The following is a 121,896-nucleotide window of genomic DNA, read 5'->3' as shown; positions in this document are numbered from 1 at the left end:
AAGTAAATTTGTTTCAGCCTTTAACTATGTTAAGCGGTTTTTTTTTGTTTTTTTTTATTTTGTTGGTAGAGGTCAACATGACTTGCTTTACCTTTCAGTTAACATGGGCTATACTTTTAACTTGTAGAAGTTTACAAGTTTTGTTACATATATTTGTTTGTTTATAATCTTTATGTTATTATTTTTGTAGAGGTCAACATGGTTTGCTCTACACTTTAATTTTATATCATATTAGGTTAATAACTATTGTGAGTTTAAATAACATTGGTTTCGTTTTCAATAAATGCTAAATTTTTGTACGCTTATAAAAAATTGGCATGCTAAAGGTGTATATTTTATTCCATTTTTGGTTTATTTCAATGAGGTCAACATGGTTTGCTCAATTTTTCTTGTTGCTAATTTTAGTTCTAGAGTTCCTTTAAGCAAGGAATTGTATATTTAAAAGGAATGTCTAAATATACAATTCCTTGCTTTAAGTTGAATAGAGTCCTCAGATGAGGATCCCTCTGGGGATTTGTAGCACTTTTTCAACCCCACCTTTACTTATTAAAGTCATTTATTCACTACTATTATAATTGTTAACATGTCAGTTGCATTTTAAATTAATTTCTGAATAAATGACATTTTACTCAACTTGTGTTTTATTTTCAGCAAACATAGCTCAGACTCTGTAGTTGTTATCTCTGTGTAGGAACATTAGCTGACAAAACTTATTAAATTTGTATTGGGAAAAAAATATTTCTATATTTGAAGATCGAAAAACATCCATTTTTTAAATGCTGAAATCTTTTCTTGTGTTCGTCACTCAAAAGTACAGCTTGTCATGTGTGTGGTTTCATGCACAAATAGAAGCCTGTCATATATACTTGTACATGATTTATAGTCGGTTCATCAGAGTTATGCTTTACACAAACTGAAACTCAGTGCTGTGTTTATTATTAACTGAAGGTGATACTTCCAATTAATAATGTAACACTCTATTGAAAACTTCCTTTTATTTTCAGAGAGAGCGTTGTCGGCATAAGTGCATGTATTCACTAATATGGGATAATAAATGCATGAATTAATTTTGCATTTGCCTTCCAAAAGCAACACATTTCCTTTTGTTATGATAAATATAATAGAATCGATGGAAGCTAGAAATAGCATGTACTTGCGTGATTTATTCATGTCAAATATGTGATTTAAGAAGCATGTTTAATTTAAAGTTATCTTTAATAGTAATTTTTTAGGAAATATATGCCCTAAGATAATACATTCCCATGGTATCAGTTTTCAATTATTCGTCTGAATGAATTTGCTTTTAACGTAATACACGTTATGTAATAGATGTTTGGTTTGCCCTGTAATGAAACAGAGATAGTTTGGAATGAAATTAGTCGAATTACTCAACCGAAATTACTATCCTGGGGAAAATAAATGTTTCCATTCAAAAGGAAGCATCATTAACTGTAAATGTCACGTCCATAATGCATGCAAATTGATATCAAATTTGTAACTACTACATTTACATGACGATATAAATATAAAATATAAGTTTTGTTCTCGAGCATCACTGAAGAGACAATAATTGTCAAATATGTGCATCTTGTACTTAAAAAGAGTTTTGCGGCTTACAATTGATATTTCAAAATATGAGCGAAGTCTTGAAAATTATAGTATGATATCGATGTCAGTTGATATGACGCGTTTTATTTGGATGCGTTTTACCCGGTTCACTCGAAACAAAGTTTTGTCTATTGCAAGAACTAAAAATGGTGCAAGATACTTGAAAGGGAACAAATCAGCAATATCTTTCCTACAAAAGCTGTATCCTGAGTTGTTATAGCACATCTTATTCTTATAGAGCAACAAAACAGGAAAGCAGTTATAGTTATGGTTATAGACGATAAACATTTCAAGCCAAATCCAGTAAGAAATCAAACATCATCATCAAGTAGCCATGAAAAAAAGTCAACAGACCAAACAAAAGAGCACAGGTAAATTCTTCCACCAGCAGATCATGGAAATAGTGCAGGATGTCCGAAGAACAGATTGGGTTTTCAGACTAAACCACATTGCTATGTTGTCTTCATATTGTACATCTTATTTCACCAATGTTAGCTCTTCTCTATCATGCTATGTATTATTTGTGTATCTTTTTGCATGTCAATCTCTGTTCCTTTGATTTTATTGATTTTAGAGAATAAAGTATATGTATTATTACTATAGTTTATGTTATAAAAATAAGGAGATATGGTATGATTGCCAATGAGAGACTATCCACCAAAGTTCAAATGAAGTGGATGTAAGCAATTATAGGCAACCGTACGGCCTTCAACAATGAGAAAAACCCATAGCGTATAGTCGGTTATAAAAGGCCCTGGCATGAAAAATATGAAACAATTCAATTGAGAAAACAAACGGCCTAATTTATAACAAAACAATTTACGAAAAACAAATATGGCAGACATGAACCAACGACAACCACTGAACTACAGACTATTAACTTGGGACAGGCACAAAAAGAATGTGGCGGGGTTCAACATGTTTGTGAGCGCTCCCCCCCCCCCCCCCCCCCCCCCCCCACCACCACCACCCCTAACCTGGGACGGTGGTGTTACAACACAACATAAGAACTAACTATACAATATAGTTGATTAAGGAAAAAGACTTAATCATCAGATCGATACAAAGCCGAAAAACATCTAACAAAATCACAGACCGGACGTCGCAGGGTATTTATACATCCCTAACAAAAAAGACACAAATTACAGAATTGAGAGTTGACATTGACAGCTAGTTCAAAGTCAATAACAACTAATAAAATAAATCATGTATCTAAGACTAATATATCAATCAGTACACATCCAACATCTAATGGATTTAGTGTAAAGACGTCATGAAAGTCAGAGAAAAACATGACCTTGTGCAATGCCAAAATATAGGGATCGACAGATTAAAACATTATTCAAAGATCTAATTACAGTGTTGAATTCGTAACCTTTTAGAATAAGTTTATTTAAAGGATTGATAAGTTTACCCGGATCGTATATAAATTTCCTTATATACTAACATTTATGTTTTTTTTTATTAGAGGTCAATTAAGGTAAGGCTTGTGAACATTAATCAGTAAATACAGAGACAACTTTTTTTATTTAAATGTGGTCAAGATACCGATTTTTTTTAAGTAACGCCAATATATAATCACTGAACGATTAAGAAAAAAAGCAAGAAATCCTAAATAACGGTGTAAAATATAAAGCCGACTACCTGTATTTTCGGAGCTAGTGTTTGCGACAAAAGTATAAAACATACTACTATTTAATTCAGGGGCGCCAACACTTGTTAAAGTCATATGATACTTTGGAGTTAATAAAAAAAAAGTTGAAAATGTTTTATTTAGTACTTCAATGGTTAAGTAGTACTTTAAAAACCGTGTACATAGACTTTCTTATAAAAGAAAATCCTTGAATTGAATAATTGTCTTCCCGTACTATAATTGGCACACTGCTTTTCCGTATGCAGTAACCTTAAACATGACACATTTCTTTAGAACTGCTGCAATAGCACAGCTTAAATGCGAGGGAAAAACCGTGATGAAAGAAAACTTAAATAAACGTGGAAAGAAGACAGTTTTAATCGATTCTGAATTTAAAAAAAAATAAAACACCAAATCATTTAACAACTGTTATGACAAAGTTTAATTAACAAATGGGTACGCATGGAAAACATAAAAAACAAATATATATTGCTCTATCGTCTCACTTATTTTCCACGTGTTCCATGATTTTATGTAGAGTCTTTATTAATAAGTAACGATCGGTAAACATCGGCATCAAAACTCGAAAGTTAATTTGCAGGTATAACTTTCAATCAACACTCACAGGAGTAAATATTTGTTGTCGATTATACTGTATTGATTCGTAATAAATGTAAAAACGTGCGCAGAGGACTAAATAAAATAGTTTAATGAATATGCATGAATTGGTTCAATAATTTCTAAAACTGTTAATTACCAGAAACTCGTTTTATATGACTTAAAAATTGTACAATGTAGTTAGGTCATACAGTGGCAACATATCTCTGTGTAACAGTTTATATTTGAGTTGCATTTATTTTGTATAGATTGGAGGCACACAATTACAAACTAATATTTTTGGCAACATTAATAATCTGGGAAAAAATCACATGTTCGTGCTATCGACTGCCATTTTTCAGTTATTTGTACAATTCCACATTTCAAAAAATAGGATCGGTACTTTTATAAATTCTACCTGATGGGATTTATCCAACCGACATTCGAATATGTAGTTCTACACGTTTTTGTTTTAGGATAAACTGATAAAGATGTCTTGTGTTTATGTGTTTGTTTGTGTTAGCTTGCTTGTTTATTGAAGTTTACCCACATATCTACAATTATATAAAAAGTTATATTAACAAATGGATCGTTAATGCCGATTTTGAGAAATTTTTGTTAGTTTTCTTTTATATAAAAGTAAGGTATAATTGCCAATGACACAACTACATGTATCCATCTAAGATTAAAGGATATTAACATGTCAATACGGTGATATTCCATATGAAATCGTTTCATCACGATCAAAATACCTTTTTTTTTTAGAGTTAACTATTTTTCAAAGGCATTCACAATGTCGGGTCACTGCAAGGTTTAATTACATGTACAAAACTATGCAATTGTACCTATCAAATAACAGAATGGCCTACTATAAGTTGTCAAATATATTTTCAAAACTTTTATTACAAAAATACTCATATAAAAATATAACACAATTTTTTTAATTCGTTTGACAATCTGCATAGACAATTAAAAATTATAATGACATCATTCTAAATGCAAAGCACCTTCACAAGAGACACATTTAGGTAAATGTAAGCAATTGTGATAACGTATGCCAGTGGATATATATCAAATATCCTTTTTTAACAATTCGTATTACCTTAGACAACAACATTTTAAAAATCGAAAATTTTCTACAAATTAAGTCAGGCTATTCACATTGTAATATACAATAGTATGAAAGGTACTATAATTTATAGTTGATCTTTTTGAATGGGGAGATATAAGTGTTTTCGGTTGAGGTTGAGAGGGTTCGGCCCCTGTGATTTTTTCAATAGTTTAAAAAGAAGACTATAAACTGTACACATACTACTTTCATGATATTTTTTACATGGGCTTGTTAGACTCTAAGCATGATTTATATTGTGTTCTGTGAGTAAAGCTTGAATAAGCAAAAAAAACGAAACCTATTACAAAATGGTTTCAAGCGGATTTTATTAGGAGTTTACTACCTAAACCTATGATATTACTTGCAGCAAGATAAGATTTTTCTCTCTTGTTATAATATGACACAGCGTTCAAAATAGTCAAAAAGATCGTTGGACTTCATTGGTCTAATTAAGTTGAAAAGACCCAAAGATGTTTGTTTCATTTATTATAACGAAAAAATTAAAAAAGAGAGAAAAAAATCTTATCCTCCAAAACTCTGAATTCAATTACAATTAAAATTTAATAGTTTATAAAGACATTTTGACACATACTTGTTAATGTAATACATGTTTATACACAATACATTTAATGTAATACATGGTACATGTTTATGATAAATATATACATGCATATGTGATTCAACCATGTTCCACCGATTCTTTAACATAATTTATATATATATATTCCACTTTCACTGTCAAAGTCAATGTAATGCTTTCATGGAACTAAATGTCTCTTCAATAAAAAAGAAAATTAATTAGGCAATTGCTATTTTTGAAAAAAAATAACAGACTTAATTTAATGCATCGAACTAACTTCAATATTAAACATACTATCATTTCTCTCAAATACATGTGCGGGTGTTTTGTATTTTATACATTCGGTCAAATTGCTAAGAGAATGGGTTGCATTAAACTGACTAATGTATTGTTTTTATCTTTCTTACTTCATAAAACTCTAAGTTCTTAGTTTGATATCTGTATGCACATCATAAAATAATCATATATCAAATTTCACATTTGAAAACAGACTAATGACACGAAGAATTCCTTGACATTTATTTGTATTGCATAAGGTTTATAATTTGCATGCCTTAAAGGGATTGCAAACACAAATTCTTTAATTGCGACATACCACTGTCTGATATCTATTTGTTATTTTTATCATACATACCAATTAAAATGCATACTGTCTTCAGTCGAACACTGATCTAATTTAATGTTTCAGTTAACAATGAATCTGCAAAAGTGAACAAAATTTATGTAATAAAGACAATGCACTAAAGAAATTGGACCTTTGATAGAACTTTAACACTTCAAAAAGTACATTCTGAAAGTGAAGTCTGATAGCAATATGTCATTGTTGGCAATTGGGTAAATGAACCAATAACTTTACTGTTTTGTCGTCTGTAGTTAGTACTTCGGTACTGACATGATTTATAACAACCTTTCTTAAGTTGTCCGTTTATCATTTTAGAAATTATAAAAAATTCCATCAGGCAAAGTTGACCTAAGATCAATTATTTTTAGGTTCTGTTGGGTCATATATTTTCAACTATTTTGGTTTTTATACATCCTTGGCTTTCAAATATTCGTCTTTGAGCGTCCCTGGTGAAAGTAAATTTAAGAAAAGAGCTTCGGACGAAAGAAATTTATAAATTGATGGCGTTTTTTTTTATAGCTATATGGATAAGGGCCTTTCCTAAAACTTTTGTTTTGTACATTGTTATATGCAATTGTGTTATTCCACTATGATATAAAAAGAAAATGGGAGGACTGAGTACACCCCAAAATATAAATCCAAAGACAAAAACAATGAAACAAGCAATCACCACAAAGAGGGACGAAAGATACCAGAGGGACAGTCAAACGCATAGATAGAAAACAAACTGACAACGCAATGGCAAAAAATAAAAGGACATACAGACAAATAATAGTACAGATGACACAACATAGAAAACTAAGTAGTTACGACATAAGGAACATATCCGATATCATCTGTGAAACGGTTATTCCATAACGGTCAACCAACTCGTGATGGCGTCCGTAAAATTTACGAAGGGATGATTTCAACTTCACCATTTGGAACTCTTGGTTTAATAGCTTCCTTGTGAGCAGCAGTCCTCTATCAAAGAAATTCAAGCCCGGGTATATCGTATCAATTGGGAGATATATACTCCGTATGCAGGCGCTGCTGGAATGTTGATACATAGAAATGGAAAGTTCACAATTGGGAATCTGAAATCATCTCTTTTGTCGTAAAGTTTTGTTTTCAACCGACCCTCATTGTCAAATTTCTAGATGTAAGTCAAGATATGAGGCAGACTTAACTGTCTCTGTAGTATCCTTTATCTCTAGTTTGATGGGATAGAACACCAGTGTCGACCAATAAATATTAACGCTTACGGTCAAAACAGGAACCTCGTCATTTATTGTATATATGAATATTAATAAAAAAAAGAGGCGAAGGATAACAAAGGGCATTCAAACTCATAAAGTCGAAAATAAACTGACAACGCCATGGTTGTGAGTTGTGTGTAGTTAGGATGATTAACGTATGATACTTTTCTTTTGTTGACGGTGATATGTTGCGCTTCAGAAATCATTATTGGTTCTATTTTGTTAGATGGTTGTGGTTGCAATGACATATTACCTAAATCTATGTATTCATTTGTATTTGGAACGATTTTTTATGGTAATATACAAAGTTCTAGTTAAAAAACAAAACTATTAGGAAAATATAGTGCCAGAATCGAGCCTTTAATGCAGTCCTAACCTATATATAGTTCATTTCCATGAAAAAATAATTAACCAGCAAGTCGAGAAGCAGAAGATACAAAATTGACAATTTTAAATCATGAAGCGAAGAAAAAGTGTCAATATCATGCAAAAGAGAAAAACGACCAAAAGACAAACAACAGTCTTGAACAGGAAGATAAGCAGATCCTGCCCAACTATTGGCACTCATAGTGTTACTTATGACAAGTACAAATGCGGTGATATGTCTCATTCGGTGAGAAAAAGAGGACAGGATTGGGGATACGAAAAAAATCTTATAACGTTAACTAAATCATAATAGCGTTCGAAAAAAAAACGAAGTGATGACTTAAATTGTACAACTAGAAACCCTTGATTCAATAGCTTCCTTGTAAGCAGCAACCCTTGTTAGCCGTATATATCCTACTTGATGAGCTACATGTACAAAGATGGATATAAAATGTAAATGACATAAGTTATTATAAGTACTTTAATTGAGCTTGAATATTTCAAGAGAAAAATGTTAACCGTCATTTGGTCTCTGGTGGATAGTTGTCTCATTGACAAATATACCACCTCTACTTGTTTTGCTGATTTTCTGAAAGCATGATGTTCATATCAACACCATTCATCTCTGATTATTATCTGGTAAAGTGCCACACATTCTTGAACGGTATCAGATAAAGTGGCTATCAAAGCCTTTGCATCTGCTTTGACTGTTGCGTTATTTAATTATATGCTTCATATATGATGTAAAGTCATCTTTGAAAGAAGAGTCTTCTTATGACAGCATACTAACTAAACGATAAATAACCATTATCTAATTTTTCAACAAACTTAGAAAAACACATGGATAATACATTTCCAAGTGCAATAAAAGATCTAAATGTAATTTGCTTAGGGTTTCAACATTGATCTTTGTATCTTCTTCCGTTAATTGTGAATTTTCGGATCAACACAAAGTTTAAAGATCACATTTCATGTCGAAGTACAAAATAAAGTTGCAATGTATCGTCAAGGTATAAGAGGAGAAAATATTTCAACACCGTCGAATAAATAATCAACAATGGACTCTTGTAGTGAAAAGTCTTTTTGCCAGTTTTTGACATTTTACCTATTATGTCTGTTTGTTTTGCTCGCGTATTGTTATCGGTGTAGTGGAGTTTTGTGCGACTGTCGAGCGGGTGGGGGGTTTGGCAGACGGTGGGGCCGGGTTTGGTCCGCCGTTTTCTGCATGGGGGATGCCTGTACCAAGTCAGGAATATTACAGTAGTTTTCTATTCGTTTGATGTGTTTGAGTTTTTGATTTTGCCATTTTATAAAAGACTTTCCGTTTTGAATTTCTCTTAGAGTTCGGTATTTTTGTTATTTAACCTTTTTTGTACATCCCGTTATTCAGACGCATTAAATCAATTTTTATTTGTTAAGTAAATACTTGTATCGTATTCCAAGATAATTATTTCCACTTAAGAGACTGTTATCCAACGATTTATTTTATCAGTCTTTTACAAGTTATATAATGGTCAATAATGAATAGTTTTAGATAAAGTTTGACAATGTAAAATCCATTGTCAATTATATTTCGCTCATAATATTAGATATTATGTTTAATCCAGTAAACACGATCACAGGAAATAAAGGTTATTAATAAATATATAAATGGTTCAAACATTAACCATCGGTAAATCTGCAAACAAAATATTTTTTTAAATCTCGTAATGCCTCTAAAGAGGAAATTCTACTTTATTGTGGAATCAATAAAGTTTCTGAGAGATTGATTAATGATGTGTAAAGTATCTGATATAATAGATGCTGTGCTTTGTAATCAAGACAAATATAATGAACCTACAGATAAAGGAATAAAAAACTACCTATACTAGTGATACATATATAAGCGTCTATCATATAAAAGCTATATCAAGGCTCACACTCTCAATGAATTTTATTTATTTGACCGACCAATCTGCGGGTCAATATGCAATGTTATTATAAAAAACCTTGACAGACTTCTATGTATGCCTTTTTCCACATTTTCCTGATAAATGAATGAAAAGAGTTGCAGGTCATACGTCAATAAGACAGCAACCCAACAACAAAAATAAAGACATATAAAGGGCAACAACTAGTCCTCAACAATATAAGATATCTTTGTTGCACCAAAATAAACCATCTCGTAATTCGTTAAGTAAATACTAATATTCAAAGACAAATCTCCCTCCACTTAAAATATTTTTATCCAAGGGTTTCTTTCATAAGTTCTTTACAATTTTTGACAGGATAGTTTTAGACAAAGTTTTACCATGTTAGATATATTGTCAATCATACATGGCCCATAATATCGAATATAATGTTTAATCCAGTAAACAAGATCAAAGGAAATTAAGGTTATTAATATATACATGAAATGGCTCAGTTACATTAAGCATCGAAAAATGTACAAACAATATTTTTTAAAACTTGTAATGCCTTTTAAGAAAAAGTTCTGCTTTATTGTGGAATCAATAACGTTTCTTAGAAATTAAATAATGAGGTGTAAAGGTATCTGACGTAATAGATGCTGTGCTTTGTAATCAGTACAAATATAATAAACTACAGAAATAGGAATAAAACTACCTATACTAGTGATATATATTAGCGTGTATCTTAAAAACGCTATATTAAGGCTTACACTCTCAATGAATTTTATTTATGTGGCTAACTAATCTGCGCGTCCATGTGCAATGTTATTATAAAACACCATGATAAACTTTCTATGTATGCCTTTTTCCACATCTTACTGATAAATGAGGGAAAAAAATATTGGTAATGCGTCAATTAGACATCAACCCAACAACAACAACAACAAAAAAGATATAAAGGGCAACAATTAGTCAACAAAAGAATGGTGTCTTTGTTGTACCAAAAAAAACACATCTCGTAATTATTTTAGTAAATACTAATATTGCAAGACAAATCTCCCTCCACTTAAAAGACTTTTATCCAAGGGTTTCCTTTATAAGTTCTTAACAAGTTATAGATGGATAGTTTTAGACAAAGGTTTTCTATGTAAATTCTATTGTCAATCATACTTGTCCCATAATATCGAATATTATATTTAATCCAGTAAACAAGATCAAAGGAAATTAGGGTTATTAATAAATACATAAATGTTTCAGTTACATTAACCGTCGATTAATGTACAAACAATATTTTTTAAAACTTGTAAAGCCTTTTAAGAAAATGTTCTGCTTATTGTGGGATCAATAATTTTTCTTAGAAATTGATTAAAGAGGTGTAAAGGTACCTGACGTAAAAGATGTTGTGCTTTGTAATCAAGACAAATATAATAAAACTGCAAATACAGGGTGAAAACTACATATAGTAGTAAAATATAGGCGTCTATCTTGGTAAGGCTCTATAAGGGTTCACAATCTCAATGTATTTTATTTCCTTTACTGGTCAATCTGCGTATCAATCGTTAACAATATGACAAACTTTCTTTTTAAGTTTTTTTCACATCTTCCTGATAATGAATAAAAGAGGATGGGGATTATACATCAATAAGACAGCAACTTAAAAACAAAAATAAAGACATATATAGGGCAACACATACTTTTCCGACAAAAGAAACCATCGTCATTTGTCAAGTAAATACTTATATTGGAAGACAATCTTCTTTATAAAATTGAGAATGGAAACGGGGAATGTGTCAAAAACATACTGTTATCCACAAAAGTCTTTTACAAGTGATTAAATGAATGGTTAAAGACAAAGTTTAACATGTCAAATCTATCTTCAATCATATTTGGCCCATAATATCGAATATTATGGTTAATCCAGTGAATACGATCAAAGGAAATTTAGGTTATTAATAAATACATAAATAGTTCCGCTACATTAACAATCGGTAATTTTACAAAACAAATAATTTGTATATGTTGTAATGCTTTTCAAAAAAGACTTTTGCTTTATTGTGGAATCAATAAAGTTTCTTGGTAATTGATTAATGATGTGTAGAGGCATCTGACGTAATAGATGCTGTGTTTTGTAGTCAAGACAAATATAACAAACCGACAGATACAGGGAGAAAGCTACCTACTATATAAGTAATATATATAGGATTTTGTCTTGTTAATGCTCTATTAAGGTCCACCGTGTCAATGTATCTTATTTATGGGACTCACTAATCTCCACGTCCAATGGGAATTTTATAATAAAAGACCATGAGATACTTTCCGTGTGTGTGGTGTTTTTATTTATATTTGTGAAATTTGAATAAATAAAATATGGTTTATACATCAGTTAGAGAGCAATCCATCATAAAAGACATATAAGATCAACATATAGTCTTCAACAATAGACATGTGTCTATATAATAAATGTCAAACACTGATTCGTCTCGAGTCTACAAAAGCAGTGGTTTAGTAAAAAGAAACATTCAAATATCTGCTATCAACACTAAATTATTCAATGAACAAATGCATTAAGTTATGACATGACTGATAAGAAAAACAACTGACTGAGGACCAGCTAGCTCATGTACTATCAATCAGGCTCTTTCAAGAAACAAAGAAAGTATACCTTATATACTTTGGGCGTCACTTATGAGTTTATACACTACAAGAATATATATGAATTCTACTGTAGTTTTATAAATCTTCTCAATACACCTGAATATTTATTCTAAACTAGAAGGAGACATAACCATGAAAAAAACCGAGAAGACACGAACAGCTAGTGCATAAAACAGAAATCAACAAATCCCTCGGTAAAGTTTATCTCAGCTGAATTAGGTCCCATATTTAATAATATAACTTTTCTACGTACTTATATATCCAGTTGTCCACGTATACAACGGAATTCTTGTAAAAAGAATCCCTGTGCATTTATTTGCAATTATGAAAAAGTACATTGTTTTCACTTTGGATATGTCGTGCCGTTATACAATCTCAACCAGAGTATTGCTCAATTGCTCTCTTCAACAATTTACACACCAAACCGTAAAACACTGAATAATTATGGTTATCTCAAAACTTAATTATTATCTTTTATCATGGTATTCAATTTAAGGAGAATTATAACTAAATGTGATGTTTGTTATCTTTCGAAAAATAACTGTCTTAGCACATATGTCCTTCAAGATGGTCTTCCTTTTATATTCAATATGATTATGTTATGTATAAATCGTGTACGTGATGCAAAAGACCACGAACAGCTAGTTTTAGAAGTTGGAAATCAAAATCCTAATATATGAATAAAAACTGGTAATTAGTCTTTATTTGTTTTAGAAGCCATCAGAATTTGTTTCTGAGACTCGATTACTTAAGAGAAACATAATATGTTACCTTATAAAATATTATTGTGCAAAGCACCATGCCACCAAAAACGTGAAAAGATAAGGCATAAAAGCTATTTCTATTCTCCTAGAGGCATTTCCTGTATTCCGTGAAGAAGGTCGCTTATTGTCTTTGACTGAATTAACAGAACCATCTGCCATTGTTCCTGAAATGGAAAAAATACATTTTGGGTTGGAAAAAAAACAGTTCATGCAAACTAAGTAGACTGAAACAATATCCATCAACTATTAAGTACATTTAACCATAAAATTGTAAATGCAGGACGAAAGAAAGAATTGTTTAATATTTGAATTGCAAATTGAATGCACACATTTGATGTCTCGCCGTGCGGTATTCTTTTTTATTAATGCATTGATATTTAGTCTATCTGAGCAATAAAACCTAATATATTAAAGTTAATAAAGAATTGCCAACTTCTTTAACCCCGTGTTCATCAGAACTGACATTATGGTAAAGTTTCCCTTTCTGGTTGCCTGATATCACGCCTGGTTCTAATAAGGGTTAATTTTTCATAAAGATTGATATTTTGTGTTTTTATTCGTATATGACTTTTTTCGTTTATATATATGTCATTTGAATGTTTATCCATTTCGTCATTTGTTTGTATATATGTGAATTTGTATGTAAATGTGTCGCTTGCATGTATGTGTATGTCATTTAAAATTGAGAATGGAAATGGGGAACGTGTCAAAGAGACAGCAACCCGACCAAAGAGCAGAAAACAGCCCAAGGCCACCAACGGGTCTTCAACAATGTATGTTTATATGTGTCCTGTGTATGTATTAATGTGTAGTTTGTATGTACAAATGTATCGTTTGATGTTTATACGTATCTGTGTATATATACAAACGTATGTATCGTTGATTTTGATTTCTTTTGTATGTGTACTGTCCACTATCCACTGCAGTTCCTTTCCTTTTTACACAGTCAATTCAATATCCTACCTACCAGTATTATACCTAACACACTCTTATTATTTGGTGTGCAAATAATTGCTTCTGTAAAAAATGAGGTAAGTCAACATACCGCGGCGTCAGAATAAGTTCCGATATTTAAGATCAATGTCACATTATCGGGCATTCGTCTTTTACATGTCTGTTAATACCAACGGAAATGAGGATTTATTTTAATCACGGTGTTACATTTACAATGTACAATAAGCAAAATCGAAGATTAGAAATTTTATTCTTTCCCCACTTTATGTTACTAACATAAATGTGAAACACGATTGATATGCATTAGTCAAAAGGGACTGATAAGAAATTCAATGAAATAAAATCCTTGATGAAAAAAACATTTCGATAAAAATAAGTAGATAACATTTTCAAAATAGGAAATCAGTTTGTGCAATTTATTTCTTTTGTGAAATCCAATACAAAAATCACTGTGAATATCCGATAGTCATTAGTTATTCTTACTGATATCGACTTTTACCAAAACGATACGATTTATAACACAGTCGTTCTATACAATAGTCCTCTTGGTGATTCCCCAACAGTACTTTGTCACGGAAAGTAACCATTGTGTGTACCTGGTTAAAGTGGTAACACATTACAACTTAAGTACCAACAGTGGAAGAATTATTCGGATTTAGACCTAAAGAATATTATATTTGCTTCAAACAAAGCACAAAAACTTCCAATGACGACATAAAGACCAACACAAAATTCAAAACATTTTTTTTAATATAAATGTTTATTTTCTAGAATGTTATAGGACTTCTGTCTTTTGTATATACATCAATATCACTCTGTGCCAACTTAGAAACAGTTGTAGGCAAGTTCTGTATTGTCTTTAGTTTCCGTCTGTCATTATCGGTGTTCGTTTAATGTTATTAGCTTAAATAACACCGTTTGTTTTCTCGGTTACTTTTACATTTTATTATCCGGGACCCTTAGCTAGTTCATTGTTGTAGGCTGTATTGTGACCTGTAATAGTTTACCTCCCTGTCCTTGTGACGTTTTGTGGATTGTTATCTAAGTAGAAATCATACAACAACTAACATTATTTCAACTTACGTCTACTTTCGCGTCTATTTACGACTGAATATATTGTTAATACTAGCATAACTCAGAAATCTCGTTAGAATTTTATTTTTCATTATCTCTGCTTGCATAGAAAGGAACATTGTATAATTAGCCGATCTCTTTGTATATTATTTTCGCTTATTTCACCATATGTCTAAAGATTGAAAATTCGTGGACTAGACTAGACTATTATTATATTAGTATGATGACCCCTTAATCCCTTTTCTGATTGGAATGAATCATGTGTTGGGTTGCCTTTTCTTAAAACACATTACTGTTGTATCACTGATGTGGTGATTTATATTAATATAATAGTTTCATCATACCTTCTCTTATTCTCTTGCATTGAATAATAATAGTTTAAACATTTAACGGGTATATATACTACACCAGATGTGCATTATGACAAAATATGTCTTTTTTACTGAAAAAAATTTGGCAGAGAATCAGAGCTGTGTATTAGGGAGATACATATCTTAATTTCAATGACTTTCCTTTTTTCACTGCAAATGTCGATAAAAAAACAACATTTTGTTTGTTTCCATGCGTGTACTAATAAAATTATAACTGGTTCTAAAGATAACCTACCTCGTTTTGTTTGATTAGAATCGGCTGAAAAATAAAGTGGAACATTAAATCAGTATTTTCGGTAACACAATGAAATTATTATTATAATAATTTCTGTTATTAATTCACACATGTTGATAATATAACTTGAATCAAAATTAGAGGACATAAAATGTCGTGGCCGAAGAATAAAAAAAAAACATACAAAATATTCCAAAACACTAGCAAGAAAGGTTACAATTGTGCAACATAAGTCTGACTAATATAGAATTAAATTGGTAATAATTAAGCTGGTATTATATAAAGGCGACAGTACTTTTCCGAATTTCAAAACCCGTAAATTGATTTAGGTGGGACAGACAAAACTAAGAGAATCGCATTCACTCCAAAGGCGAGACTTGGTGCGTCAACAGGGAAAGCGTCTCTTGTCATGCATTCATCATCCGTCATGCAAATCTACACTCAGTCAAAATTCATAATAGCGAATAGGAGACAATCAGTAAAATTACAGACTTTACTGTATTTAAAGATCTCAGACCGTGAAAACATGCTGCTAGGGAGTTTAGACACTGACAAATCGTATCGGTCAACCTTCTCTTTATGGTGACTGTAAAACCTATTAAGTGTCGATTTCAGTCGTTCTTCTTCATAACTCTGTTGGAGTAGTTTTTTTGTGTACGGTTTACACGCCTGTTTACGAAGTCCGTATAGTGTGACCATACTTAATATATCAACTGAGAAATGTTAACGCAATATGACAGAGCAGAGGAAATGGTACTGCTGAGAAATAGGAAGTTGACATTTGAAAAGTTGAAATCATTACAATTGGCATAGATTCTAGCTGGTCCATATGTGGCAATATCGAAAAAAAGATCAAGATATGAAGCAGACCTTCTAGTTTCGATAGTATCCTTAATATCAAGTTCGCTGTGACATAAGAGATGCAATCACTCATTGAAATGGGGTTATTGGGTGAAAGAACAACATCAATATATCTGAAGGTGACAGGAACAGGAAACAGGCAATATGTTTTTTTTTTCTTTCTTTTTGTCTTTGAAAGGTTCTGCGTGAATTCTGCTTCATATGAGTACAAAACAAGTCGACCAGTAGACGCGTACAATTAAAACCCATAAGACTATCGACTGTCTGTTGAAATATCAATCCACCAAACTCACTAAATGGGTTATCCATCAAAAAGTCCAGCATTTTGATGATATCATCGTTGGTGTATGTTTTGTTGGAATCAATGTGATTCACTAATCTATATTGTATTTCGATTTTTGAACAGGTATTGGTTTAATTATTTTATTTTTCAAATTGTGATTAATATGCTTACATGAAATGTTTAAAACGATATGTGGTCCTTGTTCAATCTGTTTTGTCCCCAATGCCTACTTGTTACAACGATCTTGGTGTATATTTTACATTCTGACTGATTAATGATTAAGAATATTGCTCAAATTGGCATTTTTTGTCAACAAATAAGATTTTAGAAAAGAGTGTTTCGTCTTCACAAGATTGCCGCGAATCCAAACAGGCCAAATCAAAAATGAAGTTTGAGTGTTCTGATGAAGTAAAATCCAAGAAAGTTCTTCCAACGAACGAAATTTATAAAGTGCTATCATCATTTATTCTAATATTAACTTACCAATTATCACTGATAAGTTATGCTTCGCCACTTTAAGAATGTCATTGTAAAATGTTGTTTGGCAAACGTATGTTCCACTATCCTCCGTGTCACTTTTTGTTATACGTAGTTCGCTATATAAAGTATTGACGTCAGATCTAGGATATGTTATTATCCTCACATTATGGTTCAATTCGTTATATAAACGCTTGCCACCAATATACCATTTTATATCTGTCGGTGACCTGGAATTCCCTGAAGCATTACACGTAAGTCTTATAGGATGGCCTTTCTCCACTAAGTGTGGACCATCAATATTTACGTCTGAAATAAGAAAAAAAAATGTCTACATATGTCCAATCTGTTCCCTCAATATAGAACTAGCTGTGTGATTACGGATGAAACCAAGTTTTCAGTCACTGTGCTATGAACTGGTAATGTAGAATAGAGGCGGAAGATACCAGAAGGATAGTCAAACTCATAAGTCGAAAACGAACTGACAATGACATGGCAAAAAACGAAAAACGACCACAAGACAAACAACAGTCTAGAAAACACTACATGGAAAACTAAAGACTGGCCAACACCAACCCTACCAAAATCCGGGGTGCTTTGGAAGGGTTAGCAGATCCTGCTCACATGTGACTGTCGCCGTCTGTATTACTCTTATAAAATACACAGATAAGCTATATCAAGTGGTTAGGCATCACATATTATCAGATTGGTAACTGACGCTTGTCTAACCCTTAAACATCACCAAATTTGTATACCATCGGTCACGTAGATTTTCTTGCCCTGTTTCTTGAATTTTATTTAAGATGTACACGTATCTAATGTATAAACAAGAAAACGTAGAGATAAAATTTCTAATCACTAACAACAGTATCCACCCAAAAACAAACGCATGTTAGACAATTTATGTGTTTTTTCGTAGCTGAAATTATGACAACTAATACTACATGTTTAAGATTAATAGGAACTGAGATTATGACAATCGATAATAAGATGTAATGGAACTAAGATTATGACAACTGATAATAAGATGTAATGGAACTGAGATTATGACAACTGATAATAAGATGTAATAGAACTGAGATTATGACAACTGATAATAAGATGTAATGGAACTAAGATTACGACAACTGATAAGAAGATGTCAGGAACTGAGATTATAACAAATGATAATAAGATGTTAAAGAACTGAGATTATGACAACTTATTATAAGACGTAATGAAACTGAGATTATGACAACTGATAATTAGATGGATTGGAACTGAGATTTTGACAACTGATAATACGATGTAATGGAATTGAGATTATGACAACTGATAATAAGATGTAATGGAACCGAGATTATGACAACTAATTATAAGATGTAATGGAACTGAGATTATAACAACTGATAACAAGATGTAATGGAACTGAGATTATGCCAATTGATAATAAGATGTAATGGGACTAATTAATGCTTAGATTTTTTAAGGATCATAGAAATCTCAATCACTACAATTCATTGTTTATAGTGAAATGACAACTGAAAAACATTAGCATCTTTAATATCGTCAATGGACTTTCGTTGGTACATGTACAGTCATATACACTTTAATAAAATTTGGACGTAAATGTGTATGTAAAGCTGTAAAGCGTTACTGGTCAATGTATTTCCAAATTTATCGTTGTTTTCCTATCTGTATGTCATATGCATTCCAAATGTAAGCATTAAAGACAACAGGTCACTAACATTTACTGAATAAACTATGTCACATAATTGAAGTCCCTAGTCTGACGCATTTGTACTTTTGTATATCAGAGTTTTTTGTGCTCTTAAATTTTATAATCAAATTATTCATTCATACTTTTTTATTAATGAAAATTATTAACGTATTGGTCAAGGAAAACTGCAAAATGTGCATACATTTACATTAAATGCAATAACAAATATTATCAAATATCAACAAACACACCTCATGAAGTACAAGTCATATCAGGAAAATAAATTTGACCGATGTGGATCCTGTTCCTTCACTTTCGGTTTAATCAAGTGGATGTTGAGAAAAGTAATGAACTAATACACATAATTACACCTTATATAAGAATACCGGATTTTGACTGGTTGTTAGCCAGTGTATTTTTCGCATATTCTAACATTTTTTCCTCATTTCAAACGAATTTGCCTGTTTTTTCACCACTGCTGGTGAATTTGCCTCAAATTCCCCTCTCTGCCGTGGTATTTGCCATTTTGGATATTCCTTTTTTACCCTCGCGAGCCTGTTCCCGCCAAAATTATTCGGAACCTTTCTCACTTTATCACGACAAAATGGTTAAGCACTATTGATTGAGTTAAACCGAAAACTGCCTGAAATATACATAGAAAGAGGGGAAAAACATGAACGGTTTAATGATGGAATAACAATGACGTTACACATTTAGATACCATGACGTTACAAAAAGACAGCACTAACGCATACAAGTACATGTATAATGTCCGCGGTACAACGATTTCCCTTTACATGTACAGACAGTTTCAATCAAAATCTATTCGGTGTAATTAAACAGATATATCATGTTATGGAGGGGTATTTGCGAAAAATACCAGTCTTGGGACAAAATTTCCTTCGCCTAGCGGCTTGGGAAATTTCACCGTCCCTTGACTGGTATTTTTCGCAAATACCCCTCCATAACATGATATATCTGTTCAATATTCCTTCATATTTTTACTCAATCCTAAATTTATACAAGAAAATTGAACCGTATTTTAATCACACGAAAATAAATACTCTAATAATCTATGATAACTTGTAATTTTTCATAGTATATTTTTATGCTATCATTTGATATTTGATCTTTGTGAATGTTAGGTATAATTATATCATAATTTTAGCACTTGATAAATTAACTTACGCTTACTGTCATGACCTGGTTCATCTGTAAAAAGAACAATTATCTAAATTATTATTTTCCGCTGTCATCACTATTGATTACGTTTAAATCACACAAAAATTTAACCATATTTCATATCTTTTACAGTCTAAAGAATAATTAAATACTTTAACTTCAAACAGTTATGACAAATGTGTTCGTTGTTTTGCTCGGCAAGCATGACAATTATTTCGAAAGATGTTCTTCCTGACATTTTGCACGCACAGCTTCCTGTAACGCATACCCAATAGCGCTTTGATTTTCATAATGAAACTGTGTACCATGTATAATTGAGATAAGAAATAAGATCAGTCATTCAACTTTGTTTTGCATCAACAACAATTTTGTGTGTTTTCTTTTTAAGGAGATAATTTTATCCGTTTATGGCCTGATATAATTGACTATTCTTGCCAAAATATACCTCTTATATAACTTTATTTATACATGCTGATGGTTCTTTTCAATGATAGATCATGCCATTGTTGTACACTGTTTGCTGTATAAGTGCCATCTTATGAAATATCTTTATGTATATGGAAATCAATTATTTGAAGTGAATGTCAGCTTGTATTTTCTTTACTTAGATGTCATACAGTAATAATATAGATATTCTATTTTTTGTAGCCACACTCTTAAAAGTGGGGTCTTTATTTAGTTCATCTGTTCGTCCAACAAAAATTTTCAACACACTTTTTGAATATTATGACTTTATATTTGGTCAGCAGCTGAACAGTGATTAGTTATAATGTTTGTGCGCTTTTCGGATCTGGCAGGATCATGACGCTTACGTCTTTTTTTCTGACTTTGAATTACGAGTGGGATATGCTGAGCACGACAACGCGTGCATTCTTCTTTGTACTTTATTTTAACGCTTCGTAGTCCTTATACTGTAATATAAATGCTGGTACACATTTGGAGAAATTCAAACTTTGCAATATGCATAGCAGCTTTTCATAGTTTACTTCTTTTTAAAATATTGTAAGTGACATTAGATGATAGACTCGGTCAAAAGTACTATAAATCTTATAGTGATAAATTAAAGCTATCTTTACAAATTGCAATAAATGCTACTAATGAACTCTTGTATTATATTTCCTTACACGATTGATATCGAAGAACAACTCGGTAAAAATAATGGACAAAAAGACCAAAGCAATTGTGAATCCATCCAAAGCAAACGATTGTTTTAATGAACTTAACGTAAATGTGACGTAACGTTGGTCTATTATTCCGTTTAGAATTGTCTAAATACTTACTTATTACATTCAGGTCAACATATCTGACAATGTCGTCTTTTGTGCTTATTTGGCATTCATAACGACCGGAATGTTGTGGTTCCACGTGATCTATTATTAGATTCCATTCATCTCGGAATGGAATGTGTTTAACACTAAATTTTGGGTCACTCACAAAAGCAAATTCTCCTACTGTTAACACGTGTGGCTCGTCAATTCTCTTCCATACCACCTAAATGAAAAATGAAAGTGAATTATTGATAATTCAAGGAATAAATCGAAGGATAGTTTCAAGTAATAAAAAAGTTTTTAAAAAATGGACTACTCAAACTATCCGTGGCACACTATTGAAATGTATACAAAAATCTAAGCCGTCTTCATGTTTTTAAGGGCGGATACAACTTTACTTTCTTTTTTCAAGTGTCATTGTCAGTGCCATTTAATAGTCTTCATTCTTGTTGCTTGTCCTAGGTCTCCAGAGCTAAAACTTATTCTATTGGTTTTAAGATACCTGACTCATATTTAAATGTCTGTCTTATACACTCTAAATAAACAGCACATGGACTTAATAAAAGCTAAATATTGTTTAGAGATTTATCTTAACCTTCAAGCCTCAAAAATAAGTGGTAAGAATCTTCTAGCAAAAACAGGCGTAAAATGCTGTTTCTTTGGATTATAGACGATGAATGACATTTAGATTTAAGGATATACGGTAATGTCACCGACTATCAACAAAGAACATATGTGTCAAGGTGAATACTAAAACACGTATTTTGGTCTAATCTCGTCATTTTCCTAGTTTGCATTTGCATATATACAACTGGAACCAATGAGAAATCTAACTTATATTTAAACAGATATCAAATTTATTTGGCAATTAATCTAAAAAAGGCCATGGATAAACATTACTTTTCCATTAATTTTATTCCAATCTTAAACAAAAATCTAATTAGACACACTACACTTTATTTACAATGCTTGCAAGTTTATTGCATCAAGCTGATAAGTAAAACACAATCAAGACCTCTATTCGCATTTATATTTCGGGTATTGGAGAACATCGAGAGTTCTGAAAGTTACTCGTAATTGAGAGATCGTTGTCTGTTTCATAACGTGTCATATTGTAAGTGAAGGATACCGCTAAATTGTCAACAATTTATATAATTATATCGAATTTATATTGCGTAATATTAACGGCTATGATTTAGATAAACGCAGACATTTTGAAGTGGCGATTGGGCGTGAAAATAGTTTAAAATGCATATCTTTTGTGACGATCAGTTTAACAGGTGTATTTAATGATACTATAGAAATAATTCAGTTATAAAATTCAAAACATAATTGTCAACCATTTAATTTTGATAAATAAAAACAAAAAACAAACATAAATGTATCTCACAAGCCATGACTCATTATGGCATCTCTACGCAAAGTGTCAGGCTGTCGGATAAGAATCTCGTAAATGATGGCTTATTTGGATTTCAGAAGATACAATCAAGTTTTCAAACTGAATACTAGTTGATAGTCGATGATGTTTGAATGGAACTATATCATAAAATGTTATCTCCCTTCAAAGTGAGACGGGCTTTATATAGACTAGGTTACTGAATGAACAGTCTACGAGTTTAAAGATGTATTTTTACAGCACAATGACTTGAGTGTGTAGGTAAAAGCAAAATAGTTGGTAAGCTTGCTTGATAGCTGAACAATGAAATCATTATTAGTTAAGATATCACCTTTCTATGGGCGGAGTCAACTATTATAGTTCAGTAAAGAACGAATCAAAAGTAAGGACAGTGCATTAACATTGTAAAACCAGTTGAGAAATATGTTTTCAATCTAAATTTAAAATATAGTGTCAATTATAGGCTAATTCTCAAGCATGTTGTAGGTGTGTTTGATTTGTGAATTTCATTTTAACAATCCAACAACGCAGGAGAAATCAACACCAAATAGATCAAGAAATAAACAACAAACATTTAAAAAAGAGAAGATACCAAAAGAACAATCCAAACCGTAAGTTGAAGAAAATATACACGTCAAGGTCAACAGAAAGAAAATATACACGTCAAGGTCAACAGAAAGAAAAGACGAACATAAAACTAACTTGAACCAACCAACTCAAGCACCTATCATTATTTAAGATATAACAGAAGACAACCACTAACGAGGTTTCTTAATAGGTACTGACACATGAATATAGGGCGGGGCTAACTAAGTTTCGGCAGATCTTAACCCTTTTGATCTCGATTAATGTAATGGCAAATGGCACATAAAAGAACATACAATGATAGCAATAAAGGAAAGCACTTCACTCTGTATGAAAGACAACAAAAACAAAAATACACAAATAAACGATCACCTGTTAATCATATTTTACCAAACACACAAATAACTATCTTTTTATGTTTGGTAGATGTACATTATTTACAATTAAAGGTGATTTCTTGACTATTTGATCTTATATATTAATCAAGCTATAAATCAAAATAGTTCATTCCCTAGACATATCATAATACAAATTCCTGTCTATGGTAATTCTCTGATATGGTGGTAGGTTGGAATGAATATAAAATATCAGGAATATGAAAGTATGGTGCATTTCAGTGCGCACACTTAAAACACAGTACCATTTTCATACAGTTGCCACCGCCAAATCAAAAATTAACGATGACAACTATTCAAATACAGTACTGTTATTCCTTTTATCATGAAAATTATACTCATAAATGTTTAAAATAACACATCTGAAATATTCCAGGAAGACATGTGTAATTGCACAGTGTCGTTGCCAATGACTCGGTCATCAACCGTGTAATTGACAACATCTAATCAAATATGGCGTAACATTGCATCAGTATATTTGTTGAATGACTTGTGTATATTCGAGACAAAAAGTTTGAAAAGTCATAATAAAACAGTTGGTAGATTGAAACCAAAAGGGTCTTAACCGAACATCAAAATCGTATAGCGAAAATTCGACTCATCGAGTTATAACCTTTAGATGTAGCGCAATTACAAATTTATTATTGTAATTACATGTTATTTATAATTGTTTCAAATATGCTTTGGAGGATATGCCTAAATGTTCCTTAAAAGGGTCTTCACGAATACAGATTTGAAACAAAAACAAGGCGTGTTTATATTCCAGAATAATATCTTGTTTTACATGCATATTCGGGACGAGAACATTCAAGAAATTTCTATCTAATAAGACATTCACCGAACTACGACACAGTGTTATGTTCTACACATTTTTCACTTGTTCAGAATGGTGGTACGCTCAGCGCGTAGAAACACCAAATACCTAATATACGCCCAACATCATGACAGTGGTTACAAAGCAACTTGTCGAAATCAATTTTATTTTGAATCAGTAGTTCACAGCTTCAACAATAAAGTACATTGCCTTTTGATGTTGATATAACTGTGTCCTAGAACTATTACAATGTCATTATATAAATTACATTGTTTCAACTACAATCGCACGCCAATCTTTATCATAAAGGACAGTTGATTGGATAAAAGTGATAGATTGCCACGCCTACAAAAAACTGAGGTTCTTTGAACTGACTTCAGTTAGCTGTCAATTTCGGGGAAAATATTCAAAACGGATATATTTAGACATTTAGTTGGGAACTAGTATTCGATAACGATAAAAAAAAAGTTTACATAGTTATTATTGATATCTCTAATTGTTTCAGTAATAAAGGTGTTGAGTAACGTTGAACATGAAATTGAAGATTAAGTTTGGGACGTCGTGTATATCCCCCCTTTTTAGTCATTCCCCTAAAGAAATACAAAAAATCTGCAAGTTTTGTGATTTTTTAAGAATTGCAAATATTTAACAAATTCAAATTCTCATACAGAATGATTTTTTTTCTTTTTTTTTTTTCTCAACATTGTCTGCTAAAGAGAGCGAGAGGGGGTAGGAGGGGTGTAATCCCGAATTTCCTGAAAAATAAAGGCTGAATACCGAAACCCCCCACCACCACTAAAAAGCATTCTTTCCCGAAACCCGAAAAATTAATCATTGATTCCCGAGTCCTAATAAATGTAAATCCCGAATTCCCGTAACTCGAATAATAACAGCGCCCCCTTACGGTCGTTGTTTTCATGTAGTGATCGAAGTGATTAAAATATAACGACTGGATTATTCGGGTTAAAATTTCCGGCAAAGTAAAGGCCCAACCCGACGTCCCGAAAAAATCTGTTCTAGAGTTCAGTTTATTTAAATTTTCACAAATTAAAATCAAACAAAAATGTGTAAATTCGTCTTCCGACACGTAAATTAATATAGGTTACTAGCTCGTCTGTATTTTGATAGAAAATAGCCAATGAAATGCATAAAAATCTTATGTCATGGGTCACGCACGGACTGTCTTACTTAATAGGGATTAGTATGCGGCACATCAAAGATAAGATTTATTTTTAACCAGACATTTACCCATTGTACATTAGAATGTACCACTGAACTTAAATTCACTTGAATAAATTGACCTCTTAATTTTATCTTATCGATTTTAAAGCCTGTCAGACAGCTGGCTTAAATCTGGGAACAGTATATCAATATAAATGTTCCTGCTTAAATCCACGGAAGAGATTTTGATGAAATTTGAAATACCAACAACTCGTTAATAATGTTCACGGGAACTAAGATTTTGCATGTACGCAGTAGTGATTAGATCATCAATGAAGTATTTTAAAAATTAGACGCCAAGGTCGAACTAGGTCTAGCTCATAATGAAGAAAAAAGCAAGAAGGGTTCCTCATGTACCCGAAGTTTTGTTTGTGGACATGTGTTGCTGGTGGATAAGGTCGCACCGACTTAAAGCAATGTATAGGGTCTACAGAGAAATGACGATTTAAGGGTTCGAGGTATGTACTATTTGAATAAATATATTATCTCTGTGGAATATTTGCTGTCATTTCAACTTTATTCAAACTCAATTATGTATATTTCATTGTTTTATAATTATTTTTTTTCACTTCCCGTTATGAAATTAATTATTCTTCTCGGTCAAGAAATTTAGAACCAATAATTTTTTTTTAAAAACGTGGCAAACTATTGTAAAAAAAAACATATACTTTGCATGGTTCTGTTGCTTTTGGGGGGTAAGTTTCATGCCGCAAGGCAATAGTAGCTCGCAACACATTCTATATATCAACGATTTATTTCCGGTGTCGTCATATTTCAATGATTTGGAAGAGCTCTGAAAGAGAAGAGAAAAAATATCCATCTACCGAGTGCAGAAAACTTACACCAAATTTAATCAAATATGCAAATTGATAGATTCAATTTTTGGTTCCTTTCAATATTCAAATCATTTCGCCTTATTTTAGTATTTTCATTGTGTTAGAGATAAATTTAATAATACATTTTGTAAGAAATTAGAATTCATTTTTTAGGGCGAAGAAAGATATCGTTTTTCCTTTATTGCACAAACCACCTCTGGACTGGAGAGATTGACCTGTTAGTTACTGCTGGAAAAGAGTCAATGTTTATGAATTGACATGTCCAACACTCGGCTAATTTCATCTTTTGTAAAAAATCATAATTCGCTGTTGTCCGATAATTCAACCTTACAGTGATACAGTGATTTACATTTCAGTTGCTTGCCATGCAACTATTTTCAGCAAAATTAATACACAGAGAGGAAGCATATCCTGTATTTCGGAACAGAAAAGGAGCTTAGAATATTTCCTGAAAAAGTGACAATTGTTAAAGCCTGTGAAATACATGTGTGCATCAAATCAATTTTATTATTAAAATAGAAAATTGTGCACTCAGAATTGTGCATAGAAAATAGTGATGTTATTGTTTAAAGACAAATTTTCTAATGGTTTGAAATCGGAAAGCGGCATTGGCGATAACTTGATATACAATTTTAGATTTTGTATTTTCTTTAAGAGCATTTTAATGTATATTTTTTGTGATATCAACAATAAATTTATGTAGAAAATACACAAATGAAACAATTAGGCAAATGTTATAATTCTGTTTAAAAATTGATTTGTATTGCAAATTCACGGTTTCACCATGACAAAAATAGTTTCGAAAAGGCGGAATCTTCAAAAGTCTACTGCATGATACTAAGAACACTGAACTGGGAATATATCATGACTATGAAGGTACACACCTCTTTATCATGCATAGGCAAATGAAAATAATTAAGGCTTTTGTTTTCTCGTTTGGAATGCTTTACATTTTGTTATGCTTGTGCCTTTTATGGCTTGCTATGCGGTTATGGGTTTTGCTTATTGGCGAAGGCCGTACGACGACCTATCTACGTCATTTGCTCCCTGGTGGAAAGTTGTCTCATTGGCAATAATACCACATCTCCTTATTTTATATTGTACATATACCAAATCAAAAAATGATTGTTTAAAATTCGATAAGCTATCTGGAAAGCTTTTATCTTGAATACAACAAACAGTTAAATAAAATGATAAGACCATGTGTAGCTAATTATTTGAAATCGAACCCTTTCCCTCCAGGGATTGTAAAAAAAATGTCTTGCAATTGGATGTTGATGTGTTTCTCTCTTCCAATATTTCTTTAAAATCAAACAATTTTTGCGAAAAAAAAACTTAATTCCTATATCCCAACATCTGTTTGACCAATGCGAGTCAAACATATTTTTGTGCGTTATAAATTACACCACAGACTTTTTTTATTCAAAGAATAAGTTCGAAAGTACATATTATTACCAATTCACCATGATAAAGAAGGTTTATAATGTAATGTCTTTCGGATTGATATTAATTAAATTTAGTTAACGGCGCAAATTTTTTTACCAAAACATGTAAAATTTGCAGTATTGTATCAAAATATACCTTTATCAGCGACAGATAATAATTTAGATTGGGAAACAATATTTAATAACATGATAAAGACTGTTTAATAATCAGTTTCCAGTAGGATTTTGCAACTATTAGATATTGACCTTGCAAGTTAAACAAATGCAGTGGAAATTGGCCGTTTCTTTTTGCATCGAAGAACATCCGGCAAAAACACTTGTTTTTATCTATAATATTTTTGTTCATAAAAGACATCGTGAGTTTTTAGTAAAGATTGACATTTAAGACTAGTGTGTGGAATGAAATGCCTCTTTTACAAATGCATATTCACGCACGTAGCGAAAATGTATAAATTTTAATCGAAGAGAGACTCTTTTTTACTGACTTTTGTGCAAAAGAGAACTTTCCTACACAATATTTTCAAGCAAGTACAATGTTAATTATAAAAATTATCTTGCATGCATACAACTGCTCTGTTTTCATATTTAATTGAAAACAATGGATCTCGTAAAAATTGCGACTCCAGAATATCTTTCACGGTTGATTATCAGAGCTAGTTGATACGTATTTGAAACATCGGTACTAAATGTATTGGGATTGAATTTTCTTTCTTGTGTACCGAATTGTTTTCCCTGTTTTGGAAGAGAGACGCATTTTAAAAATAATAAAATGTTTGACTAAATGTCTTGAAAAACGCATTGCTTGGTTTGAAATGGAATGGAAAAAGTAGTTTGTTTCTACTCAAAATTATTTTTAATTTAATAGATTTATATTTCAAAATGTATTCATTTTAGTTGTCCCGAGATGACTTTCAATAGACGGTTGTCAATCAATTTAAGAAGGCGGGGAAAACGGCCATTGGTATCCAATGAATGGTCCAATGTACAAAGTGTTGAAAAGTAGTGATGCTCAAACACTTCGAATGGCATTGTTTTAAATGAATGACAGTGTTGTATAAACTACTACATAATCACGATTGTGTAAATTAAAATCCTAATTCAAAATATAGTTGAAATTGACAAGTTGCTTTGCAACCACGGTCATGATGATGGGTGTGTATTATCTTTGGTCTAACGACAAGTGAAAAAAATATTTTACATACATGTACCTTTATCACGGTGGAAGGACAAAGGCGCCAGTCATTAAATTGTTTTACCCAGTATGTGTAAATCGAATATATCAATTGGTTTTATTATGAAATTGCAGGTTACGAATTTAACGTTTAGAATACAAAAATAGCGCTGAATCAATGAATACCAGACAAACGTGTGATGAAATAAGATATAATCATAGTCAATGAAATAACCGTTTTCAGGATGATCTCTTGTATATCTGAAAGAAGAATTTTCCCCTGAGAAAAAGCCAGAATATAAGTAATCAATAAGTTACTGACTAATATCTAAATTTTAAGTACATGTAAGTTAAGTATTGCTTTTTCATAAAAAAAAAAACATTTCCGAAATCCTGTATTTGACTCCATTATTATAAAGTAAGACAGTGTACTAAGTCTTTGCTTCATAGGAGAGCAATGGTTATGTAACAGTCATTTTCTATTCATTGTAATGTAACATTTGGTTCTAGTAAATTTCTTTATTATTTGACGTCTGTATATTTATAACCAAATTCGGCTGTACATTGAAGTAGTAAACAATTTGTTATCTACTCATGAACTTTGCTCTTTACTGCACTAAACGGAAAGGGTAAACAACTATCAAGTTTCAGAGTCAAATTCGAGCTTTTCAATATTACTAAAAAGATCTGTAAGTTCTATACTTACACTGCTTGAACCCAGATTACTAACAGAACATGGCAGAGTCGCTGTTTCGCCTCGGTAAAATGTTACATTCACGGGAGTTTTATTGAATACCGGTTTTAATGTCGCCATTGATGTGACACTCCACACTGAAAAAGAGAACAATTATGTAAATGTGATGCTTCACTGAAATTACTCTGTATGTCTGTACTGAAAGATATGGAGTGACCAACAGCATGAACACTCGAAAAAGAGTCGGGAATAATAAATATATGAATGAGACAAAATTCAAAAAAATATTACAACATCAAGGTTATGCACTTGCATTTTGTCCATTTACAGAAATGCATGTATCAAAATCAAAATGAAATTTATATTTGCGTACATCTTGTGTGTTTATATCAACTTCATTATCGTTTCTTAATATAAACTGTTTTATCTGCATGTATGCTAATTTTAAAATTGTAACAAAATTCTTGTGGTTCATTTACAAATGTAATAAGTTTTCGGTGTCAGATGTATGGAATTAGTAAGCTTGGGGGAAAAATAGCAGAGCACGTTCTATATGTTGTAATATTTGATAAAACAAATCAGCGTTAAATCCAGACGATCATCGATGATTTATTCATGATCTTAATTTATTAAGACCTAAGTTGTGATCTATATCTGTACATAAAATAATTAGAAATTGCGTAAAACTAAATTGATAAATCTCCTCCATACATAATTTAATATGAATGTTTTCCCCATATATTTGCTTAATTGAAAAAGAAGATAGTCAGTTCAAAAATAAGTTTTATAAATCTATTTGAGTTTCCTTTTCAGACGCATTGGTTGCCTTCTAAGAAACCATTTGATTAGCCTTTTTATTCAACTGTTATCGTAAAAATTTTCTTAGACCCAATTGATAATCTAAATGTTCAGAGAGTTAATTTGACTTAACTGTTTTCTGCAATTAATGCAATAAAATTTAATAACAGCAACGATTAATTCATATTAGCTTAGGTCCAACAAGTCGGGCGCATTCAGAAAAAACTCGGTTCCAACTATAAATCAATTAAAAGAAGCATGTCCCGCATTAGGAGAGTACCAGGGAAACGGATTAGAAAGATGAGTATGATCATTGAAAAGTGATAATAATTAAACAGTTTCAACCTGATTTCAAAATATACGTATCTACATGTAACACAGTCTAATAAAGTATTCATTTCATGATTTAGTTAAATATCGGTCTACGGTCAAGCAATTACCAATTTCCAGCAATTACAGACACGTTTACCGCAAACATATATAACCCTAATGTTTTAATAGGCAAAGTTAATCTTGGATCAGTACACATAAATGTACTGAATCTACTCACAAAAAACAACAACAAACACAGAAAAAAAAGAATAAACATGATGTTAGAAGTTACATTAACACCAGTTAATCTTCCGTTTTGGCTGACAGTCGTTATTTGACTGAAGTTAATATAATAAATCTTTCAGTACCTGTGATTGTACGGTTCCAATCACTGACGACTACTTTCTACAAGAAATATGTATTATCAATTAACCAAAACAAAGACTACCACCAACCTATATTACCTGGTTATTTGACTTGGCACAAGTTGTGAAAAAAAGAATGGAAAATGACTTCTGTGAGATTAATCAGTAATCATAGTACATGTTTACACACCATTTTGACACAATGTTGTTTGTCTCGTGCAATAAGGTATTATTTGTTAAGACTATCGGTAGCGTAGAGGAACATTTCTGGCATATCTTTGGTTTTTAGATTGATTATAGTACAAGATAAATTGTCAATGTATACATGGAGGGATTTCAGACAGCATTGCAAACTGGCGTTTCCAATTCCTGAGTGACAAAAAATTAATGTTGTATAACTTCTGAATAGACAACACATTAGTTAAACAATGATTACTTAAACTATTATTGCTGTTACAATTACAATGATTTGTTGCGGTGACCACACTACTGATCACACAATTGAAACAAGATTTTCTTGGAAAATGTACATGAAAAAACTTTTACAATTGTTATACATACTTGTTCTTTTAACTTTAACATCAATTCGAATGAACTTAAACTTTGCATTGCAAAGCAGGCATATTTCAATTCTCGATACACTCAGTCATGCATTCTTTTACCTAACCGGTCTCGTTACAATTTGGTACAATTGCTTGATGTCTGCTTGAAGTATAATAGACACAAGGATAGAGTATACTAGTAAACTTTTTATTCTAAAACGGCGATTGTCATCTTGACATGTTAAGTTAAGTTTAGATTTAAAGTAAGTTTTTGAGTTCTATGTACCTGGAGTTACATAAAGTACCGTTTACACTTGTTTGCTTGCAGTCAATCAAGTCATGTTAAGTTCGGTGCCAGACAATTCAGTATGTATTGTTATGCATTTATTTGATCAATACATTGTAACAGCTACTGAAATCGAAATCTAAATTGACTGGCAGACGAATTGTTTGAATATTACTTGATTTGCTGCATTGAATGTGTCTGAAGATAGACAGAATGATTGAATATCGCCAATTAACTTATAGATTTGTGTTAAAAAACTTAAAAGAGCAGTTCATATCAAAATAGTCGTTTTAGTTTAACGTCCTTAAGTGGGTGAAGATATTCAAGTATACCCTTTTTAGTTAGTATTCCATGAAACCATCGAAGTACACAACGGTGCGTGGCTGTTACAAAAATGGATGTGTGTCTTGGTAAACCCTTTTAATGGTTGCCACTTGGAAACTGGTAGGTTTCTTGATAATTAAGTGGAGGCCTTAAGACATATGTAAGAAGAAACTAAACACGTGGTTAAACTTGTTTATGGGTCTTTTCAAAATCTGTCCATATTCTTGTACGACTGACCTTTGAGGAAAAGACGGCTTTGTCATCATTTGAATTTTGATGTCCTGTATAGTGCAACGTAAGTTCTGCTACTTGCAGAAGACAAATAAAGGAATAGGTCCGTTGATTTTCTTGGAATTCGTGCTCAAAGCTCTAAAATGACCCCAAACTGCATGACCCAACGCCAAAAATACCAAATATCGTATCAAAATAGACATCTTTACAATTACACAACTCTTACAATTTTCTGTTTTTAGATAGAAAATACAATGTAGATTGATATTATAAAGCCTTTAAATAGTAGTTGGTTTTGGTTTCAGATTTATCTTAATGTTTTATAGTGTACTTGATATTTTGTCAACTACAAACGAAAACAATTTTTGTTTGCTATAATATAACTTCTGACACTCCTTTTGTATCTAGAAAGTGCCTCAGCTATAACTCTACATATCATTATAATAATGGAAGCATAAAAAGATAACTCTGTAAATGGTATCAACATTTTTTGGCATTTAAGTAAGTAGAGGTAGCCCCGTTTTTTTTAACTTGTCCATTTGGTAACGGGATTTTTTTATCACGATAACAATGGAACATCACGTCCATATCTATATCATTATAATCAATGTTCTGTGTTTTATAGAAAAAAGCACAGTGTTTGTGATGTCGAAGTATCAGTGGTATTAAAAAATGCCCCAAAGTGTGAATACGTCCACTACATAACGGTCAACTACATAACAATTGACCTAATTTTGTTATGTAGTGGACATTTTTGTTATGTAGTTGACAGTATCGTTATGTAGGTGACAAAAAGCAAAAGTCAAAATCATACGTTGAACACTGTAATAACTGAAGTAATTAGAAAGAAAGTAAATTGATCATATAATATTTAAGGAAGAGGTCATCATTTATTACTACCAAACATTGAGATATCAACATAATTGCTATCGTTATGTAGTTGACAAATTCCGTAATTTCTGTTATCTCATTTTGCGTTTCAAAAGATTTTCCCACTTTCATTAAGACTGCATATTTCAGATTTTGATCATATAAATTACTCAGAGTTCATTAGAATATTTAAAACTGAATTTAACTGGTGGAAATATTTCCTCAATTTCTATCTAAAATATGGACGGATTTTGAAAACGACCCTTATATCGATATACTTGTTTACATTATTTTATATGTGTCCCAGGAGAAGCCAAGGTTGGAGTCAAGATTCCGGATGAAGCCGCTGATAGTGTTTCTGTGTTAATATTTAAATTGGCTGTTATTTTTACAATACGCTGACGAACTAGCTATCTTTTACTCAGATAATAAAACATAGTTTAATTTTTGGATCTGTCACGAAATATTTTCTCAACTCGTAACACTGTTGTGGTTAAAACTTTTTATCTATTTATTTGAACTTTTATACCATATCGGGAGACTTCGTCTTAGCTATTTCAATATTTGTTTCTTGTAATTGCTATATCAAGACGAAAGTCTGCGAACTGTGAGAAGAATTTGATTACCAATCGTTACAAACACGCTGATAAACAGATTTACAAGTATGCAAATTTGTTTCTCATTCTAAAATAATTGAAATATTAAATTTATATTTATTGAAAAACCTTTCAAATACTTTTGGCTTTATCATGCATTATCTCGGTTTAGTTTATCTTGATTCGTCGTAATGGAAATAAAATGATAGCAATTGTAATAACGAGTTTTGACATGAAACAAACTGAAAAAAAAATAGTTAGCACAGTCAAGACAAACACAGTATACCCTAGGTCGTTCAAATTATTCAAATTTAATATTCCAAATTGCATTTACAAAAAGCTGAAAATTAAGTTAATGTATCGCTATTTTTAATTTCTGTTTAGCTTGATAACTTTTTTCCTTGACTTAATTATTTTCAAAGATAAAAAAGATGCGAAAGCTACCAAAGGGACATTCAAACTAAACAAATGAATGTAAGATCGAACAAAGTATTAAAACATCATGTTCCTACATTTCAACTTTTATTCTTAATTGTGTAATGTCTATATTGGAGACGACATGTTCAAATCGGCATATTATAATATTTCAACTACTTTGTGTATAGTTTCGAGTAATTCCAAAAATTATTTGATGAAGTGTGCATCACCGATGTCATAAGAAGTACTTTTTTCTGACACATTTTAAAATTATACGATGATTTTTTCTTTTACTAGGACGTTTTTTACCTAGAAGACCACTTTCCACAATAAAAGATAAAGATAATCGGAAGATCTGTTGTATGTAGCTCAATATCAGGACTAACAACATTTAGTATTATTTCATTTTCTATTTTTGAACAGTAGTCCTTAAACTTATTTAATTTTTTGTTCTCCATATTTTTCTGTTATCATGGATCACAGAACTGAGTTTTATTTTGGTGCATTTTGGTGCATACATTGTACATGTATATATAGATAGTAATGGTCTGGATTTATTTTTTAATTAGCACCATAGTGAAAGTGTACTATATTTGCTAAACACATGCCACTTCTGTGACAACAAATGAATCATGAAACGTAACGAGGTAAAACTAGCGAAGTTCTAAAAAAAAAGATGGTGCTTTTGAATCCTTTTTTCATTACGCAACAGAGAGACAACTTTCCTCAAGTTTATAATACACTTTGCATTCGGCATATTTTTGTCATTTTGTCAGTTGGTTCGGTATCTTTTATCACTGCTTATTTAGACGTTTAGTTATGATCAATTTTGTGCACTCGTTTTTTGGTAGGAATCGCCCGTCTATGGTATCTTAGAGCATAGCTACAGTGTATCTAGCTGTTTCATAATAATGTGAATCATATGTCTCACTGAACCTTTACCGTAAGTGTTTTAGTAAGAATAGAAAAATGATATAAAAGTCCAACTATATTTCATGGAACTACATCCACAATTACACTTGTTTTAAGAAAAGGGACGTCGTTTTAATCAGTTTTCCGAGCATCAGAGTTCATTTCGTATTTTTAACTAAACGAATGAGGAAAGAATATTAAAACTTCAATAACGTTATAATTGGTCGAATTAAAAGTAACAAATGTACTAAAATAAATATCAAAAATCGGAAATCCCAAATCACTTCTAAAAAGTTGCATGAAAAACAGTTTTAAAATATAGAAACTTGAAAATAACAAAAATCTCTAGACGTATATCATAAACATTTAACATTTTACTAATATGGAGAAAAAACTGAAGTTTATTCACACTTAGGCAGAACAAAGGACGATGTCTCCAGATTGAGTTCTTGAATATCCTATCCCATATGACACAGAAGACACTTACGAATGATTGATATTAGATTCTTTTACGTTCATATATTATAGCACACCCTCAACGTGTGTCTTTAAAGTATCTATCCCATATCATGGGTCATATACAGGACTTTGATATCTATTTCTACAAGTCCTGTCTTTTTCAATCATTGTATATCCGTCCTTATTAATGACATGCAGGAACTACAGTCTGTTAGCTCTGAGAAGGGATTACTTTGTAGTATACACCGATTCCTAATCACGGAAATCAGATGAATGTTCGATGAATTTGGATGACAATTAATCTGTAAAAGTGACACAAAATGTTAAGTTATAAATGGAGTGAAATAGGCTTGCTCTTTTATTATGCCGGAAACAGACGCAGATAACATACCCAATTTGCGTACTCATTATTTTACACTCGATTTTATCTCAGCAGTTGCAAAGCAAAAATCAAAATTTCACCAAAATGTTGAAGGGAAAAGTAACTTAACATCAAACTCAAATAACAAAAACAAACTTAAAAATATATTTAATTTAAAGACATGTACATTTGTACTTAAAATTGGATTATGTGGTCTGTTGTGCAATCCAATATTTTTGGGTGACTCCTGATATCCTCTTTATGTATTATCAAAATTATCTGTTAAACTCAACAATCCATATTTTATCTCTACCAGTAAAATGACCAAACATAGATGAACGTTAAAAAAATCATATCAATACAAGATCTAGATGTTCTGATATGCATGTAATATTTGCACTTGACGTTAAACATTGTTATATCCATGATAGTTATGATCTCTCAACATAAATCAGTTACATTACAGGCGACAACAGGTACAACTAAAACAGCACTACAAGTAAACCCCGCTTCGAGGAAGGTGATTAACTGGTTAACGTCTGTCCGTTCGTCCTTGTTTTCGTTCGTCCGTTCGTAACATGAAATTTTCGTCGCATTTTTCTCAAGAACAACAAATCCGAGCCTGAACATGGCATAAAGCTTCAAGTATCATTGGTGAGCAATATAGTTTACAGTTCATATTGTTTTATCTAAATATTCAAAAGACAACATAATATTTATATTCTTTTGCATGATAAACAGTTAAAAGCTAAGTTTGTAATACGGAGTATAGTTTATAAAGTTGAGTTAATATGTGTATTTTGCATCAAACATTATGAAAATATGAGCTACTTAAAAATGGATACTGCTATATCCTTTTGGTATATTCCGCTTCTCTTTCTTTATCATAGCAGGAGACGAAATTACGATACTTTTATAAGGGAGCTACCATTTGATTTTTATGGGGGGGGGGGGGGGGGGGGGGGGTCTAGGATGAAATTTGAAAAAAATAGACAGGACAGGAGTTTTGAGTAAAAAAAAAGCCAGGATGAGACACTTCCAAAAATAAAAAGTCAGTACGACAATTTAGGTAAAAAAAAGTCAGGATAAACTTTAAAAAAAAAAAGGCAGGACCGAATAGAGTGAAAAATAAAAAGGCAGGACAGAGATTACAACTAAAAAAAATGCAGGACAAAATTTTTCATCCTAGCCCCCCCCCCTAAAAATCAAATGGTAGCTCCCTAACCTTGTGTCATACGGTTTCATACATTGTATACAGTATTTTACATCATTAAACTTACAAGGTGCGCAAACCCATGCTTCAAAGTAGGACATAAGCATTAACGTTGTCAACACCCATTTGTTCCTCAAAACAGAAGTTTCTTTCGACAAAAAAAACATACTTTAATAATTGTTCATCTTGCAAAAGTAATTTTATCCGATGACCTATATTCCGTCAGGTACAAATACTTTTAGAAGAAATAATTTGGAAATTCTCTTCCTCGTTCTGGTATAATATCAGAAGTATTTAAATACAACTATAGACTGGTAATGACATATAAGATATAAATTTAAGCACATACAGTAATAGTAATAAGCCCGAGAGATCGATCCAAACAGACAAAGAGAGTTCTAAACAGCAAACTTATGAAGTAAAGTTATCACATGTTGGCAAAAAGGAGACGAATCGAAAGTCCAACAAAAATTCAACCTTTATCTATCCGGCGGTCATCTTCTATTTTTCACATTTTACCATACCAGTACTTTAACTCTTTTTAAAATAAAGAAATGTGATATGATTGCCAATGAGGCACTATCAGGGTACACATGTATACATGTAAAAAGGGGATAAAAGAAATAATCAGAATCTGAGAACGATTGCGAGATTAAAAATAATGAATGATTGATTAATTGGCAATGGTTTAAAGCTTCGTCAGCACGTATGGGTTCGTCCTGAATGTGCATTTCATATTAACAGATAAACATAAAGCATTCATCAGTCAGTTATCAATGAATGAATCAGTCGATATTTGGGTAGGTGGGATAAATTCTAAGAATAACTTTAAACGTACAGAGACCTTCAAACATGTCTATGCATCACACAATTACACAAGAGGTGCACACAACTGTTTAACAGTTGTCTCAAGTAATTTAAAATGAAACTTGTAATCTCAATCTACTAGCAATACATTTTTGACAAATCATCTTCGAAAATTTACAGTATACATGGCCTTTTCCAATTCTGAAAATTCGTTTAAGTAGAGAACGCATACCAAAATAATCTGTTGCAAAATTAAAAGAGTCAATATATTGCCTTTCTTTTGATTTAGGTATCTTAATTAGTGTCTGTCTATTAGCGACAGCGACAAATGTCTCACGAATGGTGTGATATTAAAATGCTAAACTTGTTTAATAAAAGAAACAAGCATTCGAAACACATTTGGTTATTATGGCATTATTGGTTGTTATTAAATTACTATTGTTAGGAAATGTGATGTACAATGCACTAAAAAGAATACGGAAGAAAAGATGCTGTACTAAAATTTTCACGTCTTGAGACAGAGATAAAATTTAAAGAAGAAAAATATGCAGAATGTCCAAGCTGAATGTTGCCGAATATGATTAACTCTTATATCTTAGCGAAGAACTATGAATTATATGTTATACTCAATACTAGTCCAGATTATAAATTAGTATAGAAATATACTCGTATGTCCCCATATATAATTTCACGTATCGTTCCGGGTTTACGAGGTTTTTCCCACAATGAAATGGCGGGTCACGTATATGTCAATCGGACACCATTTCCCGCTCACACTATCAATTTTCCATGTTCAGTGTAATTTGGTGTGTATTTTTAAAAGTTCTCATCATAATGAACTAATTTACTAACTAAAGTTTCACGCTAAGGTGACTACAAACTAATGGTAAACTTTCGTAAACCATAACTTTAACTCAGAACAGGACGGACATAGATACAAACGGACGCTCAGATCGAAAAAACATAATCCCCTACCATCGTAAACTGGGCACAAAATAATCACATTTATTAAATCACATAAAACATATCGTCTATAAACAATCGCTGAAGACCGTATTGGTGACCTCTAAATAGTTTTGTGTCGTCAGGTTGATGTCTTCTTGACACATAATTTGCTACATATTGATGTCAAAATAAGTATTTATATATCTGTTTATCCTGTCGACTTACACATGAAAAATTCGAAATAGACAGACTTTATAATAAAATGCATATTTTGTAATGTCTTAAAAAGAGGCGGAAGCTATATACCAAGGGACATTACAAACTCATTGTCGCAGAGAAACTGACAATGCCTTGGCGAAAAACGAAAAACCAAGAATAGACAAATAAGTCCACAAAACAATACATTTAGTTTGAGCTTTATAAAAAGCTGTGGACTGCTTCGCTCTATCCTAATGTAAGGTAATATGTGTGCATGTGGTTGTTGATTTAGTATTGGAAATGTGGTATTTTTTTATATTGATTGATATAAAATGGATGTCTTAGACTTGGAATATCAATTTTTGTATATATATTAAGATGAACTTTTCTGAAATTTCAAACTGGCTGTTCAGTGTTTAGTTGTCAATGTGTTTTTGTGGAGTGTGGTTTTCTAGTTCTTCAGCTGGTCATTAACTTGCGATTTTGATTGCTAGTTCTGTATAGTTGATTAAGAGTAACATGATTTCGAGTGATGAAGACAATAACAATCAAAACCAAGGAGTAAGCAAAGACTTGTACAACCAAAAGATATTTACAACAGTTAAAATAAATAAGAAACAGCAATAAATATTTAGTTTCAGTGAAAATGATGTTGTTCTACTTTAAGAGTGTGCGTTATACACCCATGCTTTTAAATTTTTGTCACTTTACTTGTTGAAAATTAAAACACTTACAAATAGACACAACTAAGGAGGTGTGCCTAGATTGGCAGAAGTTATAAAATACAGATAATGCATTTTTTTTTGTAAACATTGTATAGGAACATTGTTTAGCAAAACAAATTGTGCATATTGCAGCTTAACAAAGCAAATAAACACGTATTAATGATTGATATTTCAATACTGAATTTCACTGTGCAATATATGCATAATAAACCGAACTTTAATTAATGACAGCTGATCGGAACTGAAATACACATAGTTAATTTTCCGGCATTAGATGTCTTATCTTTATTTGTACTGTATTCCTGTCACGTAATGCTGTCATTTTAACGGTCTTTTTTAACATTGCCATATAAGCGGGAGGTTTGGCTAGCCATAAAACTAGGTTCGACCCACCATTTTTTCTTAAAATGTCCTGTACCAGTTCAGGAATATGGCAGTTGTTATCAAAAAGTTCGTTTCTATGTATGTTGCAATGGCGTTTGTTTTTGTTGCACTTCAGTGTTTCTGTTGTTTCGTCGTTTTCCTCTTAAATTTGATGTGTTTCCCTCGGTTTTAGTTTGTAACCAGGATTTGTTTTCTCCCAATCGATTTATGACTTTTGAACAGCGGTATACTACTGTTGCCTTTATTTATCCTGAGACGAGAAAAGTCTGTAATTCTTTATCTCATTTAAGCCAATAGCTTTTGCTGTATCTCAGCCGCATCATAAAGCAACCAAGTAATTATTTCAAGATGGCGTGTATTTCGACTGAAACTAATAGCTCCGCATTGTGATGCAAAGCAAAAATAAAAAAAAAAACAAATTGATTAATAATAACCCCGTCAAGAAGCGGGACATGATCTTATGTGCTCCGGAAGGGTTATCAGATAAACACGAAATGTTATCAAAATAAGTATAAATGTGTCCTCCAACTGACCGAACCGATTTGAATTTGTGAAACTTAAGTTTCGCATAAAAATTATATACGATGTGAATAAACTCATCACAGATACCAGGATTAAAATTGTGTACGCCAGACGCGTGTTTTGTCTACAAAAGACTCCATGTCACTCGAATCAAACAAGTTAAAAATGCCAAATAAAGTACGAAGTTGAAGAGCAACGAGGACACTAGCTGCGGAACCATAGCTCATAGGTCCTTATGATATTTTTCCACAATTTGTAGACCATCCGCTACGGTTCCGCAGCTACGAGCACCCAAACTCCGAAAGGTTGTACAAAAATAAATCTTAAGGAAAAATTAATCTATAATTCCTGGGGTAGAAAATCCTTACAATTTCGATAAAAATCAGTTTAGTAAACAGTTAATTTATAATTATGACCATACCAATGATAATTTATGTCAATACGTGTAATGAAGCACTGACTACTGGGCTGGTTATACCCTTTGGGTGAATTTTTCTAGCTACTAAATTGTTCTCATGGGATCCCATTAACATATTCTTTAATTTTGAAACTACTTGTCTCAGATCTATATAAATTCAAAATCTTCAATGACTATCTTAGCATATTTATTAATATGGTAGACAAACAAAAAATTTAAACAAATTCACTTAATTATTATACAATATAATTTGATGCGAGTTATATAGATTAATATCAATACAAAAAAAATCATTTTTTTCAGCATATGAATGATAAGCGACATACAACATTTGTTTATTTCCCTCTAGACCTAACGTCCGATATGCGGTCAATTTCATGTTACATGCCAGTTTTTATTTCATCTAGATACCAATAAGATTTAAAGATTAGCCTTTAAACAGAATAATATGCGACAGCTAAAATCCAATTACTATTCCAGCATCTTCTTCGTGTTAAGAAGACGGCGTAATCTTTGTCAAATAAATTCTATTGATATTGAACGGTGCATGTTATCAGGTTTAGAGCTTCACTATTTTGTAAATCTGCATGACAATGATGGCTTAGTTGGTAACATCCGGGCCATTTTGAACTCTGTCTGATAGTTGTCTGATTGGCAATCATACCACTCTCCTAATTTATTAATAAACATGTAAATCCATTGTACATTCGGTTGCTGTTATGAAGTATTATCCTCTAGTTTCACAAAATGTTAAATATTATACCTTATAAAGAAACATGCATGAAGGCATTAAAAGTAGTCAAAGCCAGTTTGTACCTAAGAATACAAAAAATGGCAATTCACCATAATTTTGTTACATCTTACGGTAAAATTGTGAAAAATGGCACAAATTCATTTTTTTTATTCATGGCATTCCAAACCATTATCCAAAATTCTACCGTAAGTCAAGCTTTTCGATGTATCAATAAATTTATTTTAGATCTTGAAAATACACAATTGTTGATACACAATTTTGTAAAAACTTGTGAAATTTACATTTGACTTCAAATTGTCTTGAATCAGCAATGTCTAACATCATGATCTTACGGATGTCAGTACAATTGTTAAAAAAAATCGTTGAAGTATATCTTACTACATGTATATTCAAATTCCAGTTGGTTTAATTTAACAAACAAAGTGAAAGGAAACTGTATATCTGGTTCAATACTTTTTCGGCGTTTTAAAATAGTGCAGAACAGCAGTGTGCAATATTTTCTCATCATCATTCCAATTTAAAGTTCTAAGATATCCGTATCCGACTGTTTCTGCTGACATGACAGAATCTAAAGCAGATGGTATCGATATAATATCCGAATCAAATTAAATACAATTTTAGAGGTCTACTTTAACACTGAAATTGTCAACAGTTGGAAAATCAATCCCGTTATCTTTTAATGGATCGATGTCACAGTACTGTTACATGTATGTACCGTCTTTTATTTTAATGTTTGTGGTCATTACAAAATGTTAGTGGTCATTCTGTTGGAAACTGCAGTATGCAGGTTTTTAATTGTGTATTTTAGTTTTAAGAGACAGGCAAAAGGAAAGGTTTGTACACACGTTAAACTGGTTTAAACCCAACACTTTTTTGCCTGTACCAAGTCAGACGATCTGGACCATATAGTGTTCGTTGTTGTTTGTCTTTGTTTTATGTTTATTCATTTGGAGGGGTTGGTTATTGGTTGTTGATGTGGTTTGTTAAACTGTTCAATATTTCTTTTTAAATGGTTATTCCAGTTATCACAAATTACATTGTACCTAAGGGAAGAAGGTTTCTATAAGGATATGTTATACTGAATGAAATAATACAATGAATAAGCTTAGTATTTGATATGAAAAAAACACAAGATGTTGGATATACATGTACGTCGATGTGGCAGCATTCTACCGACATAGATAATAAAAAAGCAATGTGATTAATGACTTATAAACTTTTTTTATAACAATATTATTGTTACCAAAGACCTTATAAATATTTCCAGAAAATTACAGATGTTTATTTTAACGTAAGTGTGGCTGTATTTTATTTTTTGAATATTCAAAGTTAAGTTTGATTGTTTGTTGAACGTCTAGTCGTACTAACTTATTCATACTCGTGGAATAAATTTTAAAATGAAAACTGAAATAAATTCAAAAGTCAAGTAAGAAGGTTATTCAAAATGTATTAAATAGTATTGAGCTCGGGAAATTTGGAATTGAACGTTAGTAGCTCTGTTTGATGAAGAGTTCAAAAAGTCGTAAAATTACAGCAATTAAACACCAGTGATTATTCAGTCGATAATACAATTAAACATTCTTTCTGGATAATGCACATTACATCTACTGTACTAAATAAATGCAGAAATGGAGTTTCCCTTGTCACAAGTATCAATATACAGATGGATAAAGTACAATATACCTCTCATTTCTGGCTTTGATCTGACAATTAGTTTCTTATTGCAAAAAGGAAACACACATTCAATTGTGATATACAGGTACTTATCATTATTTATATGATAATGATCACCCACATTTTAACCCTGTTACCCACTTTGGCAAAGAACTTGAACATTATTTGTTTGTTTAAAGGTAAGTTGATACCCTCCAAGAAAACATTATTATTACGGAATTATTGTAAAAGTGCACGTGTTAAGTCACACACAGGTTTTTTGAAGCTTCGGTCAATATTAAACACCCCATACATTTTGATAAATCCTACCACTGAATGCTTTTTCCATCATTAAATGAAGGGTTGTATTGTCTTTGTTTCATTATTTATATAACAATTTTGAGGTGTGGTATAATTGTCAATGAGACAACTACCCACAAATGACATGAATGGTAGCAACTAGAGGTCAAAGTACGGTCTTCAACAATGAGCAAAACCCAACGGAAGCTTTAAAAGGCCCCGACATATGTTATTACTTTTGTTATACATGTAAAATAAATAAATATAAGAGTCTACAGATAACAATCAACCAACATTTCCGTATCGGATCGTATGACGACGATTCAGCACAAATAATCAAAACGATTAAAGTCTTAAGATTTATGCAACGATACTGATAACAGATAAAAAAAATAAGACCAATATGAAATTTAAATGAAATCGTATAGACAGATATTTCGGCACAACAAATGGCCTTCATCAGTGTCAGTCTCTTTTCTAACTGTGATAAAACAATGAGTTCTTTGGGCGTTAAAAGAGCTTATTCGCTCATACATGTAAACATGTGTTTTGTTCTATAATCTCGCACTTTATCCAATACAAAAACATAATATCAAGCAGGCGTGAATGCGTATGATTACATTCCCATAGTTATAATTAGATTTGAACGGTATTTTTGACATTCCAATACTGGCCCAACAACCATTGTTCGATATTCATAAATATAGTCCCCAGTTCTTGTAAATTTTACCTAAGACACCTTTTCACTCAATCTCCTCATCAATGTTCCATGTACAAACAGAAGCAGCTTATTACAATAATAATTTATGAAACATACGGCTGTAGTTGGCTGAATTTGTCTCGGGTCGGGAAAATTGATTAGTTTCATGTGTATAGATAATTTACGGAACATATGACACAACTGTCAGAAATAATAACAAAAATTTCTTAAATGGAATTTTATAAATCCATAGAGATTTCACTGTTCTATTAATGGCCATTTGCTTTAGTTAGTATATAATTCAATTTTGGTCTCCGATGTATCATTTTCTTTCATAGAAATTTTGACAGTTTGGCAGAAATGGAATAAATAATTAGAATATCTGACTGCACTTTCGTAATAATCCAATTTCAATTTTATCAGCTGTGAATAAATGAATTTTATTTTTTTTTGCAATTAATTGTCTTTAGATTTTACAATCGTTTTCGAAAATTGTTTTGTTGAAGGCAAATAATTGTATGTTTACCTCTAAGGAAAGATAAAATGTGGAAATAAATATGTAATCAGTTCTGAACATCAATTTCAATCCCTCCGCGTTCTGATTATATCTATTTGATTCAATCAAGGCAATTCTATGATAGCACTTGCATCATGTCATAGAACACGACATTTCCGCCAGGGTAGTTAAAGTGTCTGTGTACTGCTGCGATCGAAATGCAACCCTTAGCTAGAAAAAAGTAAATAAGGGAAGCGTATAAAACATTAACTTTCTTCCAAAGGTTTAGTCTAAACCAAGTTTTTAACATTTACAACCATAATTTAAAAGAGTTGAAAAATGAGAATGCATACATTAAGCAAAACATTTCATATATTACAACAAATGTAGAAGTTTAAATAATGACGATGAAGCATAAAAACACTTTGAATGCTAGCTAAAGGACACAGAGTTGCTGTTGTATTTCCTCTGGTAGTTAGAGAAGTGATACAAAAAGCAGGTCTCCTTCTCATTTATTTTTAAAAATATGAATATAACATCATACATTTGTATATCGGTTTTTTCGCATCAATCGTAAGTTTACTGTTAAAATACGAGTTTTCCACGAGCAAAATAACATTTTAATTACTTGTAATAGGAATTAAACTAGAAGAAATTTTATGAACTAGAGAGATCAAAAACAGTAATTACAGTAATTTAAAAAACCCAAGTATCTCTATGCTGACGACAAACGGAAATACTATTAACTATGTATACCCAAGCACTCTATGGATCAATATGGACGTTAAAAATTACACTTTGAGTAGGAGTAAAATGTTAAAAATCATGAAACACAATGAAAAGGTTAAACATTTATAACAATTTAAAGTAAGTATGAGCTGGATGAAAAGTTTATTACGTACTAACTGATATGCATATTGTTTATTAACTACAAAACTTGATAGTTCATTCGGTATAATTATCATTCAGTATTCATACTACAGCATTATACCAAAATTTCGCTTCCTTTATTCTGTTCCGAAAGAAAGAAAAGCAATTTTCATAATTTTGATTTTAGAGCTAATCAATATCGAATTTATTGGCTGGGTTTGCCCAAGCAACATAAATCATTCGTGCTTTCTCCTTTCATTGTCAATAAAAATCATGTTAATTTGTGTGTGAGCTGTTGTCTATCGACATTGACTAAAAGATCTAACACATCCGTTCTATTCTTCTTTCCTGTTTTTAATCCGTATGATAATATTATTGCAAAGTTTGGGACAAATTTGATAAAAAGGAAATATACTATTCATTTTAAATGACAAGCCTTAGTAAATGTGAACGAATCAATGATTTACTCGTCTAAGCCATGTCTTGAAATGAAAGCCCATATGTATATAACATTGCAAAAGGCAAGTTATAAATTTATTTAATATACATGTAGACACTCACAAAACACGACCAAATGTTAAAACAAAATCCAAAAAGAATTTATAAATTCCAATTAAGTAACAAAATGTATATTGTATGTAAAACGACACTTAGCTTGACTTATATTCGTAACATGAAACATAAATTATCAAAAGTTTGAAGGGAGATTACTCTACGAATGACATGCAAGTGAAATATTCTATGCAACAAAATTCAAGACATACAAAGTCCATCAAATTAATGATTTGCGAATTCTATATAAAAAAAAACACGTAATTTTAAATAAATGTCATTATGTAATGTTTGCCCCGTATACTGATATGTATTTAAAATATGTGTTCGTAGTTGCTATTTTGTTATTGAAATAGCTGAATGTAGGCCTATAGCACGCAATTGACTTTTTGAAAAATTGTTTATAAAATACGCCCACCTATTTGACATTTCAATGGTATGAACAAAGTTCAACAACAATGAACCAATAAATAAACGCACTATTTTTTTTTATATATTTTGACGAAAACATTACATCGTGCTTCAAAATTTCGCAATACTACTTAAATTATCATTTGGTAATACGAATATTGAAAATAAACTTGATGACCCAAATTTATGTGCCTAAATATCCGATTTCTTCATATATTCTAGCGTATATACAATGTATCATTTTGAAATGCATGTTGAACGAGTTCGAAACTTTTTAAAATAGTTATTGAAAAATGGTGCAATTGATCGATCTGTATTATAGATAAACTTAAATTGTGTTAAAATTGGAGTCCATTAACCAATATTTGTACATGTACAAATCGAATTAAGACTCGATATCAAGAAAAGACATGATCCAATCTTTTTCTATTGCACCATATTGACATTCGTAACACTTTATTTTTCATCAATCATAATATTGTTAATCAAGTTTTCTAGCTACTCAGCCTGTGGAAAATTGATGGTACTGGTAGTAAATGAATTTATTTTAAAAGGAAGCATCATGTCGAGAACAGCCTCCTAGTACCTAATCGTAATGGATGACGTATCAAAGTGAATAAAAGGCTAGTCATTGATCAGAATTACCGTAGTAAGTGTTTATAGCATTTATTGCTCTTAAGGTAATCAACAGTAAGATTTCAATCCTATTTTCCAAGAAACATTACTGCTTAAGTGGTGTTTTGGCTTTGTCCATTTCAACCCAAGAACAACAATTTATATAGAAGTGTTTTTTTTTCTTGCTAAATCGTATAATTTTAAGGTTTGTTTGACTTGATATATGTCATATTAAAATTTAAAATACATTCAAATGAAAACACAATGTGAATGTGAGATTAACTTTATTATTTGAAAAGAAACGCATCCGATACTGTCTAGGTTGAACTACATTTTAGAGAGAGAGCAGAAGTACAAAATCATATAGGTTAGTAGTGGTTATCTATGGCAAATACCTATACAGGAGTCGGTCAAATTAGTCATCTCACAATGATTGATTAATTGATTGCTTAATGCGTAACGTCTATTGGCAAATATTTCATGCATATTCAGGACGAGACAAAAAAATTAACAATAAATACAAAGGATAGATTCTGCAAGGTAGGTCGATCGGAATGAAGGTCGGGAAATTAAGACTGCAACTGGAAAATAAGGGTATATTAGATAGGGACAGAAATTTGACTTCGAAACGGTCACCTACGGACCCCTCATAGAGGTTTTGCAAGACATTTTCACGTATAGAAAGCGTAGCACTCACTTTACACAGGGCATCGGATTTAACGTCCCTATTTTGATAGGATTGCCTTCCAAATAACCAAAATTATTCTTATTTAATCGAATATTTTCACTTAAAGTTGATAAGTTGATCTATTTCGTACGTTTACTTGCACATAGAAATCGATATAGATTGGAGGTTGATAGAGAACACAATCGTACGACAAAAGAGATTACCTCAACTTCCTATTATGAACTTTCCATTTTAAATTGCAACATTTGAGCAACAGCTGCATATGGGGTATATATCTCTCAATATTGATACGATAATCAAGGAGCTTGTGTAATCCTTGATAAACAACTTCCGCTTACCAGAAACCTACTTAACCATTGGTAATGGTAAAGCGTAAGTTGTCGCTTCAAAACTTTTACGGACGCCATGATGACTTTGGTGAACGTTACGGGATACCAATGCCATAGATGACCACAGGAATTTCATTTTTAGCATTAACCCTATCCCGTTCTCATTTTGTCATTCAATATTTTGTCACCGAATAAAACTTAATCGCCAAATCGACTTAATCGCCAAATACAACTTAATCGCCGAATACAACTTAATCGCCAAATACAACTTAATCGACGAATACAACTTAATCGTCAAATATAACTTAATCGTCAAATACAACTTAATCGCCGAATACAACTTAATCGCCGAATACAACTTAATCGCCAAATACAACTTAATCGCCAAATCATTTTTCATAAAAGTTTTGACTCATAATGTGTTTCGGATGATATATATATATATATATAATCTTTGCACCTTTGTTTGCGGATTACCATTTTTGCCGCAAGTTTATTGTTTTCTGTTTGGTATTAAATTTATAATTAAGATCCATTTATTACACCTTGTAATCCGTTTATTTGGCAATCGCCAATGGCAGTGAGCAGGATTAAAGAACATTTGTTATTCGACCTGTTAGTCAAACGCGTTTTGTTAAAATAAACTTTTTCAATTTTTTGGTCTTTTGGAAAATGTTGTTTGTGCTGTATTTAGACCCCTCTAACAAGTAATTTGATTTGCATGCACACGTATAAAAAATGCGGTTTTTATCCAACGCAATCATATAGGTTTGAACGTTGTTTTCAATTAGACTTGTTTATATTTTTTCGTTTGGGCCTGTATTATATTTGCCTTCAGATTTATATGATCCGTTCATCCTATTTTGACTCCTCAAAATTCAAGAGTCTATCCTAAATTGAGGTAAATTATGTGGCCTTCCAATAACCGTTTCGATTCCTAACATCACTGAAGAGACATTAATTGTCGAAATCCGGATATGGTGTACAAATTTTTGCACCTCATGTTTGTGGTATACCATCTTTTCCACAAGTTTATTGTTTTCTGTTTGGTATTAAATTAATATTAAGATCCATTTCATCAATCTGTTCTTGCTTAACTTTGAGTTTTAGACATATAATGTCTCTTCAGTGATGTTAAGAATCGGTATTTGGAAGTCCATATAATTTACCTCAATTTAGGATAGACTCTTGAATTTTAAAGAGTCAAAATAGGATGAACGGATCATATAAACCCAAAGGAAAATATAATACAAGCCCAAACGAAAAAATATATAAAAGTCTAAATTGAAAACAACGTTCAAACCTATGATTGCGTTGGATAAAAACCGCAATTCTTATACGTGTGCATGTAAAACAAAACTCTTGGTGGAGGGGTCTAAATACAACACAAATAACAATTTCCAAAAGACCAAAAAAAGTGAAAAAGTCTATTTTAACAAAACGCATTTGACTAACAGGTCGAACAACTGATGTTCTTAATCCCTGCTGACTGCCATTGGTGATTGCAAATAAATTGATCACCAGATCTAACGAAATGGATTTTAATATTAATTTAATACCAAACAGAAAACAATAAACTTGTTGAAAAGATGGTATACCAAAAACATGAGGTGCAAAAATTTGTACACCATATCCGGATTTCGACAATTAATGTCTCTTCAGTGATGTTAGGAATTGAAACGGTATTTGGAAGGCCATATAATTTACCTCAATTTAGGATAGACTCTTGAATTTTAAAGAGTCGAAATAGGATGAACGGATCATATAAACCCAAAGGAAAATACAATACAAGCCCAAACGAAAAAATATATAAAAGTCTTAATTGAAAACAACGTTCAAACCTATGATTGCGTTGGATAAAAATCGCAATGTTTATACGTGTGCATGTAAAACACATTTCTTGGTAGAGGGGTCTAAATACAGCACAAATAACAATTTCCAAAAGACCAAAAAATAGTGAAAAAGTCTGTTTTAACTATATATATATATAAGTATAACAAAAAAAAACTCCAAGGTAGATTCAGAAAAGGGAAGTAATTAAAAACTGACAAAATCAAGCGTATTCAACCAACGGAACGAGTAAAAAAAAGAGTCATATTCTTAACTTGGTACAGGCATTTTCCGAAAAAAATTGTTGGTTAAACCTAGGCCTGGTTTTGAAAGAGTTTGAAAGGTTTTGTAAAGGTATTCTTTCTCAAAATACATAAATGAAATATGTTTGGCGCAACAGTTACTGTTATTTCTGAAATCTATCGATCAATCCCGAAAACAAAAACGTGAAGTTATATGACAGATTCCCATGTACTATATCTATTTTACTGACCAAACTATAGCTTTGAGACTTCATGGTGATGTCAATCCAAAAAATGATTTCTTGTAGACAGAAAAACGGTATTTTTACTTTAATTTGCACTAAATATCTGAGAAAAAATTGTTTACGGTGCTATATAGTGCTGTTTAATGTTTAATGTATAGCTATGTTTTGGATGTCTGAAATACTGATATATTGTATTAAGGTTTGTTTTATGTGAATTTTATTGTGTTTTCAACTTTGTTTTGTTTAAAATGTGAAGTCAGGTATCAAATATGTGGGTATCTTTGTCTACCTAAGTTTTGTTAATTTACATTATATTCCCTGTCAATGTTGAATTCATTGAAAACTTGTCTTGAGTATGATTAAGAGCTTGTTCTACCGCATGTGGAGGTGCGCTTTAAACGAATGTATATGCTAAAATGAAAATGGCTACTTCTTGTGAACTTGAATTGTTTGTTTACTGTACCATTCACGGGAACACCACATATTATGAATGAATGAAAAGCGAAATGCGACAATAAATTTAGATCAAGATATTTCACACATATTACTCACTTTACTTTCACAACATTAGACCAGAAACTACAACATGTTTAGTTATTTAGTTATTTATTTTATGTATGTTTATTGGTATATTAAAGAAAAACATGCCATAATAGTACTAAATGGTGAAATAGCTTAGAAATGTTCGTGTTAATGTATGAAGTAGCGCAATAGTAAATGATGCTAACATTTTTATATCCTGTAGTATTCGCATAAAAATACCGAACACAGTCAATAAAAGTGATGCTTAATCAGGTTTACAATTCATCTGTCAAAGAAAAACAAGTTTAATTTTAATGCCATAATTACTCTTATGTGTGGTTAATCTCTGTGATGTGTGAAGATAATTACCAGACTATGTGAAGTGGATAATATATAAATTACTTACCACAGCAAAATAAAAGATGAATCAATAAGGCATCATGGAACGACCTCCAAATTATCCAAAGTCCAACGTCATTAAATCTAAACTTCATGCTTTCCAGGATTGCTGAGAGATCTTTTTAATATTAATCTTCAGGCACAATGTAATTTTCATTTCACATAAATTCCAGAAGAAATGAAAAATTCACAACACCAGTAAAATACTATTTGTATATCATGAGACGTGACCTTACTTCAGCACTGCTCTGAATGGACGCATTCTTATGTCACAAAAAGTAATACCTTCACATATCATCTGTGCTAATTAGATCTTTTCTTATGTAAATAATTAGAAACACATTTATAACTATTGAAAACGGTTGTTATATATATTTACAATCTTATAGAATAAACAGACCATTTTTTTCAACACTGTTAAAGCCTCTACTGTTACTGTTTATAGCATTTTTCTTGAGCTTTTTCAAACTTGACAGCAATACAAACGCTCTGATTATTTTGACAAAATTACTACCAATACTTGATAGGCAATCGAAACTCCAGACTTAATTTTCTTCTTTGTCTACTTTTCACTTTTATGTTGGCGTTTACAATATTAATAAGCACATAAATCGCTTCTTCTCCTCCTAGAGCAGAAAAATCATCAAATATATCACTTTCTACTTTATTCTGTTTTTGATTTACCTTTCCTGTAGAAAAAAATCTGACATTTACTGCGGGCGAATATATTTCAAATTCTTCCAGAATCTAAAATAACATCAATATGGTTGTTTGTTTAACAAATAGAGACAATCCATTAAATGGTCAACAGACAATCTAATCTAATTGCGTTATTGTCAGTACTCCAAAGTTTGTCTGGAAACACGTCCTGACTCCAAATCCTTTATGAAGATGCGAAGAATATTAAATGAAGCTTTCTATAATGAACTTCATACAGCGAGTTGGTGTAACTTGTTTAAAGTTATGAGTAAGTCTGAAAAAGTAATAAAAAGACCTGTTAAGTGAGTCCTGAGGTTTACAATTGATTAATCCATAGACAAGTACCTATCATATCGGAATAAAGATAAAAGCCTCAATCAATAACAATTCCATTGGAGTATATCTATGAAATGTTGACACTGGGAATCCTTAATTGGCTTTTTATGATATATTTAGCAAGGGTGAATAAACATCAATTGAAAATAACATCAAATAGGACATACATAAATATTCCCATATTTGCCGATTTTTTTTTTCTAATAATTATAAAGATTATTATAATGAAGCTGTATTATATATACTTTCCCAAAAGTTCTAAAAATCTGCTATATGAAGACTATATATCAAATCCATCTTCATCATTCTTAATGTCTACATTCGCATAGAACATGGAAGTATTTATAGATGAATTCATACAAGCATTTGAATTTTAAATAATGGACATAGTTGTAACATGTCACGAAGAAAGATCGATTTCAAGTTTTCAGTGATTTGCCTTTGTTAAAATGAAATCTCCCGGTCATACGTCTTTATCATAATTTGTAATTCTTTTTGCCAAAGTAAATCTTGTATGGGAAGTACAGAACCAATGAAACCAGACAAAACGAACATCGATTTTGATTGAAATAATATATTGCCGCCAAATTTCTTCAACAATTGTGTAACGCGTAGTTACTTACAATTCAAACAGATCTATAGTTACTGCATGTACTTCATACGAAATATATATTATGTTATAATGCATATATGGCATTTCCATCATATTATATCTATATAGGGATAGACATAAAAGAAGAAGACGTCATTTTATACCAGTCAGTTTGTACTGATGAAGAATACCTCTTATCAGAGAAATCTACCGATAATTTTCAATTTTAACTAACTTTTGTTTGTGTTGTATTACACTTTTTAGACTATATCTTATAGAGAATAGCATATCTTTATTCAATATAACATCAGTGTCAACCCGAAACACCAATATAATCGCAAGAGCTCTGATTGAGGAATAATATTCGATGAGAATTTTAAAATTAAAATACGGTGTGTGATATTGAAAAAAGCCAATAATCTTTTGTAAGATATAGTTACAGTATATTATATTACTGACTTTTAATGAGGTAAATATGTGGTTTTATCGACTTTTGACACAAAACTTATATTCACTGAGGCCGACGGCCGAAATGAATATCATTTTTTTTAAAGTCAATTAAATCACATATTTATCGAAATATAATTCGTATAGAAAAACTAAATAATACCAATATGGAATAAACTTGATTATATACCTCACGTAGATGTTTTTTTTGGGGGTGACATGATGACGCAATACAATTCGGAGTTTGATAATGCCTTTGCAACTGATATCGGTATCATCACGGCTGGCCGATACAGCACGTTGTCATTGATTGTACTACACATATAATTTTCTTGTACACATGTATTTACTTCTAAGTATATAATAAATATACTTATTTGTACTGTGTCGTTTTTCATAGCGATGCGAAGCAAACTTTTGTTTTAAATTCTGTCAGTGGGATTTGAACTCATGTCTCTGTACTAGTGACATCATAAAAAATTTTCGAACTTTATTTGGCTTTTTTACCTTTTTTGTTTCGAGCGCCACTGATGAGTCCTTTGTAGACGAAACGCTCAAAATTTAGGCCTGGTACCTATATTGAGTTTATTTGTATATCCACCTGCACGTTACCCAGCATTACAGTCAATCGACCAACAAGGCGATATTTTTTGTTGTTGAGTTGTCTTCACCTAGGGTTGTAACACATTTTATCTTACCTCCTGTATATTTCTAGGACTATGATTGGTGAAAAGCAACCGCGTGGAGACCGTGTATATTTCATATGGGGTTAGTAGGCGTGGTTTATTTAATACACGGTTAGTAGTGGTGTTACGTCCCTCTGTAAAAACAACACGGTGTTGAGGACAAATCTGAAAGGTTTCAACAGACGAAGAAATTGATGATGAACGATTGAAATAAATGCAGAAAACACATTAAAAGCTAAAAGTTGTTATTATTGGCATTTTTTTTTGTATAGATCAATGGAAGTAGGTTCTTAATATTGAAGACTTGATCACTTTGATAGGCCACTAGTCTAAATGATAGTCGGTAAAAGAAATTCGTCATACAGTGTTAGCGACCTAATACGATATATATGGGGTCAGTAAATTCCATATGGGTTCGAGCTTCGCTTCGTTCCTACCCCATAGGGAATTTACTGACCCCATATATAGCGTAGTAGGTCACTAGCACACTATGTAACTAATAATACATGTATGATGTAGGTAGCATGTAGATTAAATATCTTGCAGACCAGATGTTGTTGTTAGTCACAAACAATAAATAAAATTGAGAATGGAAATGGGGAATGTGTCAAAGAGACAACAACTCGACCATAGAGCAGACATTAGCCGAAGACATACATAAAATGTGTTCTATTTTTTTACGTCTTAAAGTAACATATCTTCTATTAGCGCCACAAAATGAATATGTCTGAAATTTGGCCAAACAATGTAAGAGCATTAAATACGGTCTCAAACTTTTATCCTTCCTTCAGTCGGATTAGAAACAATGCCTATGTGATATTGTTACAACTACACCTGCACAGTGTGCAGTTGATGCGAACAAGATTTCAGAATGTATAATTTCAATACGAAAAAATACCGATACATATTTGTCAATCTATACAATGTACGAGTTCGTTTCTTTTTCGTAAGTATCTCACTATATAGACATGTACATATCCTTTGCTTCAGCCTAACAATGTTATAACTGCCTTTTGCACATAGAAATGTATATCGCTCTCGAAACAGGAACTGAAATCAAACAACGGCATCACTTCCTGATATAAATGACAGTTTTCAATATTGAAAACCAATTTCGGTAAAGACTAGATACAGCATTTGAAGCATTATCATTTACGTGGTAACCACTTGTTTCTAGTAGGCACTTCGTTCTGGTCACCATTTCCTACAACCCGAATATTATGCCTTCTTTCAATAAGAGAAAAGTGTTGCATTTATAATTGAAAGACGTTGCCTTCGTATTGGTCAGGTAGGGATAATTTTGATTAACGCTTATTGTTAAAATTCGCTTATGCCTAGCAACCGAATTTTTTGTCTGAATTGTGATACAGCAAAACGAGGAGTTACATTACGTTATAGTTGACAATTGCATTTCAGTTTTACTTTTATGCGAATCAGACACGTTGTTCATCATCATGATGAATTAAAAAAATATCTAAGAGCAATATTAAAGTGATATCATTGGGAAATTAGGATCAATTACATGCTCTTTAAATATGACGGAATGGAAATTCAAGAGATAAAGTAGAACACATACGACGTGTTTCAGAAGACCGATGATAACACGTATTGCATCTTTCAACACAAAAAGTTGCATTACATGTACAGCACATCATGTCCACCAGATTGAAATATTAATAATAGATTCCAAAAACCTTTTCCTTGATCAGAGCATGGAAATTATAAGCAACGTACTAGATAGTACGAAGATAAAGGTAAATAAATAATGCCATGTGTTGTTTCGTAGACATCTCTTTCACGTCACATGAATGCATATAATAAGATGTACAATGTTGTTAAGTTGTCTACATGCAGTTGTTCGTGTATGTTTTTTCTTTTAATCTAGTTATAACATTAAACGGAATAATTTTCCTGCATTAGCTGCGCATTTCGAAAATTAATGTATTTTCTGTAATGCTCGATGCAAAAATGTTTGACAATCCAAAACCTAAGAACTTATTCTATCTTTATTATACACATGTATCATATGGAAAAATGCAGAACACAAATATTCTTGTTATTTCCGGCTTTTATCCAGTACATACATATCAGAATATACACAGACCATAATAACTAGACATTACAGACGTATCTGTTTAATCTCGACATCACATTAGACTATTTCAAATGCAACAGAACAAAAGCGTATGTCGCAAAATCTCAGATCGAGGGTATCAGAATCCCAAATACTATTAAAATCTAATATTACCTTTCATTCTCAATCAAAAAGTTTTAAATGGTTGATCGATTATTGCTAGCTTAACGCCCAGTGGCAATTATTTTACGCATATTTAGAACCCCAAACGCATAACAATTAAAACAATAGATAGGTTCTGCGTGAAGGACGACGGGGATGGAGGGCGGGAAATTTGGACTGCCCAGCAAAACAATGTTAACTATGCCGGATAGGAGCAGACATTTTGCCTTGAAGCAAGCCCTCTACAAACCCCTCAAAGAACTGTTGCAATAATTCTCTTTATCTTGAAGGGTGTGACACTCTCTCTTTAAACGAGAGTTTAAGTCTTCAATTTGACCGGATGTAGTTTTAAGACAACTCGTTACATCAAGGTATCACTCTTTTTATAAATATGTTTTTATCATCCTCAATCAAAAAGTTTTAAATGGTTGATTGATTATTGCTAGCTTAACGCCCAGTGGCAATTATTTTACGCATATTTAGAACCCCAAACGCATAACAATTAAAACAATAGATAGGTTCTGCGTGAAGGACGACGGGGATGGAGGGCGGGACATTTGGACTGCCCAGCAAAACAATGTTAACTATGCCGGATAGGAGCAGACATTTTGCCTTGAAGCAAGCCCTCTACAAACCCCTCAAAGAACTTTTGCAATAATTCTCTTTATCTTGAAGGGTGTGACACTCTCTCTTTAAACGAGAGTTTAAGTCTTCAATTTGACCGGATGTAGTTTTAAGACAACTCGTTACATCAAGGTATCACTCTTTTTATAAATATGTTTTTATCATATAGATAAAAAAAAAGTCATAATTATGGTAAATAATGCCATATCTTAAATAACTGTTCGTGAACTGTGTTATATTTCGAACCGAACATATTGAAGTGGTTGTTTCACAGACACCACTATATCAAAGATAACTGTTGTCTGTTGGTACTAGTTCTATCTAGACACTTAAGGTTTTATGACCTCAAACGTTTATTTTATTGTCTGTTCAAACATATTGTCACAAGCGTACTTGTTGATGGTTATTAAAAACACGTTTTATGCGTACATAAATCATTTTTTTCAAACTCATCATGAATGGTTGCCAAGAAATGATCATGGTTTGATGTCTACTAATTGTTCTGTATTATGATGGCAGTTATAATTCGAAGTTAAAAGATTGTAAGTAAGACTTTATGCAAAGAGAATCTAGCTGTAATAGCTATAATCATATAAGTAATCAGGACTACATTGTCTGATATGTTGTCAGCTTTAAAGTTTGGACGACAGGGATGCAAGAAACAAAATCAGTCATATAGTCAACTTGCCCAAGCATACAAAACTAAAATAAATAATTTCAAAATAGGTTACTCGTATATAGCTGAAATAGCCAAAAAGCAGCTCTGAATATTGTTTATTCCCCATTGTACAGTTTTAATTATGATAACAAGTTTGTGACACATTATATATGTAATCTTTTCAAATTACATTCGCGCGGTAACCGATACCGGTAATTTGTTCAAGGAGCTATGGAAAGTGTTATATTGCAAAGTCTTTTTATATACAAAATATAGCATTATGTCCAAGGATCAAAACATTAAATATTTAAATCTTTAGAGTAAATTTAATCCCCATTTTCATTCTGTACGTTGTAAAATATCAATCTATTGAAGAAGCTTTAAATTAATTAATCAATTCGTGGCTCATTACAGATTGTGTTTTACAGCCAATGTCGTAGAAAATGATCCATTAACTAACAAGTCGAAGTATTAGGAGAAGATAAAGTATTGATAAGTCATCTAATGCAATAAAATCACTCCTGTCATTCTTCTATTTATTGACATGGTTCTTAGCATAGAAACATCCATACACCTTAATATTGAATTTCTTTGTCATTTGCAATGCTCGTTATCGTATAATACATTGTTTAGTGTTTTCTGTGTGATCTGTAATATAATGCTGTTTGATAGATGGATGAGGTAATATAGATGTAATAGATGGTAACCAGGATTGGGTCGTTTAAAATGAAATGGGATGCAATCGAAATTAAATCAAAATCTAAGAATGACTAAATAAAGAAGGCGTTAAGTGTCGCTTTCCCTTTAAAACAGTATAGCTATGTTTCTTCATATCTATTTTGTGCACAAAAGAGAACATTTGTTTTTCAATCAGATGTAACAAGCATATACTAGTCAGCAATGTCGTTTCGTGTGTATGTTGTAGTAGCTCACGCAATTAAAGTGAAATTTTTCTTTAGATGTAATTCTTTTTCCTCCGATTTTGCCTTCAATCCTGCTCGAAATCCTACTTCCACCTCCCCGTGGTGAGCAGGGGTAATAGGTTATATTTGGCGAACGGAAGAGGTATTCCACCATCATTCTTAACTTTTTTTCGCTCAAATGTCCTATGTTTATTTTTATATTTTTGCTCAAATATCCTAAAATTTCGGCGCTCAAACTTCCCTTTTTTATCGCTTTTCCGATTGGTGTTCTAAGTTCCAAATATCTATTTAACATGGCTCCTTGTCTTTTGAAGTGTATTGTCGTCCGCATACCTGCCGTAATTTCGAATGGAATAAGTATAATTTTCCCAGGGCTGATGTCTTTCGTATCATATATGTATTTTCAGTTTCAATGTTCTTGCTTCTAAATACAGTAAATTTCTTTGAGGCTTTAATCAATGGCTTGCACATGTATCAATAACTTTCAAGCAGACAACGTACCACGCATGTCTGAACTTAAGATGAAATAGAGTGGAAAAGTTCACCTGAGACATTACACAAAAATCATTCTAATATACATTGGGGATGGCTTATGCATATATATTTTTTTTTAAAACCACAAGATTAAAAATTCCATACCTGGATTTCGGCTAAGTCAATGATTCCTTTTCCGGTCAATGCCGGTTAATGCATTAAATCCATGTTCAAAGATTTGAATACAGAAATAAAAGTATTCATAAATAGTACTTCTCAAATAAACATATCATAAACTCAATTATTAGAGTGATAAATAATCTGCATCGCATCGCATTATATCTTAAGCTATATTCTGATCATTAATATTGTGACACAATTTTTACTTTGTTCACCCCCTCCCCCCATTATTTTGGAACTTGTAGTTATTTGGTACATGTAATAATGTAAACCTGAGACCCTTATTAATTTTACTATGATATGTAGTACTTAAAACCCAGTTGACTAAAAGATATAACACACTAACCCTGATAGAGAAACAAAAATGATGTTGTGCAATGTCTACTAGTAAAAGACAAATTATGTAGATTGATGCATATTTGTACAAAGATTGAAACCCAATTGAATGCCTGTTGGTCTGATATAACAACAGAACGATTATGTTTTTGTTGATGGAGTATCTATCAAACTTCGTGCATTTTAATAAATTTCTATAAATTGAAAATAACATTTCACAAGTTGGTTGCGTTCGTATATTTACTTTAGAATACGTGAATAATCGAGGAGCTTTATGCCCAATTGGCACTAGCTGAGGAACCATAGCTCATAGGTCCTTTTGACATTTTTTGACAAGTTGTGGTCCGCAAATTGTCAAAACAAATATCATAAGGACCTAAGAGCGACGGTTCCGTAACTAAATAGGAACCTAAAGATGTACATATCATCTTAGATTCACTTTTACTTAAGGAGTTGGAACCTTAGTTTTTATGTCATGTCAATACCAAAGCGATGAATACTAAGTTGATGAGAACCCTCGGGGACTAGCAGTCTATCAGCAGCGGTATCGACCCAATACTAGAAAATGAAAATAAAATTTCTAAATGTGGTGTCCATATTGTCATGACAACACCTTTAATTTGATCTAAGTTGTCTATTATAATTACATATTATCAGGTCGTAGGTCAAATTGCCATTGCTAAATAAAACGAATATTTTTTTTTCTAATATGTCAAAGGTGTACATGTACATGTAATATTTGGACTTAAACGAAAGATGTTAATGCTAGTGTGTTTGGAAAGCAATGCTATGGCTTTAATTGAGCGTAACATTTTCATACTTTCATATAAACGAACAAAATATTTATTGAATATATGGAAATGTTACGCTCAATTAAAGCCACAGCATTGCTTTCCAAACACTAGCATTAGCATCTTTCATTAACGTCCAAATATTACATGTACATAAACCACAATTTATATTTTATAAAACAATATATATAAATAAGTCTAAATCGAAAAAACGTTCAAACCTATGATTGCGTTGGATAAAAACTGCTATTTTTATACGTGTGCATGCAAAACAAATTTCTTGGTAGAGGGGTCTAAATACAGCACAAACAACATTTTCCAAAAGACCAAAAAGTGAAAAAGTATATTTTAACAAAACGCATTTGACTAGCAGGTCGAACAACGGATGTTCTTAAACCCTGCTGACGGCCATGGCGATTGCCAAATAAACGGATCACAGTTGTAACAAAATGGATCTTAATTTTAATATAATACCAAATAGAAAAAAAAAAAAAAAAAAAAACTTGCGAAAAAGATGGTATACCGCAAACATGAGGTGCAAAAATTTGTACACCATATCCAGATTTCGACAATTAATGTCTCTTCAGTGATGTTAGGAATCGAAACGGTATTTGGAAGGCCATATAATTTACCTCAATTTGGGATTGACTCTTGAATTTTGAAGAGTCGAAATAGGATGAACGGATCATATAAACCCGAAGGCAAATATAATACAAGCCCAAACGAAAAAATATAAATAAGTCTAAATTGAAAACAACGTTCAAACCTATGATTGCGTTGGATAAAAACCGCAATTTTTATACGTGTGCATGCAAAACAAATTTCTTGGTAGAGGGGTCTAAATACAGCACAAACAACATTTTCCAAAAGACCAAAAAGTGAAAAAGTATATTTTAACAAAACGCATTTGACTAGCAGGTCGAACAACGGATGTTCTTAAACCCTGCTGACGGCCATGGCGATTGCCAAATAAACGGATCACAGTTGTAACAAAATGGATCTTAATTTTAATATAATACCAAATAGAAAAAAAAAAAAAAAAAAACTTGCGAAAAAGATGGTATACCGCAAACATGAGGTGCAAAAATTTGTACACCATATCCGGATTTCGACAATTAATGTCTCTTCAGTGATGTTAGGAATCGAAACGGTATTTGGAAGGCCATATAATTTACCTCAATTTGGGATTGACTCTTGAATTTTGAAGAGTCGAAATTGGATGAACGGATCATATAAACCCGAATGCAAATATAATACAAGCCCAAACGAAAAAATATAAATAAGTCTAAATTGAAAACAACGTTCAAACCTATGATTGCGTTGGATAAAAACCGCAATTTTTATACGTGTGCATGCAAAACAAATTTCTTGGTAGAGGGGTCTAAATACAGCACAAACAACATTTTCCAAAAGACCAAAAAGTGAAAAAGTATATTTTAACAAAACGCATTTGACTAGCAGGTCGAACAACGGATGTTCTTAAACCCTGCTGACGGCCATGGCGATTGCCAAATAAACGGATCACAGTTGTAACAAAATGGATCTTAATTTTAATATAATACCAAATAGAAAAAAAAAATTTGCGAAAAAGATGGTATACCGCAAACATGAAGTGCAAAAATTTGTACACCATATCCGGATTTCGACAATTAATGTCTCTTCAGTGATGTTAGGAATCGAAACGGTATTTGAAAGGCCATATAATTTACCTCAATTTGGGATTGACTCTTGAATTTTGAAGAGTCGAAATAGGATGAACGGATCATATAAACCAGAAGGCAAATATAATACAAGCCCAAACGAAAAAATATAAATAAGTCTAAATTGAAAACAACGTTCAAACCTATGATTGCGTTGGATAAAAACCGCAATTTTTATACGTGTGCATGCAAAACAAATTTCTTGGTAGAGGGGTCTAAATACAGCACAAACAACATTTTCCAAAAGACCAAAAAGTGAAAAAGTATATTTTAACAAAACGCATTTGACTAGCAGGTCGAACAACGGATGTTCTTAAACCCTGCTGACGGCCATGGCGATTGCCAAATAAACGGATCACAGTTGTAACAAAATGGATCTTAATTTTAATATAATACCAAATAGAAAAAAAAAAAAAAAAACTTGCGAAAAAGATGGTATACCGCAAACATGAGGTGCAAAAATTTGTACACCATATCCGGATTTCGACAATTAATGTCTCTTCAGTGATGTTAGGAATCGAAACGGTATTTGGAAGGCCATATAATTTACCTCAATTTGGGATTGACTCTTGAATTTTGAAGAGTCGAAATAGGATGAACGGATCATATAAACCCGAAGGCAAATATAATACAAGCCCAAACGAAAAAATATAAATAAGTCTAAATTGAAAACAACGTTCAAACCTATGATTGCGTTGGATAAAAACCGCAATTTTTATACGTGTGCATGCAAAACAAATTTCTTGGTAGAGAGGTCTAAATACAGCACAAACAACATTTTCCAAAAGACCAAAAAGTGAAAAAGTATATTTTAACAAAACGCATTTGACTAGCAGGTCGAACAACGGATGTTCTTAAACCCTGCTGACGGCCATGGCGATTGCCAAATAAACGGATCACAGTTGTAACAAAATGGATCTTAATTTTAATATAATACCAAATAGAAAAAAAAAAAAAAAAATTGCGAAAAAGATGGTATACCGCAAACATGAGGTGCAAAAATTTGTACACCATATCCGGATTTCGACAATTAATGTCTCTTCAGTGATGTTAGGAATCGAAACGGTATTTGGAAGGCCATATAATTTACCTCAATTTGGGATTGACTCTTGAATTTTGAAGAGTCGAAATAGGATGAACGGATTATATAAACCCGAAGGCAAATATAATACAAGCCCAAACGAAAAAATATAAATAAGTCTAAATTGAAAACAACGTTCAAACCTATGATTGCGTTGGATAAAAACCGCAATTTTTATACGTGTGCATGCAAAACAAATTTCATGGTAGAGGGGTCTAAATACAGCACAAACAACATTTTCCAAAAGACCAAAAAGTGAAAAAGTATATTTTAACAAAACGCATTTGACTAGTAGGTCGAACAACGGATGTTCTTAAACCCTGCTGACGGCCATATATACACGTACATGAAGGTTAAAGGTTCTGCAAGGCGACATGCGCAGGAACTACTAACCAAAGAATATGTGCGCATATCTCTCAACTTGTGAATTAAAATTATGAAGAGCCGTATGCTAAATGGATTACATGTAGGTAATAATTATACTAAAAACACAGGATTCCACCAGAAACAAAAACCCAAGTAAGAGCATATTGTGCCCAAAAACATTTTCTCGTATTCTTGTTTTATCAGGACAGGGTAATTGGTCTGGACCTGGTTGGCGGACATCGATGATAGTAAAGTGTGCTTGCAGCTTCTGAAAACCTTACAATGATTTAACATTGAGATAGGATCACTGACCTTGTTTGTAGGATCGATGCTAATTGGCTAGGGATACAGTGTGTATTGTCTATGACATAGTACATTATCGTTCCTATGAGGTGCAATTTATTGGTTAATTAGCGGAGAACTTTATCAGACCCACTGCAATGCATAATAAATACATAAATATGACAAGTTACTTTGTTATTTTGATGTCTTGATTCATAACATCTGTGTACGATGTTTCTTCATTACATCCGATTTTATTACAACTTGTTTGTAACTATGATGTCAATGTAAGAATGTGATAACAATTTATTGGCAGTATTACGGAAGAAAAGCAAATCCATTCTTTCCAATGTTTTGGGGAATTCCTATTAAAACATATTTTCTATTTATACACAAATTGAACTTCGTAATAATAAAAACAAAAAAAGCGAGCTATAATTAAGACCTCCTAAACTAAAACAGTTTGAAAGCAGCCTGTTTTGAAATTCACGACGACAAACAGAAGAAAATGAATAATATAAATATATGTCTTTTGTTGTTTTTTTTGTATCGTTTTGTTGCTGTCTGATTGACGTATATCCCACATGTCATTTGGTCATATGTGATTTTTTATTCCAATTGCCTTGTATGTTGGTTGGAAAGACAATTGTTCCGTATACAAAATAATCTTTATTTTTGGTACAAATGTATGTCTTCTGATCTGAAGAGCCTAATATTCGTCAAATATTATTGAAACTAATAGATGATTTTTATCACTGTATATGTTAAATTCTGTAGGAATTTAACAAGTTATGCAATCAGTTAATAGACCACACAACGAGGTAAGTTGATATTTTAGCTTCAAAAAATATCTACAAAAAAAAAAAAAAAAAAAAGACAAGAAAAACGATCACCCACCAATGAGCAATGTCCAATACCGCAAAGTAAGCTATCGAAAGCCCTCGTTAAAAATACAGAACAACTCAAAAGAGGTTAATAAACATGGCCTGATTTAAGTCAATAAAACTACACAAATAGAAAACAAGAATGCAACGAGATGACAGTAACCACTTGTCGTCTGCAGGCTTGTTATAAGGACCAGGTAGTAAGTCAAAATGCTATGTTGCCAAGAGCTATACATTATAACTTTCTAAATTTACAGTTATAAGTTAGTTGATTAAAAACCATATATAGTAAATTTATAGTTAAGATCCATTTTGTTACATCTGGTGATCCGTTTATTTGGCAATCGTCAATCGCAGTCAGCAGGGTTTAAGAACATCCGTTGTTCGACCTGCTAGTCAAATGCGTTTTGTTAAAATATACTTTTTCACTTTTTCACTTTTTTGGTCTTTTGGAAAATGTTGTTTGTGCTGTATTTAGACGCCTCTACCAAGAAATTTGTTTTGCATGCACACGTATAAAAATTGCGGTTTTTATCCAACGCAATCATAGGTTTGAACGTTGTTTTCAATTTAGACTTGTATATATATATATATGTCAAATATCTGTGGTATGATACTAGTTTTGTGTGTGAAATATATTGATTTATGGGAATATTATTCCGTTAATTTATGCAAACAACAGTGTTTTAGTTTTGTCAATTTTATGCAGTTCTATAGAAAAATTTTATGATCAGGCAAATACAAAATGAAAATGAAGACTTTCTTTTCACGGAACATTAAGGAAGCAAGGTGTACCGTCACTTAAACGATGACAAGGAACTTAGATTTCTTTTTTTTATACATTTAAAAATTAAAGAATCTTTGTGAACACGCTCACATACCTCCACGCCTCGACATTGTCGGTAGGCAAAAAAATTAAATCTCACCAGATTCCTAAGTTCAAAGACTCATAACTCCTTCAAAAGTCAATCAAAAAACATTTCTTTTGAAAATAAGCAATTACATTTTATGTCCTCATTAACTACAAGGTTTCAAATACAGATACAAAATGAAAATGCAGACTTTCTTTTCACGGAACATTAGGGAAGCAAGGTGTACCGTCACTTAAACGATGACTAGAAACGTAGAGTTTTATTTTTTTTATACATTTAAAAATTCGAGAACCTTTGAGAACACGCTCACATACCCCCACGCTTCGACATTGTCGGTAGGCAAAACAAAATAAATCTCACCAGGGGCCTGTTTATCGAAACTGTCCTAAGATCGGTCCTAACAATTTCTTAGGACAGAAATAAGGATAAAGTTAGGACCGACTTACGACATGTCTCAGCATGCACATCGAAGCTATCTTAGGGTTATCTTAGCTAGGATATCCTAACCGCTGTCCTAAGTATTGGCGTTAGAGAAAATAACAAATTAAAAATGAAAAAATGAAAACATTGTATCAAATTTAACCAATAACTATAATTTAGAAAAAAAGATAAATAATTAGAAAATAATTATTAGTTTTAAATTAAAGTTGATAAATACTTTTTATATTATAATTGTACATTTAAACTCATAAAACAAAACATAAGACAAAAAAATAACTACGTTTTATATAAGAATTGAAACAAACAAATTGTAAATAGTTAAAATAAAATATATAATCGGTAAAATCATTATATGCTTTGAGTGAGCTGATTCGAAGTGTCACGGTTTCATACTTGAAATGTTGTAGTTAAAAAGAACATACTATGTAGATATGCATATCGACAGGAATAATTATTTTTCTAGGAGTAATGTCCAATTCAGTTTAGAACTTTGGCGTAAATATACTACTGCAACTGTTTGTCATCGCAACTCCTCTGATACCACACAACAGAATTTCATGAAACCTTGTAGTTAATGAGGACATGAAATGTTATTGTTTATTTCCACAAGAATTTTTTTTTAATTGACTTTTGTAGGAGTTATATTTTCATTTTTTTTCATTTTTAATTTGTTATTTTCTTTAACGCCAATACTTAGGACAGCGGTTAGGACATCCTAGCTAAGATGATCCTAAGATAGCTTCGGTGTGCATGCTGAGACATGTCGTAAGTCGGTCCTAACTTTATCCTTATTTCTGTCCTAAGAAATTCTTAGGACCGATCTTAGGACAGTTTCGATAAACAGGCCCCGGATTCCTAAGTTCAAAGACTCATAACTCCTACAAAAGTCAATTAAAAAAAAATTCTTGTGGAAATAAACAATAACATTTCATGTCCTCATTAACTACAAGGTTTCATGAAATTCTGTTGTGTGGTATCAGAGGAGTTGCGATGACAAACAGTTGCAGTAGTATATTTACGCCAAAGTTCTAAACTGAATTGGACATTACTCCTAGAAAAATAATTATTCCTGTCGATATGCATATCTACATAGTATGTTCTTTTTAACTACAACATTTCATAAAATTCTGTTGTGTGGTTTCAGAGGAGTTGTGATGACAAAAACAGGACTGACTGACGAACTGACGGAAGGACAGACGAACAGGTCAAAACCTTTATAAAAATTCAATTTGATTGTTAGCCAACTAAAATTGTGGACGAGTTTTGTACATTTTGTTCGATCCGGCGTTAGTCAAAATATGTCAAATTACACTTTTGTACTTGTATTAGATGTCGTTTTTGGAACGACAAACCCATTACTGTCACAATGTTGCGAACAACACTCGTTAGCGCCTCTTCAGAACACCCGACAACTTGAAAAATTGGCTTACTGCCTGTGCATTAAGGTGAGGACTTCCTTGACTTTTCGGTACTACTAATCATTAGTAATCGGAATGTATGTCTATCGTTAACAAATTAGACTCCTATTTCAGTTACTAGAATAAACATGTTTGGATATACAATAGAAACAATATATAATCACTGTTAAGAATGAATATGAATGAATGAATATGAATGAATGAATACTTTATTTCTCATAAAACTACAATTACATAGTTATAGAGAACATACATAAATATAACTATAAGGTAAAATATTTGCATGCATGTGCGAACAATACAATGAAATTAACTTGGAGGACTGGCTTTCACATTTATAACTTTGATAAATTTACATAGTTTTTCTAATATTACAATATTTGATGAATTAAACAGTTGATCAAATTTATAGATATTAGGTTTAGACAAACAGTATTTCGGTAAAAATTTCTTTCTTTCCAACTTAAATGTTCCCCAATTCATAATGTAATGGTACTCGTCACCAATGTCGTTTGAGTCACAGAGACGGCAGATTCTGTTTTCTCTCGGTATACCCTGCCACCTTTCAGACTCAATCGGCAAGTGGTGACTTCCATGCACATCTTTATTTGCAAAATGTATGAATAAATTTGTAAGGCAAAGAAGAGAAATATTTTTCAAATTGAAATTTTTTTTTAAAAATACGATAACATATAGTTTTAGGCGAGTCTGCAACAAAAGCAAAGCATTCTTGTTGGAACTGGTCTTTGAGTTTTTGCTCAATACATTTTGTCACCCATTTATCAACAAACTGTGCATTCCATATATTGGACATACCACAATTATCAAAAATATTTTTAACATATGATATCCACTTAGTTTCTATTCCGTTATCATTATAATATAAAAATACAAGTTTGTATAATATAACACAAATTTTACTTTCTTTTCCATTAAAAAGTCTACTCCAGAAATTAACCATTCGTAATTTTACAGACACGGTAATGGGGTATCTGCCAAGCTCTGCATACACAATGAAATTTGGAGTAGACTGTTTTAAATGTAAAATCATTTTACAAAATTGTAAATGTACACGTACAAGTATATCTATATTTTCAAAACCCCATATTTCTGATCTAACAGTATTGGTAAAACCATTTTGTCAAATAAATCAAGTTGACATTCAATTGACAAATTGTTTTGTCTACCTTTTTTTTAAAACACTATACATAGCTTTTGTGGCTTGCTCTTTTAAATATTTTTTATTTGATAAAAAGGATCCACTTCTAGAAAATAAAATACCTAAATATTTGTATTCTTTTACAATTTCAATATCGTTGCAATTTACTGTGAACTTGAGATTTGCTGGCATTCTGCCACTCGAAAAGATCAAAACTTTAGTTTTATTTGTATTTATTTTCATTTTCCATTCTTCACAATATTCGTAAAAGGTATTTTACATGTATTGTAGATCAGTGCTATTCTCTGCTAATAAAACAGTATCATCTGCATATAAAAGTAGAAATAATTTCAAAAATACTGACAGCTCATTTTCGATATCTTGTGATATAGATTTTAAGCCAGTTATATTTTTTTGTTCAAAAAAAGGTTGATGATCATTTAAAAATATAGAAAACAAAAAAATAAAGATACTCGTAATTAACTTAGTTATCCATAATGATTTATGAAATGATTCTAAAATTGTCATGAGAAACAGCATCGTTTATCTCTAAATATATAACATGATATGTATTTATGTATGAGCTATGCAACGGGGGAAACAATCACCTAAAATTTATTGATGTATTCGATATTCCCAAAATACGAAATCTATAAAATGAAATAAAGTATCCCACATTAAGTCTGTAACCTGCGGATAATGAATGGTTTTCTGCGCTCTCAAAATATGTTTCACTGGTCAAATTGTATCAGTTACACTATACCTACTAATGAATGTGTCTAGACAAAACTTCTTTATTGTAGGTTTTAAGTATTAATGAACGTTCAGAACTATGTTTATGCTGGCCCATCATATTTCACCTTTGGTATATAATGTAGGCAGTATGGTCAGATTAGTTAACTTTAAAAACAAAAAGCTTGTAATGATATTTTTGCTATCAATACCATTTTATGAAAAATTTATGGAAAGAACATTTTACATCAATTTTAATGATAAATCAATTTATCCACACCATTTATGGTTGATAACAGGTTCACTTTAATGGGGAAAAAGTCGTTAATCGTATTAATTACTATTTTCCAAAACCTTAAACAATGTTCGTTATATCGAGTATGATCTAACTCAAAATATTACCACATGGTTTTCTCCTAAAGTTGAGGTAAGTCAATAAAAGGGAGAAGATACCAATTAATGAGGACAATCAAAACCCATCAGCTGCAAATGAATTCAGGCAACACCATGATCAAAAGCAAACCGACGAAAAGTTGAACTAGTTCAAAAGACAAAATACAGAAAACCAGAGATTTAACAACATGAACCCCGCCACGTGAACTCAGGTGCTCTAGAACGATAAGCATTTACTGCTCAAATAATTGCATGTTCCCCAAATAAATCATTTTGGCTCCAGTAACCCTTTCGACAGGATGACTTCAAATTTATTTTTACTTATATGTATAACTCTTGGTCAAATAGTTTCCTTGTAAGGGATCGCTATATTAGAAATCATGATTGCCCTGGAATATTTTAGCAACTTCGAGACATATAAGCCATATGCAGTCGTTGCTTAAATTGTTGTTACAAACAAATTAAATTCCAAAATGAAAAAATCGGAAGCTTCGTTGTTTGCAAATTTATTTCTCAAATGATCCTCACAGTAAATTTGTATATCCGAGTCAAGATAAGAAGTAGACTTAATTGTATTATATGGTATCCTTTATTTTGAAGATTCGATCAACATAGCCATTAGACTTTAAAGGACATTATATAGTTGAATGTGAAATTAATTATAATGCTAGCTTCTTTCTATTCTTCTTGAGAAGCTTCTGTATAAAGTCTACTTCATAACGTTCAACATGTCTAAGTTTAGAATCAGGACTACTTGTGTAAAGGGTCAAGAATTCAAGAGTTGTTTTTATACTACTGCCTGAGGAGAGGGAATTATATTGTATATAGCTTTTCCGTATTCTTTGTCATGTTTTCTTATTGTCAGATATACTTTGTAGAGAAGTGTTGTTGACAACATTAAGATCACATCCGATGCTAGTTGTGCGACTTTTGAAACACAAAATAGCGCACACACATGTAAGAATAACACATAACGAACGCCCAGTTTCATTTACACATACCCCACATCTTTCTTTTTGTGTTATCTATTATGTGTCAAGTTGAAAGTAAAGTTATATTACAACATTCCACTTAATTGCCTTTATAGGTACTGGTGCGTTAAATGCTTGTTGGAAAGTAATGATGAATCCTTACATCTATAAGTGATCCTTTACTGTTTTCTAATGTGTAAATATTAAAACTTATACCAAGTATCAAAGTTCTTTAATATACTTTTACTGTTTAATATGCAGATCTCACAGTGAATTTTAATCATTCGCTTTAAATTAATTACTCAAGCTGTGAAATCCATTCTTAATTCTATTTCTGTAATTATGTAAATAAAAGATACAGATTTAGATTACGAAATTAAAACTGTTATATTGTTTAGAAGACTAAACGTTTTATATGACGCATTCTTAATTTGACATTGGAATGGTAAACCATTCAAAGTTTCAATTCACAGAAATCATCATTTAATTACAAATTAATTACTGTACAATTAAAGGTCGAGCTTCAATTTTCTCTATGATACATCAGGTCATAAAGAATCATTGACATCATTTCTGGTAGAAATCATTGAATATACAATGACGTTAATTGGTTAATCATTTGAAACAGTATATTCCGCTTCCGCTTCGATATAATATGTCGGACTCCATAAATCTCACAGCCAATCCAAAAAGGTTAGCCATTTGTTTGAAATGGGAACGATGTTTTGTTGCAAAACCTCTATAAATGTACAAGAAAAAGGGACATGCATCCGTTTCTATATCTGGCTTGCTTATCATCCATCAACTGGCATACAGCTACAGTGTTTATACTCCAGAAGGAATATTTGAAAATGGTGGTAACATCATATGTAACAAAACTGACATAGGAGAAATCCCGGGAAAAGTTTTCCTGTCAAAACATTATCTTTACGCAAAGTTAAGACTAAAATGTTTACAATTGAAAATGTTAATTAATTGCAAACATAACGGCACACTAGTAAAAATCCGTCCCAATACAAGTAACTTTACTTCGCCCTATTATTTCCGTGTCCTACAATACCTGTTTAGCGGGAGAGAAACAACAGCTTGTAACTCTTTTGATTTCATATTGAGGTGGTTGTAATGGGTGTTTACTCATGTGACGTCATATTTGTGTGTAAAAAAAAGGATAATTACACTATTGGAGCCATGTTTAAAAGGTACTCACCAGTATAAAAATAACACATTATAAATTCGTTGCCGCCGAAGTGCTTTTCTAAGTTTACTTTCACCAGGGACGCTCAAATCCCCCCCACTAAAAAATGAAGCCAAGAATACTTGAATACTTGAGAAACTAGTATATGAACAATGAGGACCGCAAAAGGAATAGCCGAATCGACTTATGGTCAACTTTGCTTTTCCTTCATCAGGAAAGCTCAAACTTAATTAAAACAAAAATTTTGACGGGACGTATTATGGTATACAAATGTCCGGCGTCCGTATGTCTGTCTGTCCGACGTCCACATGTCGCACCGTAACTTGAGAACGACTTATCCAAATTTCATGAAACTTAGGATAGTTGTTTCTTAAGATGATCAAACGATCTGTATACTTTTTGGTGAAAATTAGATTAAAACTTTTTGAATTACGGGACTTTGTAACTAAAACAAGGGGGGGGGGGTTCACATGTCGCGCCGTATCTCAAAAACGATTTATGATTATTGCTTAAAACTTTACACACTTCTTAATTATATTAATCTAAAGATCTGTATACTTTTTGGTGGTGATTCAAAATTTTATTTATTTTATTTTAGAGTTATTGATTTTTTTATAAAAAAGGGGGGTTTTCACATGTCGCGCCATATCTCAGAAACGATTTATGATTATTGTATAAAACCTCACACACAAGTCGACGGGCGTATCATGCGCTCGTGGCGCAGCTGTTTATTCGAGCTATGTGTTATTTATTTAATACATAACTTCACATTATTTGTTGCAAAAGTTAACTGTAGTTGATTAGGTAAATAATGACTTTACAAAGTTGATTATTCTATTCCTCGAAGCACATTTCATTGAAACTTGGTATCCTCTGAACTGATAATTATAATTATAATAATATCATATAATTGAAAAGTTGTGATTTTTCAATTTATGTCACGTGTTTCTATATCAAAAACTTTGAAACTGCAGCTTCCTGCAAAAAAAAATATTTATAATCCTTGTTTAATAAAAATGTATAACATGTAATATGTTCCAACATAAAATACGTAGTGTTTAATTGGAGGTTAACACGATAATTCAGCCAATCAGTCTCGCGCTTTCATTTCAAGTTAGGTTAACAGTGTTTGCAGATTTCGACATTAATTGCAGAAAAAGTTCAGACACATAATTTACCATTATGAATGAACAGAAACTCAAAGAACCTTTGTTAATCAGACAACACTAAAGAGCTACTCCAACTGGAAATTCTTGTGAAAAGAATATGAAAGTGATTCTTGTGAGATTCTTTAGGAAAGCGCTTCGGACGCATTTATTTTTTGTGATCGACCCAAATTGTATTTCATTCTGCACTAAATGTATCTAACTCAAAGTTATAAATCTTAATTTTTGAAATGAAACTTTGTGTAAACAAAGAAACGCCATCTTCAGGTAACGTTTTTCCAATTCTTATATCAATCACAATTTGATATTTTTATGTTAGATATGACTTACGGTGATGTCAACATCTGTGCAACGCAAGTCTTTATCTGAAATAAAAACATGTAGGTCAAAACTCACTGTATAAATCAGCATTGACAAAAATATGTACAATTTCTTGGAGTGCAAAGGACAAGATTTTTGGGTTTTATTTGCAATTGGTTGCAAACAGTAGTTAACCGATGTTCAAATCTCGTAACTATTTGTTGAAAGCACAAATCAAAATCAAAAAGCGAAACCTGATGAATCGCTTGAAAGCAAAGCAGGTCGATACCAGTCGTACCAAGGAAAAGATCCAAATATGAAGCAGACGTTTTATGTGTATAGTATTCTTACTTTCAAATTTCATGGGATATACGAGGTGCACGCACGCACTGAAGTGTTGGTAACTGAGTGGCAAAACACCATCAATATATCTAAACGTAAAAAGGGATAACATCTTTGCAAAATGTTTTTTTCTACATGTCTTTGGAATTGTTTGTATGAATTATGCATCATGAGTATGAAAGCAGGTTGGCCTGTACGAGTGCACAATTAATACCAATTGGAATACCAACTACTTTTTGGTGAAATACCTATTTATCAAACTCAACAAATAAGATGTCGATGAAAAAGTCCAGTATTTTTTTGATATCTTCTTTGATGATTCGTTTGTTGAAATCAGTGTATTCTTTACCAAGTAACATTATCCATGGCCTTCTTAAACAGATCGAGACGAGTTCCCTTTTTAGGGAAAATGACATTGTATAATGAGGAAATGAAGTCGATCCTTCAATTAACCATGTGGAAAAGTAGTAAAAACCGTAGGGAAATCAAACGTAATAATTGTTAATGCCAAACTATGATGATTTTGCAATAGATCTATAGATTGTTTAAGAATCCACATCTGATGATCTCGTAGGTTGAGTTTACCTCATCACAAAATTTGTTAAGGTCATCTTTTACCGTAGAAAGAATGGTAGTAAGAACTTTCGAAAAATGTTTCGTCTAATATCAAGACGAGCCAACTATATAGTTCTTGATAAGGTTTTTTTTGGTATCCGTTATAAAGAAGGAAATATACATTGTTAATTTTTTTAGTTATTACAAATGAAGAGAACGACGACTATGTGAATAATGTTGGTTCATACGTGTGATTTCCAACTTGAATTGCAAGTTCATTTGTTAAATAACAAAAAACAAATGACGATGTTTGCATTTATAAACAGTATTGTATGAGACTTTGTCTCCTGAAAAAACAACATACATAACCTTCTTGAAATGGTTAAAATTCTAGATACTCATGGCACATTGTAATTTTAAAATGCGCGTTTGAATATATTATACCTTCATTTGGAAGTTTTGGTAATCGCAGAAACACTGAACATGTAAGGCAATAATGATATAAGTAATCTACTTGAAGATATTTTAAAATTTAAAACTTATTGTATGAAGGAAAGGCGATGTCGGATATATTTTTTTTTACAAAGCTAATGTGTACGTGTTTTTTTAACCATTTCTTAGAAGTATTTTTTAGTTAAGCATACATAAACATTTTTGAAAAGAGCATATATATTTTTTGCAATTCCAAAAATCTTGGTAGTCAAGGTTCATATGTTTCAATTGATGATTCCATTAAATTAAACCTGGTTTTAGCTTGAGAACTAGATGTATAAAATTTCCTTACCTTTGTTTCCGTAAAGTTTTACAAAGAGAAAGAAAATTAAAATGTCATTAATTGCCTTTCCTTCGGAATTCAGTTAAAATGAGCTTTTTGGGGATTCGCTCAATTATCCCCAAAATGAAATGAAGAGAAAGTGGATATGCTCGCTTATATTCGACATATACAGCAACGCCGTAAATACAGGAGAAGGTATTATACTTGTAAGTGTTACTCATTGAAAATCTTTATAATTATGTAATATTAGTACATCATTGTTCAATTACGCAAGGATTTGCAAAAAGATATGAATAGATTTAAAATTTGGAGACAATTCGTAGAATTACATTTCAATTCGCCAGTCCTCATTTATTAATCCATGAATGTGACAGTCATTACTCATTGTGCTGCATTTGTTGACATGTTAATGATTCTCACGTTTCCAGGGATTTAAGACTTTTGAAATTAACTTCAATTAAGACAATAACTGCACATTTATTAATTTCAGGTCACTTTTTCAAATAATCATGTGAATGTTTTCCACTGTTGTAGGCCGTAAATACAAAAATAATACTTCAAATTTAACAAACAGCTGAATATGTTTGATATACTATTACCTGAATGGCTACGTTTTGTTGTAAAACAGGTGTACAAATCTTTTATTTTATCTAAATCTTCAAAAATGTACTGCGTCTTTAAACAACTGTTACGACAAAGTTTAATTAACTATTGGGAATGCATGGACAATAAAAAGCCCAAAAAAATATCACTCTATGATCGCACTTATTTTTCAAATGCTCCATGATTATGTATTGATTGTTAATCAAGGTCACTAAAGTTGATTAGCAGCCAAACCTTTTCACCAACAACCAATGAATGAAGTATTTTGTGTCGATTATACTTTACGAATTCGTAATATTTTTTTTTATTTGCAAGGAGGACTTAGTTTCTTATATATGCATGCAATGGTTTTATAATTTCCTCAACATTATAATTACCAGAAATTCGTTGGTCTCAAAAGACTTTAAACATTTAAAAATAACTAACACCCTTTGTCAGTTAGCAAGTTAAATTAATCGCACTTTATTTGCAAGTCCAATAAAAAAAAAGACAATACCATGATTAAAACGAAAAAGCCATACAAAAACAACAAGTATTACACAGAAAACTAAAGCTTGATAAAAAACGAACCAACCCAAAATCGGAGTGAACTCAGGTGTCGCGGGAAGGTAAGCAGGTCCTGTTTAATAAAATTTTAAAGGTACAGATCACATAACACTTGTACTGTGGTTTTAGGAATTTTGACTTTCTAACTGTCATTAGACTTAAAACTGTTATGATAAGTTTCCCTTTTTGGTTTTCACACGATAACAACTCATAATAACTGATATGTCTTCTGCTTTTTGTCAACTTTTCTTGAGGACATATTTGGTACATAATTAAAAGAAAGGCGAAAGATACCAATAGGGACATTCAAACTCATGGGTCGAAAACAAAATGGCAATGCCATGGCAAAAAACGAAAAACGACCAAAAGACAAACAACAGTATACAAAAAACAACATAGAAAACTAGACTGAGAAACACGAACACCACCAAAAACCGGGGTGATCTCAGTGCCCCGGAATGTTATGCATGTCCCGTCATTTTGCTCTAGTAAGTAAAAACACGGCGACAGGTCTAATTTGAGGAAAGAAGACTGGGGAGTGGATACGACAATTTGAACATATCCGTCGTCATCTGTATAAAAAGTAAAATTACAAAAATACCGAACTCCGAGGAAAATTCTAAACGGAAAGTCCCTAAGTAAATGTCAAATTCAAAAGCTCAAACACATCATACGAATGGATAACAACTGTCATCCTCCTGACTTGGTACATGCATTTTCTTATGTAGAAAATGGTGGATTAAACCTGGTTTTATAGCTAGCTAAACCTCTCACTTGTATGACAGTCGCATAAAATTCCATTATATTGACAACTATGTGTGAACAAAACAAACCGACATAATAGGTAAAACTGTCAAAAATAGATGTACATCAGTCAACATTGATGTAAAAAAAAGCAAATATGTCAACAAAGACAAACAAAAAGGCATATAGATAAAGCACATTAGCAAAAACGAAAGACAAGAATACACAAATTTACCATAGCACAACAACACAATGACGGGATGTACAAGTACCGAGCCACGTCAAATGGATATTACCAAAAATAGACTAAACAGTAAAAGTAATAATTTACAAAGACAAATAAAAGAATAATATAACACGTTATTAAGATGATAAACAACGTCAGTACCAAGAATCTATACTTCAAGACCATCGTGTATCATTTGTGAAGTTGATACGGAATATTAAATTTATCAACAAGGTCTTGGTATCTTCCGATGAACTTTTTTAGAAAAAGGACGAGACGCTCTTTGACATACCCCTAGTTTATCAACTTTCTGCTTCGACACTGGTGACGTATAGCAAAGTCTGAGTAGCAACTGCAAGCTCTTGAATATCGAATGAGTTGGGAAATGTATATCCCATATGCAGGTGTAGTTGGTATATTGCTACAAAGGTGGGGGAATAAATTAATAATTTCAAAATTACAATCGTCTCGTTTGTCCTTGATTCTTGTACTGAGATCACCACTTATGTCAAATTCGAGATATAAGTCTAAAAATGAGGCAGAGAAGCTATGTCTGTTGTTTCTTTAATTTCTAGTTCTGGAGGATATATTAATGGAACGCAATCAGAAAAGTTTGGATTGTTAATGGAAAGAACATCATCAATATATCTGAATGTGAAATTAAATGATCTGGCTTCTTTGATCTTCTTGTTTTTGACAAGTGTCTGAAGGAACTCTGATTATATAAAAATAAAAAGAGATCGACAAGGAGAGGCGCGCAGTTCGCTCCCATAGGAATGCCGACAATTTGTTGAAAAAGTCTACCTCCAAATTCAACAAATATGTTGCCAATAAGAAACTCCAGCATACTGATCACTTGTTCCTCTGTCTAGCATGTTTTATTCTTTTGTTCACTATGAACACAATATGCCGTATGGTATCCCAAAGTAATTTTATAGCGTATGCTACCATTTTTATGATGAAAAGCATTGTTGATTATTTCTTTTAGACGATTTTTCAATTTCACATGGGGAATGGTGGTATACAGGGTTGAAAAATCATAAGTTTTGACAGAACTAATTTCAGAGAAAGATCGAGTAAGTTAGTCAATTTCCCGAATTATGTAATTCTGGCAATACTTCTGTCGCCATTGTAATGATATAAACGTGAAATTGTCATTGTTTTGGTAAAATGTGACATTTCCTTCTAAATATTTTTTTTTCTTTGATCTCAATGAATATGACTTTCCAGATTGCTTTAGAAAGATTATTCAAATTTTGTGTCAAATAAGGAAATAATGATTCAATGTATATACCATCTTTGATTATACAGTAAAACGTAAAGAATAAAATGAAATATCATTTATCACAAATTATAACGTACGATGATACATGTATGTTCATGTTTTTATGTGTAATTGATTTTTAGATGCTCACCGTAGTCCTATGTTTAAACGAAGATTTGATAAAAAAATAAATGCTATTTCGAAGTAATTTTTATTGTCTCGCCTTGACGGAGTCAAAAAGCGAGACATAGGTATGCTGTTTCCGGCGGCGGCGGTGTCAACAATGTATTAGTTTATGATTAGGTCTAGAATATGGTGAACCACTAGTGGTAGGTCATTGATATTTGGTATGCAGTTGTATTAGCATTTGCACATCTCATTTCCATGGGGATTGACTATTGACTTTGAAACTTTTGCTTAGTTAACATGTATTAGTTTATGAATAGATCAGTTTAAGATGAACCGCTAATGTTGAGTCAATATTATTTTATATGCAAATTTATTGGCATTTGCAAGTCTCGTTTCCATGGAGATTATATAGCCCCACCACCTAATCATGGTTCATTGACTTTGAAACTTTTACGTAGTTTACAAGTTAATGTTTGTGTTTAGATATAAGAAGATGTGGTATGAGTACCAATGAGACAACTCTCCATCCAAGTCAAAATTTATAAAAGTAAACCATTATAGGTCAAAGTACGGTCTTCAACACGGTGCCTTGGCTCACAATGAACAGCAAGCTATAAAGGGCCCCAAAAATTACTAGTGTAAAACTACTGAACATCAGATTCCTGACTTAGGACAGAAGCAAACAATTGCAGCGGTTTTAAACGTTTTAATGGTACCAAACCTTCACCCTTATCTGAAACAATAGTGTAACATCACAACATAGAAAGACACACTATAAAATATCAATAGAAATGGCTTAACTCAATCAAAAGACATATAAACACCAGTGAACATACACTGAACAAATAAATTTGATCTATGATACAATGTAAATACAAAATAAATAAAATAAGGGAAGAATAATAAAAGTAACATGTTATACCGCTGTGAAATGTTAAACAATTTAAGAAAAACAATATGCTAGAACAAACATATCAGCCATTTGCAATTACTTTAAACACAGGTAAATGAAAATAATTTTGTTGCTAGGTATACGTGTACAGTTCAAATAGAGAAAGGAAATATTTTTACAAAATAAATAATTTTGATGTTCATAGTACGAAGAAGTGAAAATTTATAGTAATACCAAACACTTATCAAAGCTGGTATATAGACCAGATATAACCCTGAATAACATAAAATAACAAAAAAGCATTACAATTAGTATCAACAGGTCAAATAAACAAGAAAGTACGATTTGAGAGTGCTCGCAGTTACTGACAGCTAGTTAAAATCCAAAAACAATTAATAATAAAAATATATGCATCAGAGACTAGGTTTGTTTAAAAGGAACGACTTATTATAAGTCAATGGTATTTGGTATGCAGTTGTATTAGCATTGGCACATTTCATTTCCATGGAGATTGTTTAGCCATGTACCTTCAGTCATGGTTCATTGACTTTGAATATTTGTATAACTTACATGTTAAAGTATTGCTATTTTAATTTCAACTAGCTTTTATACATATATATATATGCTTATTTGTCCTCCAAAACTTTAATCCTCAAAAATAGGAAATTAGAATTTATTTAGTATCCACATTCATTTATTTGATCACTTTTTTGACAATTTTGACTGTTGCAAATAACATCAATTGCTAATTGACAAATGTTGTGGCAAATATATTGCCCATTATGCTTATGGGAAGTATTTTCTTTGAAAAAAAATTAACACACAGACTAAGAAATTTTTTTTAATTAGATATAAGAAGATGTGGTATGAGTGCCAATGAGACAACTCTCCATCCAAGTCAAAATTTATAAAACTAAACCATTATAGGTTAAAGTACGGTCTTCAACACGGAGCCTTGGCTCACACCAAACAGTAAGCTATAAAGGGCCCCAAAAATTACTAGTGTAAAACCATTCAAACGGGAAAACCAACGGTCTAATCTATATAAAAAACGAGAAACGAGAAACACTTATGAACCACATCAACAAACGACAACTACTGAACATCAGATTCCTTGTTTAATACATATTATTATCTCTTTTCCGTTACATTGTAGTATGACCCATGTTCCGAGAAATATCTATTATCTACAAGAAATTTGGTTCAACCCCTAGTTCCTAATATAAACACAAGAACATGTGGTATCATTGCTTAAGAGAAAATTGTACCACCAAAAATTAAGAATATGGATACTAACTACAGGTCAAAGTACGGCCTTGAACAATTAGCAATTTGGCTATTTTCCTACAGACCTACGGCTTAAATGTATAGCTTCTACTCGTTAAAACATCAATTTTGTCTTCTAAAACTGGCCTTTCTAGACAGGAAGAGCAATTATAAAAAAATACGGCTGTAATTTACTAGAAGTAATAAAAAAATATATAAAAACCAGTACTAATGAAAATGTTGTACTTTAGCCTCCAGAAAAACTTTAATCACTCGTTCAGTAATAATTTTATCTCAGCTGTGTGTTTCGCTTTTAAACGGTTCCAAATAAACGCTTATACATGTAAATTAAAAGAGAAAACAGGAAATAACGTTAAATTATAAGCGTGTTTCAACTTGATTTGTTTTGAAAGTTATTCTTATACAAGCAAAAATAAGCAACTTGGTATTACATAGTTCATATAGCATGAACTAAATGCATTTAAAATTCCCTTTTGGAACAGTTGATTTAATTTACTAGTAATCGCCTTTAGGTAGTCAAATGAATAAGCTTCAGTATCAGATAGGCAGACCCTATTGTCTTTCTTGTGTCATAAAAGAATTTCTGTATTTTTTTTTATTTTACACATTGTCTTTATGTATCTAATTCACAAAGAAGGTGATATTTTTTTGCAAATGTAAGTAACCACTTTTAAAAGTATTATCATTTCTTCGAAAATACAATTGTTTGGTTCTGTAACCAGCAGAATGTGTCTCAGCATGGTAACCTGGTGATATGGTTTCAAAACACAAAATTTGGAACCAAATTAAATATACATGCAAGTTTCCCATTTAGAATGGCTTCACTTTACTCGACTTCATTTATTATTTCAGAATAATTTAATTTTGAATGTAATATGTCTTCTGATTGGCTGAAAGTTTTTTGTCTTTCAGCTCATAGACATAACATAATTTTGTCATGTGACAGTAACGGAATCAACGTTTTTTCATGATTTACTCCTTAAAAATGGAATTCAGAACTAAATTATAAGGGATGACTGCAATATTTTTCTGTCTATTCGAAATAATCTCAAAAATGTGATGCACACTTTTAGATAACCCGCTACGTGTGCACCACATTTTTTATGTTATTTCTTCGTAGACAGAAAAAATATTACAGTCATTCCTTAAATGAAAATGCATTGCACTGGTAGTGCAAAACAGAGTGACATAAATGACCTTCCCTAATTAAACAAAAAATTTCGTTGTTGTGTGTCTTTTCTAAAAGACAATTTTTAAAAACCCAAAGTAACTCGTAAATAGAAGGTACATAATTGTGATTATAATGAACTTTTTAATCTGCTGAGAATATAAATTAAAGTGTCCATAATAATGATCTTTTTATTATAACTTTATACGTCCGAATAAATTCTTAAAGATACTTATTTACGGTCAGTGGATGATGCAACTGAACGCTTTTAAATGAAGGGGAGTTTCCTTATGTTTGCAAATGTCTGCTGATTTAAGGTAAATTTCGTCTTAATTAAAACAAAATTCCATAAAAAAATCAGGAAAACAACGCAAAAGACACACGTTTCGACTATATGGCTCGTCAGCGCCACTTCAAATAACGCTACACAATAAATAACTGTAGCGTCACTTAAGATATTTTCGCTTACAAACATAAAATCATAAATAAACTTTTTTTTGAAAATCAACCAATAGGGAGCCACTTTTGACTTTAAATCGTACATTCTACTTTACAGACAATTTTTAATAGAAATGAAAATAGTATAGATAGGTTCACGTATTACAATTTATATGCCTCTCATATATGTGAAACAAGAATATGTGTCGCTCGAACAATCAGATTTCGCAGTTCAGAGACCTGCGAAATATTTGTTAGCTCAAACCCTAATTTGGCATATACTTTATTTTAATTTTATCAACACATCATGATGAACATGTGTACTACGTTTCCAATTAATGTGACCGCAACTTCATTGTAAACTTTCTTGAACCGAACAGAGACAGACGCACAGACCGGAAAACATAATGCCCCCCCCTACTACATGTATCGTATGCGTTCATAAAAATCGAATCTTGTATAACGTGCTCCTAACATCTTGGTTCAGAGTAACAACGGATAATTCTGAAATTCTTCAAGAATTTGACAGACAAGTAAAACCGTAATAACTAACCTTTGGAGAATGAAAAGTCATGAAGTCTTTAGAAAAATAATAAATGTATATAAATTGACTTGTAGAGAATGATTTCAAAACTACAAACTTCAAAATGAACTAGACAAAGTGATGACCGCGCACTCCACTCTGAAGTAACTGTATTATAACAAAGTCTATGTAGGACTTTCTTTGAGATAATATTATGTCTGGGAGACACAAATGATGCCCGGCAGATGCAAAGTGTTATTCTAAAATGCACAAAGGTGAGCATGGGAGCACATTGGTCTATTTTTCACTGTAGGAGGAGTTATCCGGAAAGGCTATGCACCTCTTATGCAAGTATATACTCCAAAAATGACAAAGTTCAACTATATCCCTAAAGAGCAAATATTAATAAAAATCAAAACCCTGACCACATGCACACCTTCAATATATGTACACAGCCAGCAAAGTGAAAACTTCCTAGCATTCAAACTGTAGGAGGAGTTATCCGGAAACTCTATGTACCTCTTATGCAAGTAAATACTCCAAAAAATGACAAAGTTCAACTATCTCCCAAAAGAGCAAATATTAATAAAAATCAAAACCCTGACCACACGCACACCTTCAATATATGTACAAACAGCCAGCAAAGTGAAAACTTCCTAGCATTCAAACTGTAGGAGGAGTTATCTGGAATAACTATATACCCATAATGGGACGGACGGAAGAACAGACGGGAGGCCAGACAGAAGGACGGACGGACGGGGGTAAAACAATATGCCCCAACTTTCAGTTGCGGGGGCATAAAAATACATATTCAATGAATAATCAGAAATACACTTGTAGTCGCAAAAATATACAAGCATGCTTCATGAAAAATATGCATTTTTCTGTGACAAGTTCAGTTCTAATAGCTATTATAGATCGAGCACTATGATGCCCTGTTGTGTGTGGTTATGGCGGAAGTGATTTAAGTAAATATAACTACATTTATCTAATGTACTTCATTATATTTACAACATCTCACTATTCATAGTCGTCTCGTGCCACAATCTAGTTTAGAGATAATTAGTTTGTAGTAGTCCTTTTGGGTATTCTGAAACAGCCATTTCAGGTTTGCAATAACATTTTAACAATGAATAATGAATGCCTTAACATCAGAATACAAAAGAGAAATTCTTTTTGTGGGAACTAAGAACATTCACCAAATAACATCTACCACTACAATAGCAGATTTCTAAGCTGGTTGTTCTGTTTTACGTCTTTTGAAAAACGAAAATGGAACGAACCATGGATGACTTAAACTGTAACAAATTATATCTTAATGCTTTTATGACTCAGATCATGTTACAACATATACACCTAATAGAAAAATGACAATGTAGTTAAAAAAAAAAAAAACACACTCACACATTTATAAAATTAGCATTCTGAAATCTATTCATATTTGCTTCATCATAACATTGGTCTTTATCTTATATGCAGTGTGTTGGGATTTTCATAACTTGGTCATCCTGCATACATGAAGAAATATAGAATAAAACTTTTCACATAAAACTGGTTTTTCCCTTTTTATTATATTTTTTTAAATCAAAAATGTATGTTCATATCATCATAATCATTATTATCATTAGTATTGTTATTATTATTTTATTATTTTGCTATGTATATCTATAATAGGTTTATAATTCTATAATTTCATTGTCATTTCAATTATCTTATATCATCTCGCCTAAACAACTTGGTCAGTGCGAGCTTAAGTCATTACTTGGCGTCTATCGTCTTTTAACTTTAAAAAAAGGATTTTCTAAATGTTAGCTTCTTTTAAAATTAAGCAGTAACGTTACAAGTTTGGATTTAAATCTGCATCACGTAAACATTCAACTACAAATATATCGGTTCGGTGCTCTCAAATCCGTTAACATAACGTAAACATTCAACTACAAATATATCGGTTCGGTGCTCTCAAATCCGTTAACGAATTACAAAAAGCAATGGTTTATAATATATTGTAAAGCGTAAAATCATATGGATGATTACCACATTCTAAATGACATTTCAATAATTTCTGAATACAAAAGAAAAACCAGGCAAGTTGGTTGGTAACGTTCGATTTTGTTGGTTTTTAAGGACCCCCCCCCCCCTCTTTTTTTTTAAATTTACCTTGGAGTTTGGTATTTTTGTTATACTTTTGTCTCGTACCAATCTTTTGAGATATGCCAATTGCAATTGATTTTTACAGTCTGTTCTTATGTTGTGCTGTTACACCACTGTCCCTAGTTAGGGGAGGGTTTAGCGCTCACAAACATGTTTTACCACGCCACATTCTTTGTGAGCGTGTCCCAAGTCATCAGCCTGTAGTTCAGTGGTTGTCGTTGGATCATCTCTATCATATGTGTTTTTCGTAAATTGTTTTGTTATAAATTAGGCCGTTATTTTTCTCGTTTGGATTGTTTCATATATTTCATGTCGGGGCCTTTTATAACTGACTATACGGTATGGGTTTTTGTCATTGTTGAAGGCTGTACGGATGCCTATAATTGTATACATTTACTTAATTGAACTCTGGTGGATAGTTGTCTCATTGGCAATCATTCCACATCTCTTTGTTTTAATAATTATGGAGTTGATAGAAGCACATATGCGTATTTGTTTACCACAGGTTGTGACATATTTTCTCTGTAGCTGACAATTTTATTTAAAATTCAAATATGACCCCAGAATTCGAGAAAACAAAAATAAAGAGGTCTGTAATACCCGTTTACTATAAGTATACATATATTTATAATAAAAGAAGAGTGCCAAAAAGTAAATTGATGGTAGAAAACATGTTTTGGAAACAGTTCAATAGGCATCTCTATATTGGAATTCCCACCATAATTACACAACTGCACCCGTATTGTAGAAATTGTAAAAGCTGACTGAATGTTTGTTTTCACTCTTTATATTTGAAATAACCTACCTTTCAGTAAACGTACCACCCATAACGATGATCAATTTCAGTTTGATTTAGACATTGGTATTAATTTAGATTATTTATTTAATGCTCCATATATCCGGGTGAGTATTATTTGTTAAAAGTCCATAAAGGTTTTAAATGGACTTAATCTTTAACTTTGAATACACGGATTTAATCTTTCCCCTCATTTTCTAAGCCAGTAATTAAATTGTTGACAGGTAACTTCCGATACTATCTAAAAACCGAATAGATTAGGTTACGTCCCTTTGTTTCATTAAAAATACAACTTAATTTTGAAAATTGACCAATGTCAATCAAGGGATGTGAAGAATGATAATATTGAACTGACAGTCACCTCTGATCAATACTAATTTTTCGTATACGCGTAATATTATGATTTGTAAATGCTATGAGGCTAGCAATATTGAGAAATTATAACAGTTTTGTATAATAAACATCATGGCATTATTAAGTATGATAAAGTCATGTTTTATTCATTATCCTGTTCATAAGCATCATACATGATCATTTATTGTTAGAAAATTAGTAATCAAAAGAGATCCTAACAGTGAATGATGTATTAATATAAATGAGCTAGAATCCCTGGTCTGGATATCATCCTTCCAAAATCTAGGAATCTTTCTGGTAAAACTTACATTGATTTGTTACAGGCGTTCAAATGAGTAACTTTTGTAAAAGATTTCCATAGGGTTTATACAATTCATCAATAAACACTGGATAAACACTAACCATGACCTTCATTACTTGCTGTAACATAAGCTAAAAATGTAGCAAATATCATTTTTTAATTTCTTCGTTAAATTTTACCTGATAATGTCAACTATTGGCGCAGCTAATGTATCCTCCATGATCATCACGTCCATAGCAAATCAAAACAAAATCATAAAAAAAACAACATATTCTTCCATTGAGGTAAGGTGGAGAAAAAGCTATAAATAGCACTATTGCAAATACATTTTGTAGTACATGTAGCAATATTGCAAATCTTTAAAAAGAGCTAAATGTGTGTCAATGTCAGAATTTCAAAAACAAGTTATTTCTAAATTTCTATTTTTCAAAACATGTTCAGTTTCAAGTTTTCAGTTTTACTTTTTTTTAAAACAGAAGAAATTACAAAACAAAGATTCCTCTGTAAAAGTTTAACCTTGTAAATCCTGTAGAAAACCTGGTACCAAGAGCCTAAAAATTGAGAAATTGAAATTGAAACCAAGATAACATTTTTTTAAAAAGCGGAAGGTTTGGCTAGCTATTCTTCAGAAAATGCCTGAACCAAGTCAGGAGAATGACAGTTGTCGTTCACTCATTGGCTGATAACGTTTGATTTTGTCAGTTTTTATTGAGTAACCTGTTTTTAATTCACCTTAGAGTTCGGTATTTTATATACTTTTTTCAATATCTTTGACCCCGTTCACACATGGACATTTAGATCGATTTAAACTAGATCGGTTCACTTTAGATCGATTTAAGCCCAATGTGAACACTTTGAATCGATCTTGAATCGGTCTAAACTAAACCACCTAAAAAGTAGTTTAGTTTGAATCGATCTATAATGAACCGATCTAACTTTAAATGTGAACGCAGAGATCGATCTAAACTATTTTGATTGAATCGAAAATAATCTGTGGTTAATTATATATATAAAGTTTGATTACACTTACAGATAAGTTTTATAGATTTTTAAAAGACATTGTATTAATGATAAATGACATTTTGGATTTTTTTTTCATTTCTTTGGTAAATTGTTTGAAGAATTATAAAGTAATTTTCTGAATGCTATATATATATATATATATTTTTTTTTATGAAGTGAACTCGTTTAAAAACTAAGCTTATATTGTCTATTATTAAACATATATTTAGATTTCTGATTTTGGTTTAATTTCATCAACAATTGAATTCTTTTGGTTCTTTGATATGCTGATTCTAACAATGTTTTAGTGGTTAAATCATATCTAATTTTATTGATTATAATTTGAAAATAGATATATATATATATATAACATCATATCTAATTTTAGAGAACTATTTTGTAGTGGTTAAATCATATCTAATTTTAGAGAACTATGTGTTTATCATTTATTCAGTTTGAGTTATTTCCCTTTGAACAGAAAATTATATGGATAAAATTAAACTGTGTTTCATTTCAACATAAATTAAATATATATAGGGTTCTTTCAAATACTGAATCTAAACCTGTATTTAAATATTAGATTTTTGGGCCCAGTTTTCAAGTTGGTCCTAATCAGGGTCCAAAATTAAACTTTGTTTGATTCAATAAAAATTGAATTTATGGGATCCTTTGAAATTCTGAATCTAACCATGTATTTAGAGATTTTGGATTGTGGGCTCCTTTATCAAATTGGTCCACATTGAGGTCCAAAGGGTCCTAAATTAAACTTTTGTTTGATTTCCTCAAAAATTGAATTTTTGGGGTTCTTTGATATCCTGATTCTAACAATGTACTTAGATTTTGGATATTGGACCATAATAGGTAAATGTGCAATTACAAATTTTTCAGTTCTTTGACCACATTCATTTTTTGTCACAAACCTATGCTGTGTCAAATATTCAATCACAATCCAAATTCAGAGCTGTTTTAAGCTTAAATTTAGTGCCCATACTTGCTCAACTGTTCAGTGTTCGACCTCTGCAGGAAATCCGGTTTGCTGTCACTCTGACTGCCTCTTGTTACTTGTAGTGTTGACGCAGTGGTTCAGAATTGACCGATAGAGATCGTAAGGATTAAAGATAATGTGAACGCTAACTGGTTTCATTTAGTTCGATTCAAATGTAGATCGATTAAAAAAAAATGCAAGTGTGACCGGGTCTTATAGTCTCTCCAAATAAACCTGTAAATGGGTTTTATGTGACATTTCTTGGTTACTAATATGTTAACTATTTTCTAACTCCTCTAAGGATTACTTAAAGATTCTGATAAAATTATATGACACTGAACATAATTGGTTATAGGGTGACATAGTGCAAAAAATGGTTATAGGGTGGCACAGTGCAAACAAGAGACGGAAGAAGTAAAAGGGAAATTCAAAACTTAAAAGAAACATTAAGAAAAGCCTGGTAAAAAACGAAAAACGACGAAAACAAAAACAACTGTCTACAAAACACTACATACATATAAAAAAAACTAAAGACTGCGTAACACGAACCCCAACAAAAAAACGTAGGTGATCTCAGATGCTCCGGCAGGGTATGCAATCAGGATCCATATGTGAAACTCGTCGTGTTGTACATGGTATGTACAAATTCGGGTTTATTCTCATTCGGTGATGTCACAAGCGACGAGCAGAGGAAGGAATTTTCATTTCAACAATCTTTAGATTGGAAAGTTTATTTTGAATATTTGTTTTTCATTTTCATTTAAAGAAAACTATTTACATATATATATATATATATATATTTCATTGATGATTTTCAAAACGAGGCAGCGAAAAGTGTACGTTTTAAAAATAAGATAATAAGTTAAGTTTTAGTAAAATAGTATTTCATTATTCTTTGAAAAACATACATTTCCTGTATTCAAATATACACATACCTCATACTGTTAAAATTAATATGATAGGCCCAGGTAAGAGTTGAAAAATGTTGTTTATTGTTTTAGATAAACTCTGATAACTGCCACCTAATTATCGATTCTATAGTTCATTTTAGTGCATGATTAATCCGTTCACCTGTATTTTCGATAGCCCATTTTAGCGCAAACTTACCTATTTGAATAATACTCAACATACTAAAACCATGAACAGTAATTTATGCTGGCTTAATGTTAAAGTTGTTCTCATTTACAAGTTGGTTCATCATGGAAATAAATCTTGTTGAAACAAACAGAGGAAAGAAAAGTATAATATGTGATGGCTACCGTAGTAGGATAAACAGAATATCTGACCGAATACTATGTAACTGAAGATTCTATGTTTCCACCTAATCTTTGGGCAGAAGTTCCATGTAATTCAAACGAACGATTTTTCTGGATACTATCATCAAATTGCAAACAACAACATATATAAAAAAACAAGTATAGATGAATGTGCACCTCAATCTAGACAAGATAAAGAGAAGGAACAGTTATTAATTTAATTCTATGGACAGTATTGTACATGGGAGATATCAAGAACACATTACGTTCGTTCACTGTGATCTCAATTCCAGGCTAGAACGGACTTGTAACATTTGAGTTAACCTATTAGACTTTTAGTGCTGTATTGTAATGACATGTTATTTTGTATGTTGTGCTTTATTGATGCTATTACAATTTATTATTTATTATTCATAATTTCTGTCGCTAAAATGGGAATTGATAATTTCACTTTTCGCTAAAAAGGGGTTTATAATCTTGTACTTAAATGGGCATTGATAATTTAACTTTTCGCTAATATTGGTACTTTGGAGCTAAAACGTCCGATTTTTTTCGCTAAAATGTCCTGTCAATGCGCTAAAATGTCCTACGCCGTTCAAATAAAACTCCACCTCTGTTTTAATTGGGTGTTGATTATGACAGTTGTTTTTTCATACTGGTATTTAATATGTACACAAGACCAACATAGCAAACAAATTAACAGAACTATAATCTGACTTTTTACATTTCATTTGTGCATATTTATATAGACATGAAAAGTGTTTGGAAATATGTTTTAGTGTATGCAGATTAAGTGGATAACACAGCTACAATTTAATTGGTGAGGTGATATAGAGAGACAGAGAGCGCATGCGCAAAGTAGTAGCAAGATTTTTTCAAACCGCGACGAAGGAAGAAGAAAAATACAGATATTATCAGGAATATACATTCCATTGAATATTATTAAGACCAAAACACTCAAAATATTACTATTTACTATTTATTTTGATTTAAAAGTGTGAATTACAATTAATTATCACATAACTTTAACTTGTGAGCAAAATTTTCATCCGCCATCTTTGTTTTTTACAAAACAAAACTTTTCTTTCAATCACGGAACCGTAATAAATAATTATGGCACATTAAATTAATTAGCTGGTAAACCATCCCCAACATATCACTTTGTACAGAATCAATAAAAGTTACAACTAGCAAATGTCATACTCCAAACTGGTAAAATTCTTTAACAACGCCAAGGAACAGCCAACCACCCAAAAGAAATATACACCTGTCGTATTTTCAGACAGCAAAGGTAATTGGCTCAAAACCCATGTAAACAGATCCCACACAGTAGAAAAAGAAATTATCTGGTGGTGCAAGCTTAAGAGTGGCGCTAAAATAGTTGACCGAATTAAATGGCTACAATCAAACCTAAATAAAAGAGACTAGAGAATTGGGAGCTATATGGATATAATTTATGTCTGGCTATGCACTTGTGACCTAACACTCTATAACAAGAAATATTTATCAATTAAAACCTACATTGATGAAACTATAAATCACTTGATAGTATACTGCAATAAAATTATTGAATTAGTCCAACAATACGATAACTGCAAATTAACAATACTTGTAACACCAGTATACTCAATCCACCGCTGGAAACAGTAAACACAAATCACCTGTAGAATTTATAGAACCGGACAATATACTTACAGACCAAGTCATCCGACTAAACTTCAAAATCAAAGAATTAAATACCAGCATTAACAGCCACTCTCCAAAATTTTCAAACGATCTACAGACAAAATCTAAATATAAAAAGGAGACCACAGAACAGCTACAACCAGGACACAATATAACTATAATCTATACGCAGAAGGAATCCACTCAGAGAAGTTATTGGCGAAGACCTGGCTAAAAAAGATCATCGAGCAAGCACAACTTAACTGTTGGTAATTGCTGTTGTTGCTTTCAGTCAGCACGTGCTCTTCCGAGCTTAACTGAGGATTTCAACAGTAATCCAACATTTAATAAGCTTTGACTCTCATATATCAAATCGGAAAATCCATATTCAACGAAAAATCAAAAATTTACTAGAAGGGCTAGAAAAAACAACTCAAACCCCGTCTGGAAATATGTAAAATCAAGAAAACAAGAAATTATAGGAATATCAAAATGCAACGGCCACCTAGTTAATATCAGTAAAGAGAAACAAGTACTACTGATAAAACAATTCAGCTCAGTATTTACAAGAGATAATGACAAAACATTGCCTAAAACATCAAAGCACATAAAGAATACTACTTTTAGATACTAGTATAAGATCACAAGGAGTTTAAAAGCTGCTGAAAAAATTAAATACATAAAAGGCATTATGACCAGACGGCATACCAAACCCAATATTAAAAGAGTGCTCAAAACAACTAGCACCTGGACTTGCATTAATATTACAAAAATCCATAAATACTGGTACACTACCAAGAGACTGGCTAAATGCAAACTTATCAAGTGTCATCAAAAAGGGAGACACACACGCACCAGAAAAATATAGACCAGTATCACTAATATCTGTACCGTGCAAGCTACTAGAGTATATTATCTGTAAACGTATGCTTAAACATCTAGAGAAGAACAAGGTACTTACATCACTAAACAATAGATTCAGGTCGGGCTATTCCTGTGAAACCTAACTGCTAGTCACACTACATGACTTCATGCAATCCTTCGATGCAGGAAAACAAACCGATGTAGCTATCCTGGACTTCTCCAAAGCATTTGATACCGTGCCACATAACACACTACTATATAAAATAGCCGAATACGGTGTGAGAGGACTACTCAACAAACGGTTAGAAATGTTCCTAACTCAAAGGAAAATGAAAGCCGCGAGGAATCAGAAGAAACTTCAGTTGACTCCGGCGTTCCACATGGAACTGTACTAGGACCCCTTCTCTTCCTATGCAACACATTAACGACACGCCAGATGCAGTTTAATCGTCGGTCAGTCTTTTTGCAGACGACTGCCTTCTATTCAGGAACATTAATACACAAAATGACCATACACTCCTACAACAAGTCCTCCAAAACCAAAAGGTATGGGCCAAAGACTGGGATATGCGCTTTAATGCAAAGAAGTGCTATATTCTGAGCATCAAGAATAAAAGCCAGAACATGGACATCCTTAATGGACAGGTACTACAACAGGTCCAACATAATCCATATATAGATTTGCAAATATCGGAAAAGGGAGGCGAAAGATACCAAAGGGACAAACAAATTCATTAGTAGAAAATAAACTGCCAACGCCATGGCCAAAAAAAGAAAAAGACAAACAGACAAACAACAGTACACAAAACACAACATAGAAATAGAAAACTAAAAACTGAGCAACCAAAAACTGGAGGTGATCTCAGGTGCTCTGGAAGGGTAGGCAGATCCTGCTCCACATGTGGCACCCGTTGTGTTGCTCATGTTAGTACAAACCCGGTAACAAGTCTAATTCGGTAGGTCACATTCGCGGAAAAGAGGACGGGATTGTAGTTACGACAATTGGAACATATCCGCAACTATTTGCGAACGGATATTCCATAACGGTCAACCAACTCGTGATGGCGTCCATAAAATTAACTAAGGGAGGATTTCAACTTCATCTCTTGGAACTCTTGATTTAATAGCTTCCTTGTGAGCAGCAACCCTCTATCAAGGAAATCATGATAGGAAATATAAGCCCTTGAATATCGTTTCAACTGGGAGATATATACTCCGTATGAAGGCGCTGCTGGATTGTTGCTACATAAAAATGGAAAGTACACAATTGGGAAGCTGAAATCACCCACCATTTTTTCTTGAAATGTCATGTACTAAGTCAGGAATATGGCAGTTGTTATCAGACAGTCAGTTTCTATGTATGTTGGGGTTTGCTTTTGTTGTAGTTTAGTGTTTCTGTTGTTCCGTTGTTTTCCTCTTATAGTTGATGCGTTTCCCTCGGTTTTAGTTTGTTACCCGGATTTGTTTTTGCTTAATCGAATGATGACTATTGAACAGCGGTATACTACTGTTGCCTTTATTGTCGTAAAGTTTTGTTTTCAAACGACACTTATAGTCAATTTCTAGATGTAAGTCAAGATATAAGGCACACTTAACTGTATCTGTTGTATCCTTTATCTCAAGTTCAATGGGATAAATTTTGAATCATTTAGTGAAAGAACATCATCTTTATAGCGGAAAGTAAAGTTAAAGGATACTGCTAACTTTTTTTTCTGAAATTGACTACACACATCTCTAATGTAGCCAAAAAAGCCAATTTCACTCTTGGTTTTCTCAGAATAAATCTACGTTTTTGCCCAAAAAATTGCCAAAAAAACGCATATATATCGTTAGTGAGATCGACTATGGAATATGGGGCCATAATATCGGAGCCATATACACAACACTAATAAACCAACTGGAAAGGATCCAACGTAGGTCAGCCAGATTTATAACAGAAGACCGGTCGGTCACTAAAATCTAAAATGCTCGCCGAGTTAGAACTGGACAATCTACAGTCAACGACTGGTATTTCTGTACAAAAAGGTTGAGTGTCGAATTCAGTGAAGAACAATACGAAGGCACTAGACACTATTCCATATAATACAGATCCATATAAGAACTCTTTCTTTGTCAAGAGCATAACACGTTGGAACCAACTGGAAGACAGTATCGTATGCACTAATACAGTTGAGAACTTCAAGGCAGCTCTCCAACACCGTCAATAGGTATCTCTCTCCCGTTGAATAAAAGCCAGAATTGGTATCTTCAACGTATACATACATATACAGATATAGATACAGATACATTAGGAAAGAATCGGAACAATAGTTCCCTTGATGGTGATGTTCCAATGGCTTTGTCTTGCAGAGGTATACATTTTGGATCTGGTTCGATATGTGTGCGTATTTTCAATGATGTTTAGATTTTAAACGTTTTATGTTTGATCGAGAAAACTGCTACTGGAATAAGCTATTTTGTTTTGATTTGAAGTACTGGATGGCAGTGTTTACCTCCTATTTTATTTTTATACAATGGATTTCTAGAGGTTTTCCATAGCAACATATGCACCTTTTTATTTCTACAAAAAGAATTGGCATGTTGGATCCTCCCAAAACAAAAACCTTATTACATTAAACTTTCTACACAATGGCATTGTATATCTCATATTCAATTTGTCGATCGATGTTATATCAGTTATACGCAATTAAGCATTGACTATGTCATATCTATATGAACGTTGGAGCGGGAGTAAGAAGTTGAAAACCTGTATTATTTTATAACTTGAACCTTTTGACACCTATTTGAAATTTGGTCCAAAACTCTGAATATAATTTAAGCGTATGCACAGTAAAACACATCACTCGAACCTGACCATCGAAAATCCATGCAATCAACATCCTGAAAACTATTGTTCAAATATAAATGTAAAACATGAATGACGTTATAAATTTCATGCATCCAAATCGCTTTTCTGGATTAACCTTCATCCGGAACGCTAAAAGTCGAATAATTGAATGCCAAGGATGTATAAGAACCGAAACAGTTGAAGAGCTATATCACCAATAAGGACTTTAAAAAAATAGCCATATCCATCAAAATCAATATCAAAGGGATTTTGTTCATGCAGTGCACGGCAGATATTTCTGACAACAAAGTTTGGAAAAAAATGACTGTCTCACGGGATACAGTGTTCAAGACATTATTATTCATTAATGCATATATGAATAAGAAGATGTGGTATAATTGCATGTATATTTGTACAGGATAGGGATAACAAGGCTACCTAGAGCATCACGTTAGAAATGTTATTTTTTAGCTTCATGATTAATTGATTTGCACAATAAAACTGAAACACAGACCATCCCTAGTTTTATCGCATTAAACCGCATTTAATCTTATTTTAATGGAGCGTTTCAATTAAACATTTGATTATCTTGTTTGCATTAGTTTTGGAACAGATGGAAGATAAACGATTGAAGACAATCGACAACACATTTTCAAACTTCGGAATATAATCCATGTAATCAACCCATACAAAATAACATTTAAGTTTGTTTCCGGCAAAACGATACTTCATCTGTTAACTCTTTTAAAATATCGAATAACGAAGGCCAATGGACCTGAAATCGTTCACTCACAATTGTAATCTTGCTAAAATAATTGTTGTCAGAAGACAATATGCCGATTACATCAATGAGCATTATCATCTCTCAACAGAATACGATTGCTGCATTCCCAAATGAGCATAGCTAATCGACTTTTATGAATATACTCTGGAGTGTTACAAAAAATCACTTATTTATCATGAACATAATATTCCAATCTACAACGATTCATAAATACTTTCTATTACCTTATTATTGTTTTACATTTGAGATATGGAACCATGATATTTTGCACGATGTTTTGAGTTGTAGTTTTGTTTTTTATCCAAAGTCAATGTTATATTGATAAGTTCCGTGTGGAATCTAAATATATCAAACCTCATCGGAATAAACTACACTGGGCACGTGGCTTCAGTATCTACATTGAATATTTAATACCATTCATAAATATTGATGATTAAATCGTACTGTTTTGAAAAGATAGCTGCTGAAATCACGCTCTTCATGTACTACATAATTCACATCTTATTTTAAATCAAATTCAATAAATGAGACTTGAATAAAATTATCCTGTTTCCCTATGCATGCATTTTGTGTTCAATTTTCGATATAGGCTTACTTATTTTGTTTTTCGCATTTGCATATTAACACTTAGGTTATGTTAGCCAAAATAACGTCCCCGGGTTGCCCGATAGTTTAGAAATAAAGCAATCTGGTTGACTGGGGTATAGAAATAAGGCCACCTGGTTGACCGGGTAATGAAATATGGTCACCTCCCTGACTAGGATATAGAAACATGGTAACCTCGTTGACTTAGGTATAGATATATAGATGAGGAGAGTCCAAGTGTTCTAGTTGAGAATATATATGAACGATACATATACAGCCATTCAAGTCGGTATGGGAGCGTTAAACTTTGAAAACCATTTTTTGTGGGAGTTTCATATTCTCCTCCTGACAAAATAATTAGCAACAACTTTGTTTCGAGTCTGACATATTTCAAGGTAAAATATGTGCCCTATACCAGTATATAAGTACCATCAGCGACCTTATTGATTAATTGATTAATTGGTGCCAATTATGTTTTGTTCTCGTACGGAATGTGTATGAAATGTTTGCCATGGAACAGTATCCACGTTCACATTTTCGTTTGCATGTACTATTCCAAAGTTCAGTCACTATCCGAAATTCTATACAACCCAAAGGATAACCTATTAATGGAAAGAATTTGTCCCACACACCTTTAAAGTCGATTAAGATATTCACCTCATTAAAATGTTTGGCAAATAATTTTAATGTGTAGTCTTCGTCACTCTTTAAAACTTTCAATAAGTCAATTCATCAAATAAATTGATCTAGTTGCATAATTTCTACTTTTGTGGTCAATATAACCATTAAAAGCCGTACCAGTCTATCATTAACGTTATCAAACCTATCCATTATCTAAGCTCCAAGAATATAAAATGGCTTTGATTCCCTTGGAAGTATAATGAAATAGCGACTTAATTTTAACCTTTATCATCATTTATAAAATCCTAATTTTCCTGCTGATCAGTTTTCAATATTGTCATTATTAAGCCCTTTGTAACGATACGATAGACACATACAAATGTATTTTTAATCTGATCCGGATCTTTAATCTCCACTATCAAAATGGAGACTTATCATAGTTTCTATCTATGTATAGGCCAGTCAATAATGGGAAGGACTTCTAGGATACAGCAACATGACGTTCAATATTATAGCAACAAAACGACAACCACTGAATAACAGGCCCCTGACTTGGGACAGGCACATATAGAATGTGCTGGGGTTAAACATATTAGCGGGCCCCCAACCCTCCCCTAACCTGGGACAGCGATGTAACAGCACACCATAAGAACAAATTGATAACATTCAGTTGAAAAGGGCTTAACTTATCAGTTTGATACCAAGCACAAAATTAACGAACAAAAACACAAAGTACAGATCTGAAAGTACTTGCAGTTACTGCAAGCTAGTCCAAAGCCAATCACAACTAATTGATAAAATCACGTACTCGTATTTGAGAATAACAAATCAATCAGTACACATTCGACAACCAATGGATTTAGTGTAAAGACGTCTTTAACAGTTAATAAAAAAACCAGAATCTTGTGCAATGCCAAAATATAGGTATCGACAGAATGTAGGACCGTGAATGTAGTAGCCCACATTTCAGTGATTGTTTGCATCCCACTTAACTTGAGATCAAAGATGATAAAAAAGTAGAACATATATCGTAATAAATTGATCTTTTCCTCCATCTTGACACAGATGGACGACTTCAAACTCGAATTTATGACAAATGTTATGATTTCAACTTTCCATTTCTCATCAGTATAATACCCGATTGCTCGTATGGCGTTCACATATCTCAATGAATACGTTACTCTAGTGCATGTTCACACTATACTGACCTCATTAACAGGAGTTTGTTCCATAATCAAAAACGTAACGAGAGAGGTATTTTGACTGAGTGTGGATTCGCATTTCGGGTGGTGCATGCATAGCAAAAGACGTTTTAACTGTCGATGAACCCAGTCTCACTCCTTTTTGGCTTCTTGCGATTCACTGATTTAATTCGAATAATCTTAATCGATTTAAGACCTTTGAACAACGGTAAGATATCCGGTAACATACTGTCACTTAAATTGAGATCGGAATTTTGTGTCTTTTGTATTTATTTTTTTTTTTCTTCTTTTTTTTTTATAGTAAATCATACTTTATTGATAATTTTGACATTTGTTAGTTGGATACTTATCCCGGCCTCGTTAACCATTAGTAGCATATAATCAATTTGGTTAGTGCTTATTAGTTTGTTTTATCTGTAATAATTACATTTATAAATTATAATATATCGAAATAATATATTATCAATATAGAATGATCCATATATTTGAAAAAGAATAGAAAAATAAATAAATAGATAAATAAAAATCACAGAAATTTGGAATTTTGTAAAAAGCAAAAACAAAAAACAAAAAAGTATGTCTTACAGCATTAATTACAGCTCACAAAGGATTTTTTTTCAATTATTTTCGTATAGGCAATAACTAAGAGAAACATAGATGTAGTTATAAACATATAAAAAACAGCAAGCATACATATAAACCAACATATAACAGTATCAAATCATAACATAGATGGTGATGTGGATAAGGTAAAAAAAATGTAAGTGAAAGTAATTCAGGTACACAAAGTACCTATTATTTTATAATAAAACAAATATTCTTCTAATATTGGAAGCCAGGGGTCCCAGCAGATATTGGCCATATGAAAAGGGTTACTTTAAAAAAATATATTCCTTTCTAGTGTAAGAGATTCTTTGAGTTAATTTTTTAGTCCTGTAAAATTTACCTGATTTTCATAGAGTTTTGTTCTATAAATATAGAATTTTGTAAGGAGTATTATTAAGTTTTTATCTTATTATTTCCTCTGTTTCCTAAATTTCCAAATAGAATAATATCTATATTAAATGGAATTATTATTTGTGTTTGGTTATAAATCCAATCACTAAGTTTAATCCATAAATCTGAAATTTTATAGCATGTCCAAAATATGTGCTCAGTATCTTCAATAGCTTCATTACAGAAAGTACATTTATCTGTTTGTTTTATCTTAATTTTGAATAAAAATTCATTTGTGCCTATGATTCTGTGTACTATTCTGTATTGGAACCAATGAAGTTTAGAGCTTTTTATGGTGTAAAAAGACATATTATGCACTTTTTTCCAATCCATTTTTTTTTATTTAATCTTAGAGACCATTTATCTTCACAGTTAAGCCTTGTACTATTTTTTTCTAATAAAACATTATACATATCTTTTGACCCTTTATTTGATAAAAAGAAATGTTCTTATATTATATGGAAGAATTGGTCTATGAATTTATAAAGATTGTCTACAGAGATATTATGTTTGAGAACATTTTGATATGATTTTAATGCTGATATAACCCCATTATAAACTAGAAAGTTAGATTTAATTTCATAAATATTTGCATTGCTCAAAAGACATTAATTTACCCTCATTATCTACATTGTACCAGATCATTTATCAACAAAATACCATTATCAGCCCAGTCTTTATAGAAAACAGATGTGTTTCCTATTTTAATATTTTCATTATTCCAAAGTGAGTCTGTTAAAAATTCTCCTTCATTTTTTGGTATGAGTTTATTTAGCATTTCTGTCCATGCTTTAAAAACCTCTTTCCAAAAGATGTTTTTACATCTGTTTGATGGACCTAGAAATACTAGGTTTTCAATATTAATATTTTCTGTGCTTTCTACTAGCTTTTTGAGTTTTGTATTGTTTTTTAACAACCGTCGGACCCACGTTAGATTTAACCCTTTAATATATTCTTCAATATCTAGCATTTTCAGCCCCTAAATTTATGATCCAGACATAATATTTCTCTTTTTATCTTGTCAGGCTTGTTTTCCCAAATAAATGAATATATTATACGAATATGTTGTTTAAGAGTAGTATATCATGGTGCTTGTAATGTTAAAATAAACAGCTGCGCAATGAGCGCATGATACGCCCGTCGTCTTGTGTGTGAAAAAAAACTCAATATGTCTAAAAGAAAATTTTCAATCAAAACCAAAAAGTATACAGATCTTTAGATTAATATAACTAAGAAGTGTGTAATATTTTAAGCAATAATCATAAATCGTTTTTGAGATACGGCGCGACATGTGAAAACCCCCCTTTAAAAAAAAAACTCAATATCTCTAAAATAAAATTTTGAATCAAAACCAAAAAGTATACAGATCTTAAGATTAATATAACTAAGAAGTGTGTAAAATTTTAAGCAATAATCATAAATCGTTTTTGAGATACGGCGCAACATGTGAAAAACCCCTCACCCTTTTTTTTACAAAATACTCAATAACTCAAAAATAGAATTTTGAATCATCACCAAAAAGTATACAGATCTTAAGATTGATATAACTAAGAAGTGTGTAAAGTTTTAAGCAATAATCATAAATTGTTTTTGAGATACGGCGCGAAATGTGAAAAAAAAAAAACAACACACACCTGTTTTAGTTACTAAGTCCCGTTACTCAAAAAGTTTTAATCTTATTTCCACCAAAAAGTATACAGATCGTTTGACCATCATAAGAAACAACTATGTTGAGTTTCATGAAATTTGGATAAGTCATTCTCAAGTTACGGTGCGACATGTTTACGCCGGACAGACAGACGGACAGACGGACGGACAAACGGATGGACGGACAGACGGACAGACGACATTTGTATACCATAATACGTTCCGTCAAAATTTTGACGGGCGTATAAAAAACAGATGATATAATTTTGAAATAATTAGAGTCTTGACAATTGTTATCTTTCCCACTGGAGTAAGTGTTTGTTTAAAATATCAATTATATTTTCAATTTCTTTTATTTTAGGATAATAGATCAAAGATTCCATTTCTTGCAAATTGACCGAAAAGTTTATTCATAGTAGTGTAAACATACTGGAACCCCATTCCAATCCCCACTTTACACACATGGTGTCTTGACTATATTTTTTCTTACCTATCCACACCTCCTTTGTTTGTCCAAGTTCATATGGAGATCAGACATTTCAGCATATTTATGTTATAGGTGGAGAGATGCATCCAGAGATTCTGGTGTACCTTCAAGAATAATTGACGTGTCATCTGCATATTGAGAGATCAAATATTCGGTATCATATATTTTAATTCCCTTTATTTTTTTATTTTTTCTAATTAATATTCCAAGTATTTCTGCACATAAAAGAAAGATATGAGGTGATAAAGGATCCCCTTGTCGACAACCTCCTTGAATTTCAAAGAATTCAGATAAAAAACAATTTTGAGAAACTGCAGAACTTATATTTTTGTAAACGGTCATTATCCAGTGTTTTATAGAGGAGCCAAAATAAAAAAAAAGTCTAAAACGTTTTCAATGAAATTCCATGATACAGAGTCAAAAGCTTTTTCAAAATCCATGAGAAGGAGCAGTCCTGGCAAATCATTAAGTTTGATGAAATAAAATATCATAAATAAGACGAGTATATGCCCCTATAAAACAACCAGGAATGAAACCGGTCTGATCACTGTTTATAATTGAGGCAGAACTAATTTTATACGCTCTGCTATGCAGCTTGACGCTAATTTATATATGGTATTTAGTAAACTTATTGGTCGCCAGTTTTTCTTGGGTATCTCCCTTTGGTATACAGGTTATAATACCTTGTCTTTTAGTAATAGATAATTCCCCCTTTTCGCAACCATTAATTATAGAGCGAAATACAAATTTTCCTATATCTATCCAGAAAAACTTGAAAAATTCGTTTGTGAAGCCATCTGACCCAGGGCTTTTTTCATTTTTCCTTCTTCGCAAAGTTGTTGTTAATTCACTATAAGTAACTTCACCCTCTAAAGATTCTTTTATGGTATTATTTAGTTTTTTTTTATATCAATATCAGAAATTTCACAATTAAGGTTAACATTATTCAGGCTTTCTGTTTTGGTATATGGCCTTTTGTAATAATTGTTTGCCTCCTTTAATATTTTATCTTGCTCACTGACAGTGTCCCCTTTTTCATTGACTAATTTTTTGGAATAGTTTTATTTATAAAATGTTTAGTTTCTAAATTCAGAAAAAAAAGTTTGAAGGTTTTTCTCCTTCTTCTATCCTTTGCATCTTGGATCTGATGTAGGACCCCTCATTTTTTCTTGCCTTAATACTTTTAGATCAGTTTTCTTTTTTTCAATTTCAGTAAAGATTTCTTCTGTCAAGATTTGTTCTTCTAGGTTTTTAATATCTTCTGATAGTATTCTTTCTTTTTTATCTTTTTGTTTCTTCCTAAAAGAAGCATATGAAATTGATTTTCCTCTAATTTCTGTTAATAAAGTTTCTAAAAAGAGTTGATCGTTTATAGTAAATTGAATTTCTAAGTCATTTGTCTGTTCTAATGTTTCTCTGTTGTATACTAGCTAGTGATGCATATTGTTCTTTTACTTTATTTATAGTCTCTTTAACAGCAGCTGAATATTCAATGTCATGTAGAAGTGAATAGTTAAATTTGCATAGACCTTTACCAATTATAAAGTTATTCATCTTTAAATGTAACATTATTGGGGAGTGATCAGATCTATTACTGTTAAGAATGTGTACATCATGTACATGTTGATTAAGGCCTTGTGATATTAAAAAGAAATCCAATCTTGCTTGTTTAATAGGATTAGTTTTTCTCCATGTAATTTATTTTAGTTCAGGGTATATTTCCCTATCTGTTAAATCATAACTTTCTATTATATCTAAAACTTTCTCTTTGGTTTTCGGGTTATTTACATTTTGGTAATTATAAGTATCAATATTTTGGTTTTGGACCAAGTTATAATCTCCAGTTATAATAACTAATTGGTTGGTCAAGTTTTCTATTGTGTCACTAACTCTAGAATAAAATTCAGGTGAATCTTTATTTGGACCATATAAGCTTATCAAAGTTATTCTTTTTCCTTCAGTTTCAATATCAATTCCTAACAGATTCCCTTGATCATCTTTTTTTATTTTATGTATCTTGTATTCAAAGGTTTTAATAAAAAAATATAGCTACCCCTCTTTTGTTTGTTGCAAAAGAATTGAAAATACAGTCTCCCCCATAGATTTTTTAATTGATATTTCTTGCAAACAATATATGTTCCAAATTTTTGCTTTAAGATAATCAAAAACATCTCTCCTCTTTTCCTTTGAATTTAAACCTTGACAATTGTATGAGACAATTTTTATTCCATTATTACTCATTTATTAGAATAAAATATTTATTTTTATAGCTGAACAAAAACTAGGGATTTGATAGGTCTTTTGTATTTTTGTTATTATGGCACCCTCAACGGAGTTGTCTGACATACCGTTATTCTACGTTTCTTTTTTTCTTATTATGGCACCCTCCACGGAGTTGGGCTGACATATTGTTATTCTACGTTTCTTTTTTTTTATTATTATTATTATGGCACCCTCAACGCAGTTGGGGTGACATTTTGTTATTCTACGTTTCTTTTTTTCATATTTTTATTCTTCCACACATTTTGTCCACGCTAGTTCTCGGAATTGAATAGACCTATGTTGATGGAACTATACCATAATGTGAACCACTAAGTGAAGTTGTGCAAGAGACATTGGAATGGTTCAAAATGGCCGCTGATACCATGGAAACTGCAAAAATGCCCAAAAATTAGAAATGTCCAAAGTGAATGAAACTTCACGCACATATTAATTGGCATATGCAAATATTGGATTTGACTTTGGAATTTCCAAAATGGCGGCTGTTACCATGTAAACAGCAAAAATGTCAAAAATTTCAAAATGCTCCAAACTTAATGAATCTTATCAAAAATGTTAACTGACATGTGTAGAAGAACTCTTTGAATTTGGAATTTTCAAGATGACTGCCGTTACCCTGTTGATAGGGGACGAGGGTGACATCCGTTATTTCTCGCAATTACAAATTTAGTTATGGCACTCTCAACGGAGTTGGGGTGACATATTGTTATTCTACGTTTCTTTTTTTCTTATTATGGCACCCTCAACGGATTTTTTCTTCCACTTTTTTTGTCCAGCTTATATTTCGGAATTTTATGAACCAATGTTAATGAAACTATACATTAATGTTAATCAGCATGTACAAATTTGCCATCGGGGTATGGAATTTTCAAAATGGCCGCCGTTACCATGAAAACAGCAAAAATGTCAAAAATATCGAAATGCTCCAAACTTAATGAAACTTTACAAAAATGTTAATTGGCATGTGTAGATGCGCTCTTTGACTTTGGAATTTTCAAAATGGCTGCCGTTACCCTGGCAATGGGGGGACGAGGGTGCCAGCCGTTAATGCTCGCAATTACAAATCTAGTTATGGCACCCTCAACGGAGTTGGGGTGACATATTGTTATTCTACGTTAAAAAAAATTTCTTTTTTTCTGTTTTTTATTTTTTTTTCACTTTTTTTGTCCAGCTTATATCTCGGAATTTTATGAACTAATGTTAATGGAACTTTACCATAATGTTAACCAGCATGTGCAGATTTGCAATCGGGGTATGGCATTTTCAAGATGGCCGCCGTTACCATGGAAACAGCAATAATGTTAAAAAAAATCAATATGCACCAAAGTTAATGAAACTTCACACAATTATTGACTGGCATATGCAGGTGTCCCATTTGATTTTGGAATTTCCAAAATGGCCGCTGTTACCATGGAAACAGTAAAAATATCTAAAATTTCAAAATGCTCAAAACTCAACGAAACTTTACAATTATGATAATTGGCATGTGTATTGACCTCCTTGACTTTTGAATTTTCAAAATGGCTGCCGTTACCCTGGCAATGGGAGAAAGAGGGTGCCATCCGTTATTGCTAGCAATTACAAATCTAGTTATGGCACCCTCAACGGAGTTAAGATGGCCGCCGTTTCCATGGAAACAGCAAAAATGTCCAAAATATCAAAATGCTCCAAACTTAATCAAACTTTACAAAAAGTTAATTGGCATGTGTAGATGCGCTTTGGAATTTTCAAAATGGCTGGCGTTACCGTGGCAATGGGGGGGGGGGACGAGGGTGCCATCCGTTATTGCTAGCAATTACAAATCTGGTTAGTTTTTGTGCTTTTGCTGATCTAATAAGTCAAAGCAATGGGGGGACGAGGTGGCCATCCGTTATTGCTAGCAATTACAAATCTGGTTAGTTTTTGTGCTTTTGCTGATCTAATAAGTCAAAGCCTCCTCAAAATGATTTAACGGTGTCTTATTACAGTGTCTCAACCACTGTCCCAGATAGGGAGAATGTTAAGCGTTTGCAGACGTTTTTGATCCCGCTACATTCTTTATATGTCTGTCACAAGCCAGGTGTTTGTCGTTGGTTGCTTCTGCAATAATTGTTTTTCGTTTTTAGTTAAGTTTAATATAAATTAAGTCTATTATTTTCTTTATTTGATTGTTTCACATTTTGTCATTCCTATAGGCGTTTTATAGACTGCAATCGTTTAATTTTGATAGTTGGTTTTGATGGTTGTTATTGTCTCGTTTATATGTGGATCAGGATCTGCTTACCCTTCACCTGAGATCACCCACAGCTCAGTCTTTAGTTTTCTATGTTGTGTAGTGTGTACTGTTGTTTGTCTGTTGTTCTTTTTCTTTTTTGTTTATTTTCGACTTATGCGAGTGAATGTCCCTTTGGTATCTTTCGCCTCTCTTATATATTTTATTTCTCTTTCCTTTTACAAAGATAACAGCGCGGTAGGGTTTTCATAAATTTTACTACAATTTCTTTTATTCAATCTTGTCAAATTTTGCACATAAAGACTTGTTATATCCATCTTCATTCAAATATTTCGAATTGCTTCAAGAGAATTTCAATAAAACATGAAATGGCTTAATGGTTGTGATTGATTTTAGTGTTATAAGCAGAGTTCAAATCATGTTGATTTAGCTTTTAAAAATTGTTAAAGTTTCCGCCAAATTCGTTTTTACAATTGAGTAGACTTTAAAAAAATTGATTATAATTATTTTTTTACTTAATGACTACTCCTTTTTACAATTTCCGAAACAGTTATGTTTTTCTGTTGTAAACGACTAACAACATTATCATGCCTAGCATTGTACAAAATGCATTAGCAATGCTTGACAATTTTCAAATTTGAAATCTCTTTTAAATAATACAGAAATCCCTACTTAAGTTAGTTATAAACAAACAGATTTGTGATATTCAATAGAAACTCAATCCCACGCGATGCGTTTAACACATTCCACAACCCTGAAAATGACACAATGTCATAAATATCGATGTTATAATATTACAGTTGAAACCGAAATCGTAAAACTTCACAGGGTACAATTAAAACAAAAAAACAGTAACAAACAAACAGGAATAACTGCAAGAAAACAAGTTTGCAATGTCATCCACCTACACAGTTTATTCCAAATACATTTCCTGTGTATGGATTAGTAACAAATGACAGTTCAATGAAAAGATAATGAAATTGTAAGTATAAGATGTAAGCTTCTCATATCTGAGGGGCGTTAGACCCGAAGATATGAGACGATTACTTCTGATTTACATACAAGTTATAAATAAATGTTTTATATTTTCTCTTGTTCTAAAAAGAGAATTTAGCTTTGATAAAACAGGAAAAGGCGACGATATTTCAAGTTTTCCAGATGCAGTAACACTTTCAGACGATGTCTTTTTGTTGGCATGTACTTAAAGGTGGAGTGGAGTGGTGGAGTGTTGGAGTGGTGGAGTGTTGGAGTGGAATCATATATATATATCACTTAACTAGAATATATAATGTGTGGTTTGTACTGATTTAACATCTGTTTATTTTATCAAATTAATAAAAAAAAAACAAACATTCCTCAACTAAGTTATTCAGTTTCTGAGGTTATGGTAATGACAGTTTTATGGGTTCTATTGACAGGAAACGGTGGTTAGATACATTGTCCTTATCTATTCATAATTGGAAGAAACTAAATATTTTAAACTAGTAGTACAGTCATTAAATTAACATGATAAAATCAAATTAAAAATATTGATTGTTAATTAAGTTTTATTATATGTAATAATTATAAATCTTTATTGACAAGATGATTTTTCAGTCACTAGAATATTATTAACTTCTGTTTGACTCTGACAGATTTTGCAGGGAATAAGACATAATTTTTTTAACTAGGGGCTAAACCTGCCACAATGTGAAAATTAACATAAGTACTATGGGCATTTTAAAAAAAAGTTGTGTGAGCTCGTCCAAAATTAATTTTAGTAGCATAGGCTACTGGGCCTTTGCTTACCTTTTCCATGCTTATTAGAAATACACTACAATTCAGAACAGTAAAAATAATTACTAAATAGACAACATTATCACACCTCCAACCGAGCTGTCATAAAATGCTACCTAAAACATTGTCCAACTTTGATGAATAATCAAATATGACAAATGAAATAATATAAAATCATCGTGTTCTGCAATTAAAAAAAAGAAAAAAAAACCAATTATAAATGATTTTCATTTGAGATTTTCATGTGAATTCGTTAACAATTTCATTTGATATGAAGTGGGATTGATTTGCGGATTCATTCAATATTTAACAAAAATCCTTTACTCCACTCCACTCCAGTTCCTAACTCCATGTTTTCACTCCATGAATCCACTCCAACACTTCACTCCATCACTCCACTCCACTCCACTCAACGTTTTAGTACATGCCCTTTTTGTTATGGATTTGGAATAAAATCTTAATGTGTCTATTTTTCAGTTATCAATTTGATACCTTATCACTGCTTGTGTATGGCAATATGAATCGCTGTACTATCTTGTTTTTTTCTGGTATAATTGCCAAAACCTGAATTTTTTACTGATAAATGATAACACTTTATGTAAACTGTTAAGTTGGTGAAACTAGTGATATACACAGAAACATTTGCTGATTAATTATACAACAGAATTTTGTTGCAAGATATCATAAACTAAACAGTAAATTGTGAAGTTTGTCGTCTGCTACAACATAGACGTTTGCCTAGATTGTTATCTGCGACAAGAGGGAAAAGAGGAACAATCCAATTGTAACAGTATCTTAAAAGTTTCATTTCAGGTCAGAATACGACATTCTGCTTTGTTTCTGTATAAAAACAAAACTAAAGATAAATTTTAGAATCGTATAATCATAACGTATATATATCGTGTTACATTTATTATGTTATCAGATAAATCTAATTTTTTTTTAAATACCTGTTTTTATACAAGTAATCTCAATAATCAATAGACTATTTTCATATTACCGACTTTTGACTCCGGATTATATAATTTGTTGACTGGTTACCTTGGACATCATGGTACCAAGTCAGGTAAGAGCAAGCTAAAGAAGTTAAACCAAGCGTTCAATCGGTACAATTTTGGGGGAAAATAACCTGCTTAACATTTTTTTTCACTACAAAATCATCAGAAAATAGTAAACTTTCCCCTCAAATTACACCGAATATATGTTTGATTTTACTTATTTTGGTTGCTCTTACTTGACCGAGTACCATGATGCCCAAGGTAACCAGTCGACAAATTATATAATCCGGAGTCAAAAGTCGGTAATATGAAAATAGTCTATTGATTACTAACATGTAATGGCATGTCTTGTATTGTGTACAGTACTGTTGTTTGTCTTTTCTTCGTTTTTCGTTTTTGCCATGGCATTGTCAGTTTGTTTTCGACTTATGAGTTTGAATATACCTCTGGTATCTTTCACCTCTCTCCTGTTATGGCAGATATACCCCGGTACTATGATTTCACTTTTATCCATTAGTGTCACTTTTTGTTGATATCATGAGTAAATTAACCATGCATTCACTATTTCAAATACATATATATATTATGAAAGAACACTGGTTAAAACATCGATATTTAATAATCTTGAAACTAAAAAGAATAATTCTACAATATGTTAAATATCTTGCTATGCCAGACAGACTCAGTATTGAGCCCTGGTATTGCATTAGATCAAGATTTTCTAATTATTGTGTGTTATTATTTTTCACTATGACATTGTTTCTTTATCTGGTTAAGTTTCTTTCAACATTTCTGATAGACATTGCGAGCCAAGACGCAAACTGGTGCAAGCAAACCCATTTAGAATTAAATATAGATGACCCGATGGTTAAAACCAGGAGCAGTATTCTTTGTTTATGGCCAGGGGAAAGTTGACGCTCATTGCATTCTGACTCAAGTAATGTGCTATAATATTTATTATGCATTGATAATTGTAGGAGTTGTGTATATTAACACTATTTGAAGAGAACGTTAACAAAACTTAAATGAGAATTTAAAGAAGCGAAATGAAATTAAATTATATTTCGTCGACTGTTATTGATTTGAGCTATATATTAATAGTCACTATAAGCTTATATTAATATTATCAAATCCTTTCTAGGTAAATTTTCAATCTATTGCTAAAAGATTTTATCACTATTTTTGGCAACTTAACTTCAAAAATTGAATATAATATGTAACGACATAACCCATATATTATCGACATAATTCACCAAATAAATAAGCATCTTTCTGTTTTTATAATTCTGCTAATGTCGTATTTAACAAGATGTCTTTTCAAAAATAATTTCGTAAAAGATATGTCCTGTTGAAAAAAGGCTGCAGTTCAGGTCTAAATCGTAATAGAATTGATTCAAACGTGTCTGTTTTGATCCTTTTTATGTGGACGATTTGAAGACAAAATTAATGTATTCACAACACCTTTCCCAATCAAAACTTCGTTCCGAAATCATACAACTGCGCCCATCTCTTCTCAATATTTAAGGGTTCATCTTGATTGTATACACTTGATTTATGTTTTTCTTACAACTCATCATTGAGATCCTTTGGTTATTCTTAAGTTCTTTTGCAACGAATGCTTTTGTTTTATTTGGGGTAGCCAGAAAGTATGCATCTGTTGCCAAAAAGTACATTGTCAACATCCGTCATAATTTACGTCAGTTAAGTAAGACTCAAAACAGATTCCAAAAGAGCTAATCGAAATAAAAATGGGGGAGAGGAATTTGTTTTCTAATTCTTATAAAAGTGTCATTTTTGTAATGTTTTTGTAATTATTTTTACAATAAAAGATTGTTTACACTAAAAATTAGGGGAGGTGGAGTTTAACCTCGCCACATGTTCCTAGAGTCGTTAGTGGTCATATCGTCATATAAATAAGAAGATGTGGTATGATTTCCAATGAGATAACTTTCCACCAGATACCACATGACGTGAAAGGTTAGCAGGTTCAACAATGCGCAAAACCAATACCACATAGCAAGCTATAAAAGGCACCGAAAACAATACAACGTTGTATATTTTTGCCATTTTGGTGAATTTGATGTTGATGATAGATCTTTTATAGTCCCCATTGAATTTATTCACAAGTTTTCTAGATCCAGACGAATTAGAACTTGAAATATAACTTTATAGAGATAGATAATATCCAAGCTTATTGTGGAAGACCGTATGTTGACTTTAAATTGTTTTTGTGTTGTTGGGTGTTGTTTGATTGACATATACTCCACATCTACCTTTATTAATTATGAGAATGGTATAACATTCTATTTCTGTTGCCCATAGTTTTTTTTTACAAACAAAATAATAGTTTAAAAATGAACAAAATAATGTTTGACTTATTATCATACGAACAATCGAATGTACTTGTGTTTAGTTCGTCTGTTGACCGCATTAACTTTTATATATTGTAGCAAAGTAGTTGACATTGCTAGTCTACAGTGAGCCGAAGCCTCAACGGCATAACTTAACCATATTGATTGCATTCTAAATGTTCGATGACGATGGAAGCAATAGTTTAGTTACAACAGGTAGTTACAAAAAAATACTATGACAACATGTAGTAGATAATTACATTTTCTTTTCTTTTGACGAGTTGTATTCCGTCCAATTCTGAATGAGATTTTGATGTGTAAACAATATGTTCCTCCTACTGTATACACTATTTTCAAAGCAGTTTTGTAGGTCATAGATAATTAACTTGCGCAACCAACTATAGAAATTAAAGAAACAGACACTCAAATGTAACACCCATGGTGATATACATTTTACCATACTTTCATAAATGAAAACTGTATGTACTAGTAACTCAATTAACAAACAAATCAAGACTTATAATGTGGGCATCGAATACACAAATCTAGAAATAGAGAAAAATGTGACGTTTTTTAAACGTTTTTTGTCAATAGATATTTTCCATGCATTTCAAATACATTGAGTTAAATAAATAAATAAATTCAATTCAATCGCATAAATGAGTTTTTCATCCTATTACGTACAACTTAACATTTGTTTAAACAATACTTCAAGAATTCTGCCATTTAACGAGTTGTACATGCATGTGGAGATTTATTTTCTAATTGTTGTGGTCTGTTATCTGTTATCCACATGAAGAAATATTTCATGTATCACAATGAACGGAATGTGATATTAATAAATGATACGAGAAATGAGTTAATTTGGTTGGCCTATTCTGCAATGTATAACAAAATAACAACATTGCTATTGCTGTTCGTTAGGTCAATAAAGTCTCTCAAAGATCACAAAGGAATATTTTTCTCCAAAAGCAACGGAGATGTAAGATTTCTTCAATAATATACATTGCACTCACATGTTTCATCAATACCGTAAACCGACTTATATTTGAATTGGAGCTTGAGAAATCGAAATATATAACCTGACAAACAAGAGAGAAATAGGTTTAACAAATCGTAAGAATTGGATATATTTCTTGATATCAACTCTTGTTATTTTATTTCAACAATAATAATGAAGTCGTAAAAGGCTCGTTTAAATTTCCTGTTACAAAACTTTGAATTTTTCGGCAAACTAAGGATTTTCTTATCCCAGTAATAGATTACCTTAGCCGTATTTGGCACAACTTTTTGGAATTTTGGGTCCTCAATGCTCTTCAACTTTGTACTTGTTTGGCTTTATAACTATTTTAATCTGAGCGTCACTGATGAGTCTTATGTAGACGAAACGCGCGTCTGGCGTATTAAATTATAATCCTGGTACCTTTGATACCTATTAATATTATACCAGTATTCAAATCAAATAACTCGAGTATGTACATATGCATCAAGCGATATCCAATTCTCACTATTACTAGTAAACCTATAAATATCAACATTAACATTATTTATTTCGTCTTGCCTACATTTTAGATACTTTCAGGCATTGACCATTCATACGACGGTATTGCCTGAACAAAGTCATTTTTACAACAATCCCATAAATATGTGTGACCAACAGCTATTGGTAATATTGTGTTGATTGCTAAAAAGAGGTTGTTGACTCTAACAGCAGACATACACGCAACTTGTTCAAGTTATACTCTCAATAGAGGACAACCAATTCTGAAAAATGACTTAAATTACTTAACTATTTACAAAAGTTAGCATGGCCACTATTAATAAGTTTTATATTCTCAGTTATAAGGCTGAAAAATGAAATTTCAAAAGAGGTATTGTTTGTGTCTTAGTGACGAAGCTAATCCAAAGTTTCCAAATTATTCAAATTACTTCAGATACTCATTTTCCAATTCGGTGTTAAATGGGGCACACTATTGAATGGCGTCCATTTTGTTGGAATTCATCCAACTAAATTATTTTAGATTCTATTACTTGCAAATTCAATGTTTGAAAGTTATATCCACATTGCACTAGTCTCAAACTAGACAATATCTTGCTCTTGAGGAAAATAGAATGTAACCTGGTATTGCACAATGAAACTTTACCTTTCCACTCCAATATAAAATTAAGAGATTCGGTATGATTACTAATGAGACAACTATACACCAGAGACCAAATGATGTAAAAATTAGCAGCTATAGGTCACTGTAAGACTTTAACAATGAGCAACAACCATACCGCATAGCAAGCTATAATCAAAGTACTGAAGTACTGAACATAGGATGACCGCAAGTTCTTGTGGATGGTCAAAAGCACATGTCACAGAAAAAAATCTCATCTCTATACCTGAAACTGAGGTTAATGTACAGAGATGTTTTTATTTTCTGAGACAAGTTCGTGCGTGGATGATGAATAAATGACAGGAAATTCAACCTCACCGTAATAACTATTATATTGTAGTGATAAAAATCAGTATACACTGGTTTGTTGTTATATATTATATTAATATAACAGTTACATGTATATATAATTTTCATCCATTTGTATATCATTCTATTCTACTATTCTAGTAATAGTGCAGTGCAAGTGCATGGTGGACACTCTTCTGTAAAAATTCGATTTTTCTAAAAGATTGGATATGAGTAGGCATTTATATTTTCCCGCAAAAACAATCTTCCATGCAGAGTTACCGGTCCTTGCCGGGATTGTCGCAAAACGTTCTTGAGATATTCCTCCGCATGCTTTAACACAATTTTTCGGTACGTGTGCATAGATATTATCAATGATTTTTTACTCATATATATATATCTAACGACAAAACATTTTCATATTATTAATTTATGTTCTAAACAAAAATATTTTTATCAGTATTCATTGAAGAGATGTATTTATAACAAACGATAAGGAATGTTATTTTGCACTCGTTAATATCCACGTATTTACCATGTTATAGATCGGTTACAAACCCAAAACGAAAGTTACGTAACGGAAATCTAGGCGAAAGCAATACATCGGAGTGCCCTCACGGTCATCGCGATGTAAAAAATGAGAAAAACTCATACCGCATAGCAAGCTATAAAAAACGAGAAAAACTCATACCGCATAGCAAGCTATAAAAAACGAGAAAAAAACTCATACCGCATAGCAAGCTAAAAAAGACCACGTTATGACAAAACGTTAAACAATTCAAATTAGAAAACCAACGATTTACTGTTAGAGGAAACTGTTATTACACAGTACTTTATAGGGGCGTACCCTGACTTGTTATACACTTTACGACGTAAATAACCAAATGCTGTTTGCCATTCCTACAAAGCTATTCATACTTTTAAAGTGACTGTTAAAAGTCTTTTTGCCAGTTTTTAAAAACAAACTTGTTTTTGAACTGATATGAATAAAATATCTGCCATTAAATAAAAGGCATGACAAAAGCACAACAAACTCGATCAAGTTATTGATCAATTATATAAACAAAACTGTATTACGGAATTCAATGCTACACACAAAGAGAGATATCATTGACGTTGTCTAACGTTGTCTGTGAATCGCCTAGATTTGTAGGTAAATCAAAGATATATAACCGTAGTTTCGTAAATTCTTATTAACTGGAAGTTTTTACAATCCCTTCTGTGTGTATATAATATAATTTTGTTTGTACATCTTTTATCAAAGCAGAAGGTCCGGTAAGGGCTAGTTTTGGCCTATTATTCGAAGTACATCGAATTAAAGATTTTTGACATTTTTTAAACACGTAAGTGTCTACCTCAGTCGATTCAATTAGTTTATGTAAAAGATTTGGACTGTTTTGGTCATTAAAGATACTCAAATTCAAGCTTAATTATGAAAAACCTATCAAATATGTCATAAAACGTCACTTTTCCGATGGTTTTTGTCTAAAATGCAAGTGGCCGCATTCGTGTTCAGTCTCAACCTTTATATATGTTATGTATTATCATCAAATACAACATATATTTAAATATTAAGACTGAACACAAATGCGGCCACTTCCATTTTGGACAAAAACCGTCTTAAAATTAGCACAAATTCTAAAATTGTGAAGATTTCAGTAATATTGCATGAATTTATTATGTTATTACCTGATGCATATGCATTGTATTGTCAAAAACAGCCCATATTTATGGAACAGGTGTATTCTTCTTTCCAATAAATAGCTAAAAGTTTACATTTTAACAAATTGGTAAAAATGCTATATTTTGGGGCCAAAAAGGGGTCTTACCGGGCCTACTCTTTTACTCCTATCCTTGACAAACATATATTTAAAATAACATATCACCTGGGTCTAAATGACAATATCATGGGATAGGGGAACATATCTAAAACTGTTTCTATTGATATCATGAATATTGTGAATAATTAACAATGTAATCATATATTTTGTAGGTTTCACGATGAACGTATTTACCGTAATAAACAAATTCAGAATCGAACTAACTTTACACTTCAGGTTTTATTCTCTATATTCAACTGGGTGAAATTCCATTTAGTATTCAACCAATAATACATAACTGTTTTTCAGCCCATTCTATGATTGCCCTTGTATCAATATACCTGAACATAATAGAAGGCATTTTCTTGAAATGAAACACATTAACAGATGAATTTTTAAAACTACATGTATCTAGTAAAATATTAAATGACTTCACCTTCCAAAACTTTATAGCTCGTTTTGCATATGACAATATAGAACCACTTGTTATTTCGTATAGGCACAATAAAACAGTAGAATGTTCATTTTCAGATATAATACATCAGTTACACCAGACATCAGAATACAAAATACATGTAATTCTCCTTCAACATGAGACTCTGAAATATAAAAGTATTGATTTAAACCATATGGTTATACGGCCGTTCTTAACAATGAAGTTATAAGTTCTTCTAAATTCAATGTCGTAAGCTCAAAAGACAGTCAAATAGTAGACAATCAATTTTTTAGCATAACCACATAACAGCTTATAAATAAGACTTTCTCTAAACATTTGATGATCCTTACTTTGTATTGACTACCATAACTACACTAAAACCCCTTAAAGGTCGTTTCGTCTCTGCTTGCATGACCAATTACATACTCATAATGGCCTTTTCGATTCTGTTGGCAGTTTTGCTTTTCGCCTTTCTAAACAACACTGTCATACAGTCTTATCAAACAGAATTGCTCTTAAGGATAAAAAAAAAATACTAGAAGTGTTCTAGATCTTGTTTAATCAAATGGTACTTTGAAAATCCTTTCTGTTACTTAAGAAGTCCTTCTTCTTTAATGAAAAGGGTAGCTTGTATGTTAATATACTTACTGGAACTGTGATTAGATGATTAAAGACATAGTCACCTGGACAAAATATATGTAAGTTTCAGCAATACATTTTATTGACAGGGTGTATGTATTCACAAGGGCTCTTGTTCCAGCAAAGAAATGCTTCCGCACGAAATTACCGGGCACTATATACACATGCAGTCAAACGTCTAGACGACAATTAAATTGAAAAGAAGACAAATCATATTGTCACACTTTCATCAGATGGAAACTGGACCAGCCATATAGATAATATTACAAAGTCTGCATTAAAAGAAGTAAGTGTACTAAGGAAACTACAATTTACACTTTCCAAAAAAGCTTATCCAATATCTATGTCACTTTTATAAGACCACTATTGGAATATGGATGCTTAGTATGGGATGGGTGTTTTGAATGTGAATCTAATAAACTAGAAAAAAATACAATTGGAAGCTGCAAGGATAGTAACAGGGCTTACAAAATTTTCAAGTTTAGAATCCTTATATTTTGAAACGGCCTGTGAAACTTTAGCAGAAAGGCGTAGACAACGAAAATTTACAATTTTCTATCAAATGCATAATAGATTTTGTCCCCAATATTTAATCGATTGTCTACCTCCAGTTACATCTGATGTCAGTGGATACAACCTAAGAAATAATGATAATTATATACCCCCTAGATGTAGACTACGAATAACTGAAAAGTCATTCGTATCATCTACTGTCAGAATATGGAATAATTTAAATCCAACAATAAGAAATGCACCAACTATCCCACAATTTAAACGAAAAATAAAGGGTGAACTAATTAAAACTCCAACATATTATGGTGAAGGGCCTAGAAAATTTAATATACTGCATACAAGACTAAGGCACCAGTGCAGTTCATTAACTGCAGACTCAAATAAGATAAATGTAGTGAATGATTCTAAATGCCCCTGCGGTTTTCCTGTTGAAGATGTCATCCATTACTTTCTAGAATGCCAATTATATTATAACCAAAGAATATCTCTGGTTAACGATCTTATAAATATGAACATACTCGTTGATATTGAAACGCATTTGTTTGGAAAAGATGCATATAATTACGAAACTAACTCTAAAATTATTGATAAAGTTCGTTATTTCATTAAACAGTCAAAAAGATTTTAATGTTCTAAGTCAGCAGCTTTCTTTTTTCTTTCTGTCCTATTTACTTTTTTTGTTGCCATGCCAATGTGTGACTCCTTCCTTTATTTTCTATAACTGAGTCTGTCGCTATATTTTGTATGTGTTTGCTGTCATCATATATGTGTATTGTTTATGTAAGGAGAGGACTTAATATAAGTTGTAATAATTTGTGTCCAATCCTATTGCTTGATTATTGCAATAAAATATTATTAAATAAAACAAATCATGACAAAAAATCCTTATCCACAGTTTTTGCAGAATAAATTGATAATTGTAAATACAATTTTAGTTGACAAAAAATATAATATTTAACAATATTACGGCTTTCCATCAGTCAAAAATCAAACTAAGAAATGTTTTTTTATAGTTTGAGCGATGTCCTCGGTTGAGCTTTAATTTTTATCAACTTTGAAAAAACATTATTAATATAATCGATAAAATAGTCAATAGTCGTATATATAGTTTCATAATAATGTGACATCAATTCTTATCTAAGTTATGTATGAATCGTTTGAGAACGTCTCTTTGCTTTAACGAGGATTTTGGTTTTTGCACATCTAAAGCTGATATTTATAGGTCTTATGTGTGTTATTTTGGATTGTTTTTAAGCTTTTAATGATTCTACCATGGAAGTATTATATTTAGTTAATTCCATGATTCTACTAAGTTATTGTCAAAAATTATAATTAAATTATCAAAATATCAAAAAAACATCTTCTATCCTGGATTGGAATATAATATCGACTGGTCAATTCTATTGATATAAACATAGATCTGTATAACATCTCAGTCTATGATATATTGCTGTTGGCCCTGTCTGGACATAGGTCATGTATTAATTTCATCGGAAACCTCGCTAAGATGCACATTACCAATAATTTTCCGGTTTGCGGTTCTTAATATTCTACATAAAACATTTTGCGCGTGTTTACCGCAGATTGTTTATAATGAAGTGTTTAATGTGATTTATTATCTTTGGATAATCGATTGATTTATCACTAGTACAACCATTTGACTTTTTGTGTGTCTTTTTTTCTAGGATGGGTCGGGAGCTGGTCTGTTGAGCTGTTCAATATATTAATGTTTTGCATTTTACAAACCAATCGTCCCGAATATAGAAAAGCTGTTTGCGGTTTGACATCAATCACCCAATCTTGATTTGTACATTAAATTACAGTGATATGAGGTCACATTTGGTCAAACAGTCACTTTGGAAATGTCATATAACCCCAACAAAATTCGTTTGTGATCAGCCATATATATTATACATCAATATAATACTTCCATGGACAACCTTTTGTCGTTATCCAAAGACACTGATTATACCCTTAGTAAACTTAAAAGGGCCGATCTATTTATTGACTGTTTTATATATGTTTTTGTCTAGAACATGCTGGACATTCATATACGTTTAAACAACTAACAACTAATCTGCAAAATGTTAATGACGAGTTTAATTTTTACACTACAGTATGAAGAATCTATTGGTTTTAGATTTTCTATTCAAATAAACAAATGACAGTCGTTTCAGATATTTGACAGCTTTTCAAATGTTGCATATTAAATTGTTGTAAGATCTTGTAATGTGACTTTGAAAATAAGCATCTATGACATGTTATATTCTTTGATATTGATATTTGAAAACAAAAACACTCGTTACCTGTTTTAATCACCAGAAGTAATTGATATTCTCAGTAAACAAGAAGGACTGCTCGTTATCTTGTTAAAATACTTCCTGTTTTCCTAACGACTTCATTCTGTTAACTAATTAACTAGTAACTCGCCAAGGTCAAAAATAATTACTTAGTTCGTTAGCAACTATTACTTATATATTAACCGTTGTAATTAGATAAAGAGTAAATCGAGTAGCCAATAGTTTCACCTTGACACTTCCAAATTAGACTTGCCGGAAATGTCATTGAAAGTTCATGTTCCTATTGGTCAATCGACATGTTGTTGCTCAACGTTCAGGACAATAAAATGAACCAATAACATATCATTTTTGAAAGATTTGAAAAATGAATGTAGCTGGAAAAGGGCAAATTGCTTTTACTGTTTCCGGGAGAATAGGAGCATACGGTCAGACAAGCATAGTAATAGGTAATTTATTCAAATTCTTTGACGTAAAAAGAATATTTAATAAAAAACACTTACTTGTCTGATTTACTAAGAAAAAGAGAGTCGAAAGACGGACTTTCAAACTCATAAGTCTTTAAAAACTGACAATATCATGTCAAAAAAGGAAAAGAAAATACAAAACAAACAACAGTATACAAAACTCAACAAAGAAAACTAAAGACTGAGGAACACGGACCCCACCAAAAACTGGGCTAATCTCAGGTGCTCAGGAAGGGAAGGTAGATCCTGTTCCACATGAGCACCCGTTGTGTATAAGTACAAACCCGTTGATAGTCTTATTCGGTAGGTAACATTCGGGGAAAAGGAGAACTGCATTGTGGTTACGACGATTGGAACATATCCGTTGTCATCTGTGAAACAGATATTCCATAACGGTCAACCAACTCGTGATGGCGTCCGTTAAATTTTCGAAAGGATGATTTTAACTTCACCACTTAGAACTCTTGGTTTAATAGCTTCCTTATGAGCAGCAACCCTCTATCAAGGAAATCATGATAGGAAACGCAATCCCTAGAATAACGTATCAACTGGAAGATATATACTCCATGTGCAGGCGCTACTGGAATGTGGCTACATAGATATGGAAAGTTCATAATTGGGAAGCTGAATCATCTTTGTTGTCGTAAAGTTTTGTTCTCAACCGACCCTCATTGCCAATATCTAGTTGTAAGTCTAGATATGAGGCAACATATAAAAGACGTATGAAATAAATTTCGGCGCCTACGTTATGTGTTTCAGAAACAACAGTTATTATTAGCTACGCTTGAGAACAAGAGGTTGGGAAAATATAAAACATTTCAAATCATAAAAACCAAACTGATAAATTAATATCAAAATAAGGATATGTGGTATGATTGCAAATGAGACAGCTATCCACCAGAGAGCAAAGGAAGAGGCTGTTAGTCTGCTGAATCCTACCCGATATTAACTCTTAATAACCTTATTGTTAGAAAATCGTTTAACTTAAGTTCCAGAAATGGCAAGTGCTCTCGTCCATTTCTGATGAAATATTTTACCTGTCACGAAAGGAATAAAGTTGAATAAAACATATTGACTATTCAGTTGCCACCGATAGCTGAGTAATGTGACGATACGTTGCTCTTTATACATCAAAATGAGCAATAAAAGATTTCAGATTTCGGGCATTAGGTAAAAATATAGACATTTAATGTATACATCTATCTTGTTCCATCCAGTGTTGTATTTTCAGTATCAATACCGTCTTGTAACTTCTCCAATACAAAAGTTATGCGAGACAAAAAAATCTTTATTCCTTAGGTAGTGATATATTACCATCGACCGTATATGTCCAAAGGTTGCATATTAATTCGATCGTCATATCTCCTCAACTGCACATTATCAATAAG

General features: G+C 31.9%; 1 protein-coding gene across 1 annotated transcript; it reads right to left on the bottom strand.

The window, feature by feature from the left end:
* Window positions 1–4,721: 4,721 nt before the first annotated feature.
* On the bottom strand, window positions 4,722–53,299 carry LOC127735672 (zwei Ig domain protein zig-8-like). Its single transcript, XM_052245920.1, has 9 exons — window positions 52,323–53,299; window positions 30,037–30,161; window positions 21,480–21,690; window positions 20,206–20,229; window positions 17,325–17,627; window positions 15,698–15,721; window positions 13,071–13,227; window positions 6,164–6,229; window positions 4,722–5,725 (listed from the first exon to the last, which is right to left on the bottom strand). The coding sequence occupies exons 1-7, from the start codon at window positions 52,408–52,410 to the stop codon at window positions 13,082–13,084; spliced, it is 921 nt and encodes a 306-aa protein (XP_052101880.1). The 5' UTR covers window positions 52,411–53,299; the 3' UTR covers window positions 4,722–5,725; window positions 6,164–6,229; window positions 13,071–13,081.
* Between the last annotated feature and the right edge of the window lie 68,597 nt (window positions 53,300–121,896).

Source organism: Mytilus californianus, unplaced genomic scaffold (assembly GCF_021869535.1).
Source record: "Mytilus californianus isolate M0D057914Y unplaced genomic scaffold, xbMytCali1.0.p SCAF_3, whole genome shotgun sequence".
NCBI lineage: Eukaryota > Metazoa > Mollusca > Bivalvia > Mytilida > Mytilidae > Mytilus > Mytilus californianus.
The sequence above is the reverse complement of the archived record's forward strand: the minus strand, read 5'-3'. Positions and strand labels throughout refer to the sequence as shown.

Coding starts and splice junctions, on each gene's coding strand:
- LOC127735672 (XM_052245920.1), bottom strand. CDS start 52,410: ATGAAGTTTAGATTTAATGACGTTGGACTTTGGATAATTTGGAGGTCG. Junction 30,162..52,322: donor TCATCTTTTATTTTGCTGTG/GTAAGTAATTTA, acceptor TCTCTTTTTCAG/TGTGGAGTGTCACATCAATG. Junction 20,230..21,479: donor TGTTGACCTGAATGTAATAA/GTAAGTATTTAG, acceptor TTCTTTTTACAG/ATGAACCAGGTCATGACAGT.